This window comes from Eumetopias jubatus, unplaced genomic scaffold (genome assembly GCF_037043125.1).
Source record: "Eumetopias jubatus isolate StellerSeaLion01/CBP00866 unplaced genomic scaffold, mEumJub1_p1.0 scaffold_9, whole genome shotgun sequence".
Taxonomy (NCBI): domain Eukaryota; kingdom Metazoa; phylum Chordata; class Mammalia; order Carnivora; family Otariidae; genus Eumetopias; species Eumetopias jubatus.
The window spans coordinates 39175663-39319841 of record NW_028274815.1 but is presented as its reverse complement, the minus strand read 5'-3'; the positions used below and the strand labels follow the sequence as shown (position 1 = coordinate 39319841).

The 144179-nt window shown below is 41.3% G+C and overlaps 2 protein-coding genes across 7 annotated transcripts; one reads left to right on the top strand and one right to left on the bottom strand.

Annotated features, from left to right (window-relative positions):
- Window positions 1-35692: 35692 nt before the first annotated feature.
- On the top strand, window positions 35693-94364 carry RMND5A (required for meiotic nuclear division 5 homolog A). 3 transcript variants are annotated; one of them, XM_028122395.2, is made up of 10 exons: window positions 35693-36308; window positions 56438-56580; window positions 72556-72690; window positions 74227-74327; window positions 86723-86889; window positions 87637-87802; window positions 90159-90261; window positions 92268-92422; window positions 93533-93620; window positions 94105-94364. In XM_028122395.2, the coding sequence occupies exons 1-9, from the start codon at window positions 36167-36169 to the stop codon at window positions 93594-93596; spliced, it is 1176 nt and encodes a 391-aa protein (XP_027978196.1). In that variant the 5' UTR covers window positions 35693-36166; the 3' UTR covers window positions 93597-93620; window positions 94105-94364. The 3 variants fall into 3 exon arrangements, with proteins under 3 accessions (XP_027978196.1, XP_027978195.1, XP_027978194.1); XM_028122394.2 differs by having other exon boundaries at window positions 94101-94364; XM_028122393.2 differs by having other exon boundaries at window positions 35694-36308; window positions 93533-94364.
- Window positions 94365-105463: 11099 nt separating this feature from the next.
- On the bottom strand, window positions 105464-140661 carry CD8A (CD8 subunit alpha). 4 transcript variants are annotated; one of them, XM_028122397.2, is made up of 7 exons: window positions 140268-140661; window positions 111468-111773; window positions 111013-111378; window positions 110325-110435; window positions 109995-110114; window positions 109316-109346; window positions 105464-106815 (listed from the first exon to the last, which is right to left on the bottom strand). In XM_028122397.2, the coding sequence occupies exons 2-7, from the start codon at window positions 111613-111615 to the stop codon at window positions 106764-106766; spliced, it is 828 nt and encodes a 275-aa protein (XP_027978198.1). In that variant the 5' UTR covers window positions 111616-111773; window positions 140268-140661; the 3' UTR covers window positions 105464-106763. The 4 variants fall into 4 exon arrangements, with proteins under 4 accessions (XP_027978198.1, XP_087882554.1, XP_027978197.1 ...); XM_088026428.1 differs by lacking the exon at window positions 140268-140661 and adding an exon at window positions 124608-124660; XM_028122396.2 differs by lacking the exon at window positions 140268-140661 and having other exon boundaries at window positions 111468-112588.
- Between the last annotated feature and the right edge of the window lie 3518 nt (window positions 140662-144179).

The window sequence follows — 144179 nt, the reverse complement described above, 5'->3', positions numbered from 1 at the left end:
ATCCAGAATACATAAAGAACACTTATAACTTAACAAAAAATAGACAAACAATGCAATTAAAAAATGGGCAAAGTGCATAAATAGTGGTATAATAAATATATTTGGAGTTTGTCCTGGGTTCCAGGTACAAAGCATCTAAAACCCTGGGAATTTCCTAATAGGAGTATCTTTTGTTATTCGTAAGTCATCCTTTTAAAGCACACTGGAGTTTATGCTGATGAGGTATCTAGGGTGGAGCCCCTAGATAGCCTCAGGTTGGGACTGCTCACCAGAAAGATTAAGTGATTAGAAGGTTGGAACTTTCAGCTCCATCTACCAACCTTGGGGAAGGGATAGCATGGGGGCATGGGAGAGTGGAGTGGGGAGGATCTGCAGATAAAGCTCTATAAAAACTCTTGAACATATGATTTGATGAGCTTCTGGGTTAGTGGAAGGATCCACATGCTGGAGGGTGGCACATGCCACTTCCACAGGGACAAAAGCTCCTGTGCATGGGACCCCACAGGACTTTGCTCTATGAACCTCTTCTTCTGGCTGTTGATCTTTATCCTTTATAATACCCTTATAATAAGCTGATAAACCTAATGTTTCCCTGAGCTCTGCAAGCTGTTCTAACAAATGACTGAACTGGAGGTGGAGGTCGTGGGAACCTCTGGACTTGCAGTTGGTATCTGATGGGGGAGCAGTCTGTGCAACTAAGCCTTTAACCTGTAAGATCTGATGCTATATTCAGGTAGATAGTGTCAGAATTGAGTTAAATTTGTAGGACACTCTGTGAGCATCTGCTGAGAATCAAATTGCTTGATGGCTTTGAGAAACACTCCAGAATGGGCATTTTTCCAAAGAAGATATACAAATGGCCAACGAGCACATGGAAAGATGCTTAATGTCATTAGTCATTAGGGAAATGCGAAGTAAAACCACAATGTGATACCACTTCACACATGGTGGGATGGCTATAACAATAATTTAAAAAAAGAAACAACAAAAAACAATAAGAAAATAACAAGTGTTGGGAAAATAACAAGTGTTGGCCAAGGATACAGGTAAAGTGGAAACCTTATACATTACTGGTGGAATGTAAAATGGTGCACCTGCTATGAAAAAGAGTTCACAAGTTCTTCAATAAGTTAAAAATAGAATTGCCATGTGACCCAGTAATTCCACTCCTGGGTATATACCCAAAAGAATTGAAAATAGGTGTTCATTCAGAAACTTGCACTTGAATGCTTATAGCAGTACTATTCATGATAGCAGGCAACCCAACTATTCCAGGGAGCCCGAACGTGGGGCTTGATCCCAGGACCCTAGGATCATGACCTGAGCCGAAGGCAGATGCTAAAAAAGATAGAGGCAACCCAACTATTCATCAACTGATGAATGAATAAACAAAATGTGATATATCTATACAATGGAATACAATTCAGCCATCAAAAGGAATGAAGTATTAATACATGTTACAACATGGATGAACTCTGAAAACGTTTTGCTAAGTGAACAAAGCCATTTACCAAAGGCCGTGTAGCATATGATTACATTTATATGAAATAAAATCCATAGAGACAGAATGCATATTTATGGTTGCAGGATCTGTGGAGAAGAGAAATAGGGAATGGCTGCTTAGTGGGTATAGGATTTCTTTTTACAGTGAGGAAATTCTCAGGAATTCTATAGTGGTGATGGTTGCACAACATTGTGAATGTACCAAATGCTCCTGATTTGTACACTTTAAAGCTGTTAAAATGGTGACTTTTATATTATGTGTATTTTACCATGATTTAAAATTATAAAGGAGAAGAGCATTCCAGGCAGAGGACATGGCAACCACCAAGGTCCTGAGGCAGGAATAAACATGGCATATTTAAGGCAGTACATGAAAGCCAGCAAGGTGGGAAAGGTGTAATTGTAGAAGGTATAAGGGTAGAAGATGAGATCAGAGAGGTAGCAGAGAGGCAGCCCTTGGATGTCGTGTTAGCTCATGGGCTTCAGGGAATAAAAAGCATCTCCTATGTCATAGCCAGGCTCCTGCTTTGAGCACAAGGTCTCAGTTGGGATTAGATGGAGGCCCTGCACACTAATGTGCTTGACTGAATCCTGGTATATGGCCACACCCTCATCCAGAAGTGCCTCAGTGTCAGATAAGGATAATTGACAAACATGACTGGTGTGCCATCCTCACCAGATAGCAGCTTCTTTGGTTTCACCAATCCTATCCCTGTATTCTTCTCCTCCTGTTCCTCTCAGGTAGTGTTGAAACCCTAGTGTGACTTGAAGTCCTGAAGGTGTGCTATTCAGGAATGAGCACTAGCAGGATATAGCTGGAGAACAGAGTGCCTAAAAGGATTTTGTTGCAGACAATGACAGAGAATCGAATGCCAGGGCAGGTGTGCTACAGGAGGTGGGGAGGCACAGAAGGTGTTTGCAGAAAGGGATGAAATGTATTTTAGAAATATACTTTTAGTGGCATTTTGAAGGATGGAGCAGGAGAGAGAAATGGAGAAGGGAAAAAAGAATTTCTAATCAGAGAATATGTGTATGTTCAAACTCTATTAGATATTGCTGAATTAGTTTCTGAGTGATGGTATTGTATTATTTTCCCATTGCCACTCTAACAAAGTACTACAAACTCAGTAGGTTAAAAACACAAATTTATTCTCCTACAGTATTGGAAGCCAGAGGTCTGGAGTCAAGGTGTTCACAAGGCTGTGTTCCTTCTGGAGGCTTCAGGGGAGAATATGTTTCCCTGCCTTTTTCAGCTTTTATTTATTTATTTATTTATTTATTTATTTATTTATTTATTTATTTATTTAAAGATTTTATTTATTTATTTGACACAGAGAGAGAGATAGCGAGAGAGGGAATACAAGCAGGAGAGTGGAAGAGGGAGAAGGAGGCTTCCCATGGAGAAGGGAGCCCGATGTGGGGCTTCATCCCAGGACCCTAGGATCATGACCTGAGCCAAAGCAGATGCTTAATGACTGAGCCACCCAGGCGCCCCCTTTTTCAGCCTTTAGAGCTTGCCTGCGTTCCTCGGCTTGTGGCTCCTTCCTTACACCTCTGCAGGCTCTTGCTTCCATTGTCACATATCTTACTACTCACCCTGATTCTTTGGCCTCTTTTTTTTTTTTATGTTATGTTAATCACCATACATTACATCATTAGTTTTTGATGTAGTGTTCCATGATTCATTGTTTGCGTATAACACCCAGTGCTCCATTCAATACGTGCCCTCTTTAATACCCATCACAAGGCTAACCCATCCCCCCACTGCCCTCCCCTCTAGAACCCTCAGTTTGTTTCTCAGAGTCCATAGTCTCTCATGGTTTGTCTCCCCCTCTGATTTCCCCTCCTTCATTTTTCCCTTCCTGCTATCTTCTTCTTCTTCTTTTTTTATTGTTATGTTAATCACCATACATTACATCATTAGTTTTTGATGTAGTGTTCCATGATTCATTGTTTGCATATAACACCCAGTGCTCCATTCAATACGTGCCCTCTTTAATACCCATCACAAGGCTAACCCATCCCCCCACTGCCCTCCCCTCTAGAACCCTCAGTTTGTTTCTCAGAGTCCATAGTCTCTCATGGTTCGTCTCCCCCTCTGATTTCCCCTCCTTCATTTTTCCCTTCCTGCTATCTTCTTCTTCTTTTTTTATTGTTATGTTAATCACCATACATTACATCATTAGTTTTTGATGTAGTGTTCCATGATTCATTGTGCATAACACCCAGTGCTCCATGCAGAACGTGCCCTCCTTAATACCCATCACCAGGCTAACCCATCCCCCCACCCCCCTTCCCTCTAGAACCCTCAGTTTGTTTTTCAGAGTCCATCGTCCCTCATGGTTCGTCTCCCCCTCCGACTTACTCCCCTTCTTTCTTCCCCGCCTGCTATCTTCTTCTTCTTTTTTTTTTCTTAATATATATTGCATTATTTGTTTCAGAGGTACAGATCTGTGATTCAACAGTCTTGCATAATTCACAGCGCTCACCATAGCACATAGCCTCCCCAGTGTCTATCACCCAGCCACCCCATCCCTCCCACCACCCCCAACACTCCAGCAACCCTCAGTTTGTTTCCTGAGATGAATTCCTCATATCAGTGAAGTCATATGAGACATGTCTTTCTTGATTGACTTATTTCACTCAGCATAACACCCTCCAGTTCCATCCATGTCATTGCAAATGGCAAGATCTCATTCCTTTTGATGGCTGCATAATATTCCATTGTATATATATATACCACCTCTTCTTTATCCATTCACCTGTCGATGGACATTTTGACTCTTTCCACAGTTTGGCTATTGTGGACATTGCTGCTATAAACATTGGGGTGCACATACCCCTTCGGATCCCTACATTTGTATCTTTGAGGTAAATACCCGGTAGTGCAATTGCTGGATCTTATGGTAGCTCTATTTTCAACTGTTTGAGGAACCTCCATACTGTTTTCCAGAGTGGTTGCACCAGCTTGCGTTCCCGCCAACAGTGTAGGAGGGTTCCCCTTTCTCCACATCCCCGCCAATATCTGTCGTTTCCTGACTTGTTAAATTTAGCCATTCTGACGGGTGTGAGGTAGTATCTCATTGAGGTTTTGATTTGGATTCCCCTAATGCCGAGCGATGTTGAGCACTTTTTCATGTCTATTGGCCATTTGGATGTCTTCTTTGGAAAAATGTCTGTTCATGTCTTCTGCCCATTTCTTGATTGGATTATTTGCTCTTTGGGTGTTGAGTTGGATAAGTTCTTTATAGATTTTGGATACTAGCCCTTTATCTGATATGTCATTTGCAAATATTTTCTCCCATTCTGTCGGTTGTCTTTTGGTTTTGTGGACTGTTTTTTTATACCTTCTACCCTTCTCTCTCTTTCTTCTTCTTCTGGGATCCCAATTATTCTAATGTTGTTTCCTCTTATCGTATCGCTTATCTCTAGAATTCTGCCCTCGTGATCCAGTAGTTGTTTATCTCTATTTTTCTCAGCTTCTTTATTTTCCATCATTTGGTCTTCTATATTGCTAATTCTCTCTTCTACCTCATTTATCCTAGCAGTTAGTGCCCCCATTTTTGATTGCACCTCATTAATAGCCTTTTTGATTTCAATTTGGTTAGATTTTAGTTCTTTTATTTCTCCAGGAAGGATGTCTCTAATAACTTCCATGCTTTTTTCAAGCCCAGCTAGTATCTTTAAAATCATGATTCTGAACTCTAGGTCCGACATTGTACTAATGTCCGTATTGAGTAGGTCCCTGGCAGACGGTACTACCTCTTGTTCTTTTTGCTGAGGTGATTTTTTTCGTCTTGTCATTTTGTCCAGAGGAGAATAGATGAATGAGAGAACAGGTTAACAACGTCCAGAGGAGAATAGATGAATGAGAGAACAGGTTAACAACGTCCCCAGCAAATATACTCTAAACAAATCAGAAAAGACCTGAAACCAGGAGAAAGGAAAGGGAAAGAAAGAAAAAAGAAAGAGGAAAAAAAAAGAAAAAGATAAAAACAAACAAAAACAGGGGCGCCTGGGTGGCTCAGTTGGTTAAGTGACTGCCTTCGGCTCAGGTCATGATCCTGGAGTAGTCCCAGGATCGAGTTCCACATCGGGCTCCCTGCTCAGTAGGGAGTCTGCTTCTCCCTCTGGCCCTCTTCCCTCTCGTGCTCTCTATCTCTCATTCTCTCTCAAATAAATAAAACCTTTAAAAAAAACAGAATATGATCAAATATGATCAGGCTAGTGCATAGATCAATGCCACACACTAGATTTTGGGTGTATTTTGGTCTGTTAGAAGAAAGTGCCTCCTAAAATTTTAAAGAAAGACTTATATATGTACAAAATAAGGGTTGATACAATGAAGGGATGGAAGATGATTGTAAAGATGAAAATTATAAAAGATTTTATAAAAGGAATTGATAAGAAGTTGTTTAAAAAAGAAAGATGATTTAAAAAAAAGGGAGAGAATGTGATCAGGCAGGAGACTAGAACAAAGCCATACACTAGTGATTTAGGATATATTTTGATCTGTTAGAAGAAACTGTATCTCAAAATTTTAAAGAGAGTACAACTTATATATATATGCCAAAAATAAGGGTAACTACTATGAAGGGATAGAATATGACTCTAAAAATGAAAAATAAAATTTTTTTTAAAAAGGGATTGATAAGATGTTGGTTGAAAAAGGGAAAAAGAAAAATGAAAAAAACAGTTAAAAAATTAACTTTGAAAAACGAATGAATCATGGTAAAAAAGCCATGAATTCTATGTACATATTCCCGTAGCACTGGAGTTCGGCCGTTCTCCTTGATCGGTAAACTTGCTCTTGGCTGGCTGTTCGTGCTGATCTTCTGGGGGAGGGGCCTGTTGCCATGGTTCCCAAAAGTCTTTGCCGGAGGCGGAAGTGCCCCGCCCTTGTCTGTCCGGGCTAAGCAATCTGCTCGGGTTTGCTCTCAGGAGCTTTTGTTCCCTGCAGGCACTCAGTACAGCCTTGGAGGATGAGAGTGAAAATGGCGGCCTCCCAATCTCCACCCGGAGGAGCCAAGAACTCGGGGCCCTGCTCCTCAATGAGCCCCCAGAGAAAAGCAGTCAGTCACTCCCATCTTCCCGATCTCCGGCCACACTCCGTGCTCACCCTGCCTGGGACCAAGTGTTTCTATCTCTGGCACCCGACCCCGTGTGGAGTCTCCAAACCCAGCAGATCCCTGTGGTATGCTCCCGCGCCACTCCTCCCAGGGGAGGAAGGGGAGTCTCCCCGGATCTGCCGCTTGTTGGGTCCCTGCTGGAGGAGCAGGGACCCAGCTGTGTCGCCTATCACAGTTTATGGCAACCCCAAGCTGAGAGCCCACGCCTCGGCTCCGTCTCTGCAGCTGGCTTCCCCGCTCCGATACCTGGGAGCTCTGCTGCACTCAGGCACCCCCAGTCTTTTTGTGACCCTGAGGGTCCTGAGACCACACTGTCCTGCGAGCGTTCCACCCCCCGCTTAGCCACTGGAGTGACGTCCGTCAGTGGAGCCGACTTCTAAAAGTTCCGATTTTGTGCTCTGCGGCTCTATCACTTGCCAAAAGCGGCCGATGGAGGCCCCCCTCCCCCGCCATCTATCCTCCCAAATATCGCCTCGGATTCACTTCTCCACACGTCCTACCTTCCAGTAATTGGTCGCTTTTCTGTTCAGAGAGTTGTTGCTATTCTTTTCTTCGATCTCCTGTTGAGTTTGTAGGTGTTCAGAACGGTTTGATCCCTATTCAGCTGATTTCCTGAGACCAGACGAAAACCAGGTCTCCTACTCCTCTGCCATCTTGCTCTGCCAATCTTTTTTTTTTTTAACATATAATGTTTTATTTGTTTCAGAGGTACAGGACTGTGATTCAACAGTCTTACACAATTCACAGCGCTCACCATAGCATATACCCTCCCCAATGTCTATCACCCAGCCACCCCATCCCTCCCACCCCCCACCACTCCAGTAACCCTCAGTTTGTTTCCTGAGATTAAGAATTCCTCATGTCAGTGAGATCATATGATACATGTCTTTCTCTGATTGACTTATTTCGCTCAGCATAATACCCTCCTGTTCCATCCACGTTGTTGCAAATGGCAAGAGTTCATTCCTTTTGGTGGCTGCATAATATTCCATTGTATATATCTACCACATCTTCTTTAAACATTCATCTGTCAATGGACATCTTGGCTTTTTCCATAGTTTGGCTATTGTGGACATTGCTGTTATAAACATCGGGGTGCACATATCCCTACATTTGTATCTTTGGGATAAATATCCAGTAGTGCAGTTTCTGGGTCATACGGTAGCTCTATTTCAACTTTTTGAGGAACCTCCATACTGTTTTCCAGAGTGGCTGCACCAGCTTGCATTCCCACCAACAGTGTAGGAGGGTTCCCCTTTCTCCGCATTCCTGCCAACATCTGTCGTTTCCTGACTTGTTAATTTTAGCCTTTCTGACAGGTGTGAGGTGGTATCTCATTGAGGTTTTGATTTGGATTTCCCTGATGCTGAGCGATGTTGAGCACTTTTTCATGTCTGTTGGCCATTTGGATGTCTTCTTTGGAAAAATGTCTGTTCATGTCTTCTGCCCATTTCTTGATTGGATTATTTGTTCTTTGGGTGTTGAGTTGGATAAGTTCTTTATAGATTTTGGATACTAGCCCTTTATCTGATATGTCATTTGCAAATATCTTCTCCCATTCTGTCAGTTGTCTTTTGGTTTTGTTGACTGTTTCCAAAAGCTTTTTATCTTGATGAAGTCCCAATAGTTCATTTTTGCCCTTGCTTCCCTTGCCTTTGGTGATGTTTCTAGGAAGAAGTTGCTGCGGCTGAGGTCGAAGAGGTTGCTGCCTGTGTTCTCCTTTAGGATTTTGATGGACTCCTGTCTCACATTTAGGTCTTTCAACCATTTTGAGTCTATTTTTGTGTGTGTTGTAAGGAAATGGTCCAGCTTCATTCTTCTGCATGTGGCTGTCCAATTTTCCCAACACCATTTGTTGAAGAGACTGTCTTTTTTCCATTGGACATTCTTTCCTGCTTTGTTGAAGATTAGCTGACCATAGAGTTGAGGGTCCATTTCTGGCCTCTCGATTATGTTCCACTGATCTATGTGTCTGTTTTTGTGCCAGTACCATACTGTCTTGATGATTACAGCTTTGTGATAGAGAATTGTCCAGAATTGTGATGCCACCAGCTTTGCTTTTCTTTTTCAACATTCCTCTGGCTATTCAGGGTCTTTTCTGGTTCCATACAAATTTTAGGATTATCTGTTCCATTTTCTTGAAAAAAGTGGATGGTATTTTGATGGGGATTGCATTGAATGTGTAGATTGCTCTAGGTAGCATTGACATCTTCACAATATTTGTTCTTCCAAGCCATGAGCATGGAACGTTTTTCCATTTCTTTGTGTCTTCCTCAATTTCTTTCATGAGTATTTTATAGTTTTCTGAGTACAGAGTCTTTGCCTCTTTGGTCAGATTTATTCCTAGGTATCTTACAGTTTTGAGTGCAGTTGTAAATGGGATCGACTCCTTAATTTCTCTTTCTTCTGTCTTGTTGTTGGTGTATAGGAACGCCACTGATTTCTGTGCATTGATTTTATATCCTGCCACTCTACTGAATTCCTTTATGAGTTCTAGCAGTTTTGGGGTGGAGTCTTCTGGGTTTTCCACATAAAGTATCATATCATCTGCAAAGAGTGAGGGTTTGACTTCTTCTTTGCCAATCGGTTGCCTTTGATTTCTTTTTGTTGTCTGATTGCTGTGGCTAGAACTTCTAGTACTATGTTGAATAGCAGTGGTGATAGTGGACATCCCTGCCGCGTTCCTGACCTTAGCGGGAAAGCTCTCAGCTTTTCCCCATTGAGAATGATATTCGCTGTGGGTTTTTCATAGACGGTTTTTATGATATTGAGGTATGTACCCTCTATCCCTACACTCTGAAGCGTTTTGATCGGGAAAGGATGCTGTACTTTGTCAAATGCCTTTTCTGCATCTATTGAGAGGATCATATGGTTCTTGTTCTTTCTTTTATTAATGTATTGTTATGACATTGATTGATTTGCAGATGTTGAACAAACTTGTAGCCCAGGAATAAATCCCACTTGGTCGTGGTGAATAATCCTTTTAATGTACTGTTGGATCCTATTGGCTAGTATTTTGGTGAGAATTTTGGCATCCGTGTTCATCAGGGATATTGGTCTGTAATTCTCCTTTTTGATGAGGTCTTTGTCTGGTTTTGGGGTCAAAATAATGATGGTCTCTGGCCTCTTCTTATAAGGACCCTCATGATTACATAGGGCTTGTTCAGATAATCTGGTATAATCTCCCTATCTCGAAATCCTTAAATTAATCACATCTTCAAATTCCCTTTTACCACATAAAGCAATATTTTCACAGGTTCCAAGGATTAGGGTGTGGACATACCTGGGAACAGTACCTATTGTGGACGCTGTGGGGTTCTACCCAGAACCCCGGGAGGACCAGGGTGCTCATGGCCTCAGCTACTGTTTCATGCTAAGGGCTCATAGTTGAGTCTCTCTCTAGAAATTATCCTTGACTGAAAGGGGCCACCTCACCCAGGATTATGTCCCCTCTTCAGGGATAGCGCATATCTAATAACTGGTCCATGCAAAGATACAAAGTCCTGGCCCCCTTGCCTTAGGGCCATTCTAGCTCCCAGAATCCCCAGTGGTTTTAGCTGAGGCCTCTTTTGCAATTGTATAGCGGTTCAACTTCTTCTTCTGCTGGATGCTACTTTTCTCCGTCTTTACAAGAGTTGTTCCCAAGCACGCTCCCCAATAACCCCTTACACAGATTTCTGTCTCAGAGCCTGTTTCCTAGAGAATCGAGGTATAGCATTACCAGTTTACGCTATTGCTAGCAGAATATGAGAATTCTTGGGTTTCACATCCTTGCCAACACATGCAAACTCAAAGATGTAAAATGGTCTTACATTGTTTTATTTTGTGCTCTTCTGATTACTAGTGAGGTTGAACATCTCTTCACTCCTTTATTGGCCACTCCAATTCTTCCTTTTGTCAATCAACTGGATACATTTCTTTCTTTCTTTCTTTCCTTCTTACTTTAAGTTTTCTAAATTTGGTTGCATAATTTTTTCCCAAATTCTGCTTCTATTACAAAGTAGCATATGTTCTTTGCAGAAAATGTAAAATACACACTCACCCGACAGAGAAAGAGATAAATAAAAGTTACCTGTAATCCCATCCCCCAATGATAACTATTAAGTAATATTTTGGCTACATCATTTCCTTATATATATTTATGAGTGCAATATCTTCTTTCTCATTTGGGTCTTCTTAATTTATGTACTTTCTGTGCCTTTTAAAAAGTAATTGGGCTGGGGTGCCTGGGTGGCTCAGTTGGTTAAGCATCTGCCTTTGGCTCAGGTCATAATCCTGGGGCCCTGGGATCGAGTCACACATTGGGCTCCTTGCTCTGTAGGGAGCCTGCTTCTCCCTCTGCCTCTGCCTCTGCCTCTCTCTCTCTCTCATGAATAAATAAATAAAATCTTTAAAAAAATTAGTTGGGCTGGTGGTTTACTTGCATTTTAATCAGTTAATTTGTAGTTATATTTTTCATACTAAGTTATCACCTTTTTTTTAAGATTTAATTCATTTATTTGACACAGAGACCTACAGAGAGAGAGACTCACAAGTAGGGGGAGTGGCAGGCGGAGGGAGAGGGAGATATCCCTGAGAGATAAGAAAGAAATGAGATAGGCACTACAATTGCTAGGGACTTGGGTCTAGGATATATAAATACTCTCAAAACCATTAAAGTTTTTTTAAAAAAATCTGACAATGTGAGGAGTGCCTGGATGGCTCAGTTGGTTAAGCATCTGCCTTTGGCTCTGGTCATGATCTTGGGGTCTTGGGATCCAGTCCCACATTGGGCTCCCTACTCAGCAGGGAGTCTGCTTCTCCCTCTCCCCCTCCCACTTGTGCTCTCTCTCTCACATAAATACATAGTCTTTAAAAAAATCTGACAATCTGTCACAGAAATGGACAAAAGAAGACACTTCCCCACCAAAGATCCACAGATGGCAAATAAGCATATGAAAAGATGCTCAAAATCATTAGCCATTAAGGAAATGCAAATTAAAAACCACAGGGAGATACTGCTATACCCCAATTAGAATGTCTTAAATTTAGAAAACTGTTCACACCAAGTGTTGGGAAGGATGTGGAGGAAGGATGTGGAGATAGGAGTGAAAAATGGTATGACCACTTTGAAAAACAGTTTGGCACTTGCTTAAAATTTAAGCATACACTTAAATACTTATACATAAGCATACACTTATATACTTACTGTATAACCAGTCCATTCTATTTCTAGGTATTTACCCAAGAGAAATTAAAGTATATGTCCATACAATAATTTTTACAAAAATATTCATATCAGCCTCATTTGTATTAGTGTCAAACTAGAACTGACCCAAATGTTCATCAATGGGTGAATGGATAATCAAATTATGGTATATCCATATAATGGAACACTACTGAGCAATAAAAAAATGGATGAAGTATTCATATATGCTATAACATGAATGAATCTCAAAATAATTATGCCAAGAGGCCAGACAAAAAAGAGTACATACTATATAATTCCATCTACATAAAGCTCTAGAATATGCCAAGTAATTTACAATAGCAGAAAGTAGATCATGTAGATGGGCAGAAGGCAGGGCAGTATAGGAGGGAGAGATTATCAAGGGGCACAAGGAACCTTTTGCAGGTGTAGGTGTTCTTCTCCACAGATGATGACTGTGCTCATTGTGTGCATTGTGGTGATGGTTTCATGGGTATATATTTATGTCAAAACTTATCAAAGTGTACACTTTATGTGTCATTTATTATATTTTAACTATACCTCAAATAAAGCTAATTAAAAATTCCATTATTATATTCTGTGTTTCCTCTCTGAATCTTTTTAAAAATAATGTTTTACCATTTTCCTTATGGTTGAGTAGTTTAAAAATTTGAAATTATATAAAGTCATTTATAGAGTGAGGCTATTTATGCTTATTGTGTAGTTCTTATAAAAGATTCATTTGAATTTTTTCATTTGAAAGGAAGTACATTTACAGATTTTATATCAGTTACATTTTATTCATTGTATCATTCAAATCTACTCTAACTTTATTAACTTTATTATCATAATCTTTTGAAAATGCAGATTTAATCTCTTTAATTACAATTATGCTTTTGTTTATGGTTTCATTTATTTTGGATTATTCTTTCATATTTCCTTGACTAGCAATGGAGAGTGGTGGGAGTCTTTCTTCGAGGATTATTCTTAGAGACAACTTAAATTTTACCTGTATATTAAGTTTTGGTTTTGCTTCAAAATTTTTCTTCAATTATTTCCTTAAATTGTGAATTTTGCTTGACTTTACTTTATTGCGTACCTCTATGTCTTGCTGATTAGAACTTAGATGCACAGAGCCACATCATTTTAGAAAGAGATCGCAGATACCATGATTTTCCAACCTCTTCAACTTATAGATGAAGAAACAAAGTCATAGAGAAGTAAATGTTTTGCCTAAAGCCAAACAACCAAGAGAACTGGGCTAGAATCCCAAACTTTGGATTCCCTGTTTCTTGCCCTTTGAAATACATCATCTTCATTTTTCTATAATAGATGGTCAATTTCTTTTTAATGGCTCTCTGCTTAATCTTTCCATGATTTGTGACTGATCTTTTAATTTTTTTGTTTATTATTTGCTACATTGCTCTGTGAAGATTGAGGAAATCTTGTTAAGGTGTACATGGGTGAAAGCTCCCCCTTCAGGGCTTCCTGACTCCCTTACATATGACATTTCCTTAAACAAAACAAAAAGGCAACCTAGTTAATAGGTTAACTTAGTTATGATATTTGCAAATGATATATCTGATAAAGGGTTAATACCCAATATATTGGGTATTATATATCTAATATATCTAATTGACAAGACATAGAGGTATGCAATAAAGTCAAGTCAAGCAAAACATAGAAGTTATACAACTCAACACCAAAAATCCCCAAACAATCTGATTTAAAAAACGGGCAGAGGACCTGAATAGATATTTTTCCAAAGAAGACATACAGATGATGATATACATACAACATACACATGACACATCAAAAGATGTGGGACATCATTAATGATTAGGGAAAAGCAAATCAAAACCACAATGAGATATCACCTCACACCTCTCAGAATGGCTAGTATCAAAAAGACAAGAAATAACAAGTGTTGGGAAGGATCTGGAGAAAACAGTATGTAGGTTCCTCAAAAAATTAAAAATAGAAATACTATACAATCTAGTAATTCCACTACTGGGTATTTACCCAAAGAAAATAAAAAAAAATTAATTCAAAAAGATATATGTACCCCCTATGTTTATTGTAGCATTCTTTTTTTTTAAGATTTTATTTATTTATTCGACAGAAAGGGACACAGTGAGAGAGGGAACACAAGCAGGGGGAGTGGGAGAGGGAGAAGCAGACTTCCCGCAGAGCAGGGAGCCCAATGTGGGGCTCGATCCCAGGACCCTGGGATCATGACCTGAGCTGAAGGCAGATGCTTAATGACTGAGCCACCCAGGTGCCCCTTATTGCAGCATTCTTTACAATAGTCAAGATATGGAAGCAACCCAAGTGTCTATTGATAGATGAATGGATAAAGAAGATGTGGAATATATATACATTAGAGTATTACTCAGCCATAAAAAAAGAATGAGATCTTGCCATTTGTGACAACATGGATAGACCTAGAAGGTATTATACTAAGTGAAATAAGTCAGAGAAAGCCAAATTCCATAAGATTTAACTTATATGTGGAATCTAAAAAACAGAACTGAACAAACAAAAACAAACTCTTTAATGCAAACTGGTGTTTGCCAGAAGGGAAGTAGGTGGGGGGTGGGTGAGACAGATAAAGAGGTACAAACTTCCAGTTATAAAATAAATAAGTCACAGAGATGAAAAGTACAGCCAAGGGAGTATAGTTAATAATATTGTAATAATGTGTAGTGACAGATGGTAACTACACTTATCATGGTGAGCACTGAAGAATGTATAGAATTGTTGAATCAATATGTTGTATACCCAAAACTAATACAACATTGTATGCTAATTATACTTCAATTTAAAAAGATCAGAAATCAATTGAAATGATAATGAAACACACAATATATTCTAATTGAGTTAACATTCATGTGTGCTTACTTGTTTGCAATTCTTTCTTTTTTTTAAGATTTTATCTATTTATTTGAGGGGCTCCTGGGTGGCTCATAAGGTTAAGTGTCTCCCTTTGGCTCAGGTCATAATTTCCAGGTCCTGGAATTGAACCCCATGTTGTGCTCCCAGCCAGCGGGGAGTCTGCTTCTCCCTCTCCCTTTGCCTCTCCCCCTGCTTGTGCTCTCAAATGAGAGAGACAGAGATAGCGAGAGAGAGCACAGCCAGGAGAGGGAGAAGCAGGCTCCCCACTGAGCAGGGAGCCTGAGATGAGATGCGGGCCTCAATCTCAGGACCAGGGGAACATGACCTGAGGTGAGGGCAAGATGCTTAACTGACTGAGCCACTCAGGAGCCCTACTTGTTTGCAATTCTATGTATATATTGCAATTCTACATATATTATATATATTCTATGAATATATATATATTCAGATGCTGAGCCAGAACCACCCAGGTAAGCCACTCTTGGATTTCTAAACCTCAGAAACTATGTGAGATAATTAATGTTTGTTGTTTTAAGCTGCTAAACTTTGGGATAATTTGTTATGCAGCAGTAGAAAACTAATATAACAACTCTATCATGACATTTTCTCTCAACTAATTCTGGGTCCAGAGGGCTGGATATTGAGAGAGGAAGACCAGCCTAGGAAATTGTTAGAGTTTTCATTCTTGGGAGTTGTTGGATCAATGCTTTATCACTTCTATAGTATGTTGAGTCATGGATTTTAGGCAGTCCATTAATTAATTTTTATTTTTAGGCACTCCATTAATTCTAAAGAAAGAACTGGGGCTCAGATCATAGCAAGAACATGGATTGTTTGAGAGAGCCTTCTTCTCTTTTTGTGTGTGTATAGGGCAATGTGTTAAGAAATTAAGGAGTTTCACTGTCTTAAACCCTCATTATCAGATATTTAAAATGTAATTTGTCAAATTGCTAATTATACATTAGTCTTAAAGTTAAAAATTTCATTTCTAGCAAATGAAACTTATAAAATTATGGTTAATATTAATGGTAATTAATATAGGGGAAGACACCTAAAAACTTTGTTTTAGAAGACTTTATTTTTTAAGTAATCTCTATGCCCAACGTGGAGCTTAAACTTACAGCCCTGAGATCGAGTTGCATGCTCCACCAACTGAGCCAGCCAGGTGCCCCTAGAACTTTCTGTAATAGTCAATACCCTGACATATTACAATTTTTGTATTATGAACAGAATATTAATTCAGTACTACTGTACTACTTAAACACTTGTGCTAAGTTGGGAGAGGTTCAGGAAAGAGAAAATTAAAAAGAAACCCACAGGGGGCGCCTGGGTAGCTCAGTTGGTTAAGCGACTGCCTTCGGCTCAGGTCATGATCCTGGAGTCCCAGGATCGAGTCCCACATCGGGCTCCCTGCTCAGCGGGGAGTCTGCCTCTCCCTCTGACCCTCCTCCCCCTTGTGCTCTCCATCCCTCATTCTCTCTCTCTCAAATAAATAAATAAAATCTTTAAAAAAAAGAAAGAAACCTACAATTTTGTCATAGAGTGTGATAAAACCAACTATTTTTCTCTTCCCCTGAAAGGCAGACTATCACTTTAAATTTAAGATGAAGCAAACTACTGAACCAAGACAGACAGACACACACACACACACACACTATAATTTTCCAGGGGAAACTGGCAAAAGTTGTTAAATTCGTAACTTAGGTCTGTAAATAAAAATTGCCAAACTGCCTCCTTGCCTGAGATGGCCATGGGAGAGGGTGAAATTAAGATGGTTTTTCATAAGCGGCTTAGTACTACCTTCTGTTTGGTGGAGAATAGACAAGCAATTTTGGCTGCTGACTATAAAAGTGTTTTGTGTATTTTGTGTATTTTATATGGAGCAATGGATGGAGAGCAAAGTAAGAGAGATTGGAAAATTATGTGAGAAGCCACCCAAGGAAGGGTAAAAAACCCTGTCACTCTTAGTACATTTAGTTCAGAAGCATGTAGATGTTTACTTCTGAGCCTCAGGGGTAGCTGCATAAAATTCTTGCCAGAAAAAGTAGCAAACTTGACAAAGTGACCACAAAAGGACTTAGTTTTAGTCAATATTCAGGAAAATTTGAAAATTAAAGAGGTTTAGAAATAATTAAGAAACCATAAGGAAAGGAATCCATATGTCATAGAATACAAACATACAGATGCATGTGCATGCACACACACACACACACACATTTTTTAGTATGATGCTCTAAAGATATATCGCCTTTAGGTGACTGTGCAATTGCAAGTTTTTTAGTTTATTTAGGCACTCTGATTTGAAAGTCTGAGTTTGATATAAGGTCATGCAGAAACCCACTATTTAATTAGGGAAAAACACATTCTTCGGCTCCTGTACCTTTTTTTTTTTTTTTTCAGATTTTATTTATTTATTTGACAGAGAGAGACACAGCAAGAGAGGGAACACAAGCAGGGGGAATGGGAGAGGGAGAAGTAGGCTTCCTGAAAAGCAGGGAGCCCTATGCGGGGCTCGATCCCAGGACTCTGGGATCATGACCAGAGCTGAGACGCTTAACGACTGAGCCACCCAGGCGCCCCTCCTGTACCTTTCAATTTCAAGAATATGCAGCACTGTTTACTACCATTTGGTATCATTGTACAGCATCTGTAGGAATAACTGACACTTCATAACCCATTAATCTCCAAAGGTCTAAAATTGCAAAACAAATATCCCGAGGCTATAGCTTTCGGATAGACACTCACTCATGAAAAGGTTATATGATAACTAAAAAGAGGGAATTTGATTAGGAAACAAATTAAGCACTGAAAATTCTGTCTATAAGAGAAATCCACAGGGGCACCTGGGTGGCTCAGTCATTAAGCTTCTGCCTTCAGCTCAGGTCATGATTCCAGGGTCCTGGGATCGAGCCCCACATCGGGGTCCCTGCTCGGTGGGAAGCCTGCTTCTCCCTCTCCTACTCCCCTTGCTTGTGTTCCTGCTCTCGCTATTTCTCTCTGTCAAATAAATAAATAAAATCTTAAAAAAAGAGAGAGAGAGAGAGAAATCCACAGAAGGGAGATCCAGGACAGCTCTCATGATGTGGGGAGGCTTTGAGGAAAAATCATCTGGGCTCTAAGGCATAGGATGACTTCAGGGGATTGAGAGAAGGGCATTAGATTAGCAGGGGGATGGGGACAGGAGCAACAATAGTGTGAACAGAGGAAAGGAAGAGACTGATTTAGATTAGAACTGAAAGTTCATGCTAGGAAGTAGTTCTGAGAATAAACAGGTCAGTAGTGAGCCGCACAAGAAAGGTTACTGGATTTAGTAAGTAAGGAGATCCCTAGAAGCGCTATGTCAGGAGACTGGTGGTCCATGGACAGAACTATTTTTTTCTATAATACATTGTTTGATTTTTTTGTGAATAATATCCTTCATAGTTTCTCATGAAAAATAACACCAGTATCCTAAAGATCCTTACAGGGTTTTTTTTTTTTTTAATAACTTGCTGGGGGCAGGAATAAATAAGAACAGGGTACCAGGATCTTTAGCGGTATTGATGAAGTAATTTGAAAATGTTAGATAATTTAACTCTAAAAACTTAAGTTAAAATCCCATAGTTTTTAGAGAGAAAAATATGTTTTCTGGCCCAATGGACTGGGAACAAGAAAAGTAGATTTTAATTATTTTGCCATCAAAACATACACTTTGTTGCCTCCAGGTTCAATTCCTTCAGTTTTCCTCATGGCATTGAATCCAGCTCTTCATAAAAAAATCCCCTTCTCCTGTCCCTTCTCTCAATGTCCTGCTCCAACAGGCTGCTGAGGGTCGAAGGAGAGGCTCCAGGGCGAAGCAGTTGGTTCTGTGGCTTTTGCTTATGCCTCAGAAAAATGTGCATGATGAGAAGAGGGATAAAGACAAAGAGTCACTTGGTATGGCATATACCTACTGTGTTCCTTCCATATCACAGGTGAATGCAACTACAGATTGGGGCAATGCCCTAGATAAGGGTGGATGAGAAAAGTTCTATTTCAATGCAATGATGTGTTTTAGTTTGTTGTACTTTATTGGACATCCATGATCAGGAATTGATTTGGAAAAAGGAGTTGAAAATATTGACATTCTTTGCTATCATGAATCCAACTGTAAACAGAGAAGATAAACAATATATGGATGAACTTATAGAAATTTAAGATGCAAGATTAGGTTTTGCTTTCTGATTTCTTGAAATATCTTCACACTCAAACCAAACATGGAAATGAAATAAAATGATGAATGCTTAAAATCTGTGTAGTGATTAAATTCTCCAAAAATTTCAGGGCATTCAAAATAATAGCTAAGAGAAATCTTTCTCTCTCTTTTTCTTAAGATTTATTTATTTATTTGAAAGAGAAAGAGAGAGACGAGTCAGGAGGAAGGGGCAAAGGGAGAGGGAGAGAGAGAGAGAGAATCTCAAGAAGAAGCCCTACTGAGCATGGAGCCCGATGCAGGGCTCAGTCTCATGATCCATGAGATCATGACCTGAACCAAAATCAAGAGTCAGATGCTTAACCAACTGAGTCACCCAGGCGCCCCCCAAAATCTTGTTCTTTATTACATTTTTATTTATAGAATTTTATCCATATAGCTTAAGTTTTAGTGACATGAGATTCTCTTCTTTCATTACAAAGAAGAATATTACCTTTTTTCTTTTGATCAAATCAGTAAAAAAAAAAAAAGTGGCTGTAGTTACAAATATGAATAAGATATAGTCCCTGCCTATACTGGGATGAGACTTTTGGGAACTTTGGGAGGCAATGAGCATATTTTGCATGTGGGAGGAATGGGAATAATTGGGAGGCAGCCTCTAACATGGCTCCTAATGATCCTGCCTCCTTCTATTCTTGCTCTTGTGTAATCCCTTCACCTTGAATGTGGGTTGGACCTAGTGACTCATTTCTAACAAACAGAACGCAGGAAAGGTGAGGGATGTCACTTCTGAGATCAGGTTATAAAAATAGGGTGACTTCTGTCCTACTCAACCTCTCCCACTTGTTCATTCAATGAAACCAGTTGCCATGTGAGCTACCCCTATGGAGAGGCCCAGTGGCAAGAAACTGAGGGTGGCCTCTGAGGAACTGAGGCCTCAATCCAACAATCCATGAGGAATTTAATCCTGGCAGCAACCATGTGATCCTTCTCTAGTTGAGCCTTCAGATAACGACCAGTCTAGGTAATACCTTGATTGCAGCCTTGTAAGAAACCCTTAACCAGAGGACCCAACCAAGTGTTCCTGGATTCCTGACCCACACAAACCATGAGATAATGTTTGTTGTTTTAGTCACTAAGTTTTGTAATAATTTGAATACAGCAATAGATAATTTATACTGCCCTCAAGTAGCTTATGGTCTAATTAAGTGAAAAAAAACAAAAATAATAGCGCTTATTATATGCCAGGTACTTTTCTAAGCATTTTACATATATTAATTTAATCCTTACAATAAATCTATGAAGTATTACTACTCTTGCCATTTTATAGATGAGGAAATTGAGTCAACCAAGAGGTTAAATAACTTGCTCACTGTCACACAGCTAGTGGAGCTGGGATTCAAACTCAGTTTGGTGTCAGAGTTCAAATTTTTTTTTTTTAGAGTTTAAGTTCTTTTTTTTTTTTTTTTAAAGATTTTATTTATTTATTTGAGAGAGAGAGAGAGCATGAGACGGGGGAGGGTCAGAGGGAGAAGCAGACCCCCTGCCGAACAGGGAGCCCGATGCGGGACTCGATCCCGGGACTCCAGGATCATGACCTGAGCCGAAGGCAGTGGCTTAACCGACTGAGCCACCCAGGCGCCCCTAGAGTTTAAGTTCTTAATCACTATATTGTACTGCTTCTTTCCATCTTATATACTATAATAGAATTATGCACTCTTTATAGAAATAGTACAGCATAGGGAATGATTATATCTGTAGGATAAAGGGGTCTGAAGGATTCACAAGACACCTAAGCAAAATTTGAAACATGGAAAGAAGGCATTCCAGACAGATGGAATAGCATATGCTAAGGTATGGGAGCACAAAACAACACTGTACTTGCCAAGGACATATGCTACTATTCTTTTCAAATGTTTGTAATCAATTATGTGGTCTTCTTCATATTCTGACCTTTATTTCTATTGGTAAACACTATGTTCTCTGAATTCTAATAAGCCACAACTCTTTTTAGAAAAGACTAATGCCTGATTCTCAACCAAGGGCAAAGGCAGCTTAGAATGAGTTGAGCGAAAAAATCTCCCCACTCATTTCAACATACAAACTGATTTAGAGGATTAGTAATGGAGGCATTTGTCTTTTGTAGCAACAAAAGCACACTCTTTACACACTTCCCATGTGCTGTCTACCAGAGAGTACCCAACATCCATAATGCTTTCTTTGCCTTTGGGATGATGAGCAAGATCAGTCATAGGTTTGAGAACCACAAGTCTCTATACTGAAATGTAACTCTAAATAATCTTGCATCAGATCCAAATAACCTATTGATTATTTGACAGGAAAAATGGAGAGGAGAGAAAAAGGGGGATTAAACATAACTCAGAATTAATCACTAAAAAAGTGAACTGGGTAACCCTAAAAACAAAGAGAAGTGGCTGTAGATATAATAATTATGGACATAAAAGGTGTGGTTGTCTTTCCCCCTTGATTATCATAATTATCCTCAAAAGGCCAATTAAAAAACATTTTTGAGGGCGCCTGGGTGGCTCAGTTGGTTAAGCGACTGCCTTCAGCTCAGGTCATGATCCTGGAGTCCCTGGATCGAGTCCCGCATCGGGCTCCCTGCTCAGCAGGGAGTCTGCTTCTCCCTCTGACCCTCCCCCCCTCATGTGGCCTCTCTCTCTCTCTCATTCTCTCTCTTTCAAATGAATAAATAAATCTTAAAAAAAAACTTTTTTGAGATAACTGTAGTTTCACATGCAGAGATCCTGCATAGTGCAGTATTGCAACCAGAAAATTAACATTGGTGCAATCCATTGAATTTATTCAGTTTTCACAAGTTTCACCATGCACTTGTGTGTTCACACAAACTTCAGTGCAATTTTATTACATATGTAGAATTGTATGGCCACCACAATCAAGATACAGAAGAGTTCCATCAAGAAGATCCCTCATGTTACTCTTTTGCAGCCACAGCCAGGCTGTTCCTCCTACTAACCCCAATCCCTGGCAACCTTCAATCTGTTCTCCGTCTCTATAATTTCATTATTCAAGAATGTGATATAAAAGGAAAGTTTTGAGACAGGCTTTTTTCTTCCACTCAGTATAATTCCCCTAAGATTCATTCAGGGCACTGTGTATTAATAGTTCATTCCTTTTCATTGCTGAGTAGTACTCTCTGGTATAATTGTACCACAGTTTTTTTTTAACCAGTCACCTGTTGAAAGACATTGGTGTTGTTCCTTGTCTGGGGCTATTACAAATAAAATGTCTGTGAGCATTTGTGTACAGGTTTTTGTGTGAACATAAGTTCTCATTTCTCTGAGATAAATGCTCAAAAGTGCAATTTTTGGGTTATATGGCAAATGCACATGTAGTTTTGTATGAGATTGCCAAACTCTCCTCCAAAATGGCTATTATCTTTTTACATCCCCACCAGCACTGTATGAGTGATCCAGTTTCTCTGCATCCCTACCTGTGTTTGGTATATCACTATATTTTATTGTAGCCATCCAGAGAGGTTGTGTAGTGATACCTCATTGTTGTTTAAATTCTTAGTTTGCTAATTGCTAATGTTTGTTGGGCAACTTTTTATGGGCTTATTTGCCATCTGCATACTATCTTCAGTGATAAGTATGTTCACATCCTTTGCTTTTGTCTGATTGGATTGTTTGGTTTTTTACTGTTGAGTTTTTTTTTATTTTTTAAGATTTTATTTCCTTATTTGACAGATAGAGACACAGCGAGAGAGGGAACACAAGCAGGGGGAGTGGGAGAGGGAGAAGCAGGCTTCCCGCCCAGCAGGGAGCCCGATGCCGGGCTTGATCCCAGAACCCTGGGACCATGACCTGAGCCAAAGGCAGATACTTAAAGACTGAGCCACTATTGTTGAGTTTTGAAAGTTCTTTATATAGTCTAGATACAACTCCTTTGGCAGATTTACAGTTTGCAAATTTCTCTGTCTATAGTTTGTCTTTTTCATTCTCTTTACAGGATCTTTCAGAGAGCAAAAGTTCTCCATTTTGATGAGGTTCAACTTAGTAATTTTTCATTTTATGGACTGTGCTTTTGGTGTCAAATCTAAAAATTCTTTGCTTAGCGCTAAGTCCCAGTGATTTTTGCCTTTTATTGTATTAAAGTTTTTTTTTTTAAGATTTTATTTATTTATTTGTCAGAGAGAGAGAGTCAGTACAAGAGGGAGAGTGGCAGGGAGAGGGAGAAGCAGGCTCCTGCTGAGCAGAGAGCCCGATGTGGGACTCCCCAGGACCCGGGGATCATGACCTGAGCCAAAGGCAGATGCTTAACTGACTGAGCCAGCCAGGTGCCCCAATTTTTGCCTATTTTTTAAATTTTACATTTTACTTTACCTGTTTGACATCTAAATCAGTAATCTATTTTGAGATAATTTTTATAAAAAGTGCGAGACTTATGTAAAGGTTTTTTTTTTTTCCCCATGAATGTCCAATCATTTTATGACCCTATTTCCTGAAAAGGCTATCCTTCCTCTATTGATTTCTTTTGCACCTTTTTTAAAATCACTTGGGCATATTTGTGTCAGCCTATTTCTGGGTTCTCTATTCTATTCCGTTGATCTATGTGTATATCCGTGGGCCAATACCATACAGTCTTGACCACTGTCACTATATATTGAGATTCTAACTGGATAGAGTGATTCCTCCTATTTTATTCTTCTTTTTCAAAGTTGTTTTAGTTATTAGAGTTACTGCACCTTTACATATAAATTTTACAGTAAAATTGCTTATGTTACAAAAGACCTTGCTGAGATTTTGATCAGAATTGCATTAAATCTATAGCAATCATTTTGGGGACAATTGACATCTTTACTATACTGAGTCTTCCAATTCATGAAGAGTGTATTTATCCATTCATTTAGGTATTCTTTCTTTCATCAGTATTTTGTGATGTTCAGAATACAGATCCTGTATATGTTTCATAAGATTTATACCTATGCATTTTTCTTTGGAGCAATTATAAATGACATTGTTTTTAAAGCTTTTTTATTTATTTATTTGACAGAGAGAGACACAGCAAGAGCAGGAACACAAGCTGGGGAGTGGGAGAGGGAGAAGCAGGCTTCCTGCTAAGCAGGCAGCCCAATGTGGGGCTCGATCGCAGGACCCTGGGACCATGACCTGAGCCGAAGGCAGACGCTTAATGACTGAGCCACCCAGGTGCCCCAGACATTGTGTTTTTAATTTCAGTTTCCTCAACTAATGTTGTTAACATAAAAAACACAATTGGTTTTTGTGTGTTAATCTTGTATCTTGTGATCTTGCTGAACTCATTTATTAAATTCTGGGATTGTGTGTGTGTGTGTGTGTGTGTATGTATAGATTCCTTGGAATTTTCTACATAGGCCCTGATGTCATTGGCAAATAGCAACAGTATTATTTCCTCCTTTCCAATCTGTAGGCATGCTTTTTCTTTTTCTTGCTTTACTGAACTGGTTAAAACTTCTGGCCACTTCACTAGGTGGTGAGAGTAGACATTCTAGGACATTGTAGGGAAAAACATTTAGCCTGGCACCAGTAGTTATGATGTTAACTGTAGGTTTTTGTAGATATTCTATAACAAGTTGATGAGTTCCTAGCTTACGGAGGCTTTTAATCATGAATGGATGTTGGATGTTATCAAATGCCTTTTCTGCAACAATTGATATGATCATATGATTTTTCTTTAGCCTGTTGATATGGTCGATTACATTAGTTGACTTTTGAACATTGAACCAGCCTTGTATTCCTGAGAAAACCCCTCTACACTATGATATATAAATCTTTTTATAATATTGCTGGAATCAATTTATGATTCTTTATTTTTGCAACTAAGTTCATGAGAGATATTGGCCCATAGTTTTCTTTTGGCTTACTGTCACTATGTGGTTTTGGTGTCAGGGTAAGACTAGCTTCAGAGAATGAATTGGAAAGTATTCTCTCATATTTTAAAATGGAAGAGATTGTATAGCGTTGGTGTTAATTACTCTTGAAAGATTTGGCAGAATTCTCCAGTGAAACTATGTGAGTCTAGAGATTTTTTTGAGAGTTTCAAAATTATGAATTCAATTTCCTTAATAGCCCTAGGACCTTTCAAATAATCTATTTCATTGAGCAAGTTGTAGTAGTTGGGTGTTTTTTGAGGAACTAGTTCATTTCATCTAAGTTGTTGAATTTATATGTATAGAATTGTAGTAGTATTTCCTTGTTATCTTTTTGATGTCTGCAGGGTCTGTAGTGATATTCCGTTTCATTTCTGGTATTTCTAATTAGTGGCTTCTTTTATTCTTTGTCAATTTTGCCAGAGGTTAATTTTCTTTTATAGTTTTTCTCTATTGTTTTCCTATTTTCAATTTTATTGCTGTCTGCTTTTATATTTATTATTTCTTTACTCTGCTTGCTTTGAGTCTGTTTTGCATTTTTGTTTATTGTGTTCTTTCTTCCTTGCTTTGAGTCTGTTTTTTGTGAGTCCCCTGAGGTGAGACTTTCTCTTTGACTCATCCATTATTTAGAAATGTGAAATGTGGTATTTAATTCCAACTGTTTGGAGATTTTCCTATTATCTTTCTGTTATGTATTTCTAGTTTGATTCCATTGTGCTTGGACAACATACTCAGTATGATTTTGTTTCTTTTGAGTGAGAATTGTTTTATGGCTCAGGAAATGATCTATCTTGTACATGTCCATGAGCACTTGATAAACATGTGTATTTTGCTGTTATTGGGTGAAGTATTCTATAAATGTTGACCAGATCCTGCTGGTTGTTGGCATTGAGCTCTTTTTATATCCTTGCTGATTTTCTGGCTAATTGTTCCATCAGTTTTTGAGAGAGGGGTGTTGAAGTCTCCAACTATTATTGTGAATTTGTCTATTCTAGTTCTTTCAGTTTTTGTTCGTAGCTCTGTTGTCTGGTGCATACCTATTTTGAATTGCCATGCCATCTTGGTGGATTGACCCTTTTATCACAATGTGGCCATCTCTATCTTTGATAATTTTCTTTGCTCTTAAGTCTTCTATATGCAATATTAATATAATACCAGCCACTCATGTTTTCCTTTGATTAATGTTTGCATGACATTTCTTTTTAAATCCCTTTCATTGCCTACATCATTATATTTGAAATGAACTTATTGTAGCCATCGTATAATTAGGTCATGTTTTTAAATCCATTCTGCCAATTTTATCTTTTAATTGGTGTACTTAGGCTGTTAACATTTAATGTAATTATTGATATGTTACAACTTAAGTGTGCCATTTTATTTATTTTCTGTGTGTACTTTGTTTTCCATCTGTAGTTTCTTTTTTCCTGCCATCCTGTGAGTTATCTGAACATTTTTGAAAATTCTATTTTGAAAATTCTATTTTATCTATAGTGTTTCCCCTCAACTTTATTGAGATTTAGTTGACATATAACACTGTGTAAGTTTAAGGTGTATGATGTGTTGATTTGATAGACTTACATATTGCAAAATCGATTACCATTTCTATGTTTTTTTAATTTACCTATTTTTTCCATTTTGGTAAAATAAGCATAACATAAAATTTACCATTTTAAAACATTTCTAGGTGTATAATTCAGGAGCATTAAGTACATTCACAATGCTGTGCAAACATCATCACTATCCACTTCTACAATCTTTCATCTCAAACACAGGTGCTGTACCACTTGAAACAATAACTCCCCACTTCCCCCTTATCTGTAGTACTTTTTAATTTTACCTGTTGTATAGTTTTTTTAGTGGTTGCTCTAGGTATTACACTATGTATACATATCACAGTCTACTGGTATCATTATTTTACCAGTTCAAGTATAGAAACCTTAACTCCCTTTATGTCTTTGCCCTCCCTGTTTATAGTATAATTGTCTTAAATATTTACATACATTTAGAATATAGTGTTACAATTTTTGCTTCAACTATCATTTTAGAAATTTATAAAACTCAAGAAGAAAAAGAGTCTCTTGTATATACCAATATTTTTGTTTATTGTGTTCTTTCTTCCTGATGTTCCAAGTTTCTTTTTTTTTTTTTAAATCATTTTCTGTTTAGAAAATATGCTTGGGGCACCTGTGTGGCTCAGTTGGTTAAGTGTCCAACTCTTGATCTCAGTTCAAGTCTTGACTCAGGGGTTTATGAGTTCAAGCCCCATGGAGCCCATTTAAAAAAAGCTGGGTGTGGAGTCCACTTAAAAAAATTATTTTTGGTGTGACAAATTCTCTTAGCTTTCCTTCATCTGAGAATTTCTCGACTTCCCTTTTATCACTGAAGAATATTTCACTGGGCATAGGATTCTTGGTTGACAGTCCTTTTAATACTTGAAGAATATTGTGCCACTTCCTTCTGGCCTCCACAAGACATTAGGTGATTCATATTGGTGTTCCCCTATAAGTAATGTCATTTCTCATTGGCTGCTTCCAAAATATTTTCTTTGTGGTTAGTTTTCGGAAATTTAATTGCTGTATGTTTTGGAGTGGATTCCTTTGGGCTTGTCTTTTTTGCAATTTAACTTCTTGAATTTGCAGGTGTATGTCTTTTGCCAAGTTAGGGAAGTTTTCAGCTATTATTTCTTTGAATATTTCTTCAGTTTTCTCATTCTCCTCCAGTGATATGATTGTTACCTCCTACAATGGTATGATTGTTACTTTTTTTTTTAATATCCCATAGTCTCTGAGATTCCATTCATTTTATTCCAATTTTCTCCAGTTGTTCAATTTGAGTAAGTTCCATTGGTCTGTTCCTCGAGTTCACTGGTTCTATCATCTATTATCTTCACTCTGTTATTGAGTCTTATGGTAAGTTTTTTATTTTACTTATGTATTTTTCAGTTCTATAATTTCCATCTAGTTTTTTTGGTAATTTCTATTTCTTTGCTGAAATATTTATTTTCAATTTGTTTCAAGAGTATTTGTAAATAATTGAAGTATTTTTATGATAGCTGCTTTAACATAATTATCAGACAATTCCAACATTTGATTCATCTCATTATTGGCATCTGTTGATTGTCTTTTCTCATTCATGTTGTGATTTTCTTGGTTCTTGGATGAATATTTTTTGTATCTTGGATATTTTAGATATTAGATTATGAAGCTCTGGATCCTATTTAATCAATCAATCAACTGATCAATCATTTATTTATTTTTAAAGCAGGAAGTCTCCTGTTGAGACATGAGCTGCTGGGTGTTTATGTTTAACTTCTCTCTGAGCCCTGCCAATACCACCTTAGCAAAAGTGGAGCACTGATTCACACTGCCTTGCTGCAATTGGGTGGGGTGGAAGTTCCGCTCCCCCCTTACTCCACCAACTTCACAGTGAAAGTGGGGCACCAACTCCCTCTGTCTTGTTGCATCTGAGTAGGGGTATAAACTCAGCTCACCTCTTAATCTGCTGATACCACCTGCTGGGGGAACTGGAGCACCACCTGCTTTTGCCAGGTAGAAGATGGAAGGTCAGCTCCCTACTCCAGACCTGCCAAAACCATCCTGCAGGGGAATTGGAATGCTACCTCTCATGTCCATGGATTAGGGAAGGTTGAATGGGAAATTAACTCCTTGCTCAGCTCTGCTGAAACTATGCTGTGATTAGAGGGTGCAGTTTTCTGTATTTGGCTGGAGTAGGACAGAATTGCCAATAAGCTTTCCATTGTTAGGCCATTCTTTTTTCCATCCTTTGGGTAGGGAAAACAGACTTTTCTTGGAGTTTTTATCGTCTGTGCCTGTTTGTAGTACTGGGTTGGAGGATTTTGCATTGCCCTGAGATATGAGAGGAAATAAGGAAACCTGGAAACTTATCATTGTGTCATTCAAGTCTCCAGATTCCTATGTAGCCCAACTTCTTTCTACCTTCCAAAATATTACTATGCTTGTTTTCTGTACTATGTCTAGGGCTTTTTGGGGACAACCTAAAGGAATGGGATTACTTCATGTTAGTTGAACTGGAAGTCTCCTTAAAAGACCATTTTTTAAATATTAGCTTAGTTTACTACGTGGAATTTCCCCAGGTTGTCAGAAGTCACAAATCTTGTATTTTAGCAATTTACAACCTAGACTCTGCACTGAACAGATGCACAGAAAGATCCATAAACAGATGAATCAAATGCATACATAATAGGAAATAACAGTACCCTAAGTTTTTATAGGGCTTAATGGTTTACAGAGCACTTTACATATATAATGTATATACACAATGCTCATATATTTATAATTAAATATATAGATTTACTATACAAAGTATATCCATGTTACTTTATAAATATATATGTACATATTACTCTCAACAATGTTGCAAGGTAGGTGGAGCAGATATTGTTATTTGAAAAAAAATAAAGGCTGTTTGGTTAAGGTTCTTGCCTGAGGTTGAAAAGCCGGTAAGTAGAAGTGTTAGAATTTTTGTGACTCTTAGCCCTGAGCTCCTGATATCAAACCACACTACCTAGGGTAAATATCCCTCCATTGTAGCAGAAATCCTGTGCTTAACAAATAATCACAAAGCCTAATTTTGCCTTTTTGAGGTACAGTGGCTTGTTGGTTATAGAGTCAGATTCAAATTCAAATTCCAGCTCAACCGTGTCTTATTTGTATAATATTGGAGAAATTACTTAACCCCTCCATACCTCAGTTTCTTCATCTGTAAAATGGGGACAACTATAGTAATATATACTTCAAAAGGTTGCTTTGGATAATCACACATTTAAAGCAAAGTGCCTGGCATATTGTCAGCACTCAATAAATGGTAGGTAGCTATTATTATAATTAGGGATAAATGAAGCAAAAAAAAAAAAAAAAAAAAACCCAAACCAAAACACCACCACATTTCCATGAGGAAATAATGATTCAGATGCAAAGCTTTCAAAAGCAGAGAGGGTGCATCTGTTCATTCCTGTTTGGTTGTATCATACCTCACATATTGCTTAATAAACATTGGCATCTCTATAATTTTAAAACTGGAAGGACCTAAAAGGTCATTTATTTCAAGCTTCTCATTTTATAGATAAGGAAACTTAGGTTGGGAGGGGTTGAATGAATTACTTCAGTGTTAGTACACTTCTTGCTATACCTAGTAAAGCACACAAAAGAGTGAGCAGGAAATAAAGTATAGAAAGACACCCCAGAATCCAGAAAGGAAAAGATTTGGGTCAATATAACCTGGGGAGGTGGGGGACAGGTCCAAAAGGTATAAATACTTCCCTACAGGTTGGGTACCATATATGAGGGCAATGTCTGCATACCATCCTCATAGAAATCTATACAGGAGTAGCTTGCTTGCCACTTAAAAATCCGCATTTAAGTGGCAGTCTGCCCAAACCACACAGGAGACATAAATGAAGTGGAAAACATTCACGACAATATTTTTTGCTTGTAGTTGTACTTTTACTCATTTGTTAAACTGGTCTTAGTAACAATTTCCAGAAAAGTATGGAGATTTTTGTTTGTTTGTTTGAAAATGATGAAAACTGACTTTAAGTGATGAGAAGGAATATATTTTGTAATTCAGTATGTCATTACACATTTTGTCAGTTTACTCTTACTTTTATATTAGCTGTGAGCTAGAACAGTCAGTAAATTAATAAGCTCTTTTCTACAAGGTCTTTTTTAATAAAGTCTTTCTTACCCTTATCAAAAGTGTATTTTGCATAAAAGTACATTTTTAAAGTTTTTAAAAATAGATTCTCAAATCTGAAAGATGAAATTTTGACTTTTCCTATCTTGCCACTGTGTAATTTCAGATTTCTAAGAATAAATGAAAGTGAAAAGTATAAATATGAGATATGTTGAATAAGGGTGAGTGCTAAGTTCTAGTAATGTGCAACAGCTATTAAGCATTTCAAAAGATGTCAAAAGCAGTTCTAGGGGTGCCTGGCTGGCTCAGTCAGAAAAGCATGTGACTCTTGGGTGCCTGGGTGGCTCAGCTGGTTAAACGACTGCCTTCAGCTCAGGCCACGATCCCGGAGTCCTGGGATCAAGTCCCACATCGGGCTCCCGGCTCAGTGGGGAGCCTGCTTCTCCCTCTGACCCTCTCCCCTCTCATGCGGGGTTTCTCTCTCTCTCTCAAATAAATAAATAAATAAAATCTTAAAAAAAAAAAAGAAGAGCGTGTGACTCTTGATGTTGGGGTTGGAGTTCGAGCCCCACACTTGGGTGTAGAGATTACTTAAAAAAAAAAAAGCAGTTCTAAAGACTTTTTTGTTGTTGTTAGAGAAAAGTTGTTAAGTGGACAACAAAGGCAGTTTACAAAATGTATATAAAAAGAGCTATCTTTTATGAAAATGCACATATGGGTATATGTGTATACACAGGAAAAACTCTGGAAATTCACCCCAAATGTTAAAACTCATTTTTTTTCTGCTTCTGGGATTTCATGAAATTATTATTTATGTCCTGTTTTTTTCTAATTTCCTTATGATGAATATGTAATTTAGTCAGAAGACAAAGGGTTTCCTCTTTCCTTTGGATTAATATTAGTTAAATGTTACAGAGAATCAAATTTAAAGTTAAGGGAAGGACCAGAGCAAAGTCCAGAATGATTGCAAACTGAGAGGTTCTCCAGATTGAACAGAATATGGGGGCAGGAGTCCATTTGATACTGGCGTAGGGTTTTGTTTGTGTTTGTGTTCGTGCGTGAATTTTTTGTTGTATGGTGAAAATGCAACCACAGAAAAATAATTTGCAGTTGTTCTGAAAACTGATTTTCTTCCCTCTTGCTTCTAGAGACCCTCCTCTTAAGAAACCAAGGTATGGGCTTAAAGCAATTATGCACTGGATAGGAAGGGCCAATACAAACTAAAGAGGGAACATAAAGATCTCTGCCCTTACAAGTACTATTTTTCTTTCCTCAGTTAAATTCTAAACCTCTTCTCTCTCTCTCTCTTTTATAAGATTTTAAGTAATCTCTAAACTCAACATGAGGCTCAAACTCACAAACCTGAGATCCCACGTCCTAATGGCTGAGCCAGCCAGGTGCCCTGAAGTCTCTTCTCTTATTATGCTCTTTCCTTTAACAAATACCTAAAGCACTTTTTCTATTCTGATTAAATCACGTGAGAGAAAAAGAACAGTCAGCCCCAACCTAGGAGCTAACAATCTAATTGAGTAAGCAAATTGGAAAAGTTAACCAAGAAGAAAAGAGCACTATGCACTTAGAAATTAAATGACTTAACCCAGAGAAGTCGTATAGCAGGTCAAGGAATGGCTGGTAACTGTACTGTGGTCATGGTCTAGATCAGCACTATTCAATATAACTTTCTACAGTGATGGATTAGGATAGTAGCCACTAGCCACATGTGGTTAATGAGTACTTGAAATGTGGTCTGTACAACTGAGGATTTCAATTTTTAATTTTATTTAATTTAAAAAGCTATGTAGAGTTGGTGACTTACCATATTGGAGAATGCAGGCCAAGATCTAGAAGGTATCAAAAAAGTAGGACTTGTCTTGTTACTTGAAGAAAGGGGAGGATTTGAATGGCTTTGGACAAAGAAAGGCATTCCAGGAGAGGAAAAAGCATAGATGAACTGTGCTCACTTCACCCTGAAAATGTGAACATGTCCAGTGTTTGGATGGGGGATTATGATGGGTTGCTACACTGGGCAGACCATGCAGCTGAGAATTATGATTTGAAGCTGTCAGTAATGGGGAGTAATTAGTTCTTTTTCTTAATTGAGGTATAACTGATACATATTAGTTTCAGGTGTACAACATGATTTGATATTTGTATGATTATTTCTGATCAGTAGATAATAATAGCTCTTACATGTGTCAGGCATTATGTTGAGTGCTTTAGATAGATTATCTCATTTAACTATAACAACCTTTTGAGGGAAATGAAGATTCATTTGGTGGCACTGTAGGAGTAAGAGAAACAATTATGTAATCTTGGAAATATCTCAAGGTACTGATGATGAGGATGTAGAAGTTAAAAAGCCTCATTAGGACATTAGGAAGTCATACTCAGCAGTTAACTTGATGTCTGACTTCATGTGGAGGATGAATGAAAAAGGGACAAGATAATCTGCATCCCTAGGGATACTGATGAGGACAAAATCCAGGGGAACACCAATGATTCTGGGGTGAATGAAGGCAGTTGAATTAGCAAAGGGATCTTGGGAAGGATGTAGATGGGTGGCAATGGAAACAAGTTAGTAGAGTCGAGGAATTTGATAAAGGGTTTTGAGAGTCCTATAGATAAGTTAAAGTGAGGATGGAGGGGCATCTGGCTTTAGTTGGTGGAGCATGTGACTCTTGATCTTAGGGTTGTGAGTTCGAGCCCCATGTTGGGTGTAGAGATTACTCAAAAACAAAATCTTAAAAAAGACAAGGATGGAGAAGTGGCAGCTGTAGCTGGGAGTTAAGGTAATGCTGACAAAAATAGAGGAGTCAAAGGGAGGAAAGTCAATTTTGAAAGGAAATGTGAACTTTTTTTGACATGTTGACTAGAGGTAGTCAGTCTCTGGATGATAATGTCTTACTGGTTGGAGAGAATGTAGAGCTTATGAGGCAGATCAAGGCTGGAGAGGGGCGGATTGTAAAGTGCTATCTCAGGACAGCAGGTATTGAGGATAAAACCTGGGGCAAATGCCCACTCACATAGAGGGCTAAATGAGAAAGAAGAGCCAGCAAGGGAGAAGGGGTGACTGAACCATACAAGGACAATGTCAAGGGAGAATTTTATAGGTGAAAGTGAGTCAGAATTTTCTTGTGTGGCAGTGAGGTCAAGGAAAAAAAAAGACTGAGAAAAGAATGAGCTTATCAAGGAGATCAGGGAGGAAAAAGTGTCATGAATTTGTCTGGGCAGTTTGGCCATGAAGGGACTGAGAGGAAAAGGGAAACAGCTTGAGAAGGATAAATAAAGATCATCTCCCCCCCAATTCCCCAGGTAGGTCAGTCCCATTCAGTCTGAAAGCAGAAATGAAGGACCTAGTACAAAGGAGGGGAAGACGTCTGGAGGGAGGTGAGATGAAGCCAGCAAGCCAAGGGTTGGCAACTTAGAAGGGAGAAAAGACTCTTGTTCCTTTAGGTACACAAAATGGATGGTACGGACAGAAATACAGAGGATGCAGGAGCTGGATTTTTTTTTTTTTTTTTTATCTTCTCAGTGAAAAAGCAATCAGGGCCATCTGCCAAGAAAGAGGAGAAAGGAAAATGGGTTAGGTGGGGAGGAGAAAGGAGATTTATAACAGCAACAGCGAGGGCAGCCCTTGAGAATCACCTGAATGAAAGGATTGGGGACTAGACCAACGTGATTCTATTTTAGGCTGCCATCTCAGATTTACTTACGGGAACAGACAATACCAACGACCAGCATTTGTCATACGACTATTCCCTGCTTACTATGAGTGTTTACATATATTATCTCACTTAATTTCCCAAGAAGCCAGTGAAATATTAATTGCAATTATTTCCAAATTACAAAAAGGGAAATTGGGACTCAAAAAGATTTCGCCTTAATTAAAAAAAATTGCCTACTATGTTGCCAGGCACCGTTCTTGGGCAGAGATTTAGACAAAGGCTTGCCTTTATGGAGGTTTACTGAAGAGGTGCAGGCTGAAAAGTAACGAATAAATGAACCAGATCACTTCAGCTTTTAATAAATGGTGTGAAAATAAGAAAACTGGTGATACGGTTGATATTGTAATAAATATGACACAACACTGGAGGAGTGCGGGAAGGTGGAAACTCAGTGTGGTCAGGGGAGGGCCCTCTGAGGGGGCAAGTGAGCTGAGAACTTTAGGATGAGAAAGGTGAACGGGTTTTCCAGGCCAACGAAAAAAAGCTAAGTGCAGAGGCCGTGAGGCAATTACTAATGTGGCTTTTGGAGGAAAGCTAACAGCGCAACTGAAGCTTAGTGAACAAGGGGATACGGGCCAAGGTTGGAGGCACCACGGCAGTCCGGGAAGAATTTACGCAAAGGCGGTAACTCAAGTATCAATGGAGTAAGGCGCCCGAAAGCAGGGGGTAGGCTGTGCCGCTCTCCCACGCGGCTTTCCATTGCTTGATGCTACCCGCACACGGCGCAGAGAGGAGCTACCTGTCGAGAGTGGTTCCGAGCCCCGGAGCCAAGGAGCTGAGCCCCGCGGAGGGTGGGGAGTGTGACCTCCTCGCGGCACCAACGTCCCAGCAGCACCGACCGCCGCGCGGGGCTGTTCCCCTCGCCGGCCCCTGCGCGGCTACCGAGCAGCCCTCCTCTCCCCCCTCCACCATCGCCCCCGCCAGGAATTCTCGTCAGCGACCTCCGCCGGCCGCACTACCCGCCCCGCCCCGCCGGGCTTGGTTTTTCGTCCGGGGCGGCAAGTCCGTCTTCCAAAACTTCGGAATGACAGTAGCCCTAGGAGTAATGGGGAGATGACATAAATTATGACCAGGCGAACTCCTATAGAAAACAGACCTTTTAGTCTCTGCCTTGTTTTCCCTCATGGCTTCCCAGAAATAACTTGCTTCCCACTATGCACTCTAAGTCACCCCCTCCAACAGCGAGACTATTGGTTTGGCCCCTAGACTCCCATTGGCTGAAGGTTTACGCCTCGGTCAGGGATTGGAGAACGTTTGTTCCTTACGTATTCCCCGCGCCCATTGGTTCTTTTTCCCCGTTTCTGGGCGGAGTGGTTAGGGACGGTTTCCACCCTCTTGTTTACGGGGAGTGTAGTTGTAGCGCTCTCCGAGCGCCGAGGCTGTCTCCGAAGTTCCCTATTCAGCTCCTCGGACCAATTGGGTTCTTGCTCCACCCTCGTCCTCTGTCTTGCACGCTTCCCGCGTGGTACTGCCCACACCTTTAGAGCGGCGGCGCGAGCGGACGCTCGTCGCGTTCCTCCGCCCGCGTTCGCCAGGCTGCTCCCCCTCGAGGGTGCGCTTGGTACGGCCCGCGCCGCCTCTTTCCCTGGCTGGGGTGGCTGCCCCCCCCTCGGGTCGGCGGCGCTTGGTGCCGCCCGGGAGAACCAGGTCATCGGTCGGTTCCCGTGAAAACAAAAACAATCGGCGGCGCCGCCGCGGGCAGCCGAACGCGGCGAGTGAGGACCAGGGGCGCGGGACCGGGTGGGGAGAGCGAGCGGGAGCGGCAGCGAGTATCCGGGGGCCGGGGGGCCATGGGGCAGGCGGGCACGGGCTGCGCGGGGCTCCCCCGGCGCCGCGGCTAGCGCGCCCGCTGTCTCGGCCGCCTCAGCCGCCCGCGCCGCCCGCCTGGGGGACGAGGAGCAGGACGCGGCCTCGGCCGGGCCCGGGCCGAACGGCTGCGGACACCCGGGCGCCAGGGAGTCGAGCGCCGCCGCCGCCGCCGCCTCCGGGATGGATCAGTGCGTGACGGTGGAGCGCGAGCTGGAGAAGGTGCTGCACAAGTTCTCGGGCTACGGGCAGCTGTGCGAGCGCGGCCTGGAGGAGCTCATCGACTATACGGGCGGCCTCAAGCACGAGATCCTGCAGAGCCACGGTAGGGCGGCCCGGGTGGGCGCGTGGTGCAGGGCCCGGCCCGTTGGGCCACGGCGGGCCAGGAGGGGTGTCCCCGCGCCTCCCCCACCCACCCCAGCCCCCTGTGACTTTTATTCCTCGCGATTTGCCTCGAACCTACCCCGACTTCGTTGTCATTTAAGAGTGAGCGCGATCCACCCGGAAACCCAGCCCGGAACCACGGGTTCCAGCCGGGTTAAACCTGTGTGGGGGCCGGTCTGTGGCACCTGCAAACTGTCGCCGTCCCGGGGTGGGCGCCCCTCGCCCCCGCCCGACCCCGTGCTTTCTGGTCCCTGCGGGCTGAAAGTGCGCTGATTGCGTTGGACCGAGGGTCTGGGTGATAAGAGGGTCAGTGCAGGAAGCCCCTTCTTCCTCTCCTGCCCCAGATCCTTGTTCCGGGGACTTACTTTCCAAGTCTGTCTTTCTTTTTTCTTCTTTCTGTTCTTTTTTTTAAATTAGAAAGTCGAGTGTTATTCTTAGCTGTGGGTTAGCAGAACAGCCGCTGCTGCAACTTCACGATTTGCCTGCTGTGTGGAAGCAGCTCTTCAACGCCGCAGCAGCACAGACGATTGCTAGGAAACGAGCTCAAATTGTTCAGCTCTCCTAGTGCAGCCTGAGGAAGAACAGGCAACTTTCCTGACGCAAATTGTGGCACAAATAGTTACTTGCCTTACCTGGCCAAGTTTTTACTTGTTTTCCTTTCAGAAGACAGCTTTTCTGTAGTAGGTGTTTTACCTAGATTATTTCATTTTTGCCCTGGGACCTGGGGGCAGATACTTTGCTGAAGTTAACTTGTGGAAGCTGGTTGGGAGGGGTCTTGGTTTTGTTTTTTTAATAACAGGTTAAGGTCTGGTATCCTTAGACTGATATATTCATAGTGGTGATTCCTTCCGGTCAAGAAAGAAAGGACTTTATTCAATGGATTCATTCAAGAGTTTGAGGGAGTCTTCTCAATCCCTAGGCTGAACAGCAGTTTATGGAAAGGAAAGTTTGGTAGTTGAGGTGAAATGCGGATACTTGGGCAGGTGAGGTGAAGGCAGTGGCGCCATCTGAGTTTCTCCCCTCCTCCACCTTTCTTTCCAGACTCCTTTCAGTGGGGAGTAACTGCTAGCCCGTGATAAGGGAGTCTTAAAACATCTTATTCTGAACATGGCAGTCACTTTTGAACTCCGGGGAAGAAGCAAGCCTGCAACCATATGGGAAAAGGAGTTAGAATATTAATATGGAAAAATAAACAGACCCAGATGGCTGCTTGTGAAGGGGAAGTGGAGGTGGAGTTGGGTGGGAATCCTGGGAAGGCTCTGGTGAATTTGGTTTTTCGATATGCGGGATAAAACTGAAGGGCTGATGAAGACAGAGCCAAGGGCTTATGTGCACTGTTGGCTAAAGATGCTGTTAGAATTGGGAAAAGTAAGGTCTCAGATGGTTTCCTAGTATCATTTCTACTGAGGAGAGTGAAGGAGATGATGTAGGCTGCAGGGAAGAAAGACTGTAGGGTCTAACCACACCTTGAACTCCTCTTGGAGAGTGGAGGCCCATGGAGGAGCCAGCAGAAACAGAAAAGGCAGGAGCTTAGAAAAAAGAGAAGTTGGTCAGCTGGTATTTGGCTGTTGGGAGTCAGTGACCGTCTGCTTGCAGCTTCATAGAGTTAAAATAAACTAGATTAGTGGGGATTAAGAAAAATATGCAAACTGAAGTGTAAGGAGGCCCAAGGCTGTTTAAGTACAAGGGTGGGAGGTGTGTGTGTCTGTGTCCCTCTGTCTCTGTCTGCCTGCCCCCCTGCCCATCCGTTCCAGGAAATCTATGTCTTGTTCAAGGCTGAAAGGGAAAGAATGAATGAAGGGTCTAGACTTGGAGAGGTGGAAGTAGCATTTCCTTTTTAGGGACCAGGTCAGAGATTGAGGGGTTGGGTAGGCAAAATTTGAGAGAGAAGATGGAAAGTAAAATACCTTCCTATAAGAGAGGGGGGGTATTAGTTGATGGGGGAAGTGTGATTGCAAACCTTGTTTTAGGGAATTTGGGGCCCATCTCAGATGGATAAAATAATTGCCAGAAATTGCTGAAGCACGTTTGCTTTAGACAAATTCTTTTTGCTTGGTATTGGGGAACTTTGCAAGGAATATATGGTGTGAGGGTATTAGCCACAGATAATGCCATGCTATTCAAATGGTCTGACTTGGTGAATTGCATGTGTTCCTTTCTCAGCCTCCTATTTTTTATCTTCTTGTCTATCAAATTGCAGTTTGATGTTGGTATTTCTTTGATTTTCTTTAATTCTTTAATAATAGGATTAAGTGACTAAAGGCAGTTATGAAACATGAAAGAAAAATAAATACCGCAAGTGCCAGGTCTAGTTTCCAAAGTAAACTCTTTTTTCTAATGGTATTCTTATGTGTGGAAGCAAACATCATGCTTTGGTATCTTGGTTATGGTAATTTTCAAAGCAGATAATTTCTAATGTTCTCTGCCAGTGATGTGGTGGGTATTACATTTGTATCTTAAATATACCCTTCCTAAAGTTATGTCTACTGAAGTCTGAGTTTGGAACTCCATTTTCAAGTTTGAATGTACTTGTTTGGGCAGTTGATCTTGTGGGCTCCTGTGACTTGAGAGAGGGGCTCCAACTGAGACCATCTGTCAGGGCTTTGGATCTCATTCTCTGGGGCTATTTGTGGTAATATTCTTGTAAGAATGTGATGTGAATAAAGTAGAATCTTGGGAACCGTATAGATCCCCCAACATGGCATCATACTGATGGTGAGTAACTGCCTGATTCAGAAGTGTCTTTTTAGCTAGGGTCAGGGGATCAGTTCAGTTTTTGAGGATGATTCACATTTTCTTATGTTTAAATATCTTTGTTCTAAAGTGAGCGAACAGTTATACTAAATGAGGACAGTTAGAATAGTTTGTGGTGGAAACATCATACGTAAATGAAGATTAGTAAGCCCATTGACAACCCATATCCACTCTCACCACTTTTATTCCAGATTGTAAAACTGCCCAAAGGGGGCTAGCCTGGCAGCTGGCTTGGAAGTAGTCCTGTAGTGAGCCCTAACATTTCTTTCATTGGCTCTAAATTGCCTCTGTATAGCCTGAAATTCTTTCATATAAACTTTACCTAGTTATTTCATTTAAAATGCATTTTTCTTAATTCACATACCTTTGGGAGAATAAAGGTGATGTGGATGGTCACTTACACCTGGTGGATTAGTTGGTACTTTGCCATTTAATCCACCTCTAACCAATTCCAGCCTGGGAAAAGGAAAATCTTTTTTTAAAGTTAATTTATTTTTTTAATGGGCGTGAGGCCTAAGGCAGAGGAGTACTTTCAGTGTAGAAGGCTCTGACCGAAGGGGCCCCGATTGATATGTGCGGGCTTTGACTAGGTCACAGCCGGCCATGGAGTTTTGGTGGTTGAGGGGCAGCATAATGGTAACAGAAGAGTGAAGGGGTTAGTAAAGAATCACAGAGAATACTAAAAAGAAGTTCTGTTGAAGCCTGATTCATTCGTCTTCTGGAGACTGACTGAAAGGCTTTCTTTAGGTCCAAGAACTGCCTGGGAAACCTTAGGGTGGTAGGTTGGATGATGGATGGGAGAGTGATCCAGAGCCTGCTGAGTGAGGTATCTGAGGTAAAAGGGATTAGAGATGACTGTTCACAGCAAAAGAAAGGTCTGTGCTGAGGTGTTTGGGCTGGGAAAGGAATACCTTTTTTTAAAATTTTATTATGTTAATCACCATACATTACATCATTAGTTTTTGATGTAGTGTTCCATGATTAATTGTTTGCGTATAACACCCAGTGCTCCATGTAGAACGTGCCCTCCTTAATACCCATCACCAGGCTAAACCATCCCCTCACCTCCTTCCCCTCTAGAACCCTCAGTTTGTTTTTCAGAGTCCATAGTCTCTCATGGTTCATCTCCCCCTCCGATCCCCTCCCTTCATTTTTCCCTTCCTACTATCTTCTTTTTTTTTTTTAGCATATAATGTATTATTTGTTTCAGAGGTACAGGACTGTGATTCAACAGTCTTACACAATTCACGGCACTCACCATAGCACATACTCTCCCCAATGTCTACCATTTTTAAGCTTAATTTGCCAGAAGTTCAAGGATTGTACCAAACTCTGAGTCTTACCCTTAGTTACTTTGATTAAATTTCAGGTTCACTTAATTTCCTCCTCTTGGGAAAGAGGAGAGCACTGTCATTTAGTTGTACCAGCTTTTCAGTGAGTTTCTCTGTGCACATGAAGTTTGGTCTAATTTTCTGTATGGTTGATGCTGTTTGGTGATCATTCCTAGTGTGCCCTTGATCTAATTTGGGTAATGCGCTAGTGCTTCTCAAACTTCACTAACAAATGTGCACTCTTATTTTTCAGATGGATTCATGGTTTCTCTTAAGTGGAAGTGAAAGGCACTGTAGGCACTGATATTTGTGAAATCATAGGTTTGGTGTATCAGATATAATAAACTATTAAAAGCACATTCATAACTATTAAAATATTATTTCACATACAGCTAAAATCACTATTCATATCAGTGGTGTGGGAACCACACTTTGGACAGCCCTCAATTAACAGGCAGATAGTATGGATAAATGTTGGTGATTTGACTTGTGGTTGTTTATATGCTTTTTAGCTTTTTTTTTTCCCTCTATTGGCGAATATCTTTTGTTTCCCATTAGCACTTCTTTGGTGGAAGAACAGAAAAGAACTATATATCAAGTATTGCTGATATTCTAATTTCACATTTGGTAAATGGAGATTAGACTGAAATAGTAGGGTAGCATTTATGACATGTTTGACGTGTACTGGGAAAGTTACAATCTTTGTTAAGAGTCAAGGGTATGCAGTTTGTTTAAAAGTTATTTATAGGCTAGGGGCACCTGGGTGGTTCAGTCAGTTAAGTGTCCAACTCTTGATCAAGCTCAGGTCTTGATCTCAGGATGGTGAGTTCAATGCCCATGCTTGGTATGGAGCCTACTTTAAAAAAATATTTTTAGGCTATTATAGGGAGTTGTATTATAGTTTCTGAAAATGATTCTCTGACTTTTTTTAAAATGAATTTTCTAAATTTAAATTTTATTTGTTTTGAGTAGATAATTTGTTCATATGGTATAAATTCAAATGATAAAAAAAGGATACCCAGTAAGAAGTCTCCCTCCTACTCTTATTTGTGGGCCACCTAGTTGCCCACTTCACAAAGATGCTAGCTTCCAGAAAAATTAAGAAAAATCAGGGAAATAATAATTTGTCACTATTCATTTTTACTTTGAGGCATTGGACATGTAGTTCTACTTACTGTGATTTAGGCTTAGTATTATTGCAATTTACAAGTTGGTAAAGACAATTTGTAGAAGTGGTCAACACGTATATTAGCTTCTAAAACTCCTTTTTTTGTGCGCGTATGTGGTCTGACTCCAGTAGTTAAAACTCATTTAAAGCATAATCCTCCGTCTTTCTTTCTTTGGTGAACCAAAGAGAATTTAGTTACTGGTTGCAGAACTGCTTCCAGTTTTTAAAACTTGAAGGTAACAAATGAGAAGGTAAATAGGCAATTAAGCATGGAAGAGAAAGCAAACTGTGGCCACGTTTTAAACTAATTTCTGTGGTATGGTTTTTATCAGTAGACAGAAAACAGAGATTCAGGGTCATATGGTATGGATAACTCTTCATTCTAGAATTTGAGTTGTGTATATTATATATACTTACTGAAAAGTATGCTTATTTATACATATAAATCCCTGTGCTTTTCAGAGCCTCCCAGGGTTGAATGTATTATGTTGAATGAATATTAAAGGATCAGGGTTTGGTAGACAAGTGGTTTGCTTATTCAGCCTTTTTGTTTGGTGTACTTGAAGTAGGCTACAGTATCTGGTCTCTCAGTTGTCAATGAAACTTTTTGCTAAATATTAACAAGACACTATTGGGAGAGAAAAGGATTTTATTTATTTATTTATTTATTTATTTATTTATTTATTTATTTATTACATTAGCCGCTGTATAGTACACCATTAGTTTTAGAAAGAGGAAGGACTTTAAATTTTTAATTGGATAAAATTTGATACCTACTTTTAATATCTAGTCTGGAAAGTAGCAGGTAAGTAGGCCAGAAAAGTTTGGGTGGATAACAGTAGTCATTGTTCAAATACTCTAAGAGAAGAATAGACCAGTTAGCAAGCTACTTGGGCTGTTTTAGACGGTGAGAATAATAGGTTAATGTGGGCATTTCCAGTTAAGGTTTGGAAGCTGATTTAATTTTGTCAGCCATTCCTTTCCAGGTTCTTTTAGGAGATAATTCTTTATTTGGCACCTTATTCATTCAGACTAGAATCTGTTCAGGATTCTTTTGATTGCAGGTGGCAGAATAGTTTTAATTAAAATGGACTTTGTTGACTCATAACTAAATAGGCTGAGGTTAAAGCCAGCTGGCTCCAGAAGCAGAGAGGATGTCATAAGGATTGATCTTTTTCTCTTCCTCCCTCAACTGTGGTTTCCATGGTTGGCTTCATTCTCAGAGGAGCTTTCTCCACATGGAGGTAAAGATGGTCAGTGGAGTTCATATCATTCTTATATTGCTAGTGATCCCAAAGACAGGAACATGCCTTTTTTTTCTTCATTTTCAAACATAAAATTACCAGGGAGTATTCCATGCTGTCTTGGTTCGGGTCTAACCCTCTCTCTGAATCAATAACTGGGGCCAGGGCATGGAGTCCATTGGCTACCTTGGGACTACCATGTCAGGAGATGTACAGCCATGTGATCATAGAGAAGAAAGAGTTCTAGAAAGGAAAACTTGTACCCAGATGAAAGTGATAGATGTCTGTTATAGTTGAGCAGCTGCCAGTTACACCAATAACAGTGTTCTTTGAGGTGTTTTCTTGACTAGCCCAACCTTTATTTCTTAGTTTTTGCCTTCCCTCCGAAATATAATGTTCATACAATTCAAATACTGAGTTGCTGGTGCAACTTAATTTGTAGACTAAAAAAAAAAAAAAAAAGAATTTGGTTCATGTTACCTTTGGGAACTTACTTGAAATTGCTTGTATGCTTGGCATAGTAAAATCATTTTACTAAGGTTATTTTATCTTTTAAGTAGTTTCTAATTCTGGATAATAACATTGGTAAGGGAGAAACTTGCCAACACTTCTGTGATACGATACTAGAAATTTCCATTCTTTCCATATCTTTGTCTCTTAGTCATTAGGATAGTGAAAATGGTGTTTTGGTAAACTATTCACTTAGGACCTTAAAACTGATTTGTTTTTATTTGGGTCCCTGCTTTTTCATCGGTAAAATCTTTGAAAATAACCCCAAAATGCGGTATAGGGGAGAATTATAGAAGGCTCTAGTCCTGAGCTATGTATTGGAGCCCCATGGTGCTCCGTGTAATCCCTAGAAGTTGATAGATACCAGGGATGTGATGCTCTCTAAACTCAGCATTTTTTTGAAAGCTTCAAGAGTTTGTAGAAGAATGGTAGAAATGTCTGGCCTTCCTCTTAGATTAGGTGTAGTCTAATCCCTCAAAGAACAGAGACTAGAATCTCCAGCAGGACTTGAGACTTTTAGAAATATACTTTCACCTTATTTGGGTTCGGTGATTTGTGGCTCAGCTCAGAATGGTTCTTAGAGAACATTGTTCTCAGAGTCCATAAGGCTATACTGCGAAGTCTATAACACTTAAGATTGAGCCTGAATACTTTCTTCTCATTTTGAGGTATATCGTCTGGCTGTGTGTTATCTTTGATGAGTTTGCTGTATCTGTGGGATCCATCTAGATTTAATATCTCATTATTGATTATATGAAGGTATTCAGGAGGAGATAAGGAGTGACTTAAAAGAAACATTATATATGGCTTTGGACCTCCAGGAACTTGGAGGCTAGTTAGGGAGATAAGATGAGTCTGCCACTTGGAGAGTAGACCACAAAATTTTGTCCTTGAGCTTAGGAGATCTGAGTTTGAGTCCTTGCTCTGCCACTTTACTGGTTCTCTAATCTTGCTTAACCTATTTCCTCTTCAATAAACCGGTAACTTATATCACAGAGTTAGGAGAATTAAATAGGTAGTAGATGTAAACTGGCTTTAAAATCTGAAAACAAGGTATATTTGTTATTTTTAATGTCTGCCTTTTTTGTTTTTATTTTTTTTAAGGTCTGTGCCTTTAAGCAGTGTTAAGCACTATGGAGACACTTTGACTATTAGGTATCTTTTATACTGGTGTATGTTAGCTACCATTCTGTGCCCAGTAGTCTGCCTAACTGAATATTCCATAAGGAATATTCAAAAGGTGTAAGATGCAGTCTTCAAGGAACTTTATAACTTGGATAATGAGACCAGACTTTTACATTTGAGAGGGGAAAAAACCATGGCCATGACACAGTATAAATAGCAGTACTTCTGGTTGGTATAAATACTAGCAGATCAGAGAAAGAGAGAGAAAAAGCCCTTAGAAAGAACTGCTGGCTATGTGTGTGGGTTATTTCAATTGAACTTCAGAGCACCTGGTCAATAGTTATTAATTGCCAATTAAATGAAGAACTGGGCTAAATCTTGGAGTTAACAAAGGGCAAGCAATCGTTCTCATGCTCTAAGAACTTTCTGTCTAGTTAGGGAGATGACACTGGTGTGTTTTTAACCAACTGTGCCCAGTAATGCAAGGCCATGTACATAGGCCAATGCTGACTGAGTAGTACAGGCAAGAAGGGGTGGGATTTGAGACAGAGTCCTCTAACCTGTCAAGTTTCAGTAACAGAGATTGAATGTGGACAGTAGGAAGATAGGATGGGGCACCAGAAGTGGTGGTTGGCAAGAACAAAGGTACAGAGGAGTGAGAGAACAAGAGGCATTCTGGGAACAGGGAAGGACCAGAGCAGGGAGAAATAGAAGAATTAAAATTAAATCAGAATCAGGGTTTATAGAGTCACACATACCAGGGAAAAAGTAGACTGGGAAAATGTTGAATGACTTGGATGGGGAGTACATTTTGAACAGGGACTGGACAGGGACATTATATTGAGACCAGTTAGCAACATTTACGTTGATTGGAGTTGGGAGTGCAGTTTGGCTAGAGGCAAGAGGACTAGTTAAGTGTCAACTTAGACCTGATGAAAGAGGGACCTGTCTTTGGGTAGTGGTGGTAGAGATGTACAGGGACCCATGCATGGCATCTCCTGAGGGAAGGAATTACCAGGACTTGTTGTGTGGATGTAGTCTGGCAGGATGGGAGAGAAGGGTCAGAAAAATCAAAGCTTAATCTAAGGTTTGAGCATGAGTGACAGGTAAGACAGTTATGGAACCAGGAAGAAAATAAGTTTATGAGATAGAAATTTGAGTTTGATTTTTAAGTATGAAATTTACATTTAAAGACTACAAGAAACCTTATCTGTTTCAGCCATTCATTTCAGAGGTATAGAAGGAGATAGCTAGAGATTAATTCTCTATTTAGAATTTGAAGGGAATGACTAGGCTCTCCAAGTAGGACTGTCTAGCAGACATTTGAAAACTGGTGCTTTGTGTCCTCTTTTCTTCTTCATCTCCCTCAGTTCTTGCCTCATCATGTATTTTTGAAGCCTTCTCTTTCTTCCCTTTGCTTGTCATTTTGGTCTAGCTCTCTGCTCTAGGCGCACTATTAGTCTATACCATGTAATTTAGCTTTTAAATATAAACTTTCTTTTTTTTTCTTTTTTCTTTTTCCCCCTTATGGTTGGTTTTGCAGCACACCAGGCTGTGATTTGGTGCACTGGATCAGAACACACCTATCTGAATCTGTGTTCTGTTCTGGAAGGTCAGGGGTTGACCCCAAAAATACTGTGCTTTGTAGATTTGCCACCTATTAATATACTGAAAAAAGTTTGTTTTGTTTTCAGTGTGTACTGCCCGTAGAAAAAAAATGAGTGTGTTCTCATTGTGCGTTTTTCTTCCTCTGAGTGTTGAGCGGCTGCTGTGTTCTAGGTGCTGAGGTAGCTGATCAGAAGCCCCAAACGCCAATAGGCCACGATTTAGTTTGTTACTCACATTATGAAACAGTCCTTTTATTATTATTTTTTTAATACGAACCTTTTCAAGTTTCAGGTTTTTCTATTTTAATATTTTGCGATCTTTTCCATGTTCACCTTGCCAGTGACTTCTTTAGAATCAATCTTAGACCCTTTTATTCTTTGTCTCCTTTTATTCCCATCCTAAATTTCTTAATCTGTCTAGAATACTTGATCTGTACCCTGAACACTGCTGACAGAGGCATTCGGCACTCAGTAAATTGACTCTGAGTGTCATGGTTCTACCTTCCTTTTGACTTTAGTCTTTTTTCCCCGTTTTGTCTTTGTCTAGTATCATTTTGTTTAAGATATTAAGACTTTAAAAAAATAAGAGCAGTATGAGGGAGCCAGGGTGGCTCAGTTGGTTAAGTGTCCCAACTCTTGATTTCAGCTCAGGTCCTGATCTCAGCGTGGTGAGATCAATCCCTGTGTCTGGTGTCGGGGGGTGGTGGGGGGAGCAGGGAGCCTGCTTAAGATTCTCTCTCTCCCTCTACCCCTCCCCCCCTTAAAAGGAGTGGGATAATGTAGAATTTTTTTCCCCTTACAGCCTTCTTTTGACTTTTTCTATTTTAACTTTTTTTTTAGGAATTAATCTAGAATGAATTCTGGAATATAGCTCTTTGTGGTCCCGGTTTTCATTTAGGTATAGTTAGGATGTTTACTAAATGGATTTTTTTGCCTTCACATCAAAACTTGTGTGCCATTTTGTTTTCCACTTAATTCCAAATTTAAAATCTCTGTCCATTTTATGAAGCGGAGTTAACTTTTAATAATGCAAAAGAGCTCAAATGCAATATGTGTAATATTTACACATACTGGATATTTAAAATGTTTTCTGTCTCCGTCATATTCATAAGATTGTTAAGTCAGGTCTTAGTGATTTCTGGGGAATGCTACTATTTGCTTCTACCAAAATATTCTAGTCCTAGGTGGTGGTGTTTTCAGCCATTTTGGACATCTGAATAATAATCATCATAGTAATCACCTTTCTGTGTTGTGCCTCACCATTTTTTATAGAGTGCTCTTAATTATAGGGGTTCTCATCTCTCATGTGTTTGACTCTTAGGCAGCATGTACTTCATGGTGTAATTGACACCTTTAAACTGCCTTTTACAGGCCAGATTAGAACTTTTGATTATCTGTCCATGAGCAGATATATCAAGCTAAACCATTATAGTGCTGCCTGCCAACTAGCTGTTTAGTTTGAGCAATATTATCTTTCTTTAATAGTGTGTACAGTTATTTGAGGGGTTTCTTCCCTTCTGATATCCTAAATATAAGTGGCAAACAAAATTGCAAATGCGAACACTGAGTAGGGTTGGGAATATAGTTTTCAGTCTTAATTTCTTTGTCTTGATTGTGTTAGATGAGCCAAAATGATAAGTAAATCTTGTCCCATAATTGGACATATGGTTTTTTTAAGCCATGTGATTATGAAGGAAAATAATTGAACAAATAAATGATAGAACTGTATTGAAATGTTATTTATAAAACCAAGGTATAATTAGGAATTTTGTAATTTTTCCCTGTGTGGGAATTGGGCACCCCTTTTATTGTGTAAGTTTGTTCTACCTTGCTACATTCTGACTTGGGGTATAATTTTACAGGAACACGTTATGTATGAAAGTTGAAATGTATTTCATTTTTTTGACACACCTTAGCATAGTTTTCTTTTACAAACACAGAAACTGTGGCTCAAAACACAAACCTGTTAATTTTTTTCCCAAGTTTTTACCTACATATTTAAAATTTTTGAGGCGAGGGAATGGTCAGTACTTGGAAAAGGGAAGGAACTTACAACTGGGGGGACTCTGTTCAATGAGTGTGTTTTATTTGGACCTTAGTGTGTGTGTGTGCGTGTGCACGTGTGTTATTTATTTGGTATTTGGAAAATTTAGGCCATAGTGCTTTGCATAGTACTCACTAAATACCCTGGAAGGGAGTAGAAGGTCAGTGAGCTGCTGGAGTGTGAAACTGCTGGCAGTTCAGAGGGTATTGGTTCAGTGTGTTGGCAGTGCCAGAGTCTCCAGTGCTGGGCTTGAAAAGAAGAACATGTAATTTACTAGGGGCCCTTGGCTGGCTCAGTCAGTAGAGCATGTGACTCTCGATCTGGGGGTCGTGAATTCAAGCCCCACCCTGGGCGTGAAGCTAAACACCGAAGATTAAACAATCATATTTCCTATCTTCAAGTAATTTCATGAGGGTGATACACAGATATTTACAGTGAAGTGTGAGACTCTGATAGAGAAGTACAGGATGGTATGGAAACAAACAATTTATTGTTTCTTTGAAACTAATGGACATAAATCCTGAAATGGCTAGGCAGTGAAGCCCAAGGGCAGAGCTTGAGGTCTTAGCTGGGCTCTCTAAAAAATGGTTTAGGAGTTAACTCAGATGAAAGAAGCCAATCTGAAAATGCTACATGCTATATGATTCCAACTATCCAGCATTCTGAGGAAGGCAAAACTGGAGACAAAAGGATCAGTGGTTGCCAGGGGTGGGGTGGAGGAGAAAGATGAATAGGCAAAGCACAGAGGCTTTTTAGGGCAGTGAAAATACTCTCTATGATACTATAGCGATGGATATATGCTGTTATACATTTGTCAGAATCTGTGGGTGCAACACCAAGGGTGAACCCTCAGGTAACTATAGACTTTGGGTGATAATGATGTGTCAGTGTAGGTTCATCCTTGGTTTAAAAAAAAGAAAAAATGTACCATTCTGGTGGGTGATACTGATAATGGGGTGGGGAGGCCAGTTTATCGGGAAAAGCATAGTAAACAAAAGTAAGGTTTGTTGTGCAGATATAAGTCTGAACCTTTTTCACTGATAAGTTTCATATGATTTAGAGCCATTCTTCTCTTCCTGGTGTAGAGAGAGAGAGACACTCTTACTAATGGAGATTTCCCTCATAAATGTAATTTCCCTTACAAAAGGGTGACTTCTCTGTTTTTAGAACTTTTCCTGTATCTGCTGTTTCTCACAGTAACATGCTCAAAATAATCCTTATGCCAAAGAAGCATATTTTGGGGTGGCAAATTCTGCTACCCTTCATCCCCACAGTAGCCCCATGGCTGGTTCCCTCATTTCTTTCAAGTCTTTGCTGAGATATCACTTTCTCAGGTATATGGGGAATCTCTGTACCTCACACAATTTTGTTGTAAACCTAAAACTACTCTTAAAAAACAAAACAAAACACAACAATCTTTGGGGCACCTGGGTGGCTCAGTCGATTAAGTGTTTGCCTTTGACTCAGGTCATGATCCCAGGGTCCTGGGATTGAGTCCCCATTGGGCTCCCTGCTCAGCAGGGAGTCTGCTTCTCCCTCTCCCACTCCCTCTGCCTCTTCCCCTGGCTTGTGCTCTCTCTCACTCATGCCTTCTCACTCTTAAATAAATAAATCAGTAAATAATCTTTAAAGAAAAGAAAAGTACATCTGGTCACTGTAAGTGATGAACACTGCCTAAGAACTGTTTCTTTCATGCTTATGTATGGGCCAGGAGTTCAGGGAGGTTATTGCATTGAAAGACACAGTTGGCGGCACCTGGGTGACTCAGACTCTTAATTTCAACTCAGGTCATGATCTCAGTCATGATCTCAGGGTTGTGAGATCCAGCCCTGTGTTGGGCTCCATGCTGGGCATGGAGCCTGTTTGGGATTCTCTCCCCACCCCCCTGCACTCTTTTTTGCTCTCTCTCCCTCTTAAAAAAAAAAAAAGAAGAAGAAAAGAAAGAAAGAAAGAAAAAAGACACAGTTGGCACAGGACTTCATCCTGGGTAAAAAGTGATCACCACAGTGGCCAACTGGGATTCTGACATTTACCTCACATCTAGTTTAGTTATGGTAAAGATGGCTATTAGTAATTCCCCAGCTTTATTTCTAGGAACTGAATCCATTTAGATTTCTTTCACAGAAATGTTCTTCTAGAAGCAGGTTTTGTTTTCAGACAGAGAAATCAGAAGAACATTAGAACTCTCCCTTTAGGACTTAGAGATTTGGTCTCAGTTTGATTATTACAGTGATTTCTAAACCTGTTTTTACCTTTGGCCGCTTTCCACTAAACCCATTTGAAAATGCATTAGTGGAATCTTTCTCTTTGAACAGGGCTTTCCCAGGGTTCTCTTTCAGATTATTCCATTATACTTTTCTTACACTTCCGAATACATTGTAGAAATTATTTTTCCTTGGGGTGTACTGAGAATTCTGAGCGTTAATTAATTGACCTTATACTACTAGTATCTGTCCTTTATAAACTTGAAAACCAAAAAGTGTAGGGTCTTATAGATGGTAAAGGAAAAAGAAATGATAGCAGCGCCAAACTTAAGACATTTAAGTTGCTGAGATTTGAAAATATCAGTGAATTTTAAGGTTGGGGTGTGGAAGTTCAGTTGGTAAATTCCAGATGACCTCTGTCCTCCAGCTTGGTGTCCACTTTTTTGTTCTTTAACCTTTTGTTTAATCACCCTTTAAAAGGGTGACTTCTATGGTATGTGAACTATTTCTCAATTTTAAAAATCTTAAAAATGCAAGCCATAAGTTCTATCCATTCTAGCATGTTTGTTTCTACAGTCAGTAGACAACAAAGTAAACACTTTCATATACATGAGTATGAGGTTTCTTTGGGAGTGATGAAAATGTTCTAGGATTAGATAATGGTTATGGTTGCACATCTCTGAATACTCTAAAAGCTGGTGATTATGATTCACCTCATACTTACTAACAGTCACTCTCCATTCTACCCTTCGCCAGCCTCTGACCCCCATGAATCTACTTTTGTCTATGGATTTGGAGATTTCATATAAATGAATCATACAATATATGGCCTTTTGTAACTGGCTTATTTCAGTCAACACAGTTTTTTTAAGGTTTGTCTATGTTGTAGCATGTGTCAGTGCTTCATTCCTTTTCATGGCTGAATAATATTCCGTTATATGGCTATGCCACATTTATCCAGTCATCATTTGGACATTTGGATTGTTTCAACTTTTTGGCTATTATGAATAATGCTGCTGTGAACATTTGTGTGTGGACGTATTTTCATTTCTCTCAGGTATGTATCTAGCAGTGGAATTTCTGTGTCATATGGTTATTCTCTTTAGCTTTCTGAGGAACTGTCAAATTGTTTCCTTTAGCCACTGCACCATTTTACATCCCACCAGCAATGTGTGAGGGTTCTAAATTCTCCATATCCTCCCCAACTCTTTTTGTTGTCCATCTTTTTCATTAGAGCTATCCCAGTGGGTGTGAAGTAGTTTCTCCTCGTAGTTTTGATTTGCATTTTTTTCTCTTTTGACTAATGATGTTGAACATCTTGTCCTGTGTTTGGTTATTTGTTTTATCCTCTTTGGGGAAAAAATGTCTATTCAAATTCTTTGTCCATTTTTATTTTTTTAAGATACTTATTTGAGAGAGCGAGCAGGGGGAAGAGCAGAGGGAAGAGCAGAGGGAGATGGACTTCTGTGCTGAGCGCAGAGCTCAACATGGGGCTTGATCCCAGGACCCTGAGATCATGACCTGCGCCAAAATCAAGAGTGGGACACTTAACCGACTGAGCCACCCTGGCGCCCCTGCCCATTTTTAAATGGGGTTGTGTTGTTGGGTTGTAACAGTTCTTTGTACATTCTGGATACTAGACCCTTATTTGACATATGAGTTGCAAACAGTTTTTGTCATTCTTTGGATTGTCTTTTCAATTTCTTGGTAGTATTTGAAGCACAGAGTTTTTTTGATAAAGTCCAATTGAATGAGTGAAGGAATTATCCATCTATCTACCTATCTATCTCTCTACCTATTTTATTTTTGTTACTTGTGCATTTGATATCATACCTAAGAAACCATTGTCCAATACAGGGTCAAGAATACACCCTTGTTCTTCTAAGAATTTGATAGTTTTGGCTCTTACATTTGTTCATTCCATTTTGAGTTAATTTTTGTATATGGTATGATTCTTTTGCATGTGGATATCTGCTTATTCCAGCACCACTTGTTGAATATGGCATTCTTTTTAACCGTTCTTTCCTTGCTTTATTTACCATGAATCCAAATACTTATATTAATAGTGCATGAAACTGTGCAAGGCATGTGATAAGACTGGAATATGTAGTTTACAATAAGAACCTATCTTGCCTCAGGACTTACATATCTAGTTGAGACTGGTGATGAATTATACACAAAATTGTTGAGTGGGATACAATTCAGTGCTAGAGGAATGGTGGAGAGAACAGAATTCATTAGGAATTGAGAAGACTGAGTAAATCTATGAGCAGAGAGGTTCAGAGAGGAGATGAAGGTACTGAGGTTAGGTAAGGTTTAGATACAGAAATGGCCAGAGTAGAGCTACTGAAGCAGTTAGATTCATTTGGCTCAGGGTATGGAATACCTTTTAGACAGACTTTGAAATTTTCCTGAATTAGCAAGTCTTCTCTTAGCCTAAATTATGTTATTAGAAGTTGGAAGCACCTGATACACACTTTGTGCAATTGTATCTAGAGAAGAGGGCAGTTTTTATTTTGGTTACATCATATTGGAATGGGTATCTTATGGGCACTATCTTCTGTTTGCTTATCTTTTTACTTCTCTCAGTGGTTGTCACTGAACTAGACTTAAATTCCCTCTTCACAGTCCCTACAAACTTTTAGATTTCTTTTCTTGAAACTTTAGAGAAACTCTTTTGTCATGGTCACTGATAATTTCCACATTGTAAATCTAGTGGTCAGTTCTCAGTCTGTATCTTACTTGACATAGCAGAGTATTTAACAGTTAGTTACTTCTTCCTCCTTGACACGTTGTCTTTACTTGGCTTCCCCAGCACCATGCTTGATTTTCCTCCTACATCACAGTGTTTTCAGTCGTCTGTTAGTCTCCTTTCCCAGTTCTACTTCATGTTGGTCTCATAAACTTGGAGTTTGCAGGACTTCCATCTTTTATCACTTCTTTTTGTCTGTACTGACTCTTTTGATGATTTCATTTAGCCTCATGGCTTTATTATTTTTTTTAAAGTTTTATTTATTTTAGAGAGAGAGTACAAGAGAGTGCAGGGAGGGGGGCAACGGGAGAGGGAGAGAGAATCTCAAGCAGACTCCCCATTGAGTGCAAAGCCCAACATGGGCCTTGATCCCAGGACCTGTAAGATCAAGGCTGAAGCCAAGAGTTGGACGCTCAACTGACTGAGCCACCCAGGCACCCCTAACCTCATGGCTTTAAGTATCATCTACATGCCAGTGGCTCACAAATTTGTAGATCCATCCCCATGTTTGCTCTTGAACTCCAGGTTTATAAATCTAACTCACTCCACATGTGCACTGGGGTAATTACTCACCTATCAAATTTAACAAACCCAAAACTGAACTCTTTCTCTCTTCCTTCCTCTCATACCTGCTCAGCTTTTAATTTTTATCATTCTAATTGAAGACAACTCCATCTTTCCGGTTGACTTAAGCTAAAACGTTTGGAGTCATCTGTGAGTCCTTTTCTTGCCTCATATTCAGTCAGGAAATCCTATTGGCTTTACCCTCCGAATATATCCAGAATCCAACCACTTCTCACCACCTCCACATCTAAAACCCTGGGCTGAGCCACTGCCCTCTTATCTGGATTGCTGCCACAGCCTCCTAACTTCTCTTCCTGCTTCTGTTCTTGTAATTCTGTCTTGAGCTCTAGAATGACCATACTAAAATATGTTAGTTTATGTACCTGCTCTGCTCAAAACCTTGCAGTGGATACCCTTTCACGCAAAATAAAAGCTAAAGTCTTTATAGTGCCAAAAAGGCCCTGCAAGATCAGGACCCCCATTATCTCTTAAACTTTTTCTCCTCCTGTTTTTCTTTGCCAGACATCTACTTTAGCCACCCTGGCTTTTTTGCTGTTCCTTAAATACTCTTGGTATATTTCTGTAAGGGCTTTTGTCCTCTCAGCCTGGAATGCTTTCCCCTGAAGGGGAGGAGAAATAATTTTTCTTTAGCCTTGTGAGTTCTTGGCTGAGACCCCTGTAATAAAAGGCAGATTAACAAGAGAAAAACAGTTTATTAACATGTATACCTTATATACATAAGGTATTATACAAGGGAGGTTCCCAAAGAAAAGTGAGTAACTCAAAGAGGTGGTTTAGAGTTCAGGCTTAAGTACCATCTTCAGCTAAAGATGAAAGAAAGGTGTGGGGAGGCCAGTTTATCGGGAAAAGCACAGTAAACAAAAGTAAGGTTTGTTGTGCAGATATAAGTCTGAACCTTTTTCACTGATAAGTTTCATATGATTTAGAGCCATTCTTCTCTTCCTGGTGTAGAGAGAAAGACACTCTTACTAATGGAGATTTCCCTCACAAATGTAAATTTCCCTTACAAAAGGGTGACTTCTACTCTGTTTTTAGAACATTTCCTGTATCTGCTGTTTCTCACAGTAACATGCTCAAAATAATCCTTATGCCAAAGAAGCATATTTTGGGGTGGCAAATTCTGCTACCCTTCATCCCCACAGTAGCCCCATGGCTGGTTCCCTCATTTCTTTCAAGTCTTTGCTGAGATACCACTTTCTCAGTGAGGCCTGTCACATCCATTCTGTTTAAGATTGTAATTGTTCAGCTCACATACACTCTCCATCTCTTTTACTCTGCTTTTTCTCCCCCAGTAGAATATATCCTCTTTTGTCATACTATATATAATTGACTTATTGTGTTGTTTATCTTGCTTACCAGAAGGTATCTTGCTCAATAAATATTTGTTGAATGAATGAACATCCTAGGGCTGTTGTACTTTTGGGGTTGTTATTGTTCAGAATCTTTAGCCCCATCCCAGACCTCTTGAATTAGATACAGGGGGTGGAGGTCCAACTCCTTTGTTTTAACTAGACCTTCAGGTGATTCTGATGTAAATTTAAGTTTAAGAACCACTGCTATATCATAGTGAGTAGTTCAGAAGCCAGGCCTGTTGCTCACAGGTGGGGATATATAGATGTATGAGGTAATTGATAAATGTTTGCTTTTCCTCCCATCTTCTCCTCCTCTCTTTTTCCTGAGGAGATAGCACTGGGAAAGATGATATAAACTGTAGCAACTTTGAGTTGATTTAGCATGTGTATCAAGGTCCCCAAGACCACCTTTAGGTTCCAGTTATCACTAGGAGGACACACAGGAATTAGCCTGTAGTCACACTCATGGCTAAGATTTGTTACAGCAAAAAGGACACAAAGCAAAATCGGCCAAGGGAAAGAGGCTCATGGGGCAAAGTCCAGAGGAAACCAGGAGAAAATTTCCAAGAGTCCTGTCTCAGTGGAGTGTCACACAAAGCAGGACACATTTAATTCCTCCAGCATCAGATTGTAACAAGTGTGAAGTGTTGTCTACCAGGGAAGCTCATTAGAGACATAGTGCTCAGGGTGTTCATTGGGGACTGGTCATACAGGCACCCTCTGCACAGCACATACCAAAATTCCAGACTCTGAGAAGGAAAGCAGGAATTCGGCTTAAACCTCATTGTACAGTTTAGGCATAATGAGCCACTCCTATCAGTTAGGGTGGTGGGAACCCTGATAAGAATGGCTCACTGTGCCTTATAGATGGGGATATTAACTTTTTCTGCTATGTTCGCTCTTTTCATCATGGTCTCCAAAGAAGTTTGTTGGGTTTTTTTTTTCCTATTTTCTTTATATAGATTATAAAGCATTTAGACTAAATATCTCTTTTAGGTAATTGAGTAACAATGAAAATGTTTTGAGAATAACTTGAACAGTTTACTTTAAGTGGATTGAATATATGAGTTTATTCAGTTAGCCATATTTTCTGAAAAATGCCTTGGCAGTATCATTCACAGTCTGTGCTATTTTAGTAATTACAAAAGTGGCTTATTTCATAGTAAAGTTTTCTTATTTATTCCAAAAAATAAATTAAGATAACTTTCTTAGCATTCACTTGAAAAATGTTATCTATGAATGTGACCATCTGTTTCAAAGCAGATATTTGTTTTTCTTCACTTTTCTTCCAACTTTCATGTTCTAAAGGGCCTATTTGAAATTTGCCATCTTTGGATTTGCTTTTGTGAGTAACCAATCTTTTCTTTCTTTCTTTCTCTCTCTCTTTTTTATAGGCCAAGATGCTGAATTATCAGGGACACTTTCACTTGTTTTGACACAGTGCTGTAAGAGAATAAAGGACACTGTTCAAAAATTGGCCTCAGACCACAAAGACATCCACAGCAGTGTTTCTCGGGTTGGAAAAGCCATTGATAAGGTATGGTGTTGAACGAAGTGTCTGGGATTTTTTAACATCATCCTTCATCTCCTATCACTGCTTTGATAACATTTGCTTTCTTCAATTCTTTTATGCTATTCCTTTCATCCTGGCTTTTATTAACTTTTTTAGATTTGGTTTTACTATGTTATTCTTAAAGTTTGCTGTTGATATTTAAAAAAACAAAAATAAAAACATTCGCTTATATGACTACAGTTCCTGGTATCATGATGAGTGAACTTCCAAAGAAATTTTAACTCCTGTGAGGGAGTGTGTTTACAGAAGTAACTTCCTACTTCCTGAATAGTTCCCTAGTAGTGACTCTGTCTCTCTTACGGGGTGATTAGGATAATACCCTTGCGTCTGTCTCCCCTGCATCATCCTAACTGTTGTCTTCCTGTGTGCATGCTAGTCGCTTTTCTCCAGTGTTGCTTACTGTGTGAGTGAGTGGGTTGGTTGCAGTCCACTTCTATTGGGTGATTATTCCGGTGACATCTCTTGAATCTTTGACTTAGTGGTTTACTTATAAGCGGTTATTTTTAGCACTGGGCCAGTTTTGCCTTTGGAGTTCATAGTGGGGCCTAAGAGATAGGGCCTCTGTGTGATACCTCTGACTACATCAGCCATTGGGGAATTTGTAACTGTTTATGGATTTTTTTTTGACACAAACTTGTGGGAAGATAGGAAGAACTTTTGGGAGGGCCCTTTGTAGAAAAAACCAGTCCTATGAGTTGCTTAGTCTGAATGTAGGAGAGCTAGTAGCTATGATGTAGATAGAAACTCATGGAATCCAGAGGGTGACTTTGTCTAACTCATGGGTTAACCTACCTGTTAGAAATTATCCTGTAGAGCAGTAGTCTTGAAGGGCTAGACTCCAGGCAGTCTAAGGCGGAACTGTCTGCTTCTAAGGAGATATTGCTAACTGGTAGGTACAGTGTGACTGGACAGTGTGTGGCAGGGGCTCAAAGGATTGTTTGGGTAGCTGTGGTTTACAGAAGTGTTAGTGACCTTTCAGAGAGCTTTCACCACTCCCATAGTGCTGAGGGTTTCAACTTGGCAAAAGAGGCCTGAGAAGTAGTCTTGGCAGCAGCAACACGATATTTGGATTAGTGATAGCATTTGCTAGCAAAGGCTGGGAAGGCAGTATTCTCTGAAATACCTTTGAGGTTGTGATGCCTGTTTGGTGACTCCGAGAGTGAACAAGCTTTGGAAATGGCTTTGGCATCAGATTTTTGGGGGACTATGGCATTGGAAATCTTCAGCTGGTATGTACTAACTTAAGGGCTCACTGGAATGGTGGTGGGGCACTTTAGAGAGGATCTTAAATCACTGTGAGTGAGGGACCTTCAGGTTCTCTAGGTGGTATTTAGGAAGCTTCGGGTTTTGGTGGCTGACAATGACCAAGGCAATCTATTGATTCTAATGGTTCAAGCCCTTGGAGGTAACAGGAGGCATCTGCTTGACCACCAGGTTGCTTGTAGTTACGACAGAGGGTGGGGACAGCAAGACCAGAAGATGCCATGATAGTGGGAAGAGCTGAAGTTTTCATAGCAGCCAATCAAGAGAAAGTATCTGAGAAGAGATCCCAGATTCAAGATAGGTGAGGATGGCCTCAGCAGCCATATCTCAAGTGTGTGGACTGCTGGCCACTAGGATCTAGAGTATTTGGGCCAGTAATTGACCAGCTTTGTATTCTACCACTGATAGGGTGACTGTGTGTCCCCATTTCCTAGATTGTGCCTGTTGTCCTGTCAAATTATTAGAACCTTCTTTTTACTCTTGTCCCCCTAGCTAATGGTGACTTGCAGAGCATGTCTTCCTGATCTAGCAAGTCTTTACAGATACTCATAATTGTTGTCAAATATTTTGGTTAATCTTTGAGACAAAGCATTTAAGTGTATTTGGTGCTAGAAACAAAAGAATCCCTTTTTTGAGAATGGATACCAAGGGAATGCATAGTGACTAATGTACATTGTGGCTTTTTTGGTGCGGATGTGTTTGAAGTGAATGTTCCTGATTATATGTTTTAATTTACTCATTTCTCTTTGGAGGACATTTTTGTCATGTAAGTTATAAGGGCTTTTTCAAGTAAAAGAATTTTTTGTGTGGTTTTATGTTGCTGTGAAAGTAGTTTAGGTTCTAGGTGACCTGGATTCCAGATTTTTCTGATCCATCCTATGAAACTCCATTGTTAAGTTGATACTGTTAAGTGTTTGTTGAATTATGGTCCTGGGGCACAGAAGAAAGCCTGGATCTTTTAACCCAGTTCTCGACCATCTTTCAGTGCATTTTCTCCCTCCCTCTTTTTTGAGGTGGGAGCATCTGTTTGGCCTGAGCTGTAACAGGAAGTTACCTAAACTAGAACTACCTAGACGCTGTGCTTCTCACATCCTTGAGGAATTTTGTGTAGGCTGTTGTTGTATAGGACTCCACTGACTTGTAGTTTGGACCTGGTAAATTTGTACAAGCTTCCAGGGCCACCCATTGTAATAAGGTTGGGTGGACTCCTATGGGCTGACGGTGAGCAAACAGGATGAAGCTGAAGCCATTGTGGTACAGGCCTTTATGTACCGCAGACAGACTTGAGTAATAAACCGGAATGCTGTCCAGCAGCCTGTGAGCACCTTGTTATGGACACATGTTTCCACCCTGCCAAGAGGAAGACAAAGAAGCTGGTGACTCCTTTATGAGCAGGCTGGTTTTGAGTGAGGAACATTAGTAAATTTTTGACATGCTTAATGATTTTTTTTCCTTTAATGTTTTAATGCTTGTTTTAAAGTTCTTTAGTCATCATTTAATGTAAGCGTAAAAAATGTTTGTGGTGTTAGCCAAGGCACTTTCTGGCTTTTAATTTTGTGAACATAAAAAAATTATTGAAGATTTCTGCCTTAATGTTAAGTTGACTCTTTTCATATCATAGTATGATCACTATTTAAAATAAATAATATCAGCTATTGGGTTCTGTGGCAAATTATTTTTAGTAAAAACAATGTGTTGGCCTATTTTTAATTTCCTCTCCCATTTTAAGAACATCTAGAATTCTCTCCTGCTCAGGGCTTTTACTTCAGTGTTTAAGTCTTTTGACTTTTTTTGAGTTTACTTCCTAAGTACGAAAAGTCAATAAAACCATTACTGCTTTAGATATGTGTGTGTGTTTATGTTAAAATTAATAGTGCTAAGATTTTAAATTGTCTGAATTTAGACACTGTTGTGGGATAGTTGAAAGCAAATTACATAGTCCATGTTCTTTAGAAGAGTATGGTCTAGTTCGGTCATGTAAGAGTGCTGCTTGTACACATGAAAGAGCTGGGAAAATTCTGAGGCAAAATAAGATAAATTTGCATGGGATGCACTCTGTTTACTGTAAAGTAAAGGGAAGATCATTGTGCTCTTATTTAATCTAAGTTTTGTGGAGTTGGTATCTTAAATTTGACTTGGGGGGGTTGCCTGGGTGGCTCAGTTGGTTAAGTGTCTGGCTCCCTTTAGGCTCAGGTTGTGATCCTCGGGGTCATGCTCATTGTAGAATCTGCTTCTCTCTCTCTCTCCCCCTTTTCCCCTCCCCCTGCTCACATGCATGCTCTAAATAAATAAATAAATGAATAAATAAATAAAATCTTTAAAAAAATTTGACTTGGAAGAACAGTTAAGATTTCAAACAGCAGAGGTATAGTTTTCTGTAGGACTGAGGAAGAGGCTAAACAACAGAAATGCTGGACTCCTGTGAAAGACGCTCTGGGACTGACTATTGGAGTGGCTGCATTATCAGGAATAGGGTTGATGGAAGGCCTAAGGATTTGATTCAAGGAGATTAGGGAAAAAAGGAGTGAATGATATAAGCAGTTGAGGATTTGCTTCCCCTCATTAAATAGGATGAAATTAGACTAAGGAGAAGTCCGGAGTAGGAAGATAATAGCTGTCATGTATTGAGTGTTGACCATGTTCCAGCTATTGAGCTGGGCGCTGTACATATATTTATATTCAGTGGTATAGGAACATTGTTCCCATTTTAAGATTCAGATATTAAGTAACATATCCCAGGTGTACAGCTTGGAAGTGGTGAATCAGGATTTGGAAAAAGATCTCACTCATGAGTGCTCCACAAGGAAATTGGGCCATTGAAGGGCTGGTAGTGTTTTAAGGGGGGAAATAAGGGTTAAAAATAGTTTCTAAAAAGCATCAGCCTAAGCTGATCTGCCAGTAGACGGAGCATCTACATGGGTGAGTTAAAATGCTGACTGTGTTAAAAAATGGAGTAATGCCATAAAAAGCAAAATATAGAATATTTAAGATAGTTCTGGGTGAGCCATCTGGAACTTCCTTTTATGTAGGTATGACTGGGGTATGAGAGGAGAAAAAGATACCAATGGGAGAAAAGGTGTTGGATTTGGCCTTAAATAGTAGCTGAGATATAGAGTGGGTGAGATCAGGTATGTACTAGCTCTAAAGTTCTGTTATTATGTAATAGATAAATCTTTATATAGTAGAGAGATGTTATTGTTAATGAAGGAGAAAGGAAATGAAAATGACTAGAAATAGAAAATACACTCTGATTAAGAAAAAGAGCTAAGTTGAGTTCTGAAATATAGACAGATAATTTGATAATATATTTTGAGTATTGAATTTTTAGAATTACTGAAAAGGAATGGTTAACAAAGTTATAAAAAAGACAACAATGAAAAAAAGCCAGGAACGTATTCCCTAAAAATAAAATAAGACATGTCAAACTAACTCTTCTCCCTGAACTACTAGTGAGTAATCCAAGAAAATGCAGTAGACTATGTGTCTAAACTTTCGCAAGGCATTTAATAAAAATCTCCTATCTTTGTAGTCAAGATGGAAGGCGTTTCTTTTTAAATTATGTGATTTGGACTAGGAGCAGCTACATTCTCAATACCTTGTTGGGTTTGGCCACAGTTGCATGGTCTGAGGATGGATCTGACCTACCCAGGCTTGGCCACAGTTGCTTGCTCCAGGGTGGGTACCTCAGAGCCCTCTCCTAGGATCTTTCTCATTAGAGCTCTTATGGAAAGAAGGGCTGGGAATATGTGCACCTAGAAGTGATTAGTAGCCCCTGAAAGAATGTGGTCTGTTGTGGGAAACAAAATTCTTCTTTAGAGAGAAATAGAGCAAGAGGTGGGGAAGGGGACATCTTTTGAGGTTCAGCTACCGTCTTACCTAGCCCTGGTTACCTGAGCCTGTCTTCAGACCCAGCTTGTTTGGGCAAAGGAGGGACCAGGAGTCCTGACTCATACCAGCAGCTAGATGCTCTCTGGGTCTCTTCACTCATATCAGGCTCCAGTTTCCATGAAACAACATTGGTTTTGTCTTTTTCAGTCTGAAGATCATTCTCAAAAGAGAAGATGAGTTAAGTTCTGTTTTTTTTTGCCATCTGTTACACAACATCATTAGCTCTAAGCTCTGGGCCTATCTTGTTCTTCTTCTGCTCTGAGCAGAATGAAACTACATTCTTTAGTTGATAATGATAATTGTTTGCATTATAGTCTAGTCCACAGAAGAAAGCCTAAACCTTTGCAATCAGGTGTCATATTAAGATGCAGGATCAAAGAATCCCATTGGGCCTGGAGGGGTTATGGACCCACTTTTGCCTGAGGCTAGAAGATGAAATAGCTTGCTTAATCTAGCATCCAAGTCAGGTTGGGTTGAGAGGGAATAGGGACCTTACACCCATTAAGTTGTGCCACCTAATGCAGTGTGTAATTGTATTCAAGTGATTTTTAAATTAATGAATTTGTTATTAATGCCTGTGTTAATGTGTTTTTTGTTTTTATTTATCTTTTCTAAAATGAAGACACTTTTCAGTGTAGAATCAGAAGATTTGGTGGCAAGGCCTGGTTCTCCAATTCAGCTACTGTTGTATTGAAGGCTTTCTGTGGGATAAGGGCCTGGTAGATATTTTGGTGTACCTTATTTAGTTAGTCTTTACCAACACTTTGTAAGATAGGGATTATTGTCCACAGATACAGATGTGAAAACTTTGATCAAAGAACTAGAAAGCAGATGGAGGAACTGGGTAAATACTAAGATTTTAAGACTTTGAAAAAACTTCCTTAACTGGAGTTCCTTGAGAGAATTAACTCCTGGTGAGTGCCCTTGGGCATCCTTTGTATGTATGAATTTCTCTCTTATGCATCTAGAGTGGTTAGAGGTATGTGCCATCTTTGGGAAATTAGTAAAATAGTTCCTCAAATTTCTGTCATCTGTTCAGATAAGGAGGCAGTTGGGAAAGCAGATTGACCAGAGCAGAAAGGTATGTAAAATAATTGTGAGGGGTAGGGATGCAAATGTGACAGATGGTTAGATCAGGGAGCATTTTAAGGATTTTAAAAGCCCAGTGCTGGAGTTTGGCATATCTCTGACCATGTCATGTTACTCTCCCCTTTGTTTATAAAGAACTTACCAGTATGCCCCCCCTCCCCCGCTCCTTCCTTGATCTGGCACAACCTGCCTCTCTCTTAACTTTGAAGACCAAAATAGAAGTATGACTATCATACAGAGGACAGAATGGAACGTTTAAGAAGGTAGCATCTCCATCTAGAAATGCATCTACAAATGCTGATTATGACACACTACTGAATTTATTTTCCAACCATAGTTTGCAAGGCACCGCTGGCTGGTATATGCCCAAATATGGATTATTTCATCTGAGACCATATGCCTCATCATCAACTTTACTAGGTTTGCTAAATTTTTCCCTGAAGGGCTTATACTAAATTACCGTCCTACCAAACATGTACTAAACAACAGTTCTGTTTCTCACCTACACTTGGTATTATCAGACTTGAAGTTTTCTGAATATTTCACATCCATCTGATTAATTTATCTAGTTGTATAAATTTGCATTTCCATCATCTTTGGGGTTGAGCATCTTTTCATGTTTTTGACTACCAGAATTTCTCCCTTTTGTGAATTTCTTGCTCATCTTTTGTCCACTTTTTTTCAATTAGGTTGTTTGTCTTTATTGTTTGGGAGGAATTTTGATTGTTTTGTTCTCATATTGGGAGGAATTAAAAAAAACACACACCTCTTTTGGATGTATGTAAAGTATGTATGTAAAGTAGATATCTTTTCCCAGACTGAGTGGAACCAGAATCCAGGTCTTCTTAATTCCCTGTTAAGTATCCTTTGTGGTCTACCTCTGTCCCTCACTGGTAAACCAGATTAATTGTATGCTTAGAAGAGAAATTGATTCCTGCTAGGTATAACAATAGCACACTGTTAGGTTCATACACCAATTTTTCTTAAAAAGTAGGTGGGGGAGTTTTTTTTTTTTAATTATTAACAGTATTAAAGAATTGACACTTAAGAATTAAAATAATTACTGAGTTTTTTCATGTATTGTTACCATTGTCTGCTCAATAATTATAATTTCAGGGGTGCCTCTGTGGCTTGGTCGATCTTAGGTCTGGTCTTGATCTCAGGGTCATGGATTTGGGCACCATGCTGGGCATGGAGCCTACTTTAAAAAAATATATAATTTCATAAACTGTATTTCAGAAATGTATTGGTTTTGAATGGTGAACAATCAAAACCAGTCCTCAAAGTCTAACCAGTTTGTAAGCATGTCCATGATGTGGCCAAGGAGATAGGATGATCTGTTTAGATTTCATAGTTTTATTAAAGTTATTTACTCCTTCTCTGTCTCAGTTTCCAGATTTTATTTATTTATATATATATATATATTTTTTTAATTTTATTTGACAGAGAGAGACACGGCGAGAGAGGGAATACAAGCAGGGGGAGTGGGAGAGGGAGAAGCAGGCTTCCTGCCAAGCAGGGAGCCCGATGTGGGGCTCGATCCCAGGACCCTGGGATCATGACCTGAGCCGAAGGCAGATGCTTAACAACTGAGCCACCCGGGCACCCCTCTTTGTATTTTTTTTAAAAAAGGTTTTAATAGTTTATTTGAGAAAGAGCAGGCACGTGGGCGGGGGAGATGGGAGACGCAGAGAATCTCAAGTAGACTCCACACTGAGCACAGACAGTTGCGGGGCTTGATCTCATGACTCTGAGATCATGACCTGAGCCGAAAACAAGAGTCAGATGCTTAACCAGCTGAGCCACCCAGGTATCCCTCAGCTTCCAGATTTTTAAACTTAAAATCATCAAAAATATGAATGGCACTGAAAGTACATACATGAGATAGTGTATGAATTAATGTATCATTTCTAAGCTTATAACATCCTTGCCAGGCAGACACACCCTTGAATGTGTGCTTTTTTGTTTTTGATTCTTGTTTGAATTCTGCTTTCACATTTAAGAACATCGTTTCAAGTTTTTTCTTGAAAAATGTAAAAGGACAAAGTACAGTAAAACAGAAGTACTAATAATAGATATTTCTTTTTATTAGCCACTTCTTGGCTTGTTTGCAATGCTACTGATTTCCTGCAGCCATGCAAACGAGTTTGGTCACCTAGCAACAGAAGCTGGAACTGATCCTAGCACTGATGCAACAGAAAGAACATACAGTTGTAACAAAAGGAGTAACACTATCCTGCATTTCCTCAAGTTACAATTTTAACTTTAATTTTTACTACATGTGAGCAGAAAATAAGCTGTGAAAGTAGTTTATTTTTCTGCCTTGATAGTTTAAACTGGAAAGTCAGAATGGTAGAAGGGAGATCAGAAAATTTCATCTAATGCATTGCTTATTCATGTTTAGTTATATTTTCCAAGACTATCGAATTAGAATTTGAATGTAGTAAAGATATCCTGAGCGTGAGCGTGTTTGATTTTTTTCCTTACCCGTATAGCAGTGACTAGGGTATACCTTATGGAAATAAAGGTACGTGAGGAGCATAGTAAAATTGTTTAAATTTGTTTAAATATTAAACTCTTAGGTTTTAACATTTTCAGATGATCAAAATTAACTTTTTAATGTATATTAAGGAAAGATTTGAAGGAATTCTTTTCTTGAGCAGTTATTATCTGATGGTAGCTATTAAAATTTGGACTTTATACTGCCAAATAAAATAGTCTCTTTTAACATGCTCTGTCCTTTGAGATGACCGATGTGTCTTCCAAAGTTGTTTCATTTCTTTCCTGCAGAACAGGAACCTTATAAATTTGTTGGGGCTTGATGGGATTGGAGTATAATTATTAAATGAATAAGTAGAAATCTGAAGGCTATGTTTGGATTGAATGAGGTCGCTAGATCAGTGAGGAATCTTTCTTACGTCGTCTCAATGATTCTTGCTTATAGGGTACACTTAGACATTGAGAGAAATACAGGCAGATGCTGGAGTTTGTTATAAATTGTGTCATCTTCAGATAGCCATTCCTTTATTCATTTGAATGGCCATTTGTCTGGGGCAGAAAATACGAGACTGTCTATGACATCATCATCCGTATGGCCTCTGCTCTAGTCTGGAAGAGGAACAGAGTAGCACCATCTCCATTTCCAGCATTCTAGTGGTCATAGACGGCATAGAGATACAATAATCTACTCAAAAGCATTGGTGAACTGTTATAAAGTCATCTCTCAACAGGCAGAATCTGATAGTCTGATTTGAAATTAGCCTTATGCAAGCAGTTGTGGCTTTTTCTTCAGTGCTAGGGACAGCCTATTTAGTATTTGTATGGTAGCTATTGGTTTAGCATTTAGGTACTTGGTATTATTAGTATTCTTTAGGTTAAGTACTAGACCAAGAAAGAGGTCTATAAAAAGCAAGTAAATAAAATTTAAGACTCTGACGGTAATTTTTCTTGTTCATTTTTGGTTTTTGTCTAAGTAATTCTGAGTCTTAATGTATGTGTTTTGTTTTAGGCTATTGGATTGACATCCAAAATAAGGGTAGATAGCTCTTTAAAGAAAAATGTGCTCAATGTTGGAGAGGAGAACTCTCCTGCATTGTGGTAATTGTTAAATGGTGGGTGCTTAGCAGTTTCTGCCTGTTCTTGTATGTGCTATAAAGTAATCCTGTGTTTCTTGGTCTGAGTTAAGCAGCGATTGCCTAGGATTGTAATTTCAGTTAAATCTAAATGATCTTGTCTAATTAAATTTATGTGCTTAAAAAAATGCAAGAGGTTTATTGGGTAATGCCTATGTAAGATTTAGGGAGTGAAAGTAAAATTCATTAGGGAAAGCTTTTATTTTTTATTTTGTTTTATTTATTTAAATTTTATTAGTTAACATGTAGTGCACTGTTGATTTCTGGAGTAGAACTCAGTGATTCATCACTTACATATGATACCCAGTGCTCATCGTAAGTGCCCTCTTTAATACCCATCACCTATCTAGCCCATCCCTCCTCACCTCCTTCCATCAACCCTCACTCTGTTCTCTGTCATTAAGAGTCACTTATGGGCGCCTGGGTGGCTCAGTTGGTTAAGTGGCTGCCTTCGGCTCAGATCATGATCCTGGAGTCCTGGGATCGAGTCCCGCATTGGGCTCCCTGCTCAACGGGGAGTCTGCTTCTCCCTCTGACCCTCTTCCCTCTCGTGCTCTCATTCTTTCTCAAATAAATAAATAAAATCTTAAAAAAAAAAGTCACTTATGGCTTGTTTCCCTATCTCCTTTTTTTTCTTTTCCCCCTTCCCGTATGTTCATCTGTTTTCTTTCTTAAAGTCCACATATGAGTGAGATCAGATGGTATTTGTCTTTTTCTGACTTATTTCACTAGGCACAATACACTCTAGCTCCATCATGTTGTTGAAGATGGCAAGATTTCATTCTTTTTGGTGGCTGAGTAATATTTCATTATGTATATATACCACATCTTCTTTATCTATTCAACAGGCACACTTGGGCTCTCTCCATAGTTTGGCTATTGTTGATAACATTGTTGTACACATCAGGGTGCATATACCCCTTTGAATCTGTATTTTTCTTTCCTTTGGGTAAATACCTAGTAGTGCAATTGCTGGGTTGTAGGGTAGTTCTATTTTTAACTTCTTAAGAAATCTCCAAATGGTTCTCCAGAGTAGCCGTACCAGTTTGCATTCCCACCAGCAGTGTTAAGAGGGTCCCCGTTTCTCTGCATCCTCGCCAACACCTTTTGTTTCTTGTGTTGTTAATATTAGCCATTCTGACAGGTGTGAGGTGGTATCTAGTTAGGGAAAGCTTTTAGACCACAAGGTAGACTTGTTCTTTCTTCATTCTTGATGTTCAGAATTTACTTCTGGTATCATTTCCTTTCTATCTGAAGAATTTACAACAGTTCTTTTAGAGCAGGTCTTCTGGCAACAAATTCAGCTTTCTTTCATCTGAGAATGTTTTTATTTCATCTTCATTTGTACAGGATATTTTTACTTAACATAAAATTCTGGGATGATCATTCTTTTCTTTTAGTACTTGAAAAATGTTGAGTGACTTCTTTCTAGTCACCGTGGTTTCTGTGGAGAATTCTGTAAGCAATGCATCACTTTTCTCTAGGCACTTTGAAGATTTTTTTCTTTGTCTTTAGTTTTCAGCCATTTGATTGTAAGGTGTCTGGGTTTGGATTTCTTTGAGTTTATCCTCTTTCGAGTTTGCTGAGCGTCTTGAATCTAGATTTATGTCTTTTGCTAAGTTTGGGAAATATTTTTTCTCCATTACTCTCTCTTCTTCTGGTACTCGGATGACATGCATATTAGATGTCTTGTCCCACAGGTCTCTGAGGCTCTGTTCATTTTTTCCAGTCTTTTTTATTGTTTAGATTAGATAATTTCTGTTGATATTCACTGACTTTTTGTGTTGTCACCTCCATTCTGATATTGAATCCATTCAGTGAGTTATTTTGATTACTGTGTCTTCTGTTTCTTTGCTAAGACTTTCTGTCTTTTGTTCGAAAGTGTTTGCTCTTCCTTTATAAAGCAGTTTTATAACTTTAAAGTGTTTGGTGACTTTAGTATCTGTCATCTTGGCATTGATGTCTGTTGAACCATCTATTCCGATGTGAGTTTAGATTTTCTTAGTTCGTTGTATGCCAGATGATTTTGGATTGTATCCTGGACATTTTTAATACAGTTGACCCTGGAACAGCATCCTGCACATTGAAAATCTACATACAACTTTTGACTCCCCCCCAACTTAACTACTGATAACTTACTGTTGGGTGTGAGCCTTACTGATAACATGAACAGTTGATAAACACATATTTTGTATATGTGTAATATACTATATTCTTATAATTTAAGCTAGAGAAAAGAAAATGTTATTAAGAAAATCGTAAGGAAGAGAAAATACATATACAGCACTGTGGTGTATTTATCAGAAAAAAATTCATGTATAAGTGGATCTGTGCAAGTTCAAACCCAGATTGTTCAAGGGTCAACTGTATTATGTTACAAGACTCTGGGTCTTGTTTAAATTCTATGGAGAATGTTGATATTTCTGTTTTAGCAGACAGTCAACCTGGTTGAGTTCAGGCTACAAGTTCTGATCAGTCTTCTCTGAGTTGTGGTTTCAGTGTCAGAGCTATCCAGATATGTCTTATTTGTGTGCCAACCAGTGGCCATTCTGGGACCTGGAATCTAGTTCTGTCCCCTAGTTCAGTTTTTAAAGTCTGGTATGTTGCTTAGGTTCAGCCCATGCATGTGCAACTGGAGAGTGAGCCCAGGAGTTCATAAACAACTTTAATTTTAAGGGGTCGCTTTTCTGAATTCTTCCCTCTCTATGATCTCACTGGGACTATATAGTTCTCTGGGGCCACATTTTTGGTCATTTGGCCAGAAAACTGGGGCTTTGTTTTACCCTACTCCTCTGTACACTTACTATGACTGTGCCTGTATCTGGGGCTAGGTGGTGGAAGGACAGAAAGCAAAGATGCAGTAGAGGTTTTTGCCCCTTCTTGGGACCACAGCTCCTCTGATTGGAGAGAAAGGACCCCCTCTGCCAGAGTTTTAGGTTGCCTGCTGTAGTAGGCAGGATTCTAAATATATCCTCCCAAGATTCTTGATCCCTGGTTATTCAAACATTTATCTAGGTACTGCCTTGAAGGGACTTCACAGGTATAATTAAGGTTACTAAGCAGTCGACCTTAAAATAGGGAGATTATCTAGGTGAGCCTGGTATAATTTACAGGAGCCCTTAAAAGCCGTAGAGGTTGGTAGAAAGAGAAAAAGCAGATTCAGAGTGTGAGGGATGTCACGTCTTTTGTTGGCTTTTGAAGATAGAGGGGGCCATGAGCCAGGGAATGTGAGTGGCTTCTAGAAGCTGAGAACAACCCCTACAGCCAGTTAGGAAACAAGGAGCTAAAACTGCATGGTCTTAAAACTTCATGGAACTTTATTCTGCAACAACCTGAACGAGCCTGGAAGGAGATTCATCTTGTATTCTCCCAGATAAGAGCCTAGGTCACTGACACCTTGATTTCAGCTTTATGGGACCTGGAGCAGAGAAATGGTGTGAGCCTATTGGACTTCTGATCTGTCAAGCTGTGAGATAATAAAATTTTGTTGATTTAAGTTGCAATAGAAAACTAATGTACCGTCAGACTGCCTTGAGCTAGAGGTGCGAGAAAATGGAGGGAAAAAACATGTGCTTTTTTCTCTTCCTTTCTGGGTGATAGGAGAAACCCATTCCTGTTTCTCATGCCGGAACTAGAGGGCTTCCCCTGGAACGCTGTGTCCACATTCTGGTTATGATGTCCACATCATGCCTAGTTCTGTGTTTTGGCTGTGTTGCATCCAGGCTGAGAGGTATTGGAGGGAAAAAAGTAGTAAACTCACCACTAGTTCTGTGACCCTCTTCCCATTCCACTTACTACTGTCGATGGTCCCTGACTTAGGATGATTTGACTTATAATTTTTTTTTTACTTTATGATGGTGTGAAAGCGATATGCATCTGGTAGAAACTGTACTTGGACTTTTGAATTTTTATCTTTTCCAGGGCTGGCAGCACCATGCAGTACGTTACTCTTGTGAATGCTGGGCAGCAGCACTGAGCTGCAGCTCCCCGTCAGCCACACGATCACGAGGGTGAATGACCAGTACACTTAGAATCGTATCACCATTCTGGTTTTCACTTTCATTACAGTACTGAGTAAATTACATGAGATAGTCAATACTTCGTTATAAAGTGGGCTTTGTGTTTGATGATTTTACCCAACTGTAGGCTAATGTAAGCATCTGAGCATGTGTAAGATAGGCTAGGCTAAGCTATGACGTTTGGTAGGTTAGGTGTACTAAATTCATTTTCAGTTTACGTTATGTTTATCAGGATTTAACCCATCATAAGTGGAGGAAGATCTAGAATCACTTTTTAGTGTCCTCAAATGGCTGCTGCCTTCACTCTGTGCTGATTTTATAACTGCATTCAGTGGGATAGACAGGGTGGAATGTGCTTACATGTAAATCTTACCCAGAACTGGAACTCTTAACGTGTGTTTTAAGAAAATCTTTTAGTTTATCATAAAAGGGATATTTGCTCTTTGTGTGGAGAGTGGTAATCTCCAGTGATAATCTCTGCTAATACTTATATTCTTTTGGATTTTTTTCCTAAGCATTGCAAGTATTCCTTTTTTAAAAAACAAAAATGGGGTCATAATTTTGTAAAACTTGCTTTTTTCACTTAAGGTGTCATGGCCATTTTTCCATATTAGTAGGTACATAGTGATGAACATCACTTTTTCATTATGAATAGTAATATTAGAATAGTAGCAACTACCATTTCATTTAACCAATAAAGGAGTATATTAATTTGCTAGGGCTGCTATAACAAAATGCCACAGACTGGGTGGCTTAAACAGACCTTTATTTTTCCACAGCTCTGGAGACTAGAAGTTCAAGATCAAGTGCTGGCAGGGTTGGTTTCCGCTGAGGCCTGTCTTCTTGACTGGTAGATAGCCACCTTCTCCTGGGATCTTCACATGGGGTCTTCGTCTGTTTGAGCTGCCAAGACAAAATACCGTAGACTAGGTTGTTTAAACAATAGAAACTTATTTTTCTTACAGTTCTGGAGATTGGGAAGTGCAAGATCAAGGTGCTGGCCAACTCATTTCCTATTGAGGGCAGACGACCTCCTTCCTGGCTTATAGATGACTGCCTTCTCACTGTGTCCTCACAGGGTGGAGAGAGAGAGAACATGCTGGTGTTTTTCCCTTGTCTTATAAGAGCACCAGTGCTATTGGATTAGGGCCCCACCTTTATGACTTCATTTAACCTTTATCTCCTCCTCGCAGACCATCTCCAAATACAGCCACATTGGTGGTTAGGGCTTCAGTGTAGGAATTTGGGAGGGGTTGGGGAGTGGACACATACAGACATTCAGTCCCTAACACATGGGTCTTTCCTCTGTACTTAACCTGTGTCCTAATTTCCTCTTTTTATAAGGATACCAGTCCTGTTGGATTAGGGCCCACCATAATGACATCTTATCTTAATTTAATGAGGTACTGGGAATTAGGACTTCAACATGGGAATTTTAGGAAGATGCAGCCCATCATAGGAAGGTGCTGTTATTTTCTCCACTTAAGATAAGGAAGCTAAGGCTCAAAGACCTTGACTGATTTGGCCAAGATCACACAGCTAGTAAGAGAACCAGGATTCAAACCCAGGTAGATTGGCCTCAGAGCCTGCATTCTTAATTATCTGGCCATTCTCCCACCCCCAACCCCTACCTTGGCACCGCAGTTGTTGGGCTGTGCCATGATTATTTAATTCTGTGTTGGGCATATGCGTTTTCTCTCTTTTCCATTTAGACAGTGCTGCCTTGAATATGTTTTTCTAGGTAGCACTGTACACCTGAAAATATTGCTATATTGTGTAGAAATAAATTTATTTGAAATGATTAAACATATTTTCCCAAAAAACCCTCTGAAAATGTACTCATTTACTCTTCTAGCAATAATCAACGAGAGTGACAAGTTTTAGAACGGAGCAGTGGAAAAACAACTTTCATAGGCTGCAGATGACTTGAATTGGGTCCTTACTGTGGATATTTGAGCGAAATGAAGGGCACTCTTTCTGTTAGGTGGGGTGAAAATCCTATAAAGTGATCTATCCTAGTGAATTCCTGATCTGTTTTCTTTTTTCAGAATTTTGATTCTGACATTAGCAGTGTGGGAATAGATGGCTGCTGGCAGGCAGACAGTCAGAGGCTGCTCAATGAGGTGATGGTGGAGCACTTCTTTCGACAAGGAATGCTGGATGTAGCTGAAGAGCTCTGCCAGGTAACAGCGTGCCGGTGTGTGAGGACATGCAACAGAACTGAGGGGGCTCCTTGGGATCTTTGAATCTTCTGCTGGCTGTAGAGAAATTTTTAATATTTTAAGTATCAGGGCTGACCTCATTGTACTAGGAGGTCTTTTTTTTTTTTTTTTTAATTGGTGAAAACTACAGTTTGAGAACTTCTTATTTGAATTGTTTTTTCCTTATCCCTGCCGCATCACATTGGTCCCAGGTCATCAACCAAGGGGTCAAAAGTGATACTTCTTTCTCCACTTCCTCTTTTAATAGGGAAGGTAGGATAGCAGAGAAGAATCTGGCCCAGCTTGTAGCATTTTGTTTATCAGATGAGTTTTAAGCTATAATTTACTTCAGGTGAGCAGCTTTTGTCTTTTATGGCTAGTAAACATAAGCTTGGGGATCTCAGAATAGTCCACCAGTATCACCTAGTCATAATGGTGGCAGCTGCCATGTGTTGAGTCCACAAGCCAACCCCTGCCTTTATTCCTCACTGCAATCCTGTGAGATAGAAATTGCTAGAAATTGCTTCCATTCTATAGATAAGGAAGCTGAGGTCTGGAGAAGTGGTTTGCCCAAGGCCATACAAGTTCCTTACTGAAGGAACTAGGATTCAGTCCCAAATTGAGGTCTTCAAACTCTATTCTAAGCCACCATGTGCTATTGAGTTTTCTGTTTAGGGAAAAATGAAGGACTATAAAGATTAAATAGTTTAAAGCCAGTCTGTAAACCAGATCTCTAATCTAAGCCTTTTCTATTTTATTTTTTTATTTTTTAAAAGATTTTATTTTTAAGTAATCTCTGCACCCCAGGTGGGTCTCGAACTCACAACCTCAAGATCAAGAGTTGCATGCTGTACTGACTGACCAGCCAGGCACCCCTTCTATTTTAAACAATCCAGAAAAACAGTAACTCAGGTCTTTCTCTGTACCTTTTGGGAATTTTGTGTGTGTCTGTATAAATTTCCTAAAGGGAGTTATGTCAGTTAGGTTTAAGCTTATTTATAAGTAACAAAGACCCAAAATACCAGTGCTTTAAAAAAAAAAAAAATGAGGTTTATTTCTCTTGCACAGAAATGGGAGGTGGTAAGCCATCCCCAGCAGATACAGTAGCTATGCTCCGGGAGGCTTTTCGGGACCTGGCTTCCTTGCAGCTCTGCTCTTTCCAAGGTGTCCTTGTTCTGATGGCCCAGGGTAGCAGTCAGAACTCTAGCTACACCCTTCGGTACTCCAGAAAGGGGCGAAGAGTGCATGTTTCTGTTTCACTGGCCAGAATTTACACCTCACAAAGTCATATCCAGCTTTATTCCATAGAGTTATGTACTCGGCTCTGTGTGGAATACACAGGGATTCTACTACTATTAGAAAGAATGGTAGTAGGGCTCAGTCATCAGTCTGTACCATAGAAATACATGTTAGAAATTATTTTTAATGGATTGACCCATATTTTATAATTTGGAATATGTTTTTACCATATCCCTTTACCTTATTATTGCTAACAAAAGTTAATTCTGTTTTTTTCAGGAATCTGGTCTTTCTGTAGACCCAAGTCAGAAAGAACCATTTGTGGAGTTAAATCGAATATTAGAAGCATTAAAAGTCAGAGTTCTGAGACCTGCTCTGGAGTAAGTTTCTGTGTTTGTTTTCTTTTGAATACTTGGGGAGAACTCTCTACAAGGAAACCTAATTAGAAAACACATTTGAGATTTTGATACACACACACACACACACACACACACACACACACACACACATCTGTACCTCTCGCCTGGGGTAGACTTCAGAGAAAGCAAGGAAGAATTATTTTCCTTTTAAGTAAGAATGGGGGATGTACAAAGAGGATAAAATGGTTTGAGCTTTCTTTGCTTATCAGTTGATCTGAATTCTCAAGAGAGAAAAAGGGTTTCCTGTATCCAGGCTATTCCACTACTTTAGACTAGCATTATAACTGAAGTACTGTCGTTCACGTGGTCTGAGTTTGATACTTGAACTTCCATACTGTGCGGGGTTCTGTGCTAGCATTCTAAAAAAACAACTTAGCTGGTTATTGGAACTAAATGGTAGGCATGAAGACCCCAAATATTGTTACGAAGGAGTTCTGTGCTAATTGCCACCGTAAAATGTAATGATTCACTGTGAACTATCATTGATATAAATTATCTTGAATTACTGAGTAAGCTGTAATAAATAATACCCTAGAGCAGGATCAGCAAAGTTTTTTGTAAAGGGTCAGAGTAAATATTTTAGGTTTTGCTAGCCACATAACATCTCTGTCGAATATTCTTCTTTGATTTATTTTATAGCCCTTTAAAAATGTAAAAAAAACCAGACAAACAAAAAAACCATCTTGGCCATCTGGTGTACAGTATGGGCGGGAAGCCATATTTGGACATTGGCCATAATTTGCCGACCCCTGTCCTAGAATTTTTTAATGTGAGGATTACCAGGTTTTAAAAAGAAAGAAAGAAAAGCTCATAAAATAAAGGGAAGAAACTGGATGATAGAAACAGTGTGTTTCTCTATCGAGCAGGTGTGAGGTTCTAGCCATCGAATTCTGGTACTTTAAAATTGAGATCATTGTTTTCAGGAAAAAAAATAGTTGGGAAGATTCTTGTTGATTTTTATAAAATGCACCAATTTTTTCTTCCATTAACCAGTTTAATTCTTCATAGCTTAGTTTTTTTTCCTGATCATTTATCAGTTTTTAAAAAATTTTCAAAGTTCTGAAACTAGCTCAGATGAACATGTAGAGATAGATTCCTGTGTAAGTTTACAAATGATAAATTCCTGTATAAATTATAAATATGAGGCAGGTAGGTACTGTATCTTTAAAAGACATCAAATAGTACCGCTGTATATGGCGCACATTACCTTTACAGTTTTTGATTTTTTTTTTAAGCAAATGTTAGATTTTGACACACTTGGGAGATTAAATTCTGCCAAGTACCACTAATAACTCTTAAACAGAATATAGCAACCACTCTTGTGTCTCCTTTCATATTTCACCTATATGATTAAACATCTGTAGAGAAGAGTGAGGGAACCTAAATAGAGAAGTGTATGGGTTTCCCAGTTGTTTTATAGTGATTTGGAAATAGTATTTGAGCTGTTCAAGGTAATAGTCATTTATCCATTAATTTCTCAGGCTTCTCATCCAACTTCTATTGAGTGCTTACTGTGTGCCAGAGACCATGCTGAGCATTTAGACCACCTCAGCTCTCAAAGTACTGAAGGCTTTTTCCTTTTGGAATGAAGAAAATTTATAACACCCTTTTCACTTTGTGCTTTTTCTGTAAGATCTGTTTCTTACTGATAACTATATCATATATATCAATTTTTTCTATAAACGTTTTCTGTTATTTGGAGTCTCAACCAGTGCCTCTCAGGCAAAGGGAGGGCTCATTCTGTCCACTTGGTAGTAACAGTGGAAATTACTACAAAGTAAAAAATTTTTCAAATCTTCACTCTTCTGGGAATATTGGCATGTTAAATAGTATCAGCATAGGGGAATGTAGCGGCAATTATAGTTAACTCTTCTTGAGTGCTTTTTATATACCTATCATTGTTCTCAGCATTTTACATGTATTCACTTATTAAATCCTCATTATAACCCTATGAAATAAGTACTCATTTTATAGAGGAGGGATCAAGGCCTGGAAGTGCTTTGTGGAAGAAAAGGGTATGGAATCAAAAGGTCACATGAAAACGCTTCACATGATGTCCCCCGAATACTCTTCTCCAAGAGACCTTAGCACATTCCAGGGGCCATCAGTAAAGAAGCTCATTTAACTTTGCCAGACTCTTGTTTCCCATGCATATTTGACCAAAGAATCCTTGTTCTTGTCCCCATCCCCCCAAAACACTAAAACCCACAAAACTGGAGTTCTATAGAACCGAAGTTTGGAAATGATAGCTTAATAGAAATGTCTGTTACAGCAACTCAAACTTTTCCAGTTCTTACCTATTACTGGTAGATACAAAGCAGGTATTTCCTCAGCATCCTTAATGTGCAAGGTACAGAGAATTCACTTCATTCAGCTTGTAGCAAAAGTTGAAAAATAGGGGACATCAGTTTGGAGAAATCTGGTTCGGATACAAGGCAGAGAGTATCTTTCGGTTGTGTGGCACCTTCTAGTTGCACATGCTGGGAGGCTGTGTCTTGGAACCCCCATGAGGGGCTGCATCAGTCCTCCAGGCAGCCTGAGCAGTTGAGGAGGCAGAGGCCAACCACAAAAATTAGTATGGATAGAAACCACGGAAGGAACTTTGGAGAGCATTAACTATCATTTACAAGTAGTAGACAGTGGAAAGAAGGCAGAAAAGAATGGTGCTAAGGCAGAGAGAAGTGGCAGAACAGCTAATTATATACGCAGCTCTAGTTAGGACACAGCCTACTCTTTTGTTCCTGCCCCTTATATTTCTGAGTTTGTGTACAGATTTTGCTTCTCATCCAGATTGCTTTATCTATTTTTTAAGTTCTTCTTGGCACCTAGCATGGTACTTCCTTAGATAGCTTATTGCATACTTCAGTAAATGATGGAATAGTTTGAAGGAGAACTTTGAACAGACATGACCCCCCTCCTTCATTTGGTAGATAGAAGTAAAGCCAAAAGTAACTAGTTCAACGAGAGATTAATAGTAATTTAATACAAAGAGATGGAGAAATACTAGAAGAATAGAAACTGTCCTTGTAGGTATGTGCCAGTTATTGACATTTTGAAAGTGCTGTCTTCAGGAGAAGCCAGTTGGTTGCCTTCCTAAAGGTGTTTCAAAGAGTAGTGTTACCTTGGTGGATTTGCCACAGCCTAGGATCTGACTTAGAACTTTGCAGACTTGGAAACCTGGTTTTTCAACACTGAGAAGCAGGCCCAGGGGCCTCCTAGCACTCCTTTAGAAGAATTTGCAGTTCTGTTTGGAAAGCCTCAGTAGAATGCTATGAGGGAACAGAAAGTGACTGAATGGTTATGAGAAAGAGAGAGAGTGAAGTTAAAAGAATTTTTCACAGAAGAAAGAGAAAGATTTTGTTAGTTTAGACCACAGAAGGATTTTAGATTAGGCCATGAACAGTATCAGACAGGCTGTTGAAAAATGAGAGGACTCCCATCTCCAAGCCTAGTGATTAGGTGGGGCTAGAAATAAAAACCACAGAGGGGTGGGGTGTGGGATGAGCTTGCCATTGTGGTCTCTTTGTGGTGTGAACAGTGGCTCTAAGGAGAAGAAATTGCTTGCCAGACTTAGAGAAATTGTAGTATCAGTGAAGAAAACAGTTTATACATGGAGAAAGGTTTTAGAAAATGAAAATGAAGGGAGCAAGCTGTAGCACTTGATCAGAGAGCCTTGGCTACCACTGGAAATGGGGGTGACAATGATTAAGCAGTTTCTGGTGTCTGTTTTGTTTTTAGTTTTGGCTTCTTATAGGTGGGCAGTCTTGCTGACTCAGGCATTTTTTTTTTAATAGCCACATAGAGCCACAGAAGAAAGAAGGCTCTGATAGATATACCATTGGAGAAAAGGAATCAAAGTTTGAACAAGTTGGATTTTTTTCCCCCAGAGTTTGAGTTTTTGTTTTTATTTTTGTTCGTTTTGTTTTGTTCAGGGTGGTTCTTAATTCTGAAAAGGCAGAAGAGGTAAGTGAAGGCATACATTTTTAACTCACTGTGCCCATGTACTAAGTGTGGTGGTGAAGGAGCTACTCTATTAAAAAGAAGCTAATCGAAAATGGAAAGAGGTACCTGGTGGAAACGATACAAAAGATAGCTCAGTGGACTATAAAGGCCAAAAGGGAAGAAATACTTAGGGTGGTAATATCATTTTCTGTTATCTGTTTTATGTTTGTTGCTAGCAAAAGTTTATATGCAGTTTCAACACAATAGGTATTCTTCAGGAGGAAGAGTTCAGTATATCCTCACCAAGTACTTGAGGATATTGGAAACGAGTGGGTGAACCATGACTATAGAAGAATTGGGAATCTTCTTAAAAAGAAGGGCAAAATTGAAACTAACTGTCCCTGAGATTAAGTGTTTAAAAGAATAAGGAGCTGAACTAGGCCAGGAATGGGAACCAAGAGGAAAAACTCTGGAGTTTATGTTTGTAAAATGCTGATCTCTTATTTAGATTGATTTAGGTTGAAAAATCTTTTGGGGTTTGTTGTAGGAAATTAGCAGTAAATAAAGCATGTCATATTTAAGTACTTTTTTTTTTTTTAAGATTTACTTATTTTATTTTAGAGAGAGCGTGAGTGGGGGGAAGGGAAAGAGAATCCCAAGCCGACTCTGCACCCAGCGCAGAGCCTGACGTGGGGCTCGATCCCATGGCCCTGAGATTGTGACCTGAGCCGATACCAAGAGTCAGATACTTAACTGACTGAGCCACCCAGGCGCCCCATATTTAAGCGCTTTTTAAAAAAAAAAAAAAAAATCACTAATCTGTAGAACTGTGTTGTCCAGTATGGTGGCCACTTGCCACATGTAGCTGTTGGGCACTCTTACCAGACCCTGCATTACTCAGAGGCTCAAGCTAGAAATGTGTGTGTTGTTTTCTTAAGTAGATCCAAATGTGTAATACTGTAGTTTGTGGTTTTTTTAAAATAGCATGTAAGAAGGACAAAGATTCACACCAGTTCTGAGGTGAGTAAAATGTTTGTAGTCCCAGGGATGGACTCAATCCATGGATTATCTGAGAAACTGCCATTTGAAAATATCTCAGAAATGAAATGTTAGCCATGGTCTCTAAAGCAAAGATATAGGACTCTAACCCTTTTGGGTGACTTTGATTTTTGTCATTTTTGCCATTCTCTGAATTTTTTAAGCACTTGACTTGGTCACCAGTAACATTCAGCCAAGTCCACACCTGTGGAGTAAAGAAATGTCATCAATTTCTCAGAATTTCAGCTTTTACCCACCAAGAATATGCCCGTAAAGGAGACCAGAAAAGAATATATTTGTAAGCCTTTAAAAATGCGGTGAAAGGTGTAGTGGAGTGTCTGTGGGAATTGGCAAGAGGTATTTTTATTTCATTATTACCAGAAATAGGCACCAACCCAGGTCGGCAAAATGATGAGCGGAGAGGGGTAAATAGATGGGGCTGTCAGCTAGGTTCCTGCAGGACAACAGCTAACTGTGGAGGTGGGATCTTGTTTTAATTATTTCTGGAATAACATGGAAATTCTAAATATGGAGCTAACAATGTGCCAAGTCTTTTCAGAGGCCTGGCAGTTAGGATAATTAATGCTTAATGCTTTGTGGGATAATTGTGTGGATGTGGGTTGCTTCTAACTTAGTCACCTAAGTCAGTAGTATTGTTTTTAAGTCTTTTTACGGAAGAGGCACAAAAGATCTCTTTATCAGAGAATACAGTGGCAGTGAACAGAGATAATTGTGACATCAGTGACCTTACTGGTGCCTTGGTGGGGGGGGCGGTTTCCCTACATCCTACAGTGTTCCTTTAAACAAGGAATAGTTCTAAAGCTGATGGTGCTCTCATGGCCCACATTGGAGATTTGGGAGCAGAATTTAAAAACAAAACAAAACGGGCGCCTGGGTGGCTGCTCAGTCGTTGAGCGTCTGCCTTCGGTTCAGGTCATGATCCCAGGGTCCTGGGATCGGGCCCCGCATCTGGCTCCTCACTCAGCAGGAGGCCTGCTTCTCCCTCTGCCACTCCCCCTGCTTGTGTTTCCTCTCTCGTTGTGTCTCTTTCTGTCAAATAAGTAAATAAAAAATCTTTTAAAAAAAGTGAAATTATAATTTAATTGAATGTTCAGCTAGCTTGTTGGTTGTAGTATCATGCTAGTTGTTTTCTTTTAAAAATTAAAAATTGAAAGTTTTCTGCTGGAAATGCCATTACTCAGAATACAGCACTCCTTAAGATTTCCACTAGTTTTTTTTTTTTTTTTTTTTAAGATTTTTTATTTATTTGTTTGACAGAGAGAGACACAGCGAGAGAAGGGAACACAAGTTAGGGGGAGAGGGAGAAGCAGGCTTCCTGATGCAGGGCTCGATCCCAGGACCCTGGGATCATGACCCCAGCAGAAGGCAGATGCACAACGACTGAGCCACCCAGGTGCCCCTTTCACTAGTTTTTTATGTGTCTTCTGTTGCTAAATAGTTAAGTTTTGGGGGCCAATTATATTTCATGCTTTTGTAGTTTCCTGTGCTTTGTAGTATTTGGATTTGGTTATTACCAGGTTAATCAAGGCTATGACTGCCTCCTACCCTTTATTCCTGCTCAGCGAATCAAATACCCAAATAGTCAGTGTGACAAATTTTGGGACACCTGGGTTGCTCCATTGGTTAAGCGTCTGCGTTCAGCTCAGGTCGTGATCCCAGGGTCCTGGGATCTAGTCCCCGCATTGGGTTCCCTTCTCAGCGGAGAGTCTGCTTCTCCCCCTCCATCTGCCTGCCCTCCCCCTTGCTTGTGTGTGTGTTCTCTCTTTCTGTCAAATAAATAAAACTTGACAATTTTTTTGAAGAGGATTAAATGATACATGCGTATCATCGTATTCCCACACTGTTGGTGCTGTAAACATCAAAACAGCACTGAATACTATATGGAAGTGCCCAAATAACTCTTGTCTTTTAAGTATAATTTTCTTAATAAAAATGATGACTCTGAAGAACGGTTAGAGTTCATTCATTCAGTAAATACAAATTAAGAACCTTATTATCGAGTATCTGTGCCTGTCTCTATGCTCAGTGCTTTAATTAGCCCCTCATTTGCTGCCCCCAACCCTTTGAGGTACCACCATGTTACAGTAAGGAAACAGATCTTAGAGAATTGAGTAACAGATTGCCCAAATTCACACTGCAGAGCTAAGATTGAAGTCCATGCGTAGTTGGCTCTAGTAATCTGTACTCTTTATCAGTAGTCCCCCTTCAAAGTAAGGGGGTGTGCCGAGATGAGCAAGACAGAGTTCCTGCCATATAAAAGACCAGAAACTGTCCTATCAAACAGATTATGAGTTGAGCCATGTGAGAAGTTCAGGTAAAGGACATCTAGAGTTCTGTGGATGGAGAGATTATTTAGGAAAGCTGTAGAATATGTGGTAATTGAGCGTGGGCCTTGAGGTTTTCAACTCTGTTCTCAGCTGCTCACTTTCTGATTGTACTTCTGCAAAAATTAACCAGCACCTACATTGGGAGGTAGGTTCATGGCTTCTAATGTCATAGAGCAAACAAGTCTTCTATCTAGACTAATTTTAATTCACCTGGACACATCACTCGATGGTAATGGAAGTTGCTAGATCACGTTATCTGAATATGTTTGTGTGTTTTTCTTGGCCTGCACCGCTATCTCCATTCTATTCTCAGCATGGCTATTTTCCTCCTTTGATTCTTCACACCACATGACAAACGCCTCTAGTTCATCCTGTTGGCCAACCATTGCTTTCTCCCTCGACACCCACCCCTGTGTTGCATAACTTCCCCTCCTGGCATAAACCTCTTGGTTTTCCATCCGAGCTCTCTTCCTCTCAGAAAAGAAAAACGGAGGGACAGGGATCTTGGTGAGAAAAAGAAAACTACTCTAGTTTTCTTTCTGGTTCTTTAAGAGTTGTGCCCTAGACACATGGACTTGCTCAGTTCCTCAAATGTTGCATCTGTCTCAGTTGTGCCGTTGTGCCGCTCTGGGCCTTCCTGGTAGCCACAGAATAACCTTCTCCCTGTGAGATGCTCTTTCTCCCCTCTCTCCAAGATGCTCTTTCCTCCCCTCTCTGCCTTCTCTATTGAGCCTATGGGCTGTCTTCTCTGTACAATTTCGGTATGCTTGGACTTCAGTTACCACATTTGAGGTTCCCCCCAACAACAAGGTTCAGATTTCAGGTACCACAGTATATTAACTGTAAGTAACTGCATAAACTACAAAGTGTCCTCCCAGCTCTTCGGTCCACAAATCACTACATGAATAACAGATGTGCATCATGATCACAGCCAACCACATCACTTTCTTCCAGGTCTGTCAGTGGTTGGTCACTGAGCATCTGTTACCCTCAGACAGCAAGTGTGTAGTTGTCTTGCCTGCTCATCTCCTAGAGGTGAACCCACAGCATATTACAGAAATGGGTAGTTGAAAGAGGAGTTTAGTCAACAAAGATGAATTGCTAGAAGTGAAATTAAATGTGATTAGAAAGATTTGAAAAATGACAATGGCAGGGGGAAGCTAGGATGAGACGTAGGCCTATATGAAGTTATGATATAAGGCATACTGAAAAAGCCCAATGAATATAAAAACCAAAGTAGAGGCACTTTGACATCTTTTAATTTAAATTGCACGAGGAACAGAAAGCTGCCTATGGTTTAAACGGAGCATTTACTACTAGTTCAGATTGAAGATTGTTTAAGGAAAAAAAAACCTCCATCAGTTTGGCTGACATTCAGGTTGTGTTGAAGTTAGTTGCCTCCATGAAAGAAAACAGTGATCACAAGGAGAGTGAAGAACTTTATTGCCAGTCAGAGATGGTTTCATCAATTCAGAAGTCATCATGAATTGACTAATGTTGAGCTCTCTGGGGAGGCTGCTAGTGTGGCTAAAGATGCTGCTGTGAAATTTGTGCCCAGGCTCCAAAGATTAGTTAAGGCAAGTGTTACGATGATTGTCAAGGAAGGCAACCATCAAGAACTTAACAAAAGATACGGGATTGTAAAGTGATCATGAAGGATATAAAGGATAGATGAACTCGCTTATAGGAGACAACACAAGAGCGTGACTTTAAAACCAATGTTTACCTGGCCAGTTAGCTATGGCCGAGGAATTGGGGTCAGGAAAATACAAATGTGGGTACCTGGGGGTAGAGTCTTGGAGTATGAGGGAGAGGTACCATAGGGTAAGGTTTTTATCTTAGTCCTTAAATGTTATTTACATGTTTGGGGGCAGAGATCCTTAGTTTACCAGATGACATTTTTCCAGAAAGGGAGAAGCTTAGAAATGGTTAATCTAATCCCTTGCTTTGTGAGATTTAGGCTTAATATATGAAGATATACATTGATACATTGATATATCTTAATATATGAAGATAATACATTGTTTAAGGATAGAATGTCAAGAAATACGATTTTAGAAACACATGATAACTTATATTCTGTGAATTTGGATTTTGCATTCTCCCCATACTCCAACTCCTTTTTGTAATGCAATATCTATTCACTTTCCTAAAGATCTCATGGTGGGGGTGGAGGTCAGGAACTAGCAATGTTAGTTTTTTCTGATTATTTTGTAGCCTTGTTTATAGCTAAATTTGAAGGTGGGTAAAAATAAGTGGTAAATTAGGAACTATGTTGTCTAAGTAAATACCTCTCCAAGTTAAATGGGTTACATATATTTAGAGTTTGCAGAGCTTAAATTCATAATTCATGGCTTGAATTACTTTTAGGAAATGTAATTTGCAATTAGTCTGTAAGTTCTGGTAAAAAAAGGAAGTTAAGAAATTTTGTTTACTTTTGCATTTGCTTAAAAAGTTATTACCTTCTTAACTATAAAAGTAATATATGTTCATTATAGAACATTTAGAAAACATTGGACAGCATGGAGTATGTGTTAAATCACTGTCCTCTGGACTGCCTGCTAGTGGTTAGCTAGTTAGCTACTACTCCGTGCTGTGTCCTTCCGTTGTTTCTAGCCTCCTGGTGCTGCTCTGATAGTTGGTGCCCTGTCCTGGATTGTCCTAGCCCGTGCCAGAGCAGTTGGTAAATAATGTGTGCAGTCCAACTTCTTTGGGGTCATAGTTAATTTTCCTACATAGCACAACTTTTCCCCCCTGTAGTATTATATCCTGAACATCTGGGAAGATGAAATAGATTTTCTTCCTTTGTGAATTGCCTACTTAAGGACTCTGCCCTTTCTCTGCTGGCTTTCATTGTTTATTGAAATTTGTAGTTACTCTCTGTTAGGTCCCTTCTTTGACTCTACAAACTTTTACACATGTACCTCATATCAGAAACAGAAAAAAGAAAAAGCTTGCTGCCTCTCCTTACTTGTTAGTAGGAAAACATACTCATGCTCTTATGTGTGTGAGGGAGCAGGATAAACTTTGGTAAGTAACCTGATTTAAATGTACTCCTTGGTCCATAGATGAATGGATGAAGAAGATGTGGTGTAGATTCATCGTGGAATATTATCCAGCCATAAAAAAAGAATGAATGAAATCTTGCCATTTGCAATGGCATGGATGGAGCTAGAGGGTATAATGCTAAGTGAAGTAAGTCAGTCAGAGAAAGACATACCATGTGTTTTCACTCGTGTGGAATTTAAGAAAACAGGCAAAGGAAAAGAGAGAGATAAACCAAAAAACGGGCGCCTGGGTGGCTCAGTCCTTAAGCATCTGCCTTCGGCTCAGGTCATGGTCCCGGCTCCCGGCTCCTTGCTCAGCGGGAAGCCTGCTTCTCCCTCTCCCACTCCCCCTGCTTGTGTTCCCTCTCTCGCTGTGTCTCTGTCAAAATAAATACATAAATAAAATCTTTAATAAAAAACATTAAAAAAAAAAACCCCAAACAAACCAAAAAACAGACTCTTAACTAAAGAGAACAAACTGATGGTCACCAGAGGGGAGGTGGGGTGGGAGGATGGGCTAAATAGGTGATGGGGATTGAGGAATACTCTTGTAGTGATGAGCACCAGGTGATGTATGGGATTGTTGAATCATATTGTACACAAACTTATATAACACTGTATATTAACTGTACTGGAATTAAATTAAAAAAATAAATGTACTCTTTGGAACTGGAAATCAAGAAGGCGCCTGACAAACTTAGAGATTGCCAAAAGCACAATACTTTTGGTACTGATGGTTGGTTGGGCATTCATGAAAGATTGCTGCCAAAAGTACCTTGTTTGTGTCAGCGGGATTTATCCCTTGGTGTTGCAGCTTGACTGCATTTGTGTTAGTGCCAGGCAACGATTCAAGGCTTACTTACATTTAAATAAATATTTCCAAAGTTCAGGTGATTAATATTTTTAACAATCATTTATTTTTAGGTCAGAGAAGCTTCATGATTGGGCTCTTAAGATTTGGATGCATCCACAAGTTGATTAGAATATTCATGTGCGTGTGCAACCCTTAGGGTAGGATCCTGTAAAAGTACAGTTCTCTGAGGTCTAATCCCAGTCAGCCAATCCCTTATGAATAACCTGAGACGTTTTACTTTTGTAGTTTGTAGAGCTACTCCAGGTTTATATTCATACCCAGTTCAGGTTCCAGTGGTCCTTGGTGAAATGGGTTAGGAGGGGACTATTTGTCAAACTAAAGGTCAGATTAAAGGAGAATATGATAGTAACAGCTTCTACATCTTAATATGCTTCCTTACCACTTGATTGCAAAGTTGATTTTAACAACTGGCTTGGTGTATGTTTCTGCTCTAGCACCCACCTGAAGTGGTAGTCCCGGCTCAAGATTGGTTATCCTGACTGTACTGTAGAGGCCTGAGTCCCTGTACTTTGGATCACTCAAAAATGAACATTGTTCTTTCTCTCATTAGCACTGTTTGTACGAATCATTTTGGCACATATATATGTAGTTTTATCTGCCTGATTGGACTGAAAGCACCTTGAGGCAAATACCGGTGTTTGCTGTTTTTAATCTCAGAGTGTGTAGCACAAAATGTTGCACCCAACAGAAGTCTAAAAATGGATGGTTCCCATTCAGAATCTTGTGATTCATTTATAAATATGCCAGTTTAACGGGGAAAGAGTAGTGGATCTCTTGGCTGACACCTGCTTCAAAGTGTGGGCTTGTATAGTTCCAAAAATATCATGTGACTCATCAGAGTCAATTTTGTCTTGGTGTAAAACCTTACTAAATATGTAACTGTCATCTGACTTAATATTTTTTTCTTCCTTTCACTGGCTGAAGTGCCTCTTTGGGTGTAGTTCTGTTTATTTTCTGTACAAGTCTCTGGGTCAGGGAGTTGATGTTACCACTGATTTCCACAAGATGGCAGACCAAACCCTTTTATCGTATTGCTAGGTTTCAAAGACTTTTTGACATTCGAATATGCTCTTAATTGCATTAAAATCTTTTCCGCTTTTTCTTTAGATGGGCAGTATCAAACCGAGAAATGCTCATAGCCCAGAACAGCTCCTTGGAATTTAAACTACACAGACTGTATTTTATTAGCTTATTAATGGGTGGAACTACGAATCAGCGAGAGGCATTACAATATGCTAAAAATTTTCAGCCATTTGCCCTAAATCATCAGAAAGGTGAGTCTGGAGTCAAATGTTTTTGATACTTGTTTTTCTCTTTGTTTGGCCGTGGAGCCCAACATGGGGCTTGAACTCACGACCCTGAGATCAAGACCTGAGCTGAAATCCACGGTCAGACACTTAACCAGCTGAGCCACCCAGGCGCCCTGAATGTTTTTGATATTTGAAACAGACCTAAAGCCACCACTGGGATTTGAGTTTATCTTAAGGAGATGTAATACATATTTGCTAATGAACTGAAAGAATTGTAGATGATAATCACTTAGGCAAAGGTCTGCCTGGACCTAGAACAAAAGTAAAACATTGAAGCCTCTAGGATGAAAGAGCAAGGCCACCCCCAGTGCTGCTGATACTGCCCCCACACAGTGTCTGAGGGCGCACCAGGGTGACAGCAGTGACACTGAGCGCCAGTGTGGGGGTACCAGTGTTCTGGCCAGTTCTGCGGCCAGCAGTCTGTGATGGCCTCATTTATGATGTCATCTTTACTGCTCTAGACAGTGGTAGTTAGACGATGCTGTGTATAAAAATAACTTGAGGTTCATATTTAATGCTTTCCTTTTCTTCCCCTTTCTCTCTGCCATTTCTCTAATTTAGGTTGAAGGGAGAAACCAAGCTTAAGGACGAGAATTTTAAGAGACATTGTTAATAATTTAGGCTATGTCAGTTGGGGGAATTTTTGCCTTTCTCAGCACCTATTTCGGGTGTGATCATTCACACTTACAAATTGCTGCTGTTTTTGCATAGACATTCAGGTTTTGATGGGAAGCCTTGTGTACCTGAGACAAGGGATAGAGAATTCGCCGTATGTTCACCTACTTGATGCAAACCAGTGGGCTGACATCTGTGACATCTTTACGAGGGATGCCTGTGCTCTCCTGGGGCTCTCGGTGGAGTCCCCTCTCAGCGTCAGGTATGGAGATTGGTTGTGCTATTGAAATATGTGCTGCTTTGTTTTGTTTTTTCTTAATTTCTTGTGTAGTTCTCATTGTCAAACCTGAAGACAACGTTTGTCTTTCTGAGGGACGGTACAGTTGGTATTTCAAGAGATCATCACAATTGGCAGTGAGACAGTTTTAGAACAGTGTGACCCGTGAACCTCTGGGTGTCCCTGAGAACCTTTTCCACTGTGTTGATATTTGCGCAGATGGTGCAGACATAATAGTGGATTAAACTGCTCGAGCCTTAGCACAGATCAGTGCGGTGGTCCCAGACTCTGGAAGGACTCGCTGTATTCCTCACACGCTGTACTCCACCACCCACTTGCAGTTTAAGACACTAGCTTCACTTCAGACTGTTCTTTAAAAATTATTAGTTTTATTACATCCTGACCTTTAACTACACATCTTTTTAATATTCTTTGTGAAGAGTAGGAAGTTCTCATAAAGCAGTTCAGCGTCAAGCCAAAGTATCATGCTTGTCTCAAAAACCAATTAATTACACTTAGGTTTTTGGCAGATGTTTTTTCACATGTATGAAGTGAGTCATGTCAAGGAAAGCAGCTGTCTTTTTGTATATTTTAAATTCATGAGTTTAAGCTAAAATAGAAATTTGGGGAAACTTTTACCTGCCACTGTGGGCTTAACAGCTTCCCAGTACTTTTCTGATGAGATTGGTGATATTAATGAGTTTGAGTTCTTTGATATTGTATAATGAAATGTATTAACACTTAGAAGATCTTAATTCGCTGTGATCTTACAAAATCATACGTGAGTAGAAGATTCATTCACAGTATGAGACAGTTGGATTTTAATGTAGTAGCATACAAAAAGATTCAATGATAAGGATTCAGATTTCACTTTGCAACTAACCTTAAGAAACTATCCCTTGGGGCGCCTGGGTGGCTCAGATGGTTAAGTGTCTGCCTTCGACTCGGGTCGTGATCCCAGGGTTCTGGGATCGAGCCCCACGTCTGGCTTTTGGCTCAGCAGGGAGCCTGCTTCTCCCTCTGCCTCTCCCCCTGCTCGTGATCTCTCTCTTTCCCTCTCTCTGTATCTCTGTCTCGAATGAATAAATAAAATCTTAAAAAAAAAGAAACTATCCCTTGTTGAGTTTTGGTGTGGCATTAAAGGGGAATATCACAATTATCTGAAAAGGCAGTTAAATTACCACATATCTGTTTAAAGCTAGATTTTTTCCCCCATTTACTTCAATTAACAGAACAGATTGCAGAAGAAGATATAAGAATCCATCTGTTTTCTATCAAGCTAGGCATTAGAGAGATTTGTTAAAAATGTAAAGAGTGCCAGTCTTCTCACAAATTTATTTTTGGTTTGGAAAATATAGAGGTTTTTTTTGGGGTAAGAATGTTACTTGTAACATGTAATATATTATTTTAAATTGATAACTTTAAAAAATTTTTCAGTTTTAATTTCTAGTATAATAATGATAGCTATAACCCACAAAAACAAATGTCTTTTGAGATTCTTAATATCTAAGCATGTAAGTGGGTTCTGAAGCCAAGAAGTTTATGAACCTGTTTTAAGAAAATGACCTTTAGCTCTCTCTTTAATTCCTCAAGTGTTTTGAATCCCTGCTATGTACCAGGCATTGTGTGGGCTACAAAAATGAATAAGGTACCGTCTGTGTTCCATAGGGTGTTCCACCTGAGCATAGGAGACACTGGTCCAGTTAACTCTAAGGCATGACCAGGCTGCAGGTCAGGTTCTCTGGGGGAACAGATTGTGAAAGGGTGGAGATTGACATGCAGGAAGTTCTTTAGGATCAGCCCTGGTGGAGAAATGAAAGCAAGATTAGGCAGAGGGTAAGTTGGACTGCAGTGTCTTATCAAAGACCTCAGCCCCTCCCTGAGGAGCTCTGGAGCTCTGATGGGCCTGTGGAATTGTCCCAAATTGGGGCAACAGAACTGGGCTTCTGTGTCCTCACACAGAGCAATCCATCACATGTGACCCTGGTCAGGTGACTTGCTTCAAGTGAGGATAGTCCTGAAGAGGGACTCAGCTGAGCGTTGACTGTCAGCACTTCCAGATCTGAGAAATGAGCACTTCTGCCCTGGGCAGGGCTGTCCTGGTCTATATGCAAACTGTTTCAGAGTGTCATTCATGACTGATAAGCAGAGCCTGTTGAATCTGGTGGTTTTGTAAAATGTAAAGCTTTTTTGGGGTGTTAATTCAGCAAAGCAGAGGGCTTTGTGCCCTGTCCAATGGCCAGGGCCCTCGGCACCTGGAGCCTGGAGGAATTGACATTTCCTAGGACCAGGCTGTCTGCCACCTGGCCTGGCACTGACATTTCTTCTTCTGCTCCCCCAGTTTCTCAGCAGGTTGTGTGGCGCTGCCAGCTTTAATTAATATCAAAGCTGTGATTGAACAGAGGCAGTGCACTGGAGTTTGGAACCAGAAAGATGAATTACCCGTGAGTTCCACTTTCTATTGGTTGTTCATTTTTTCCTGCCGTTAGGAGGACATGGATGTTAAGGGTTTAAAATGCCTGTTTTGCCTTTTAACCTTTTGCCTTTTAACCAGAGAACATTATTATAGCCGTTCAGCCGGGATTCTTTTATGTTATGTGTAGACATCATTAAACAATAGAAGTGGGAAGCTAGTACATTTTGGAAGCACTGGAGTTTTTTTGTTTTTGTTTTTGTTTTTTTTTTTACTTAGAAAAATAAAATTTTGACTTAGAGTGGCAGTGCAAACTCATGAAGGAAGACATCACAGGTGTGTGGGAGGTATACACTTAGCATGCGTTGTGTTCTGCAGTGTAGTTGACAAACCACTTTACACCATGATTCTTTTAAAATATAAAAGCAGTGAGTCAGTTGGTTAAATTTAGTTTTGTCTTAAGCATTGATATTTATGAGATTATGATTTGTACTTATTAAAATAGCACATAGCTTTTAAAATAAAGGTTGTCCCTGGGACACCTGCAGTCATCAGTGGCCTTCCGGTGCTGTGTCCACTGCTGTCATGGAACAGACCATGATTTTAAACATTAGCTCCCATCACTTGCCAGCTCTACTGCTTCTCTAAGCAGTAGTTGGTCCAGATCTAAAATGGGGACCATCCTTCTCTTTATGGGACTATTAAAGGCTAGAGATAACATTGGCATGCTTAGAATAAGATGGGACACATAGTAGGTACTCCAGTTTTGCTGCCCTAGTAGTCATGACATGGAGTGACAAAGGTCACTATATGAGAGTTTCCACTGGATCTCTCACTTAGTGCCAGAGCAGGCACTAAAACTCTGACTAGAATTACCATTCCTGTCGTGGTTCCTGTTGAGATCCTAAAAGGCTAAATATGCATTTGGAGTTTCACTTCTTTTTTGCCACACCTGTGCACAGGTTTATCTGCAGTTACTTCCAGCTGGTAACTATCAGTTGGTTGCCCCAGCTTCTCCTCGGAGATCTGTTTTGATTAAAGACACAGGTGCACTGCCAGTGCTGGGTGTGGTCAAGATACAGGCAGCTGCCCTGCTTCATTGCTGCTCATTTGAACACGGGAAAAGAACTTGAGCCCTCACTTGCTTTGCTGAGGCAGGTGCCTGCAAGAGTCTGGCAGTTTCCGAGCTGTGTTAGGAGCATCTGTGACATTTGGCACTAGCATAGAGCATACTGAAATCTGAATCTGCTTGAAAAGCCTGCGTGTCAGGGTAGTAAAGCAATGGGAGGTGATGATCTGGCCGTTTATTCTCAGGATTATTCTGTTACACTTTGTCAACGTTCTTGAAAGAGTCTGGGTAATAGACTTTATATTGATTAAACCATTTTAGATGGAAAGAAAACAGCTGACGTCTGTGGAGCCACTGTCATGTGCCAATCACTGTGTTTGGTGATTTCATAGCTTTTGTTTGTTTTGTTCACTCTGAAGAAAAATAATCGAGACACCTGCCATGGGCTCTGACGTACAGATTGTGGAAGGTCTTGCTGAGCTTGAGTGTCAAGTCCTTGTTTCAGGTGGTTTCTCTGGACTGTTAACACACAAAACGTGGGAAACTCAGATCTGAAGCTTGCACAAAAGTAAACCTTGTTTAGTCTGCCTTTAAAATAATTATTATTACACTGAATTTTATCACCCACCTAAGTGAGCTACAAAACAGAGTTTCTGGTGGGTTTTGCCCTTAGGGTATATCCTGACAAATTTTCAAGAGTGTTTGTTTGACTTCTAGAGAATTGCCTTCCCTTTGACTCCTCAAACATCAGAATTCGGTTTGAAAAGTAGTGTTGTAAATAATTTTGAAGGTTAACTAGAATTATGAAGTAACACTTGGATCCCTAAGACTACCCATCTTTGGGGTAAGAGTGCTGTAAAAAGTTAAATTCAGATGAGTAGACTGATAAATGTTTTTGCTGCCCAGTGCATATTAACATTGTAGATGGTTTTCTGAAATATAACTTGAGCCTTTTTACTGTTTTTAAGATTGAAGTGGACCTTGGTAAAAAGTGCTGGTATCACTCTATATTTGCCTGTCCCATTCTTCGTCAGCAAACAACAGATAACAACCCACCCATGAAATTGGTCTGTGGTCATATTATATCAAGAGATGCCCTGAATAAAATGTTTAATGGTAGCAAGTAAGTGTCTGACTTTTTAAACGTTGGTAAAAACATTTTTCTTTTGGAACTTAGTGGGGGGGGGGGTGGTATCTGATTTTTTTGTCAGTCTTTTTATTCATAAATTTGGTGATTAGATTTATATGCATGTTCTTTAATCTTAACTTTTGGGGTAGGCAGTACATTGTCATTGTGCCCTGCCTTTACACGAAATGTAACAAACTATATATGTTCTAAGCTTTGCTTTTTTTACTTGATATATCTTGGAGGTCTTTTATATGCTACAGAGAGAGCCCTCATTCGTTTTTAAAGCTGCAGAGTATTCTACCGTATGGAAATGTGGTAATTTATTTAACCGGTTCCTTATCAATGAACCTTTAACTTTTGTTGTTATAAAGTGAATTATTTTATCTACATGTGATATGTAAATTGTAGAATTGGAATTGCTAATTCAAAGAATATATACATTTATAAGTTTTATACCCATAATGGGCCCACCTTATTAAAAAAAAAAAAAGGCTCAAAAGCCCATTTCTAGTTTAGGCAGTTAGAACATTTTTCATTGGAGTTCATTTCAGACCCGTTATGGTAAAGTCTTTCTTTTGAAAGAAGGTCCTGGCATGTACTGAAGCTTCTTGTGCCCTTCCCAGCCCATGCAGCAACCCTGCTGGTGCTGCTGCCTTCCAGGTGCCTCGAGCTTGCCGCTCTGTGCAGCTCTTCTAGGCTCCGCACCTCGTGTCACGTTTGCCGCACGTCACTGCATTCTGTGACCAGTACATTTGAAACTTGTTTAAAGACAGGAAAAACCTAAACTTTGGAGGAGAAGAATTGGATTGACTTTTAAAACCGCAAAAGCAGTTTTCAAAACCGTTGTCTTTGTCTTGTTTACGAAACAGTTTTCACTAATTTCTACAGAAGAGGAGCCTTCATTTTAGTGTCTGGCTTGATTGGTGTTTACTTGTGACCCTTCAGAGCTTGGCTGTTATATTAAGAGAAAGCACAGTTAACCCTCAAAACAAAATACAGATTGTGTGTGTGTGTGTGTAGTTGTTAGAGACATTCTGTAGATGAAAATTGAATGCTTGGTACTGATCTTGTTCCTTGATTCAGTATTTTCTTTTTTGTCTTTAGATTAAAATGTCCATATTGTCCAATGGAACAAAGTCCAGGAGATGCCAAACAGATATTTTTCTGAAGAAATAACTTTAATTTGCAATTTGTAAGTGAAACTGAATTGTGGCGCATTTCAGAAGAGAACCGTTCCATTTAATGCAGCTAACTGAGGACTCCCGTGTTTATATAAGCTAATGTTCCAGAAACTTTGCCAACATTTTAGTGTACACACACTGAGGGGAGTGCTCCAGATGAATATTATCATAGGGCTTTATTATATTCTTGGTCTTCATTTTTGATCAAGTAAATACACCAGCAGTTGTCATTCAATGCAGGTTTTTGTACTTAATTATATGGTGATTTTTTTACTTTTTAAGAGCAGAAACAGAAATCAACCTCCCTGCCATGTGTTTAATATATCTCCTGCTTTTACTTTTGTCATTTCTTGATAATTGTAAGGTTTGAGAATGTTTGTGAAAAAGTTTTACTTCCTGTTATGTATACATAATTAAATGAAAATTCTTCAGAAAAAGTTTGAAAAACTGAATTGTGGTTATAAAACTAATTTGCATTTTTTTTGCTTAAGGAAGAAAGCTGTGATAGATTCCCAATTTGCTTTTTGATGTTTTCCTCTGCTCCAGCTCTCACCGTGAAGTCAGCAGATGTGCATTTGAGCTCTGCTTGTAGCCCCAGCGGGCTGCCTGTTTCAAATTCCATCATGAATTTAGCAGGTTGGTGTGAGAAGTCTTCCACTAGAACGGAGTGGAAGGAGTACTATTGTTTCTTTGCTTTTATTGCCAAGAGGTGCTTGTTTTAAAAGTGTGTTCAATAAAATGAAATTCTGAAGTTAGAGGTGTTCTTAAGTTAATATTTACTCTCTTGGTCTTGGTAGCCCTATTCTCTGAAATCTGCCTTCAGGACTTGGCTGTCTGTTTCATTTGTATATCATTGCAGACACAGTGTTGTTTGTGTGTGTATATATGTGCACCAGCATCAAACATTGTGTATCTGGAAGGGAAGAAGCATGTTCCAGTCCTAATATGCAGTTACCAGACTCGTTACTTTAAATCCTTAAAGTTAGAAGTTAGCATATTTTCTGTAGTGCAGAATATGTTTATTGCTGTTTTTGTATTTGAATAGTATACTGTTCAATGCCTCTCTTCTGCAAAGTGTATCATCTCATTGGCTGTGAATCTGTATATTACTCTAATGGATACAGATGATGATCTTTTCTCTTGTGAGGTATCTTCATTTAATGCACTGTCCAGAAATAGCCATGTGTAAGAGTCTTTCTCTGTATGATGAACGAACTACATGGAAAGGATTCTGTGGACATACTTCTGACTTACACCCGTTAAGTCACTTCATTATGAGAAGAATGTTACATGGAAATCACCAAATATTTTGCAACTTTATTTCGTCTGACATGGAACTGAACATCACTATAGGAAAACTTTGATAAGAAAACAAAGAAAAAAGAAAATACAGAAGGAAAGAGGACCGTGACACTTTGCATTTTAAACTGCAGATTGGTTTCTTTTGCAGGGAGGGAGAAAACAGGTTTGGTGCTGAGTTCCCTAGAGAGTGTCGGCATGTGCAGTCGTATACCAGCCCGCATGGTTTGTCCTGAAATGTTTATCTGGGAGAGCAGGGATTTTGTCTCAAAGGAAAGGGGTACTGCAGGAAAGCTCTGCTTGACTGCTGTGTGTGGTCAGGCTTCCTCTGAGCGCTACTGTGTGCCGGGTGGGTTAGCCAGGAATGGCGGCTGGCCTGCTCAGAGTGTTTGCTCTGTCCGATGACCTCTGTCTTGTTGGCCCCACCGGGACTTTATCCCTGTGTTTCTGCTTTCCTGTTGAAACTCTCCCTAAAGTTTCCCCTCTCTCCACTAAAGCAGTGAAGGCAAAGAGCAGAGAGAAACTCCTTGGACTCCGTAAGAGAGGGTAGAGAATTCCAGGCAACTCTGGCTGAGGATGTAAACCTGGTTTATGACCTATATTTCCCTTTGAGTTAGAATCCAGAGTATGGTTTTTGTTTTTGTTTTTGTTTTTTACTTTTTTTCTCACTAGGCCAAATTTAGCTTTACTCACAACTTAGTCTCACCTTTTCACCTCAAACACTTAAAAAACGTTCAGGCTTCACATGAGATTTGTACAATGTAGATGTCGCTCAAGAGGCCGGTGGTAAATATTTTGGGGGCCAGACAGTTCACATAGTCGTCTCAGGCCACTTTTAAGGACACAAGCCAGAACTCTGCTTTGTCCCTCTCCCAGTGTGGGGAATCCTGTTGACAGTTTTCTGTGCAGCTCATGAAACTTTAAAAAGAGCATGCTTGTAACTGAAGCATTTGATTTTACAGTTTCCTATGTAAGGTCCTTGTAGTCCTACTGGGCAGGTAGGGCCAGAAATTTGACACTCTTGATTTGACAATTTAACATGAAAATTATGTCTTGTGACCTTTAACTAACTGCATGGACTTAAAACATTGGTGACTAAATGTGAAGGAGAGGTGGATTTGAAAAGGCCAGACCTTAACCAAAGATGCTGAAATACAACATGTTGTCCTTTCGACTCTAGAAACACCTTCAGCAGTGGTGTCAGGACCTTATCGCTGAGGCTGTGTATGTCAGCTGCTATGTCAGCAGCACAGGAGGATGCTCTTTGTCACGCTCTGGTCATGATAGAGCCAAGGTTTTTTTAGAGTCAGACTCATTATAATAATATACATTGCAAACAGAGTTTCAGAGTGGTTTCCTCAATTTCCTTAGGAACCATTCCATTCATCAGTCATGGACAAAGGCCATGGGACTATGCTAAACCAATAAAACCTTACTAGAACCTTAGATTCTGATTTAGCCAGAGCGTCTGTGCTTTCAAGTACAATCTGAAGTACAGTGGCTAAGTTTGTCTTTCAATCTTTTTTCTCCGTAGTGTGATCATCACAAATACCATTTCTGTTATTTTGGTGGTGATTATGTGAAACTTCTAATACAAAAATGAACGGGTATTGGTGCCTCTTGATTTTAAAAAATGTTGAAGAGAAGAGCCACCTCATATTCATAGGGTGTGTGAGTATTTTGTGAGTGTATGAGCATTTAATTGAAAATAAGAAAGGTATGAAGTTAATCTTTTGATTTTTCTGTAGCAGCTGATGTATACACAGACACTAAAACCCACACCAAATTATGTGGGGAATGAGGATCCTTTTTCTCTCCAGGTAGTCCCACAGGTATGTAGTTTGTTCAGTATTCTTTATGCTGTGAGTTATTTCCACCTCAGTGGTTCAGCCTTTGGGACAACAGATATTGCAAAAACCAAGGACTCTTGGTTATTCGCACAAGACAAGCTGCTGGTAGACATTAGCCCTCTGGTTTTCCAGCTCAACTTCTGATTAGTGGACTGACAGTCAAGCTGGTCAGTTTGCTTAGTCAGCAGACTCAGGTTATTTTCAGGGAAGGCATGGTTTGGTTAATTTCATCACTAGGATGTGTAAGGTGAAGACACAAACCAAATACCTTTCATTACTTAACTCTACGTACATTATTTTTGGTAACACTAGAATGCTGTGGTCTTGAGGGAATGTTGGCAAGGAACACATACATAGAAGATTTGGTGCTCCATAAGCCTGTCCAGCTGTGGTGGGTTTTATGTGGTACAATAGTGTTTACCATAAGCAGGTACAAACTTCATGAACTGTTCTTATTGAACTATAATTGAGTAGATACCAAAAATAGAATGACAAATGTATTTTAATAGCAGATGAGGCAATTAGTTTTAGGGTGAGTTTTCCACTGTTGATTTTACTTCAAGAGATAGAGAAAACAAAGATTTGTTTTCAATACATTTCCGTCTACAGTGCTAAACTGTAGTGAGCATATGCTTCGTTTACTTCCAAAGAGGCAACAGCAGCTGGAATTGGCTGACAGCACAAGCTTTGTTTCGTGTTGTGTGTGGGTGAGGATTTACACTCTTATTTTAGCAGTCACTTCACGTTCTCCAGCAAGGCAGATGTGGGGTTCACTAGGACTTAGTGCCTGATCTTTTCTTTTGGGAAGGGGTGGGAATGAATGTAGCGGGGATGGGAGGGAAGCAGGAGAAGAAAATGGGAGTGTGAGTGAGTGTGCATGTGTCCGAGACTCACCGTTCCCCCCCGCACCTGTGTCCAGCAAGGAACAGGCATTTAATGTATTTTGCTCACGACTGCAGCGTGCATGTATTTTTTTTTTCCTCCTCCGTGTTTTCTAAACTACACTAAAAGGATTCATCAAATCATCTTGTTCAGATGGCTCAGGATTGTATTTCTTTTGCTTACGCTGTGCTCTTGGGTTCTATAGTATTTCTAGAATTATGTAACAAGAATAGTGTTGCACTGTAATCTATCATATAGAGCTATATGTATGGAAAATTTTGATCAGTTTTTTAAGAAATGTATCCTGTTTGCAAAGGCACAATAAAGTTGCATCTTATAGACTATAGGCAATAAAGCTAACAATAAACCTTATTTAACACAAACCATATTCATATTCTCTGTTCATTTGATTTTGGACAAAGTCCACCATATCCAGTAGTTTCAGGGATTTCATTTTGACTTAAAAAGTTCTGATATACCTAATTTATAAATTTCAGACTGATATAATAGAGTTTTGGAAAACTATAACAAATGCTTTGTTAATGTGTTTATTCCTATGTAAAACACATGGCTTCTCCTGTGTATATTTTTAAAAATTAAAGAAATGCACATTTAAAAAGAGTTTTGTGGAACCAGTCTGTATAAATGTGATAGGTCACAGAGGCATGAGGGAGGGAGTATGGAGGTGTCAGTTGTAAGAAGAGAACATTGCTGCCTGTGTTTGCTAAGGGTCTGAGTGTAAAGAATTTAAGAAAATAGCTTTGTCTCCATCCTGTCCTGTTTCTGTGCCACCAGCAGTGGAAGAGGAGGTGGCTGGGCACCATCCCCAGTTTCTAGGAGGAGATTGCATTCGTGTTTACAGGCTCCTGCACCCTGGGCATGCTGCGTCCTGTGGATGGTTGGGACCCTCTGGCTGGGGTGATAGTGTATGACTGGGAAGAGAAGCCCTGGAGCCACTCACGGGCTGCTGGTGGAGTGGGGCATGTACGGTCGGCGTTGCCAGGGAGAAAACCGGGCTAAGCTGTCTGTTCTATTTAGTGACAAGCTAACGTGGTGGAGACCCAAGAATCTATTCGTGCTGCTTTTGTATATTTTTTTTAGACTTATTCTTATCTGAGATTTAGAAATGTTTCCTACTTGAGAACAAGTGTGGGCCCCACCCAGCTGCATTTGGAGCCAGTGGCCCAGGTGGTCCAGGTGAGGCCTGGCAGCCCTGGCCAAAGATCTCCCCACCCATCCCTGCAGCATTTGGGGCTCTCTAGGACTCAACGTGTGATCTCTAGCAGCAGCAGCATCACCTGAGAGCTTGTGGGAAATGCAGAATCTCAGGCCTCAGCCCAGACCTGCCGAATCCGAATCTGCACACTTGTGAGAAAACTGGCTTCCCTTACAAGGGGCCTCTTGGATGCTCCCTCTTTTTTGAAGTATCCTCTCTCTTCAATGACAGGTGGGGATCACGTCTACCAAACAAAATTTACCCTTGATGACTAAGTCCTGAGTCATCAAGAAAAGTTAAATTTAGTGTGCTTTGAACTCTTGTTTTAGTACTGTGATTTTAAAAACCAGTGCATTTCTTTAAGCATCCAGGCATTTGAAGGGGGTGCTGTATTTGCAGCATAGCAAAATACATTTCCCATCCCCTTCCCACCAAAATGGGCAAGGATGATCACCAAAGATGAAAAATAATGGATTTTTGTAATGGCAAGATAAAGACTGAAAATGCACCTTTAGACCGAACAGTAGCTCAGTGCCCTCCACCCCCTGGTAGAGGTTTGGTGATAGTATCCTAGCAAACAGAAATGTCACTTCACAGAGGACCCACCTGACTTTGTTTTCTGGCACCCAGTAAGAAAATCTCATAACCCTGTATACACAAGATTTATAGTTCTGAAACATGTTTTACAAAACGAATGCTTCTAATGTGTCATAATGCTGATATATTTTTTAAGATTTTATCTATTCATAAGAGAGAGAGGGAGGCAGAGGGAGAAGCAGGCTCCCTGCTGGGACCCCATCCCAGGACCCTGGGATCATGACCTGAGCCGAAGGCAGAGGCTTAACCGTCTGAGCCACCCAGGCGCCCAACACTGATATTTTTAATTTATTTGTTAATGTTCATCAAGACTCTTAAGTTAATTTTATGACCTGCTAACGGGTCATCGAGATCCACAGTTTAAAAAACCTTGCGGGCGCCTGGGTGGCTCAGTTGGTTAAGCGACTGCCTTCGGCTCAGGTCATGATCCTGGAGTCCCGGGATCGAGTCCCACGTCGGGCTCCCTGCTCAGTGGGGAGTCTGCTTCTCTCTCTGACCCTCTTCCCTCTCATGTTCTCTGTCTCTCATTCTCTCTCTCTCAAATAAATAAATAAAATCTTTAAAAAAAACCTTGCATTAAGGGACAATGGTAGAATGATCCATTCACAAAGCTACTTCGAAATCTCTGTCAAGATATGTATGATAGAAAGTATTTTATTCATTCTTAAAAAAAAAAAAGAATCCAAAAACCTTTCCTTGTTGTGGAGAGTTTCCTACATTCCTATGAGTCTTCTATGCTAACAGATATACCTAAACATTATTAAGTATTGTCTAAGCAAGAGCTGTGTTGTCAGAGAATTTTGAGTTTCCTTGGGAAGATCAAAGTGCTTTGTGCTAATTACTTAGAATCCTTTCATTTAATAACTCAAACAGATGTGTGTATGTTAAATGCAGAAAACATTTAACATACCATGGTATGGCACCTTCAGTCATTCAACATGGGATTTTTTTTTAAGTGCCAGGCACTGAGAGAAAACGGTACTTGGTGTCCTAGAGCTTAGGGACTGCTTGCAGATAAAGAAAAGTAGAGCACCAAGCACCAAGGCCCTTGTAGGGAGGTTAGTTCCCACCAGTGACCCTAACTACCAGAGGATGATGGGAGAGAAGAGAAGGGAGACATGCAATAAATTGTGTATTTTTAAGGCCCACTCTGGCTACAGTAGCATGAGAAGTGGTTGGGGAGGGGGTGAGGTTAGAGCAGGGGAGGCCAGTACAGTAGGTAATTAAAGTGAAATTTGAGTATTTTAGGTCCTGTGTAGTATTGTGAATAGACAGACTTGGGTCTCAGGACCAAGATAATGTATGAGTGAGAAATACAATGAAAATCTAGCAAAGAGATGTTTTTGTCATAAAATGTCAGTGCTCCAAACCCTTCTGTAAGTCAGAGAAGCAGTAAGGTGGGGGTCTCTTAAATGATGGGCTTCCTTGCTCTGGTGTTCTAAAATATATTCCCAAGTCTCTCTGTTGTCTACATTTTCTAGAAGGGTGAATTTTTTTCTTTTCTTTTTTTAAAGATTTTATTTGAGAGAGAGCACACGAGAGCACAAGTGGTTGGCAAGAGGGGGAAGCAGACTCCTGACTGAGTAGGGAGCCTGATGCGGGACTTGATCCCGGGACCCTGGGGTCATGACCTGAGCTGAAGGCAGACGCTTAACCGACTGAGCCACCCAGACACCCCTAGAAGGGTGAATTTCTAACTTCACACTCTCCTGTTGGTCTCTACACTATGTGGGTTGTGTGATTTTCTGCTAATTTCTAGTCAGGAATGGATCTTTTTAACTCCATTTGAGGACTGCATTCAGCCACTGTGCAAGGGCCAGCCACCATGCAAGTAAAGGGCTTTGATGTCGTTTCCTCTCTAAAAGAAAAGTTATTTAAGAGGAAGCTTGTTATTTGTCAGTGTTCAAGACTAATCATTTTGGGAGCTTTCTCCCCTTCTGAACAGGTTAGAAATGCGTTTCAGGTTTCCTTTCATTCATAAGACCATGTTGCTTTTAGTTGTTTTAGATCAGCGAGCTAATCAGCCCCAAAGAGGAATTTCACAGGAAATTATTAAATAGTCCTGAAAGCTTTGAGAAGTAGATGAGGAACTCTGGGCATATGTCCTTTGACTTCACTGCCTGCCCGTGAGGAGTAGGCAGCCTAGGGTTTGTAGGCTGGCTTCATGCCGTCAAGGGCCCCAGCTCCTGTCATTCTCCACAGCCTTCATGGGTGGCCTCAGTCTCACCTCTTTGTAATAGTGCTCCAGGCAGGAAGGAGGAGGAAGGGAGTGGGAGAAGCAGCAGCTTCCAGTTGAGTTAGCCCCTTTGAACGGGTCTTTCCTGGAAGCTCCATCCAATGACTTCCTAGCCACAGTTGGTGCAGGGAAGCCTGGGAAATGTCTGGGCACGGCGTCACCTCTAGCACCACGAGGGGTCTGCTGGTAAGGAAGAAAGGGTGACCGGTTGTTTGAAAGCAACCTGCAGTCTCTGGTACACTTGCCGGTGCCTCGGAGCCAGGAACAGATGAAATTTCGTTCGTGTAAAGGAATTAAGCTGTTGGTACCAAGCAGTTGCAGCCTTCCACCTGCTCTGAGAAAGGAGACAGAGGGAGAGTTAGCTGTCACGGAACCATCTCCTTGAGCTGCATTTCTTGGCCCCTCGTGGTATTCGCGTTAAAAGCAGGGCCCTCACCCTGACTTCAGAGAGGATCCCATTTGTTTGATTTCAGAGCAGGTGGTGACCTTTGTTTTCTACCTTGGCCTGCATAGGTGTAAAAAAGTGGTTTTGGGTCCTTAACACTTGTGGTGGCACAGCATAACGTACACAGCTGTCGAATCACTCCGTCGTACCGTTGTGTGTCCACTACACTTCAGTTAAAGAGAAAAGCAGATGATATTCAGGAGAGCAGAGCAGCTAGGCATTTGGGCTGTAGGATTGGACCTGAGTTCATATCTTGATCCCACCACCAGGCTCTGGTGTGATCTTGGGCAAACGTTCAAAACTTCTGATGCCTTAGTTTTCTCATCTGTAAAGAAGAATGGTAATCGTTCCTACTTCAGAGTTCTGATGAAGCCCAAATGAGGCACCCAGGCCCATGGTGAGTGCTAAATAACGGGTAGCTATTATTTAAGTCACTGAAACATAAGAACAAATGACACCCACAGTTCACAACCACCTAAGGGAGAGCGGAAAAGGGGAATTAGGAACTGGCATGCAGAAGTGAGGTTGTGCAAAGGGATGGGGACTTCAGTAGGTGCTGAGAGGACAAACAGTAGGGCACATGCTTTTTCTACTCTGCCAGCCTTATCCAGTTGCTCTGAGGATGGTAGAGCTCTCTCGCAGCAGGGGGTGGGAGGATCTGAGGGGTGGCCCTCAGCATGTGAGGCTGAAGGGAGCTTCAATGACAGAACAAAGGCTGTGTGTACCTGGGACTGAGCTCTCTCGAGGTGAGATGTGTATGAAGGGTTGTCCTCCTTAGCACTGGGATGCCGAGATCCCTGTGTTACATACGTTAATATGTTCTGTCAGAAATGGTTACCCTTTTTGAGAATAGAAATTGGGAGAATCAGAAGTGGCTGCATTTGGAGTGCAATAGATGCTATGCTGGTTTTGGAAAAAATGCGGTACTTTTTTTTTTTTAAGATTTTTTATTTTTTACTAGCGTGCGCGAGAGAGTACAAGCAGGGGGAGCGGCAGACAGAAGGAGAGGGAGGAGCAGGCCCCCCACCCAGCAGGGAGCCCGATACGGGCCTCGATCCCAGGACCCCTCATGACCTGAGTCGAAGGCAGACGCTTAACCATCTGAGCCACCCAGGCGCCCAGTACGTTGTTTTCAGTATACATTTTGGTACTGTGTTCCAGGAGCTCTTCGGGGCACTTAAAAATACACAGAAACTCATATATTCTTCCCAACAACCCTTTGAGGTAGGGACTATAATTACCCCCATTTTACAAGCGGGGAAACTGAGGTTTTGAGACCTTAAGTCACTTGCTAGACAACACAGGGTGAGTAGCAGAGCCAGGAAGCTGCTTTCAGAACTCTGCACTTAATCTAGGGCAGTTGTGGCCTCCGTCAGTTCCTTTGGTGGAGAAACATAGCTCAAGCCTGCTTCAAGAGCAGAGTAAGTGTTGCCTGCCCCTGGTCACAATATGGGGGGTGGGGTGGGTGAAGGGGGGTAGAGGTTTGCGCACAGCCCAGGGCAGGACGGAGGGGTGGCTTCTTGCTGGTGAAAAAGAGACTTCTCCCTGCCCCACTGGTTGAAAAGTCATGGGGGATGTTCAAATGCAGGATGGGTTCTCTGAAGGGCAGTTTCACAACTGGAGAAACAAATGATAAAGTTCTTTCTTCCACAAATGGAATATGGTTTTTGTTGAATGAATATTTATTCAATGAACCCCCAAGTTAACTGCATAATAGAGAAGTTATTTCTCTACTTCCTGCTTTTCAGGGTTCAAAAAATGTGTCGTGGGCATCTTCCACATGGGGAAATTTGTAGAACCAATGCTTCAGGCTAGAAGCTGGCAAGTGAAATATGACTTGGACCTGAGGCTGCCAGCTTTGAATCGTCAGGTGCTCCTTCTATGTGTGCAGAAAGAACAGTTGGATGTTCGTGGTCACTAGCAAGCCCTGAGCCTAAATTCACAGCCACCTTTAGCATGCTTTCGGCCTCGGCCTGCAGCTTGTTTTTTTATTTTCTCCCTGGTCCTGAGGGCCAACTCTAATGAGTACCTTTTCCTATACTGATTTTTTTTTAAAGATTTTATTTATTTATTTGACACAGAGAGAGCACAAGTAGGGGGAGTGGCAGGGAGAGGGAGAAGCAGGCTCCCTGCTCAGCAGGTGGGGCTTGATCCCAGGACCCCGGGATCATGACCTGAGCTGAAGGCAGACGCTTAACCTGAGACAACTAGGCGCCCCCCGATTTTTTAAGTAGCCTCTACCCTCAGTGTGGAGCCCAGCGCAGGGCTTGAACTCACGACCCTGAGCTGAGATCAAGAGTTGGAACGCCCAATGGACTGAGCCACCCAGGTGCGGCGCCCCCCCCCCCCCGCCGCCATGTTGATACTTTTAATCTCCAAAATAGTGTTTACCATTTTAGTTACGGTAAGTGAAACTTTTTAGGGGGTATGGGAAAATCAGTAAGTTTTGGACCCTCTCCGATCCTCCCCAGGGTGGCTTCCCAACTCATCACCTGTGCTGCAAGTTAAAGAGGAAAAGCCCTTTTCCTGTCTTCACCCTGGCCTAGGTTCTTTGAGACGGGCCCTCCACAGCCATTTCCTCAAGTGTCTCCCAAGAGGAGACTGGCTGTTCCTTGTCCCCCTTTCCAGGGAGCCCAGGGCACAGCTCCCACAGGTAGCCTCAGAGCCTGGAGCCTACCCGGAGCTGCGTCTCAGTTCCTGGAGTGGCTCCAGGTTCTGGTCACCGGATTGGTTTGGGGAGGAAGGGGACAAGGGGAAAGACTTTGTCTCATGGAAACTTAGTTTTCACTTCTGCTTTTTCACACTTGAGGCACTTTTTCCTCTTGGTATCTGTTCTTTAAAAGTGACTTGGTTTTAAAAATTAAGGTTGCAAAAGCAGTTTCAGGAGGGCAGGGAAGGTTCTCTGTGGGCCTGGTGCTGGCTGTGTGAGTGAGTTCGCTTGATGATGTCTTGGAGCGGCTGTACACCAAGGATTTGGGCACTTTTCGGTATGTATCTTTTACCTCAACAAGAGTGAAGATTTTACGATTTATTACAAGAGGAGTATCAGCTCACCTGTTGCCACAAAAAAAAACAAAAGACAAGGTGATGCCAGAAGAGGCTAATCAGTTTAAACTGATGGGAAAATGGGGAGTCCACAGTGAAAGTGGGGACTGACCCAATATCTTTACTTTTAGGGTTTTATCCTAAAGACACAAAGACGTGTGTGGAGTTTTGGCAGTGGTATTAGAGTAGTGAAAAACTGGAAACTGGAGAATTAAATGCTGAGTGATAGTTAAATAAGAGTGGGCACAATCGATATTGGCGTGCTATTTTGTCATGAAAAAGGATGCCATCAATGTTTGTTTATTAAAGCCATTTATGAAAAGCAGAACACAATCCCATTTTTAAAAATTGGAAGTATATACCTCACAAATATGCATAGAAAATCCGGAAGAATGTACACCACAATATTAAGAATGGATTACACCTGAGGTAAAGAATAATGGGTGATTCTTACTTCCCCATCTGAGTTTTTTCTGCCAGTGAGCGCTCGTGGCTTGTTCAACTCCGTACGAGAGGAAAGGCGCGTGTCGGGAAGCAGGTTTGGCTCTCCGCCTCCTCACCAGAGTCCGTTCTGTCGCAGCCCCACATCTGCCAGTCGAGGGGAGGCCAGGGCCAGTGCTGGCAGCTCTGTAACAATCCTGCCTTCCCACACTGTCAGAAGTCCCTCATGTTCCAGGAGCACCATCAGATATGGTATTGCAAGTTTAGAGGCGCAAGGGGACTTCTGTTCAACTGTACTGATGCTCAGATCATACTTGTCAAAGGGGGGGGTGTCACTCCTCTTTCATGGGCCCCTCTGCACTGTAGGGGCTGGGAGAGCAATTTTGCCTCCGCTTGGGGATTTCCCAGGGATTGTCTTTAGAGACTGAGTTTTTCATTTTCCAGACTTCAGTTTATCCCTTCCACTTTGAGACTTCCTACCCCATGTAGTTCTCCATTTCATTTCTTTTTTTTTAGTTTCCCATTTCATTATAAAGAAGTCTGATATTACTCAACGACATTACAGAACTCTGTGAAAGGCAGAAGTTCTCTTATTTTATAACCTCCTTGGGGCTGCAGGCGCAGTCATGGGTCTATCACTGCTGCTCAAGAAATCACTGTGCCCTTAACGGTTTGAGACACAGCACCCCACGCTGAGACAGACGCCTCCAGAAGCAAGACCTGAATGGTTGGAGGAAGAGCCCTGAGACTCGCTGTGCCTCTCATCAAGCTGCTCCCCATCCCTGGATGTCAACTGAAGAGGTTTGGACCGAGTCATGCTGAACACCCCCCCACCCCACCTCCGCCCCCAGCTCTAACCACCAGATTCTGAGAACATGGCTCACAGTAGCTCTGGCCTGCCCACCCTTTACCCCAGTGTGTGCACACAGTGGTATTGTAACCCTTGTGGTGTCCTGTAGAGGTACAGTTTTGTTTCGTCTCAACTAAGCAAAACACATAAAGAAAAAGTCACCCTTTCCACCCCACTCCACCCCTCAAATAATAGTGAGAATGGATATATAAGGAAGGAAGGACTGTTGCTGTTCTCATAGAAAGAGTTCTGTTTGGTCTTGTAGTGGCTGTCATACAGGGCCCATCTCCATGTTAGACGTATTTCTCTGAAGGGCTGGGCTTGCCTCCCAGTCTGACCATGGGCCTGAAAGAGAGGCAGATGACCGACCATGATTGCAGCAAGAGCCCCCACAGCGTGGTACTGTATCCATCCATGTCTCTCCGCCCGCCCCAGCCTCCCAGCCCCTGCAGGGTCTGTGAACTTGTCCCTGAAACGCCAGCGTGGGACTGGCTGAATGATGTCAGCAACTCTGTCAAGTGCCTTACATTTGCCATCTTGCTGTCACAGCAACCTGAGGGTGGGGGGCACTGGGAAAGAGAGATTAGAGAACTTGCCCGAGGTCACATAACTAGGAGGTGATGGAGCCAGGATCTGAACCCAGTTAGTCTAGCTTCTGGGAGCCTTTGTCAGGGCACCCATGGAAGTGAGAGAAGGAGGCTGATAACCAAAGTCATCAGTTGAGCTGATTCTTGGCCCCGGGGAGGATGTGAGCAAACCACCACCTTCAGCCAAGCAGAGCTACTTTATCTCACACAGATGACCAAAGTTTGATGTCCCACTAAAAATGTGTGTTAATTCAGGACTGGGCTAGCACCTCCTAAATGGGCTGATTCATCATCAGTGTCATGTCTGTGCACACAGTCCTCCAAACCTCTCCGGAAGCTGAGCTGCCCTCAGTCATCACTGAGTATGTTAACTCAGGCATGTGGATCCCTCAGATGTGTTTACTCTGTATAGCTTTGTATTCTAGGGTTTTGCTCTCTGTTCATTTCAAACTCTTTTTTTTTTTAAAGATTTTATTTATTTATTTGAGAGAGAGAGAATGAGAGATAGAAAGCACGAGAGGGAAGAGGGTCAGAGGGAGAAGCAGACTCCCCGCTGAGCAGGAAGCCCGATGTGGGACTCGATCCCGGGATTCCAGGATCATGACCTGAGCCGAAGGCAGTCGCTTAGCCAACTGAGCCACCCAGGCGCCCCTCTCTGTTCATTTCAGAATGAGAATTTTCAGAGACGATAGATAAGGGATGATTCTCCTCCAAAGTCTCCCAACTGCACCCCAAGTACTTGCAAATGCTAAAAATCTTTCTTTGTTTTTAAAGGGTCTTTATCCCCTTGTTATACCGTTTATAATACAGGCACTGGAAATTCATTACATTTCCATTGTTAAAAATGATATGTATTTTGGGGCGCCTGGGTGGCTCAGTCGGTTAAGCGTCTGCCTTCGGCTCAGGTCATGATCCCGGGGTCCTGAGATCAAGTCCCCGCATCCGGCTCCCTGCTCAGCGGGGAGTCTGCTTCTCCTTCTGCCCCTCCCCCTGCTTGTATTCCCTTTCTCACTGTCTCTCTCTGTCAAATAAATAAGTAAAATCTTTTAAAATATATATATTTTAAAAAATAATAATGCTATATGAGATATTGAAATTGGATTCCTGCAGAGAAATACCAAGGAGTGTGAAATGCAAACCCTAGGTATAAAATTTGAAATATTCTCATCTACTGAAAGGAGCTGGTTATCCTTAAACATCCCCATCCCCCAAGCAGCAAGGAGCCTGAGCTGGGATAGAAGTTTCAGTTCTGATATTTGCAGTCAGTGTGGCCTTAGACAAGTCACTAAATGTCCCAATCCTCAATTTCCTCATCTGAAAAAATGGTGGTGGTGGTAACTACTTGAAAGATTGTTATAAAACTTGATATTTAAAAAAGAAATATATATATATAAAGGAACTGGTACTCTGTAGGCTTTTATTAAATGGTGTATTATTTTGATAATCTGAGAGTCATCAGGTCTCTGCCCTCTTGGGTAGATTTCCTGATCTGAGCCGCTAATCTGTGAGATGGGGCGATGGTATCACATGGGGTTGCTGTGTGGAGAAGAGAGATCCTGAGTGTAACCCCCATTGTGGTGCCCGGCTAGAGTAGGGCTAGTTAGATGTTAGCACAGGCTGTCTCAGCCTAAGTTCAAAGGACAGAGGAGATCGAGACTTCTCTTCCAGGCACTGGTCTTCGTTTTTGTTTTTTTCCTGATCATCTCAGAATGATCATGGGCTGGAATTGGATCAGGGAGTCACTTGGGCTGCCAGATAGCTAACTGCTCATGCCTCTGGGTCCCTTTTCTAACATTCTAGTCCTTGGTGGTAAATCAAGGCACTACAATGGCACGGGGAAATTAGGAGCCTAGGCAATTGTTTTTTTTTGGTTCCCTGATAAAGAATTGGCTCTCAAAACACTAGTGTCTCAAAAATCTACAACAAGGAAATAGGAAAAAAAAGAGACCTCAGGTCTTTTGAGGAGCTAGGACCAATGGGAGGAATCCTTCAGATGGGATTTTTGGTGCTAGGCCAGAGAAAATTGAGATTTACGGAAGTCACACTGCTCTCCCCATCAGCCCAAACTGTGCTTCCATTTCCTCACCTTCCCAGCCTTGTGCCTCTCTTTGCTCAGGAACTATGCTGACTCCCTGCCCCCAGAATTCTACTGCCATGGCCTCTCTGGGAAAAGTTCCTGCCAACTGCAGCTTGGGAAGCTAGGACCTGTGCATAGGGTTGCCCAGGGTTAACAGGCCCAGGGGTTATAAAAGACTCACCTGGGACATTTGCAGACCCGTCTTCGGTTCCCTGAATAAGAAAAAGAAGGAGTAAAGTGACTGCCTCCCACCACCAATAGTCCCCAGATAGATTTCCTCCTTCCCTTCTCCTGTTTCTTTAGGATTAATAACTCTTGAGAGCCAGGTTAAGAGCTGCTTCTCCAGCCCTCTTCTCATCAGTTCTAAAAGCATTGCAAATAGAAATGTGGGTTAAGATGGGTTAGTACAGTCACCCACAGTGGGACCCAAAGTAATAGGGGGTTCATTGGGAGGTGGCCCAGGGTAAATCTCAGCCGGTCACGGTTTTGACCCAGTCTTCCTGGGCACTAGTGTCCCAGGGCCACAGGGGCACACCCTCTCCTGCTGGTGTTTGTAATAAGCCAGAAACTGCACTCCCTGCAGCCTTTGCCTTCGCCAAGGGAACACAATTCTGCTGCCGCTCCTGGGATAAGGGCTCTGTCTTCCTAAAAAATGTCCCAGAGAGTGGAAAGAGGAGTGGAAAGTGGTTTCTCAAGTTCTGTCTCCAGGAAAGAAATGGGCTGCGCCTGACCCCACAGGGCAGCTCAGGTCCCAGAAATCTCCATCCTATCTCCTGGCAAGGGCTGCCTGGAGCAAGCAGCGCCCGAGGAGGAAGTGGGCCAAACTGTTTCGCCCCACTCCATGCGCCCCTAGAACTTACTGTGGTTGCAGATGACGGTGATGACCAGTGACAGGAGAAGGACGGCGCAGGTCCCGGCCAGAGGTGCCCAGATGTAGATTTCACAGGCGAAGTCCAGCCCACTTTTTTCCACTGAAGATACTGAAGACGCCGACGTTTAGGAGCTGGTCAGGGATCCTCCAACCCACACCACCAGCTGGGGCTGTCCCTCGCGTCGGGTCTCGGTTTCCCCACCATTTGGACAGTTTCGGCTCTACCTCCAGGATCAGGGCTGAGCCCGGCAGGGGCTCTCCCCGCGGTCCGCACCGCCCCTGGCGGGTCCCAGTCCCGGGACCCCTGCGCCCGTCTCACCTGCGCTGCCCGCCGCAGGCCGGCAGATCCCCGGGCGCAGAGACACGGGCTGAGACGCGTTGGTGGGCGCCCGCGTGGGTGGTCGCGGCGCCGGCGTAGGGGTGGGCTTGACTGCGGGAGAAACAAATTGTGGTTGGAGTCGGGCAGGGGACATCGACGCTAACCCTCCCCACTGGCTTCGCACGCCTTTGCCCAACGGGACGCCTCCTTCGCCCGCGCCGACCTCTGTGCTCAGGGAGGGGAGATGGATTGGGGACCTCCACGATTCGCGCTCACCCCTTCGCGGCGCGCGCCGCCGCCTGCTGGGTCCCGGGCCTGGCCAAGCGCACCAGGCGCTTCGGACCGGAACGCAGGAGCCCGCTCCCCGTCGCCCACCCTCTCTTCAGGGCGCAACCTGCAAGCTTGTGGGCTTATGTTGATAGCCGCATTGTAGTGACAAGCAAACGCAGGCTCACAGAATTTAAGTAACTGCCCAGGAGCAGACAAGCCCCCGAACTCGAGCCTAGATCCGCCGGACCTAAGAAGCCATCTTCAGTCCCGACCCAGCCGCATCTTAGCCTCAGTTTCCTTGTCTGTGAAGCAGTATTAAGTAGCCCCCCACCCCCAAGGGCGCTAAGAGGCTCAAAAGCGGGGCGTCCGTGTGAGAAAAACGGGTTCAGAGGTGAGCCCTAAACCCCACACCAAGGACCTGGCAGGAAGACCGGCACGAAGGGGCTGAAGTACAGCATGGAGTTGCTCAGGACAGAGCAGAAATAGTAGCCTTCGTCCTCCTTGCGGAAGCGCTGCAGGGTGAGGCTGTAGAGGGTGTCAGCCGTCCTCGTGCCCGAGATCTGTTTGGAGTCCAGCCCTTCCGCCAACTTGAACCGGCTTTGGGAGAGGTACATGAGGAAGACAGGGCTGGAGGCAGGTTCATTCTTCTGGTAGAGCCAGGAACAGCCTGGCGCCGCGATGGGCAGCAGCACCTCGCACTGCAGCTCCACCTTCTTGCCCAGCTGTGCGACCACCATCGGCGGCGACATGCGGAACTGTCTTGGCCCGCTGGCCGCGGCGGCATCTGCGGGCGGCAGGCATCAAGGCTGAGACCGGAGCCCCGCGCTCCTCGTCTGCCCCGCCCCCCGCCCTCCCCGAGGGTCGCAAACTCACAGAGCAGCAGGGCCAGAGGCAGGAGCAGGGCGGTCACCCGAGAGGCCATGGCGCGCTCCGCCCTGCGCGACGCGTGCGGACAGGTGCTGGAGCCGTGGGACGCTGAGGGGAGGAAGTTGCGCCCTTCGGCCGGCCCGAGGAGCCACATTTCGCGCTCGGAGGATGTGATGTCACCCGAAGCCCCTCAGAGGAGAGTCGCCCTCTTTTTCGCGGTTGCCACCTTCCAGCCCAGGGAGGAGGCTGGGATCCATGATCTGGGCGTCAAAGGGGCTTGCAGGGCAGCTGGGGACGGTTAAGAGCTGCGGGCTTGAGGATGAAGAAAAAGGCTCGCAAATGACCTTTGGAAAAGGCTTTCTTGGGACGGCAGAGACAGAGAGTAAAGAGAGATTACAAGAGGTAAAGAAGGTGAGAGTAAGCAGGAAAGCAGGGTGTCCACATCCTTTGTAGTCACTCAGAATGGCTCTAGCGAGATGGGCACTGAAGCTTGGGGAGGGAGAGGCATTGGTGACTTGCACATGTCTCAGGCAGGGTAGTCTGGGTATTCAGCAGGAGGGGGAATACCAGGGGGCAGCAGCCACCTGCCTTGTGTGGGACTGGAGGTCCTCTGCTGACCACACCCTTGGAGATTCCTCCCCACTGCTAAACATCACCGTACAGCCTCAACATTTTATCTTGGGGCCACTACAACAGCCTCCACATGAGTCGCTCTCTTGGCCACACCTTCAGCCACCCTGCCATGATCATGATTCTCATAAAGGGGACCTGACAGTGTCACTCTTGCAGCCTCCTTTGACTTGTAGGATTGGATGGAAGCTGAAACATGGCTTGGCTCAGAGCCTCTGGGTGCTGGCTCCTCCCAGCCTCTGCCCAGTCCCCTGGCCCCGCATTCTCACTGAAATTGATGTTGTCTAAACTCTGGACTCCTTGCCTTTGCTGTTCCCTTTGACTGAAATACCATTCTGTTTAAGCCCTGGCCCCAGCTCCAGTGCTGTAGGACGTGGACCTCATTCCTCTGTATCCTTGGCTTTAGGCGCTTGGCAGGGACACGTGTGAAGCCTGGGTGAATGCCTGGGTGGAGGCAGTTTTCCCTCTCAGGCTCCGGCACATCATGCCCCCTTCCTTCTTGCCTATTGCTATCCTGAAACCTTCCAGCCTCAGTGAATACCCACCTCTCCTTTCTTCAGGGTGCCCGACCCTTCCCACTTTGAATCCCGTAATGAATACACCTCACACTGTTGCTACTTGATAGAGTCAAGCCACGTGGCATTATCTGTTCCATATGTCTGCCCCATCTGTGGGTTTTGCCTGGTGAGGACTGTGTTGCAGACACCCCTCCCCACCATGTCATATCATAGCTTGGGCTGAGCTGTGTTTGTAGAACTTAAATGTTGTGTTGGATGGGGCTTTATAAAAAAATATTACTATTTCTTTTATTTCAATGTGTGCTCCCTCCCCTTCTCAAATCATCCAAGGTGCTTACCCCTATGTGGAACATTTAACATATTTTATTTTATTTTAATTCCAGTGTGGTTAACGTACAGCGTTGTATTAGTTTCAGGTGGACAGTATAGTGATTCAACACATCCATCCATCACCCAGGGCTCATCACAAGTGCCCTCCTTCATCCCCATCACCTGTTTCACCTCCCCTCTGGTAACCACCAGTGTATTCTTTATAGTTAAGAGTCTGTTTCTTGGTTTGTCTCTCTCTCTCTCTCTTTTTTCCTTTGCTTATTTGTTTTGTTTCTTAAATTCCACATGAGTAAAATCATATGGTGTTTTTCTTTCTCTGACTGACTTATTTCCCTCAGCATTATACTCTCTAGCTCCATTCATGTCGTTACAAATGGTAAGATTTCATTCCTTTTTATGGCTACTAATAATACATGTATAAATATACCACATCTTCTTTATCGGTGGACAGTTGGGCTGCTTCCATAATTTGGTTATTGTTAATAATGCTTCTGTAAACATAGGGGTGCATGTATCCCTTTGAATTAGTGTTTTCCTGGTTTTTTTATAAAGATTTATTTATTTTAGAGAGAGAGAGAGAGTGCGCATGCATGAGTGGAGGGAGGGGCAGAGGGAGAAGGAGAAAGAGAATCTCAAGCAGACTCCCCACTGAGTGTGGAGCCTGACACAGGGCATGATCTCACAACCCTGAGACCATGACCTGAACTGAAATCAAGAGTGGGTCACTCAACCAACTGAGCTACCCAGGCGCCCCTGTATTTTTTAAAAAATATATTATTTATTTATTTGAGAGAAAGAGCAGGAGCAGGGGTAGGAACTGAGGGAGGAGAGAGAGAATCCCAAGCAAACTCCCCATTGAGCTTAGAGCCCAACTTGGGGCTCGATCCCAGGACCCAAGACCATGACCTGAGCGGGGGAAATCAAGAGTCAGAGCTCAACTGACTGAACCACCCAGGTGCCTTTGTTTTTGTCATTTTTTTGGTAAATACCCGGTAGTTTGATTATGGGATCATAGGGTAGTTCTACTTTTAACTTTTTGAGGAAACTCCATACTGTTTCCCACAGTGGCTGTACCAGTTTGCATTCCCACCAACAGTGCAAGAGGGGAATATTTAGCATTTATATATTTAGAAATGTTTTTAAAGTGTCTTTAAAATTACAAGAGTTATATTTTCTTGAAAAACTTCAAATAATACAAAGACAAAAAAAATACAAAAACAGGGAAAATTTCCTGCCTTAGTTTTCCTCATTGTCATCCATTCTCCAGAGAAAACCACTGTGACAGTTGAGTGTGTCCCTCAGCTATGGTCTGTGCATAAACAGATGTTTATACATCATTTTATTTATTTATTTATTTATTTATTTAGAGAGGGAGAGAGAGAGAGAGAATCTCCAGCAGACTCCCTGCTGAGTGTGGAGCCTGAGGTGGGGCTTCATCTCACGACCCTGAGATCATGACCCGAACTGAAATCAAGAGTTGGGCACTCAACCAACTGAGCTACCCAGGTACCCCTAATATGTCATTTTAGACACATGGGGTTGTACTACACATGCATTTTTTGCAACCTCCCTTTTTTAGCTAATAGTAGAAGAAGGAAAGCTTTTCATATCAACACATGTAGATCTACCTCATTCTTCTAAATGGGTGCATTTTCTATGGGTGTTCCATAATTTAATTTCCCTGTTAATGGACATTTAAGTGGGCTGTAGTAGATACAATATATCTGTATCATTGAGGACTTGCTCAGTACATGTTACATTTTCAAATGGAAGATGAGGGAGGCTGGGGAAGGAAAACCCTTTGTAATGATAGTTATAACTGTGACTCACAGCATATAGCATGTAGATGTATGCATGCGTGTGTGTGTCCCTGGCTGTATAGACACAGTGCTGTCCCTTAACCCACATGACTGAGGGTGACAAGGAAACAGTCAAGTCCAGGCTGGCCATCTTGGTCTGCTGAAAGAGAGCTGCAGCTGGCTTGGAGGCCTTCCAGCCTTGCAGCTAAGAGAAGTGTCAGCCATGGGGGAGGCAGCCCCTTTGTACAGAGCATGATAGAGGGTGCGTGGGGCGGGGGGATGCCAAGACATGTGAAACCTACCAAGGAGGCTTTGTGACCCCAATGATATTTTTTACAGAATGTGGTGGATTCTCATTGCAACCACAACGACATCCGCCTTGCAGCAGGTGGGAGAGCAGATGCAATTTGTGAAAATTCTGGGGATGCTTGCTTGCAGTAGGGCCAGGTGTGCAGAGGGCTGGGCAGGACCTGCTCCTTACTGCCAGGTGAGCTCGCATGCCCCAAGCTGCGGCACTCACATGGGAGGGCATAAAGGCATGGGAACTCCTGCATTCTGTCAAGCAAGTCCCTTATTTTTAAAAACATCCAGAGAGAGATAAGGTAAGAGAGTAACCAGTTTCGGGGGCGCCTGGGTGGCTCAGTTGGTTAAGCGACTGCCTTCGGCTCGGGTCATGATCCTGGAGTCCCAGGATCAAGTCCTGCATCGGGCTCCCTGCTCAGCAGGGAGTCTGCTTCTCCCTCTGACGCTCCCCCCTCTCATGTGCTCTCTCTCCATCTCTCATTCTCGCTCTCTCAAATAAATAAAATCTTAAAAAAAAAGAGAGAATAACCAGTTTCTGTGCCAAATTTAAGCAAGTCTTTGTTTCTCTCGAGGTGTTTGTTCTTAAAACATGGAAATAAAGTAATCTTAATTTACACGAATTGAAGGCATTCCGGAACACATAACCCGGCAGGGCAGTGGTATGAGATTCATCAGGGCTCTGACCTGTGGCTCCTAAGACACTGACTACAGGGGCAACTTGGAATCAAGGGCCTGCTGCCTCCTCTTGCCAATCCTAGACTGTAGAGACAATACCGTCTCCTTGGAAGGAGTTAGCTTGTTTGGGTCTAGAAAGGCCCTTGAGTTCTAGAGTTAACAAGGCCTTGCTTTATCTCCATGACAAATACCTGTCAATTCCACCCAATTGTGCCACACCCACTTTTTCTGGAGAATGTTTCAATATATAGAAACATTGTCATACTGTATGTCTTTGAGTTGTGTTGATACATATAGATTTAGTTCATTTATTTTAAAGGCTGTAGAGTAGTCTTATCTTGTGAATATTCCACAGTTCAGTGGTCCTCAAACCAGAGTATTCATACCCTGGGGGAACAAGGAGTCTGGCTGTCTTTGGGGATACACGTTATTTTAAGGGGCTCATTTCCCAGAACTTCAACTCCCATTTGTTCTCTTTCCTAAGACGGATCTGCCCAGGAGCAAATGTCTGTGTCTAGTCTTCGTGCTGATTCTCTTTCCCCGCCTCCTCTTTCATAATCGCTCTTCTCTTGCTTTAGACCTGCTACCCTCCTTTTCGTTAATTTGGTGCAATGCCCAGGAGGTGCAACACTCTCTGGGGCAACAATCAAAGGGAAACACCCAGATATTTTTCATTTCATGTCCATTCCCTTAGTTGTGAATAAGCATTTCTCCTGAGGAAAGTTCCCAAGATCCTGGCAAAGAGGTTGTCTGGGAGAAATACTGGAGCTGGACCACCTTATGGCCAACTCCTGGCCCTCATCACTTTACTCACCTCTCTCCGTAGAGCTAGAATGCAGAAGCCAGACAGTTATTATGGGATGTGTGCTCATTCCTAGCATATTCATCAGCATTGCAAAAGGAAACACTTTCTTTTTTAACACAAGATCTGATTTGCTAATTGGTTTGACATTGAAGACTGACTTTGCCAATGAGATTAGTTGGCAGCATTTTTGTTTGCAATGAATCAAATGAGGTAAAACCTTAGCTCCAAATTTGTTTTGATGAAAACAGTTTAAAGACTATGATAAAATGAAAACATTAAATTAAAATATTGTTTAGGCAAATTTGTGTTGAAATTAAAAATATTTCTATTTCCCCCAACCCCTTCTAAGTTCATCAGTGAAGGCAATTGCTTCTAGGTGAGGCAAGAATGGTACAGTTCATAACTGCCGAATAGACATTGGTAAAGCCTATTTGGGTCCGCTTCCAGAAACTGAGAAGTGAATAATTCTAAAGATGGTAGTCAATCCACTTACAGGTCAGTGGTTCCCAAGTCTTTGCTTTCAACACAATTGAAAGAAGACCTACTAGAGTTGGCAACTGTTATGGATTGAATTGTGTGTGTCCCCCTGAAAATCATATGTTGAAGTCCTAACCCCCAATACCTCAGAAAGTAACCTTATTTGGAGATTGGGTTTTACCGGAGGTAAAGTCAAGTTAAAATGAGGTCATTAGGGTGGATCGTAATCCAGTATAACTGGTATCCTTATAAAAAGGGGAAATTTGGACACAAACACATACCCTGGGAGAATGCCATGTGAAAATAAAGGCAGAGATCAGGGTGATGCTTCTACAAGCCAAGCAACCCAAAGATGGCTAGCAACCCGCCAGAAGCTAGGGGAGAGGGACGGCGCAGATTCTTCCTCACAGCCCTCAGAGGGAACTGACTCAGCGCCTTGTCTCAGACTTCTCAGACTGTGAGACAATACATTTCTCTTGTTGAGCCGCCTAGTTTGTGGTACTTTGTTATAGCTGCCCTAGGAACTAATACAGCATCTAATAGATCATTAAGATGAACTTCTGATGGTAGCTCACTATCATGGTTTTGTTTTGCAAAAATAAATAAATAAATAAATTTTGGGGGGGGGAGTTAAAAGATGTAGTGACTCTGCTATAACAAAACCAACTATTAATTTATAGGGACAAGATTTCTCAGTGCTTATATTGTATGAAAAAAAAGTACGAAAGTAATTGGTGTTGTACCCTGTCTTTTTTAGCAATAAGTTCATTAACTAACTGTGCCCTATCCATCTCTTTAAGAGCTGAATTTTTCCTCAAAGTTATTTTTTTATAAAAATTCTTATTTTGAGATAATTATAGGTTGATACTGCAGTTATAAGAAATAATACAGAGATCTCATATACTCTACCCGGTATCTCCCCAATGGTAACATCTTGCAACTATAGTCCACTATCACTAGGCTACTTTTTATGTTTAACCCTTAATTTTTTTTTAAAGATTTTATTTATTTGACACAGAGAGAGAGACAGCGAGAGGAAACCCAAGCAGGGGGAGTGGGAGAGGGAGAAGCAGGCTTCCTGCGGAGCAAGGAGCCTGATGCGGGGCTCGATCCCAGGACCCTGGGATCATGACCTGAGCTGAAGGCAGACGCTTAATGACTGAGCCACCCAGGTGCCCCTAAACCTTAATTTTCAATGTTCATAATTTATATTATCTTTAAACCATCGACACTACTCATAGCAGTAATGATGGCATAATCTAAATAAATTTTTTATACTTAAAAAATTCATGGTTACAGGAAATTAAAATTACAATTTATATGTTTTTCTGGCAGAGAAGTATGATCAATAAAAGGTCTTCAAGCATAAAAACATATTACATTAGAATAAACTTCTAGGCAGGAAGATGGATAGAATTCTAAGTTAGAGAGGAAAAAGGAATGATGAAAAATTTCCAAAAGTTAAAGAACTTATTCTTGCTTTTATTTATTTATTTATTTATTTTAATCTTTTTTTTAGAGAGAGACACAGCAAGAGAGGGAACACAAGCAGGGGGAGTGGGAGAGGGAGAAGCTCGATCCCAGGACCCTGGGATCATGACCTGAGCCGAAGGCAGACGCTTAACAACTGAGCCACCCAAGCACCCCCTTATTCTTGCTTTTAAAAACAGGTGATGGCTTCAAAAGGAATGAGATCTTGCCATTTGCAATGACGTGGATGGAACTGGAGGGTGTTATGCTGAGTGAAATAAGTCAATCAGAGAAAGACATGTATCATATGACCTCACTGATATGAGGAATTCTTAATCTCAGGAAACAAACTGAGGGTTGCTGGAGTGGGGGTGGGGTGGGAGGGGTGGGGTGGCTGGGTGATAGACATTGGGGAGGGTATGTGCTATGGTGAGCGCTGTGAATTGTGCAAGACTGTTGAATCACAGATCTGTACCTCTGAGACAAATAATGCAACATATTTAAGAAAAAAAAAAAAGAAGATAGCAGGAGGGGAAGAATGAAGGGGAGTAAGTCAGAGGGGGAGACGAACCATGAGAGACGATGGACTCTGAGAAACAAACTGAGGGTTCTAGAGGGGAGGGGGGTGGGGGGATGGATTAGCCCGGTGATGGGTATTAAAGAGGGCATGTTCTGCGTAGAGCACTGGGTGTTATACGCAAACAATGAATCATGGAACACTACATCAAAAACTAATGATGTAATGTATGGTGATTAACATAACAATAAAAAATTTTAAAGGAAAAAACGTGATGGCTGAAATAAAATTGATATATTATTTATTTACATTCTATCAGAAACAATTAAAAAAGAGTGATGTAAAGCTTTTATCTTAAAACATCAATATTTACAACACATTGGAAACTATATATTTTACAACTATTTATGATGAAAAATGCTTGATGTCAAGTTAAAACTGAATAAAGGAGCACACCTATGTTCATAGCAGCGTTATTCACCATAGCCACACTGTGGAAGCAACCCAAGTGTCCCTCCCGCCACAGGTGAAAGGATAAGCAAATGTGGTATATCCACACAATGGAATATTATTCAAATTTAAAAAAGGAAGGAAGGAAATTTTGACCTATACTACGACATGGATGAACCCTGAGAAACTTATTTTGAGTGAAATAAGCCAGTCACAAAAAGACAAGTACTGTATGACGCCACCACATGAGGTACATCGAGTACTAGAATTCATAAGACAGAAAGTAGATTGGTAGTTGCCAGGAGCTGAGGGCCTGGGGGATGGAGAGTTATTATTTAATAGATGCAGAGTTTCAGTTTTGCAAAATAAGAGTTCTGGAGATGGATGGTGGTGATGTTTGTACAACAATGTGAATGTACTTAATACCACTGAACTCTACACTTAGAAGTGGTTAAGATGGTAGATGTTATGTTATATGTATTTTACCACAGTAAAAACTTTGAAAAACAATGAGTGAAGGAGTACATAGTCTTTCGTATTTGGGGGTGATACAAGAGCAATAAGATATGATGAGAACTGCCACTGTTTATCCATTCCTTTGTTAATGGATCTTTAGGCTGTTTCTAGTCTTTGCTCTTATCAACAATGCTACAGTGAACATCCTGGTAAATATTTCCTACAGTCTATGTACAAGATTTTCCCTAGGGTGTCAACTTGGAAGAAGAAGAACTTCAAGAGGATATTGACCTTGAGAGCCGTGACTAACTTGGAACATGAGCTTCTCCTCAACCTCCATAGCTACTGGGCACATTTTTCTCCAAAGTGATGGTACCACTTTATCCTCACACCAGCTGTGCACGAGTTTCCATTTACCCACATACTTTATAATTCTTAGTTTTGTCAGTCTTTTCAATTCTGTCACTCTGAATGTCATTTTGTTGGTGCTTAGAGAACCTGATTCATTTCTCACCAATTGTCCAGTACTAATTTCCACAATATCTGAGACTTTAGCTCCTCTTTTTGTTTCTGGGCTGTCCTGGCTCCTGCTGTACTCAGTTAAGGCTCTGGCAAAAAATACTCAGTCACAAAATAAACCTATAAAAAGGCTCATTTCTCCTTCCTTCTTCCCTCCCTCCCTCTCTTTCTTTCTCTCTTTCTTTTTCTTTCCTTTCTTTCTTTCTTTCTTTTTCTTTCCTTCTTTCTTTCTTTCTTTCTTTCTTTTTCTTTCTTCTTTCTTTGTTCTTTCTTTTTTCTTTCTCTTTCTTTCTTTCTTTTCTTTCTTTCTCTTTCCTTTCCTTCTGTTCTTTCTTTTCCTTTCTTTCCTTTCTTTCCTTCCTTCTTTCTCGCTCCCTCTTTCCTCCCTCCCTCCATTCTTCTTTCTTTCTCTTTCTCTCTCTCCACAATTTGTTGTCTTGATACAGTGTATCCAAAATAGAAACTTTATTTTTTTTAAAGATTTTATTTATTTATTTATTTGTTTGTTTATTTATTTATTTGAGAGAGAGAACGAGAGAGAGCGCGCAAGCAGGGTGAGGGGCAGAGAGAGGAGCAGGGAGCAAAACGTCAGTGGAAATTTTTCTTTCTACACAAGATGGTTCAGTCTTTCTTTGGGCGCTGGCTGAGGATCCATGAAGTCATCTCAACTCAACCATAAAGCTTTCACTCCCACGTTCTCTACACTGTGACCTTGCCGTTGGGAAGCCCCCCCCCGTGCAACTTTCTGAGGGGATCTTAGCGGTTCTCTTCAGGTACCTGGGCGGTGAGTCGTGGAAGCCGCGGGGGGGGGGGGGGCCGCAATGGAAACATGGCGCGAGAGGAGGGCGATTGTTTCCACAGCTCCCCACCAACGCCAGAGCGCAGGCGGCAAAGGCTCCCACTGGTCGTGCGGCACCTGACCCATTTAGAAGCTTTTTCTCCTCCGGCAGCGGGAGGAGGGAGTTGCGAGCACGGAGAGGGGAGGCGGAAAAGGCGAGCTTGGGAAGGGGAGCAAAGACCGAGAAACCCCAGGGCTTTGCCCTCGCCCCCTCCTCCTCCAGTCCTCCAGCTTCTCCCCCCTCCGTCTGTTGTGGGGGCGGAATGGAGGGGGTTAGAGGGCTTCTCAGGATGGTCTGCACCTTCTCAGTCCAGTAGGGATGAGAGAAATGAGCTCCTCTCCATACCTCAGACACTGAGGTGAACTGTCCATCAGGAATGTTCCTACATGTGCCCAGAGGCGGAGCCCTGAAATAGGACCCCCCTCTGCCCCATGGCCAGCTTCTCCCTTGGACTGGGGACAATGTTTCTATGGCCCCCCAGGTACTAGTGCGGTGCAGAGGAGCTACATGGAGCTGGGGTATGGGTGGGGTGTGCAGTTGGTGTCCTGTTTCAGGGGACCTTTTCGAGTTCTGCGGGTCCCCGTGCTGAGAGACACGCCAGCAGTGGGGACAGGCAAGGAAACACGTGACGCCAGATGGGGGTGCCAGGATGTGGTGGGTGCAGCAAGGACAGGAGCCCAGCCGAAGTCACCACCCTTGCGGGGGGGCGGAGGGAGGCTGGGGGAGGGCGACCAGGGCGATGCGCACAGCTGTGCCTTAACCCAGTCTTAAAGGAGGCCAAGTGTAGAGCTTGGGAGCCAGGCTGAAGGCACATACTGTTGCAAAGGCAAGGTGGCTAGAAGCGGCGCAGTGTGTTTTGGGAACCCGCACCAGCCAGGTCCTCTGAGGCAGAGTTGATGATGGAGAGGAGGTGGGGTCATTGTAAGGACTGCAAACCTTCTTCTCTTCTCAGTTGCTCATTCTGCATCATTTTCTGGGCTAGCTTGTCAGAAGTCTAAAATATCCACCCTGGTTGAATCAGAGCCTGAAGCCCTCCCACCATTTCCCACAGAATTCATTTTTCTGTGCATGGCAAGGACCTTAACAGGGCAGCCAGCACATTTCCCACTCTTACCCCAAAAACAGTGGCCCCTAAAGAAAGTCAAGGCCCCGTTTTCTTACAGCATACACAAAAATAAACTCAAAATGGATGAAAGACTTAAATGTGAGACAGGAATCCATCACAATCCTTGAGGAGAACACAGGCAGCAACCTCTGTGACCTCGGCCGCAGCAACGTCTTGCTAGACACATCTCCAAAGGCAAGGGAAACAAAAGCAAAAATGAACTATTGGGACTTCATCAAGATAAAATGCTTTTGTACAACAAAGGAAACAGTCGACCAAACCAACAGACAACCGACAGAATGGGAGAAAATATTTGCAAACGTCTTATCAGTTAAAGGTTAGTACCCAAGGTCTATAAAGAACTTATAAACCTCCACACCCAAAAAACAAACAATCCAGTCAAGAAATGGGCAGAAGACATGAGCAGACATTTCTCCAAAGAAGACATACAAATGGCCAACAGACAATTGAAAAAATGCTAAACATCACTTATCATCAGGGAAATACAAATCAAAACCACAATGAGATACCATCTCACACTGATCAGAATGGTTAAGATTAACAAGTCAGGAAACAACAAATGTTGGTGCAGATGCGGAGAAAGAGGAACCCTCCTACATTGCTGGTGGGAATGCAAGTTGGTGCAGTCACTCTGGAAAACAGTATAGAGGTTCCTCAAAAAGTTAAAAATAGGGCTACCCTACAACCCAGCAATTGCACTACTAGGTATTTACCCAAAGGATACAAATGTAGTGATCTGAAGGGGCACCTGCACCCCAATGTTTATAGCAGCAATGTCCACAATAGCCAAACTACGAAAAGAGGCCAGATGTCCATGGACAGATGAACGGATAAAGAAGATGTAGTATATATGTACGATGGAATACTACTCAGCATCAAAAAATGAAATCTTGCCATTTACAATGACATGGATGGAACCAGAGGGTATTATGCTAAGTGAAATAAGGCAATCAGAGAAAGACAAGTATCATATGATCTCACTCATGTGTGGAATTTAAGAAACAAAACAGAGGATCATAGGGGAAGGGAGGGAAAATAAAATAAGACAAAATCAGAGAGGGAGACCAACCATAAGAGACTCTTAACTGTAGGAAACAAACAGGGTTGCTGGAGGGGAAGTAGGTGGGGGATGGGAGAACTGGGTGATGGATATTAAGGAGGGCACTTGATATAATGAGCACTGGGTGTTCTATGCCACTGATGAATCACTGAACTCTACCTCTGAAACTAATAAATCACTACATGTTAATTAATTGAATTAAAAAAAAAAAAAAAGGTCAGGTCCTGGCCTTATGCCCCTGCCCCGGAAGGGCACAGAGCTCAATGCAACACAGAGGCAGAAACTGAGGTGCCAGAGTAGGCTGGACAGGACCACGAGGTGGGAGTGGAAAGAGGAATGAGTGCCTCAGGGCCTCTGGCAGGGGAAGGAGAGAGGAGGGATCTAGAATCTAGAGTTGGGAGTGAACTCAAGAAGACCCAGTCGAACCCATTTATGTTATAGAAGTTCCAGGAGGGTGAGCATTTTACTACAAGTCACTAAGGAAGGCCTCCACTCACTCGCCACGAGGCCCGCCCCTCGCCCACCTTGGATGAAAGCTCACGGTCACTGGGTCCAGCAGGGGGCGATGTTGCTCTAGTTTTGACCCTGTTGGGGGTTGATTGGGTGGACAGAGGGAGGTAATCTGAATTCAATAGGCGCTGGATCACAAGCAAAACTGAAGCGGGCGCAAGCTCCCGCGCAGCCACGCGGTGCCCAGGCCAGTTGAACCTCGCCACCTAGCCCCTGTATGCCCCGCCCCTGCCTTTCCCAGGATCACCACCCCGACTCCCAAGTCCTCTTACGGGCTCCTTCGAGCCCTACTTTTCTTTGGTGACCGGGATTACTACTGGGAAGTGGGGTGGGGTGGAGGGCGGGATTTGCCTTTTTACAGGGGATCAAATGACTAAAGATGGAATTTCTGGCCCAATATTGGGCGGGGAGATACCTGGGGTAGACTCTTAATCGCCCCCAATGCTTCAATAGCTACCTTTAGTCTTAAGCCATCTGTGCAATGGCTCGTCCCTGGAAATAGCTAGAATGTCAACGCTTCACCAGTGCGGGGGGAATCCCCAATTGGAGCACCCCTCTTCTTTGGGCCAGGCTAGGATTTCTCCCAATTCTCCATCCTGAAAAGGATCGGCTGAAGATCCTGGGCCGTTCCAGGAGCCGGGAGGCCGGGTCGGAGGACTAACCTGGTCGCTCCCCGGGGGTCCCCTAGCGGGGACCCCTCGGCCGAGGCGCGGAGGGGCCGCGGGCGGGGATCCTCTCGCTCGCTCCTTCGGACCTGCAGCCCCGAGAGGGGCCCTGGACCGGGGGTTGGGGGGAAGAGTAGGAGGAGGGCAGCACAGGGCAGGAAGCGGATGGGGTCAGTGGGCGGGGGCGGGGGGGGCGCTGGGAGAGTCCTGGGGGCAGGTGGAGCATCCGGTCCCCGGCCTCCCGCGCGGGACGCGGAGGTCGCTGGGCGAAGATGGGTCCCGGCGGCGGTTGCAGGGAGAGGGAAAGCCTCGGAGCCCTAAGGTGGGAGGTTCCTTTGGCCTTTTCACCGATTTCATTGCGCGTTTGGTTTTAGTTTACTTGGAAGGCGGTGCTTGGAACCAGAGCCCCTAGGTCAAAATCCGTCATGCTGTCAGCCACTAAGAAGTCACTAGGCCCAGTCTATTTCTTTTGGTGACAGGAATCCTCGTTTTTGATTATTCACATGGATCCAGAGCTGATTAGACCCAGGGGGGCAGGGGATGCCCTGTGTGTGTGGGGGGGGGGGGGGTGCGGCTGCACTGAATTTGTGGCTCGGCAGATCCCTAAATCTCTCTCTGCCTCAAATGTATACAATCAGTACAAAGTTTTGCCTTCTTTTTTAGGCTAAAAATATTTTGGAAGATATCAAATAGAAAAGAAAAGGAAAAATAATCACCGATGGTGCCAATATGGAACTATAGTCACTCTCAATAGGTTGGGTTTTTTTTTGTGTGTGTATTTTTTTTTTTGTCCTTTTTTGTTCTAAGTCTATACTAAGTCTAAGATGTATTTTTAAATTTTTTTTCTAACACTGTCATCGTATTTTCTATTCAGGTTTCCAGCCTGCTTTTAAAAATTCTTATGTCATATACATTTCTTTTATAACATGTTTGTCATGAATCTCACCTGATATCCGCATAATAGTCTGCTCATATTTTGTCCAATTAATCCCCAATTAGTTGGACATTTAGGTTGTGTCTACTTTTTCATTATGATACAGTGATTTCTAAATAGCATGTAATTTCTTTTTTTAATTATTTTTTTAAATAGTGTGTAATTTCAATTTTTATTTCTTAATTACCCCGAGAGTTCTTAAAAGGGGTTAACAATTTTTTAAGTGGATAGATTTATTTTTAATTTTATTGTCCTGCGGTCTGAGAATGTGGCCCATATTTAAGTTTTCTGGAATTTTTTGAGCTTTTGATTGGTGATTGATTTTGTAAATTACTTTAAGCATAGTGTTGAATGAATGATTGAGTACAAAATTCTATATGTTAGATCAAGCTTAGTAAAATACATTATCCATACCTACTATGTCCTTTATTTTTATCTATTTGATCTGCTAATTTCTGAAAGAACTGTAAGTTTTCAAACTATGTGGATTTACCATTTCCTTTTTATATTTCTAACAGTTTGTGCTTTACATATTTTACTTATTTATTAAAATGTTTTCCAGTTTTATTGAGACATAACTGACATGTAACATTGTGTAAGTTTAAGGTGTACAATATGATGATTTGATTTGATATATGTATGTATTGTGAAATGATTTCACAATAAGAAGAGTTAACACATCCATCACCTCACATAGTTACATTTTTTTTGCCTCTGTATGTGAGTTGAGAACATTTAAGATTTAATCTTAGCAACTTTCTTTTAAAAAAAAAATATTTTATTTATTTATTTGTCAGAGAGAGAGAGATAGCAAGAGCAGGAACACAAGCAGGGGGGAGTGGGAGAGGGAGAAACAGGCTTTCCACCGAGCAGGGAACCTGATGTGGGGCTCCATCCCAAGACCCTGGGGTTATGACCTGAGCTGAAGGCAGACGCTTAACGACTGAGCCACCCAGGCACCCCTTACTCTTAGCAACTTTCAAACATACAACAGTATTGTTGATTATATTCACCATGCTGTACAGTACATCCCCAGGACTTACTCATCTTTATTTCCATATTTTAAAGTGATGTTATGAAGTGTATGAGGACAAACAAATAAACAAATTGGCATATATACCTTTTTTTGGCTTTTAAATTATTTTCCTGGGACACCTGGGTGGCTCAGTTGGTGGAGCATCTGCCTTCAGCTCAGGTCATGATCTCAAGGTCCTCGGATGGAGCCCCAAGTCAGGCTTCCTGCTCAGTGTGGAGTCTGCTTGAGATTCTCTCTCCCTCTGCCCCTCCCCACCGCTTGTTCTCTCTGTCTCTCAAATGAATAAATAAAGTCTTTAAAAAATGAAAAAATTATTTTCTTGGTCTGGATTTTTGGAGGGAAATGACGTTGAAAGCCAAACTGGCCTCCTAAGGACTTGACAAATGCACACGATTGGCTGCCACATGGGAGTGCTTGCTTCACTGAACTCTGGTCCATAGCAGGTGTCAAATTAACAAAACCAAAAGCAGGACAGTTTTATTTTTGAGATAAGAAATGGGATACTTCTAAAAAATTTGCTTTGATTTTTATTGAAGTTGCCTTTTTTCCCCTGCAGGTCTGATGATCGTTGAATTTTCTTTGTCGTATGTGGGTTGTTTGTTCTTATCCTTTTGTATTTCTGTTTTCTGACTTGTAATGTGAGGAGGTTACTCTCTTCCAAGTCTTACATCCTAGGAATTATGCTTATGTTTATTCTCCTGCAAAACACCTATTGAAGAAGAAAAAAATCCACCCCATCAAACCAGATACCATGAATTTTCCTTTTTACTCTGCTGCCCCTGGTCCTGAACAGAACTTTCAGTGTGACACACAAAGCAGGTAGGGGAACTGTGGTGCCTCAAGCTTATAGAATCGAGGTGTGTGTGTGTGTGTGTGTGTGTGTTGCTTTAAAAACATTTTTAAGAGTGGTAAGTTCTAAGGGTAATTGGCTGAAATATGGGGGAAAGTGATTTTCAGTGAGATTACATGATTTTCCTGGTATTGATAGATTCCTGTTTCATTGTTCCTAAGATAAAGGGAGTTTGATGGAGATGGAGGGGAAAGTAAGGTGTAGGAAGCTGGAGTCTTTTGCTTTTTTCCAGGACTAACCAGATGAGGAATAGCCCAGTCTGTCATATACGAGTAGCCCCATCCATTTATGGTATACCTTCAGTGTCCTTTCATGGTCCATGTGATCGGTAGAGATCACCCTTCTTTCATTTCTGATATTAGTATTAGTGTTTTCTCCCTTTCTTTCTTGGTTAGCCTGGTGAGCAATTTATCAATTTTATTGATCTTTCCTAAGGACCAGCTTTACCTTTATTGATTTTTCTCTATTGTTTCCCTGTTTTCCATTTCATTGATTTCTGCTCTCATTTTTCTCTTTTTCTGCTTGTTTCAGGCTTAAATTGCTCTTCTTTCTCTCATTTCTTAAGGTGGAAGCTTAGGTTATTGATTTTAGATCTTCCTTCCTTTTTAATGCAGGCATTTAATGCTGTAAATTTCCCTCAAAGCACCACTTTTGCTGCATCCCACACATTTTGGTAAGTTGTGTTTTCATTTTCACTTAGTTCAAAAATATTTTTAAATTTCTTTTGAGAGTTACTCTTTGACCCACGTGTTATTAAGAAGTTTGTTGTTTAATCTCCAAATATTTAGGGATTTTCCAGATATTTTTCTGTTACTGATTTCTAGCTTAATTTCATTGTAATCTGAGACCATACTTTGTATTATTTCTATTCTTCTAAATTTGTTAAGATGTGTATTATGGCTCAGAATGTGGTCTGTTTGGGGAAATATTCTGTGTGAGCTTGGGAAAAATTTGTATTTTGCTGTTGTTTGATGGGGTATTCTATGAATGTCAACTAAATCAAGTTTGTTAATAGTACTATTCATGTCAATTAACTCATTACTGATTTTCTGTCTGCTGGACCTATCAATTGCTTAGAGAAGGATTTGAAATACCCAACAGTAATGGTGGATTTGTCTCTTTCTCTTTGCAGTCAGGCCAGTTTTTGTCTCAGAGATTCTGACACTCTGTTGTTAGGTGCATGCATGTTGGATTGCTAAGTCTTCTCAGAGAACAGAACTCTTTAACATTATGTAATGTCCCTTTTTAATCCTGATACTTTTTCTTGTTCTAAAGTCTGCCCTATCTGAAATTAATATATCTATAAAAGAAACAGCTTTCTTTTGATAAGCATTAGCATGATACAACTTCTCCCATCCTTTTGCAACCCATCTGAAACTTTACCTTTAGGCTTCTTGTAGACAATATATGGTTGGATCTTGTTTTTTATATCCTGACGATCTTTTAGTTGGTGTATTCAGACCATTCCCATTGAAAGTGATTATTGGTGTGGTTAGATTAATATCTATCGTATTTGTAACTCTTTTTATTTGTTGCCCTGTGCCATCCATATAAATAACTACTTCTCAATGTTTTTCCAGCATATGCCTGAGCAACATTGTGACTGGCTATGTGTGCAGCAAAATGTGCTTCCTCACAGCTGTACACAATGAGGCAGTTATAAAAACATTCATGAAGCCCTGCCTATAGAGTGAATTTTTGGAGAAAACCCACTGTTCATCAATGGGGCAGTGGGAATTTAGATTACGGTTCACTGACCTAAAGGAATACCATGTAACAGTTAAAAGTAAGTCTATACATTCATATGTTCTGGAATAAAACAAATTCTAACATCTATTAAGTGAAAAATGAGTTGCAGAACAATATATACATTATGATTCTTTTATATAAAAATTACGTGTGTGCATGTGTGTGTGTGCGTGTGTATGAATGCACAGAAAATTATTACGCCAACCGATGTGGTGATGGTGGATTTGGGAAACAATTATTAGTTATGAGTAGCAAACTATTAGTTTTTCTGACAAAATCGTATTGATAAGATTTTTATTAAACTTCAAAACAATGAAAGGAGATTAAAAGTGCTTTTCCTCAGGAGGTCACATGACATAAGCAACTTTCTCTAACCTCAGCACTTGGGCTGCTCATCTGAAGTGAGTGAACCATACCCCAGGTGATCCCGGGGCCAGAGATCCCGGGGCCAGAGATGCAGGAGCAACAATGTCCCCAAGTGCTTTCCAATTCCAGTGCTGCCCTTTTCCCCATCCTCTAGGACTCTCGGCAAATTTATTAAAGGTGGACACTCTGTAGGTCATGAGGAGAGGGGTCACAGCTCACCAGGGCAGAGCTAGAGTTGCCTCGGAGTTGGGGAGGGTGTGGGGTGTTGGAACACCCTGATGGGAGGGGGAGGGAATCTGGTGAAAATGTGAAAGATCCACTCATATGGACCTGCACTTCAAATACGATTCTTGGGAACCCTGGGGCCAAGCAGCTTTGGTGAGGTCACAGCATGGCTGTACTTTGCAGGTAAGCATCATAAGGCGGGGATTACTGAAACGCCTTCCCTTCGAGGCCCTGCAAAGGACAGGAGGGCTCAATACATGCCCCAAATGGGCAACAAGCTGTGAGGTACTTGCTAAGGATGACGGATGATTTTTTTTTTTTTTAGGATTTATTCTACAATGTTTATTACATGCTTTTTTTGGATTAAAAAGTTTTTTTTTAATTTTTTATTATGTTAATCACCATACATTACATCATTAGTTTTTGATGTAGTGTTCCATGATTCATTGTTTGTGCATAAAACCCATTGCTCCACGCAGAACGTGCCCTCTTTAATACCCATCACCAGGCTAACCCATCCCCCATCCCTCTCCCCTGTAGAACCCTCAGTTTGTTTCTCAGAGTCCATCAAGGATGATGGATGATTTACTCTGTGACTCAGTTAACCAGTTCCATGTTGTGTCACCTTCCATGGAAGGAGCCAGGATTGTAGCACTCCACAAGCCTAGGGAAACAAGAGGATTCACCCTCAATTTAGGACCCGAAGCCAGAAAAGACAGTTTCTGTTTCTTCTGAATTCTCCTCAAAAGGAGGAAATCACACACACTGAATCACTTATTGTGATTATGCCCCCAAAGTAAGAAAGTTCATCTCATTTGGGAGAGTAGGGTGAGGGTTTTACCCCTCCGTCTCCGGTGTCACCGTGGGTTTCATCCCGTGGTTAGTCAAGGTGAATTTCAGTAGTGTGTGACCTGCAGTTTAGTTCCCTGACATTTGGGATCAAGTGTATAAGGGTGTGTGTACGTGCAAGAGACATCCTCATGCTTTCTTTTTTAAAAAAAATTTTAAAGGTTTTATTTATTAATTTGTCAGAGAGAGAGAGAGAAAGAAAGAGAGCACAGAGGAGGAGGGGCAGAGGGAGAAGCAGGCTCCCCCTGAGCAAGGAGCCTGATGTGGGGCTGGATCCCGGGACCCCAGGATCATGACCTGAGCCGAAGGCAGACGCTGAACCAACTGAGCCACCCAGGTGCCCCGAGACATCCTTCATGCTTTTAAAATTTCTCCCAACTGAGTTGTGAGGTGGGTTGGTCTTGTCATCTCAGGCTGGAAGACAAGCCAGTCTGTCCCAGATGTCAGTGAGCTTGTTCTGACAGAAATGTCCTCTCCGAGATACACCATATTAGACACGAAGACACAACTTCAAGATGTCAGTGTTCCCCAGTTAACATACAGAGTCTGTGTACTCTAATCTCAACTATTCTTAACAGACTGACTATAAACATTCATGTGGAAGTCTAAAGGAGCACAAAAAGCTAAGATAATTTCACTGAAGGGTAAGGGGAGAACCCGTTTTTCCAAATTTCAGGATTTACAAACTGTAGTAATTTTAATAGTAATAAACTGATAGAAGAGAGTAGAAGGCCCAGAAGAAATATATATGAAAATGTTGGGGGTGGCTGCATGAGTGGGTAAAAGATTTAGTCATGGTGCTGTGACCATTGGCTTTCCTTGGGAAAAATATAAAATTTGACCCCTATCTCCAATCATTTGCAAAAATACATTCCAGATGCAGTGGAGGCTAAATGTGAAAATAAATGCTTTAAAACTTTTTGAAGAAAAATATTTTTATGACATAGGATAAGGGCAAGATATGTTGATCAAGACATAAAAACACAAACCATAAATGTCTGACAATATATTACCACATTAAAATTTAAAAAAAGAATGTGGGACAAAAACTAGTAAGTACAAAGTTCAAGGACAGATCTCAGATTAAGAGAAAATATTTGCAGTGCACAGAAGCAACAGAGTATCATGATCCATAATATATAAGACTATTACAAATTAAAAAGAAAAAGACATGTGACTCAATTAAAAATGAACAAAGGACATGCATCAACCATTATCCATATAAAAGACCCTAAACCTTAAGTGAATAAGGGAAATGCAAATTAAAACAACTAATATCATTTATACCCAGATTAGCAAAAATTAACAAGACTAATCATATCAAGCATGAGGAGAGGGCCAAAGAGCTCTTACGCAGTGTTGATGGGACTGTAAATTGGTACATCCACTTTGGAGACAATTCGTCAATATCTAGCAGAAATGAAGCTACTGACCATTTCCTCCAACTCACCCTCCCTCTCCGACCCCAGCACCTGCACTTTCAGGTTCATCACTCAGAGAAACTTTGAAGTATAAGAATGTTCATGGAGGTAACAAAGAGTAGAAACTGGAAACTTGTAATAATAAAAATTGGAATAAAGTTAAATATCAAATAATAAAGGAATGGATAAATAAATGGTGATAAGTTAAATAACAGAGTGAGTGAACTAGATCCACAGGTATCAACACAGATGAATCTCAAAAATGTGCCATTCAATGAAAGAAGCAAATTTCTAAAGTGTACATACAATCTGACGTCATTTATAAAACATAAAATCACATGCAAAATAATGCTCTTATTATTTCTTATTATCATTATTTATAAATACATACTTATATAATAAATGTGTTGTGATAAGTTTGGGGCCAGATGGAACTCACAAACTCGGGATGTGGATTGCTTTGGCGGTGAGTGGTAGTGGCGGGTGGAATGGGGTGAAGTAAGTATTAACATTTTATATCTTGAAATAAAGAACTGAAGAAAATTTGGCGAAATCTGACAGTGGGTATCTGGGCATCTATGTATGACTTTCATTACTTTTCTTTATATTTGAAATATTTAATAATTCAAAACAAAATATTTAAAACTTCTGTCCTCTTTGGAAGGTTAATAGACTAATCATGTAATGAGTGTCTGCTGTGTTCAAGCCACTGTTTAAAGTACTAGAATTTCTAAGTTAATGAAACAGTCTTTGCCGCCACAGGGTAAACTTCAGGCTATTCAAAAATAGCCAGGCAAATCATCTATCTGAGAAGGGACTAATTTCCAAAAATATAAAAAACTCACACAACTCAATAGTAAAAAAGACCCAAACAATCTTATTTAAAAATGGGCAGAGAAACTGAATAGCCATTTTCCCAAAGAAGACATTCAGATGGCCAAGAGTCACATGAAAGGGTACTCAACATCACTAATCATTAGGGAAATGCAAATCAAAAATGAAATATCACCCCACATTTGTTAGAATGGTGATCATCAAAAAGACAAAAGATAAAAATGCTAATGAAGATGTGGAGCAAGGGGAACACTTGTGCACTGTTGGTGGGAATGTAAATTGGTGAAGCCATTATGGATAACAATATAATGATTCCTCAAAAAATTTAAAATGGAACTACCATATGATCCAGCAATTCCACTTATGGGTGTATATATATATTTGGTATATATATATATACATATATATTTAGTATATACTTCCAGGTATATATATATGTGTATATATATATACCAAAGGAAATTATTTTTTTCTTTTTAAACAAATTTTATTATGTTAATCACCATACATTACATCATTAGTTTTTGATGTAGTGTTCCACGATTCATTGTTTGTGTATAACACCCAGTGCTCCATGCAATACATGCCCTCTTTAATACCCATCACCAGGCTAACCCATCCCCCACGCCCCTCCCCTCTAGAACCCTCAGTTTGTTTCTCAGAGTCCATAGTCTCTCATGGTTTGTCTCCCCCTCCAATTTCTCACCCTTCATTTTTCCCTTCCTACTATCGTCTTTTTTTTCTTTATCATATAATGTATTATTTGTTTCAGAGGTACAGGTCTGTGATTCATCAGTCTTACACAATTCACAGCGCTCACCATAGCACGTACCCTCCCAATGTCTATCACCCAGCCACCCCATCCCTCCCACCCCCCACCACTCCAGCAACCCTCAGTTTGTTTCCTGAGATTAAGAATTCCTCATATCAGTGAGATCATATGATACATGTTTTTCTCTGATTGACTTATTTCGCTTAGCATAATACCCTCCAGTTCCATCCGCATCATTGCAAATGGCAAGATTTCGGTTTTTTGATGGCTGCATAATATTCCATTGTATATATATACCACATCTCCTTTATCCATTCATCTGTTGACGGACATCTTGGCTCTTTCCATAGTTTTATACCAAAGGAAATTAAATCACTATCTTGAAATGATATCTGCATCCCCATGTTCAATGCAGCATTGTTTAAAATAGCCAAGATATGGAAACAACTTAAGTGTCAATGGATGGGTGGAGATATATCTATATCACAGTGAAGTATTCAGCCATTTAAAAGAAGGAAATCTTGCCACTTGTGACAACATGGATGGACCTTGAAGGCATTAGGCTAAGTGAAGTAAGTCAAATGGACAAAGACAAATACTGTATGAGGTGGGTGAAATGGGTTGGAGATGGGGCACCCGGGTGGCTTGGTCGTTAAGCGTCTACCTTCGGCTCAGGTCATGATCCCAGGGTCCTGGGATTGAGCCCCTCATCGGGCTCCCTGCTCAGCGGGAAGCCTGTTTGTCCCTCTCCCACTCCCCCTTCCTTCTCTCACTGTGTGTCTCTCTCTCTGTCAAAATAAATAAAAAACATCTTAAAAAAAAAGAAATGGGTTGGAGGTATTCTTTCTATTTATTCTCAAAAGGTACAAACCCATATATCAAAAGGCACAAACTTCCAGTTGATAAATAAGTTCTGGGGATTATAATGTACAACATGGCAGCTATAATTAACAATACTTTATTGTATGCTTGAAAGTTGCTAAGAGAAGAGATCTTAAAAGTTCTCATCACAAGAAAATAAAATTATGTGAGATGATGGATGTTACCTAGACTTGTCATGCTGATCATTTCATAATATATACAAATATCAAATCACTATGTTGTACACCTGAAATTAATATAATGTTGTATATCAATTATAGCTCAACAACACTGGGAGAAACAATAGCCAGGGTCGCTTGCCTGGGGTCACATAGGCAGCCCAGCTCTGCTGGACACCGGCCTTTGCCCTAAGCAATGAGCCGTGCTGTCTCTAGGGCTCCGGATTCACCCCCTCTGGCCTCACCTCTCCCCCTGAACCATTTGGTAGGGCTGGGTTTACCTGATTTGAAAGGGCCAGCTTAACTTTTTTTTCTCAAATAATCCAAAAACTCAGACTTTTTATCACTTTTTCCCCACGTGTTTCCCCAGACTCATTGGGCTCGCTGTTCCTCCAAGTCTAGAGGAAGAGCTCTGGGATGTCTGGCAAGTGTGGGGAGTAGGTAAGGCATTGGAGTCAGGCTGCCCCGGGGTTGAAACCTAGCTCTCCGATTTAGTAACCACTGTGTGACTTCGATCATGCTGCTGAGCCCCTCTGGGCCTCAGTTTCCTAACCTGTTAAAGGGGTTAGTTACTACCATCCACCCTGTTAGCCTCTCGGGAAAGTAAGCAAGAAAGGAACGCACCTCTCACAGCCCTCAGCACGGAGGAGCTTTATTATTCTTGTTTGTCTTGTGTGAGGAAGCAGATGGAGTCTCGCCTGGCGGGTGCACCTGAGTTAAGACACAAGGGTCCTTCACGCCCAGGCCCAGGCTGTGATGCTGGACGTGATGGGGCCGCTGCAGCAGAGCCTTCGTCACGGAAAGCAGGTGGAGGGATTGTTTTTAAGCCAGTGTGGACCCTCAAGTGGAACATCTTCCCTCCCAGGGCAAACCCTTTCAGAACCCTTGGAAAATTACAGTTTCACTTTTAGCAAGACCCTGCCACAGTGGGGGGAGGTCCCACAGCAAGCAGTCCTCTCCAAAGCGGGGGGTCCTCCTGGCAGAGCCTCACTCGCCCCCCTGGCTGCACTCTTGCCTTCCCACTGCTTAATTCCTTAGCTCCGTCCTGTCCTGCTTGCTTTATCCTTTTGCCTTTTCCAGCCCCGCTCCTTTCTCACTTTGAAGGGCTGATGGAGCCTTGGCCATGTCTGCCATGGCCTTGGTGAGGAGCCTCTCCCCAGCAGCCACGGAGTGTGGCCCTGGGCTTAGATAACTGCTTCCGAGCAGCCTGCCCTGATTCATCCCCAGGCACAGGCGATGAACCAGGTACCCGATCCAGGGTTTTGAGTTCCTGCCCTGTTCACAGCATAAGCTCTCTACTTGAGCTCTATAACACAGCAGGCAGGTCTGTGTACTACAAGGAAAGGTGTTCCACTTGGGAAACCGAGTTTTAAAAGGCTATATTCTTCCAAGGCTTGACCCATGAAAGAAATAATTAATAATCTGGACCTCATTATGATCAAACACTTCAGCTCAGCTAAGACAATGTCAAGAGAGTGATTAGACAAGCCACAATCCGGGAGAAAATATTTGCAAAAGACATATATGAGAAAAGGCTGTTACAAAGCACTCTTAAAATTCAACAATAAGAAAACAAGTGACTCAATTAAAAAATGGGCCCAAATCTTAGCTAACACCTCACCAAAGAACAAGGAAGCCTAAGAAACAACACTCCACATCATATGTCATCAGGGACATATTAAAACGAGACACCACTTCAGACCAACTAGAATGGCCAAAATCCAAAACACCGACAACACCAAATGCTGATGAAGATGTGGAACAGAGGAACTCTTGAGCAATCCTGGTGGGAACGCAAGATGGCATGGCCACTTTGGAAGACAATTTGACGGTTTCTTCCAAAGCTAAACACACTCTCACGCCTTGGTATTTACCCAAAGAAGTTGAAAACTTATGTCTACACAAAAGCTATCATAGATATTTATGGTAGCTTTGCCAGAAGTTGGAGGCAACCAAGATGTCTTTCAGTAGGTGAACGGATCAATAAGCTGTGGTTCTTGAGGGCAATGCAATATAATTCAGCACTAAAAAGAAATGAGGTATCAAGCCATGGAAAAGCATGCAAGAATCTTAAATGCACATTACTAAGTGAAAGAAGCCCATCTGAAAAGGCCACATACTGCCTGATTCCAATTATGGAACATTCAAAAAAAGCGAAACTATGGAGATGGTAAAGAGTAATGGTTGCCAGGGGTTAGGGCGCAGGAAGGGATGAACAGGAGGAGTACAGAGGATCTGAGGGCAGCAAACTACTCTGTATGATGCTGTAATGATGGAGACATGTCATCACACGTTTGTCCAAACCCATAGTATGTACACCAAGAGTGAACCCGAATCTGAACTATGGACTCTGAGTGATAATGGCGTGCCAGTGGAGGTTCATTTGTTGTAACAAATGTAGCACTCTGGTGGGGATGTTGATCATGGGGAGCTGTGCACTTGTGGGGGCAGGAGGTGTATGGGAAATCCCTGTACCTTCCTTTCAATATTGCTGTGAACTTAAAACTGCTCTAAAAAAGAAAGTCTTTAAAAAAATGTAGTAATCTTCCAATACAAAATTATCATACAATGCTGAAAAAATATTTCCCACCTATAACCCGGCAGGAAAAAAAAAGGTGATACATGTTGTGGGTGAAAGTGGGGTGAAACTGGTACATGCTGGTGGCCTGGAAAACACTTAAAGCTATAAAATGTTTATACCCATGTGCTCAGTAATTCCAGTCTGGAACATTTGTCTAGTAGATATAATTTTTGATTCAGTACAATAGGGTATAAATAGAGATGTTAAATGTTGGAAACAATTGAAATGTTTAGAAGTAACAGATTAAGTATGATAATCCACTCAAAGCAATTTTAGACATTAAAGTTTTCAAAGTATTAGAATTATGAAAACTATGTAGGAACAAGAAAAATGCTTTGAGTAGACTTTATAAAGACATACATTCCACGTGATTACAACTATGTAAGGATATCTAAAAAACATTAGAAGAAAATGCATCAAGATTCCTTTCCCTGCTCTTTGCTACTGTCTAAATTTCTGTAACATATAGTACCACAGTTTTATTACTTTTACAAATAGAAGGCTTAAAAATAACTCACTCCCCTTCTGGGGGAGTGATGCTCAGTGCAAAACTGTATTCCGCCCCCCACACAGCCCTCAGGGCTGGACGTTTTTCTTTCTAGGGGCTGGACTGAGCTCTGTGTGTCACTCCTTGCCTGATACTGTCTGTGCCATTTATTCAGATATTGTCTTGTCATTCTCCAATAGTTCATTATGTTTATTTCTTTCTCCATAATTATTTTTAAAAAATCTTTAATTGTGGCAAAATAGATATAACCCTGAGTTAACCATTTTAACCATTTTTAAGTGTCCAACTGGGTGGCAGTAAGTACATTAAAAATGCCATGCCACACTCACCACCATCCGTCTCCAGAACTTTTTCATCTTCCCCAACTGAAACTCTGTCCCCATTAAACACCAGCTCCTCCTTACCCCCACCTGCCTCCTCCTGGCATCCACCACTCTGCCTTCTGTCTCCGTGGATTTGCCTACTCTAGGAGCCTTGCATAAGGGGAATCATACAATATTTGTCCTTTTCCCACAACCACTCTTAAAGCTCTTTGGGGATAAGGACCAAGTCCCTGATTTGTTTTCATTTTAGACACAATGTTTATTTGCTCATTTATTTAATATGTATTGTGCCAGGCGGAGGGGCAAGCGATGCTCAAGAGACACATGTGCTCTCTGAGGTTGACAGCGTGGTGGGACAGAGATCGCAGGGAAAACAGAGCAAGAACGGCCGAATGTGAGGAGTGGCGACTGAGAAGCCCAGGGGGGTCTTCTGGATGGATGGGGGAATGATCTGGGAGGAAGGCTGAGAGGGAGCCCTGGGGGTCCAGGCAGAAAGAGGGGGAGGAACCTTTTCCTGTGTGTGTGTGTGTGTGTGTGTGTGTGTGTGTGTGTGTGTGTGTGTGTGTGCGCGCGCGCGCACGCGACTGTTTCTCCAGTGTGTAGACATGGGGACTGAGGCCTGGGGGCAAGAAGCCACTGGCCCAAGGTCTAGGAGCAAGTAAGTGAATGAGGAGTGAACTTGCCACTGAATGAGCAAATGGGAAGAGAAAATGACCCCATCCCTACCTCCAACGTTCCCTCCTGGGGGCCTGAAGAAGGGGCCCAGGGAAGAGAGACGGAGGCCTGAGGCCTGCGGTTGGAGGCAGGAGCAAAGGAGGGAGCAGAGCCTGCCACAGAGGATGACAAGAAAATTCTAGTCTCTCCAGAGCACACTCAAATGTGCTTTCTTGTGCTTCTTTCCTGAGCCTTGTGTTGACCTTACTTCCTGCAAATGCAACGTTAGGTCCTGTTTTTCCTTGATTATTTGCATAAACATTCTGAGTCTCTTACAAAATCTTTATGACCTCCATTTCTGAGCTTTGAAATATCGTCTACCAAGTAAATGGACCACAGTTTATTAAAATTGCCTCTTACTCTCAATCATTTAGGTTGCTTTCGATATTTCTTAAATACATAAATAATATTATTGAACAGTGCTGATAACACTGAGAGTCATATTTCCTGAGGATTAATCTCCAGACTGGGTTTCCAAAGTCTGAGTAGTTTCTTTGGGCCCCATCAGTGTTGACCCTCCACGGTGCCTCTGGCAGCTGTGGGCAGGCCGAGAAGCAGGGATGACACTGCGTCTGTGTTTGTAAATGAACTTGTTCTTTCAGGCCCAAGCAGTGGGGTAGGGGTGGGGTGGGGGGCACTGCTGAAGCAGAGAGGGGCTGCCCTACATAGCATCCCCACATAAAAGGGCAGGTGTGCAGGCGGGACCTGGGGTGATAGCAGTTCTGCCTGACTCCCCCTGCTTGCTGGGGGGCGATCACTCACATCAGCTCCTCTCCCGCCCCTCCTTGGTCTATTCCCTTTAACTCCTTTGGGAAAAAGGCCCACATTCAGAATTCTTTGCGCATTTCAATCTGACCCCATTGGAAGCGCAGCCCCGGCTTCTGTAACCGTCGCAGCAAACCCCAGGCACGCAAAAACAGAGGCTTGTGGCTGGCTTGCGGTTGTTGTGATCACACCAGACTCAGAGAACCACTGCCCTGGCAGGTGTCACTCAGCACGTCCCAAGTGGGAAGAGCCCTGTGCCAGGTGGATGTCCCGAGGCTCTGAGAGAGACCCTAGCCCTGGCAGCCTGGGCTCCAGCTGACTCGGCCTCCTATTAGTTGATTCCCCGGGGGCCAAACACCTCTAGGAGGAAACCAACAAAATTCATGCAGAAGCAACGCAGGAGAAGAAAAGCGCTGTGACCCACTCTCGCCTGCCACCTCCAAGTGTGCATGGTCAGCAGACCGTAACCAGAGGGGCAGAAGCTTCCCAGAAAAGGCCACTCCCTTCCTAGCGGCTTGCCTCCAGCCCATTCACCCCTGCCCTTTATCGCCTGTTCCCTGACTCTGTCAGGCTGGGTGACTCAGCACGTGCGTGCCAGCTACCCCCAAAGACACACCATGGAGAACAGTGCAGCCCTGTCCTCAAGGAAGGGACACCAGGCACAATTCAGTCACGAATGGGAGCACGTACCTGGATGTGTGGATACCGACGGCTGGAGTTGTTGGAGGAAAACATCCAAGACAGCTCCTCCAGGCTTTGATAAATCTGTAGACCAAGCCGACTCAGACACCTGCATTTTTAGGTGGTTTTTTAGAAAGTCTCATTTATGTTATATTGATGTGCCCTTGAAAGACTGAAAGGAAGTGTGGTCTTGTGGCGGAGCGCTGTGCAGGCAACACGAGGGCCCATGTTGTCTTCTTAGCTCTGCCCCTTGTTGTCAGAGGAGTCCATCTGGGCCATGGGAATGAAGGCTGTCCCCTTGGTTAGCCAGCGACACCTCCCCAAGTTGTGGGGCAGGGTGATGGAGTTATAAAGCCAAATTGCTCCTTCCAATAAACAAAACAAAACAAAACAAAACAAAACAAGGAGCAGTTCTAGAATAGTGACTTTCTTGCAAACAATGAAATATTCTGAGAATCTGTGCGATAACTGTGGGTTTGTAAATGAAGAGGAAACAGGAACCACTGATCGTAATGATACCATTAAAAGCGGCATTGGTTCTGGGCCAGGGGCACCAACAGACATTCTGAGAAAGCAGATGACCCAGGAAGAGAGACATTGCCTGGGCCCTGTCACCTGGAAAGAACCCCAGCTTACCTTCTTAACCTTCTCTGTGTGGGTACCTTACTTTGTCACTGCTGGGTGTGAAGTGTAGCAATTAGAAATACCCACTTCCTTAAAATCAGCGGAGCGAGTTCAAGGCTATTCCCATAACATATAGCATCACTTGCTTACTTGTATTGAGGTAGCTTTCCTTGAGTGGGCTAGAAAGAGAGGGAGTGACAATTGGGAACTGGCCATGGAAAAGGTCACACGTGGACGTCCATGTGAATTTTGTGGCAGCAGAAAGCTCATTTTGGTGCACGAATGATTTGAAACTGTGGTCATGTGTAAGCCATTGAGTAGACTTGCTCTAGAAGGGGTTCTTGGAAGCTCACTGGGACTTTGAGAAAAACACTTTGTGGTAGAATTAGAGAATGTGAGTTTTATGAATTTAAATGTGGGGAGGACGAGCATTTGGCAGGGCTGTCACTGAGGGCCTCCAAGTATTATTTTGGGAGCTCAATTAGACTAAGTTCTTTTCCCAACATAGAGATCTAAATTCTAAAGGATCAGATTTTACCAGTTGCGAAGAATTTTTCATTTCAATTGCAGTTTGCTGCTGCTTCGGCCACAACCAGAGTAGAGAAAGAGCCCAAAAGGATGGCTATTATGTAGCAATCATGAACTCTGGGCTTTCATATGGTGATAAGACTAGGCAAGCTTCTGCAGGACCTAAGATGAAATTGCTCTTTCTTTTGTCCCCACAGGTTGGGGTGCGGGCACAGGACATCTCAATGGGTGTCACTGGGTGGTGGTTGTCAGAAGAGTCCTATCTCTGCCCTTTGCTTTATAGCCTGGTGGCTTGATGATGCTTAGGCTTAGCATCCTGCTTGTACAATGGCAAGAGTGTATGCGTGCATAAGGGGTTAACTGAGAGGATGCAGGTAAAACCATAGACTACCAAGCACATAACAAGCGTTTGATAAATAGAGATGGTGGCTGGCAAGTGAGGGCAAATGTCAATAAACAATGTGTGAAGATATGGGTCATCTGGTCACTTAAAACTTTTAGTGAGATTGGAGTGGTCTACCCTTCTCTGGAAACAAGTAGAAACGTGTGCATACGTGTGCGCGTGCGTGGTCAGACCCAGGACAACTTTTTAAAATAGATGTACAAGGTAGATCGTCTCATTTATAGTTTGGAAATTTAAATTTATGTTTATCGCTTGTTATTTGATGATAATTTTTCTCATCTCAAAGGAGATTTTGCAGCTGCGGGAGATGCTCTGGATGAGCTCTCCTCTGAAGGTAAGATGCCTTTCGAAGGGCCCTGGACTCAGAGTGAAACCCCCAGAGCAGCTGGAGATGAATAGCCTGTGATGTTCCATGGCAGGTCACAGGTGACTTTTACCTTCTTGTCCATGCATGTAGATTACTTGCATCTGTGTGTTACATGTATAGTCAGACAAAACTATAAAGCAATTTCAGGTTTGAAAAAAAAAGTATGAGGAGAATGTATAATGACAAGAAAGGAATTACTATTTTAAAAAAGTTTTGGGGGCGCCTGGGTGGCTCAGTCAGTTAAGCGTCCAACTCATGACTTCGGCTCAGGTCATGATCAATATATAATAGTATAACCCTACTCTAATCATAGTAACCTTTTCATGATAGATTGATAGAAGTGGATTTGCTGGGTCAAAAAATATACACAACTCTAAGGCTTTTGATACCTGTTACCAAATTGCCCTTGGCAATGGTGGCACCATTTATCAGCACTCTCATCTATCTGAAATATTACATTTGGGATAATCTATCTGGGCTAATGCTTTTTTTAAAAATGTATTCCTTTTAAAAATTTGTTGTTTAAACAACTCCAATCTGTATTAGAAACAAGTTCATATTTAATTTTTATTAGAGTTTATTATTCATTCAATTACTGACCTCCTGGTTTCTCGCTTTCAGTATATTTTTAAAAATATTCACTTATTTAAGACACCTGGACTTTCTTTCCATGTAAGATGTGAAGGGCGAAAACTTAATTTTTTTCCAAATAGCTAACCAGTGATCTCAGCACCTTTATTATATAATCCATTCTTTCCCCTTGTATGTGAATGCCGCTGGTGTCGTGCACTCCAACTAGTCTAATGGGGTCTATTCTCATATCACTTTATTTTACTTACTGGAATCAGTAATTATAAATTGGCTGGTATGTATCTAGTAGCTGATAAGCCTATTGGGAGGAAGAGGCTCTTGCCTTTGAGAAAGAAAACCTTCTTGATTCCAAAAAGATGGGTGAGTCACATTCCTCCATCTCTGCAATTTTTCCCTCTGCTACGACCTAAGGATGGGAAACACAGGACATCACCGTGAGGAAGCAGGAATCCAGAATTCAAAACCTGGGTGATCAGGAACAAAGCTTGTGGGAAGATTGCACCCCCCCCCTCCCTGGGCAGGGCGGCGGGAGTGGGTCACAGTAAAAACTGAAGATCAGCTTCTGGGATTCCGACACTTTGAGAAGCCAGCCATGTACTGGGACCTTGAGGAAAAAATTAAAAACCAAGAGTTTGGGGAGGAGAAGGAAGTATTGTTCTCATGCTTTTCAATAAATTAATTAAATAACAAAGTGATGCATAGGGTCATGCTGGAGGAAATAGATAACCTTGTTGTACCTATGCTTGAAATGACATCTTTTTAAGTGTAGGAACTGATAATATGTCTAACTACCGTACAAATTCTACTTCTGTGAAAAAAGTCTAAACGAGTGGAAACTGCGTGCTCTCACATAAGAGTCCTGCTCAGCAGCCTGGCTGGTCACACCACGAACCCACAGCCAGAGCAGCATGGTGACGCTGGGGTGGTGAATGGCAATGTTAGGCAAATAGAGAGGAGAAAATAAATTACCTGTAGTGATTGGAAAATGAAAAATAGAAAGAGGTGATAACGCATCAAGTAAGAGGAAGGACACAGTACCATCAAGTCTTGACGTAGAACCAAACGATCGGCTCGAGTGGAAATGTGTGTTGAACGCTGACAGGTGCTGTGCCCACCCCAATGCCCGCTGATTTGTCCCCACTCCCCATTCCTTTGCTGCTTTGCCCTTTTGTACTGTTCCCTTTGTGTGTGTTGCTTTGTCACCTGCCCCAAATCCTTTTTGAAATTAGGGAGTGCAAGAATGAATAAAAATACTGATTCTTAGGTGTTTTCCAATGTATTATAACTTTGACAGTTATTATTGAACTTTAACAGTCAAGTTAATTAATAAAAAATAAAAGGAGGGATTCTTTTGTTTCAATTTCTCCTTACTTCAGTAAAACTAGTTCCTTTTCCAAGGAAACATTTG

What these genes read in the sequence shown, in the direction of transcription:
- CD8A (XM_028122397.2), bottom strand. Translation starts at nt 111,615, where the DNA reads ATGTGGCTCCTCGGGCCGGCCGAAGGGCGCAACTTCCTCCCCTCAGCG. An exon ending in CGTGCCGGTCTTCCTGCCAG is followed by an intron (nt 110,436 to 111,012) that starts GTCCTTGGTGTG and finishes TTTCTCCCGCAG; the next exon opens with TCAAGCCCACCCCTACGCCG. An exon ending in GCCTGCGGCGGGCAGCGCAG is followed by an intron (nt 110,115 to 110,324) that starts GTGAGACGGGCG and finishes CGGCGTCTTCAG; the next exon opens with TATCTTCAGTGGAAAAAAGT.
- RMND5A (XM_028122395.2), top strand. Translation starts at nt 36,167, where the DNA reads ATGGATCAGTGCGTGACGGTGGAGCGCGAGCTGGAGAAGGTGCTGCAC. An exon ending in TAGCTGAAGAGCTCTGCCAG is followed by an intron (nt 72,691 to 74,226) that starts GTAACAGCGTGC and finishes TGTTTTTTTCAG; the next exon opens with GAATCTGGTCTTTCTGTAGA. An exon ending in GAGTCCCCTCTCAGCGTCAG is followed by an intron (nt 87,803 to 90,158) that starts GTATGGAGATTG and finishes CTGCTCCCCCAG; the next exon opens with TTTCTCAGCAGGTTGTGTGG.